The sequence below is a fragment of the Patella vulgata genome, chromosome 3, assembly GCF_932274485.2.
Source record: "Patella vulgata chromosome 3, xgPatVulg1.2, whole genome shotgun sequence".
Classification (NCBI taxonomy): Eukaryota; Metazoa; Mollusca; class Gastropoda; family Patellidae; genus Patella; species Patella vulgata.
Genome location: NC_065881.2, coordinates 21,760,602 through 21,904,582, shown reverse-complemented (window position 1 = coordinate 21,904,582; position 143,981 = coordinate 21,760,602). Strand labels below are relative to the sequence as shown.

Below are 143,981 nucleotides of genomic sequence, written 5' to 3'. Positions count from 1 at the left end.
AGATGTGATATAATCTTTTCGTCGCGTTAGGGGCCCCGCGATTCTAGTCAGGCCCAGAGCCCCGCTCCGGTTAAGTTGGTCCAAAGTAGCCTACACATGGAGGTGTATATAAACCCCTATGAGTCTACATGATCCGTTAGGGGCGCCATTAGGGAAGAAAAGGTGTCTTAGAGAGTATAAGAAGTTCGCTCGCTAACCTGGAGATTAGGGGGGTTGGGACCAGGTCTAGAGTGTCACGCTTCAACCTCTAGCTGGCCGGTCACCTCTGGCTTGCGGCTGTGGTTTCGATCCCTGGCTTGGAGATAGGGGTGCCTTCTCAACCTCGTGGGTTTACTCCGGGTACTCCGGTTTCCTGCCACAGGAAAGACCCATGCGCGTGCGCTAAGTTAATGAAAAAAACAACTTTCTGCGATATCACCTTCGGTGGAATCGGACGTTAAAGACTAAGAACAACAACAACCTGGAGATTCAGTGTTCGATCCCTGGATGTTTCTGGCGTGGTTCCGCCATGTAGCGGGTCCGCCATGTAGTCTGGAGGCTCAGTGCGGGGGGGTGTCCATCAAATGGGCACAAAACCAGACCCAACTTTTCTAGAGTAAAATTTTGCGTAGAATACGATGCCGAGTCGTAATCATTCCGCCGTTGAGGCGTTTTCTAGATATTCGGGGTCAAATGGATTCATTTACACTGAAAGTGAATACGCAGTCATTGTTGAAAATGATCGAAAGTAATCACACTTCCAAAAAAATATAAACTTGCTAATTTCACCTTTGTTCTTTGTAACCCCAGAGGTCAAAAGGTCACATTTTCCGTTTTAGCACTAGGAAGATTAAAGTTATAAATGTCAGCGTAAAATATAAAAACTAAAGCGAAACCTGTTCTAATTAATAATAGGAACATTTAAAATGTATCTTTCGGTGGTCTTGGCACCGAACTTTTACTTTAGAACGTCGAAAATGATCTTGCATAACAGAACCAAAACGCCTCGGAACCTGTTTCAAAAATACGTAAAAACTGTTAAATCAAAATCTCTCCGAATTAGTTATACAACGAGTGCTATACATAATGATATTAGTTGTCTGACAAAAAAACAACTGGACTCCAGCCTGCAGGCCGCGTCACAAAGCCTGCCAAAATTTTCCCCGATAACATTTACCAATACGACATTATATATCCTGTGAACTGCTATGTATAATGCATCCGTCGGTTTTATCTGCGTCCATGTTCCGGCGAAATTCATAAAAAAAAAACTCATAAAAAATTTGCAAACTTTTAATCTCGTCGTCAGATACGCGTTCTCCCGTCACAGATTAACGTCGGTTTTCCTAGACTGGGGTTCTCGGAAATCCACTCGGCCTGCAGACTGGAGTCCAACACTGAAACTATTCAATTTTTTTCAGATAACTAGTATCATTATGTTTAACAATCGTTATGAAAATAAATCGGAGAGATTTCGATTTAACAGTTTTTACGTATTTTTGAAACAGGTTTCAAACGTACGTAACTAACTTACGAAAACTAATCGGTGGCTAGCTAACATACGAAAATTAATTGGTGGCTAGCTTTTTTTTCGCACGTATACAGTGAATGGCCATTTTTCTCAGTAATCCCAGCCAGAATTTGGCTATTTTCTAAATTTGCGTTAAAGTTTAAAATATTTGTTTTAGAACTGAAATAAATTAACTATTAGTCAATCCCAACGCTAAAAACATCAACAGAATTGATTGTGTTTATCTGAAATAGACACGACCGACGCACAAAATTACAATGTAACGTGTTGTTGACCTCATGACCCATTGACGTCAATGTTATGACCTGTGATGTGTGGATCACGTGATATGGATATCATGGCTATTGAGTATTGACTGTGTCTGAGATACCTCTCCGCAGGTAGCGTGTCTCAGATGTTCCGAATGAGGTTTCAAAGTGTGTTGGTTCTGTTATGCAAGATCATTTTCGACGTTCCGAAATAAAAGTTCGGTGCTAAGACCCCCTAAAGATAAATTTTAAATGTTCCTATTATTAATTAGAACGGGTTTCGCTTTAGTTTTTATATTTTACATTGACATTTTATTGCTTTAAATTTTCCTAGTGCAAAAACGGTATATTTCACCTTTTGACCTCCAGGGTCACTAAGACTAAAGGTGAATTTAGCAAGTTTACACTTTTAGCTTCTTTTCATAATACACGAATGACTGCGCATTCACTTTCGGTGCAAATGAACTCATTTGACCTTTGCCCCGAATATCTCGAAAACGCCCTAACGGCGAACTGATTACCACTCCGCATCGTATTCTATGCAAAACTTTACTCTAGAAAAGTTGGGTCTGGTTTTGTGCCCATTTGATGGACCCCCCCCCCCCCCGCACTGAGCCTCCAGACTACATGGCGGATCCACGCCAGAAACATCCAGGGATCGAACACTGAATCTCCTGGTTAGCAAGCGAATTTGTTTCTCCCATAATGGCGCCCCTAGGGCTGCTATTACATAAGGGTATTCGGTATACGCCATACGGGCACGGCGGTTTACACGGCATATACTATACGTAGGTATACTGGCCTGGTCAGTTATGTTTCCCACCGATTTTGGTACCCTCATCGAGGCTCATTCATATCCAAACAGAATGGATTCAGAAGAAGAGGAAACTCTGACTTGATTTTTACATGCGGAGGCGTAAGTATGGTGGCGTGAAGGTCGGGCTTTGAGTCGGCTCATTCCAATATTGAGGGGGGGGGGGGGTAACTGGAAATCACTGTTCATTATAATCTAGAATAGTCTACCATGCCTATAGAGATATGTCCATCAATGTTCAGAACACAACACAAATGCCCATTTTCTACTCATCCCATGGAATTTACTCCTCCCTAAAGCAAGTTTACGCCGAAAAAAAACGAACATGCACGATACCTTGTATACGCGTATAGCGTGCCCCGTATAGTCCGATGTAAACCGCTAAACAAATTCCTGTTGTCCGAACACAAGTATTTGCGTATACCTCTAAACGTACGATATTCGGTATACGGGCACGGCGGTTTAAGCTCGGTTCATACTACAACCGTATCCATAAACGTATCCGTATCCGCACCCGCATCCCTATCCGCGTTTTGCCGTTCAAATAGAAAACGCGAAAACGTCCGGCTTTCAAGGCTGAATTGTCTGTCAGAGATACATATTGTCATTTGCAATCATGGAGTCTGACAGTGACACAGAGAAGTCTTTCTTTTGTATTTCTGGACCCAAAGACGAAAGAGAAAGAAAAAGAGAGTAGGGGTCCATGAACTGTTACAAAGAAGGAAGAAATAGAGTATGGGATTATTCTCCACAAGGATGATTATTTCCTCTGTCTTGTCCATGTTGTGTTCTTCACAAGACTACACAACTCCACAGCATACAAGGCCAGGCTTTTCTTGGAATGGATTGGGTTTCTATTTGGGGAGATGATGTAATAAGGGGAAAGTACTCGCTGATTGGCTAAAGCTCGGCTCACTAGCCGAAATGCCGGACGCACTTTACAAAAATACGCTCTGGGAGCAATCAATCCGGCTTAACGGACGTTGTTGTTTTTGTGCGCAATACGTGCCGGATTCTATATTTGAACCCTTTCTCTAAAAATGACTAAAGTATACCAGTACGTATTCACGCACGTATTTACAGAAACGGATGTAGTATGAACGGACCGTAACACGGCATATACTATATACGTAGGTATAGGTCTACTGACCTGGTCAGTTATTTTCCCAACCGATTTTGGTGCCCTCATCGAGGCTCATTCATATCCAAACGAATGGATTCAGAAAAATAGGAAACTTTGACTTGGTTTTTACTTGCGGAGGCGTAAAGTATGGTGGCATGAAGGTCAGGCTTTGAGTCGGTTCATTTCAATCTTGAGGTGGGGGGGGGGCGGAAATCACTGTTCATGATAATCTAGAATAGTCTACCATGCCTAGAGATATGTCCATCAATGTTTAGAACGTTTGATTCGAACTTTTTACAACACAGATGCCCCATTTTGTACTCATCCCATGGAATTTACTCCTCCCTGAAGCAAGTATACGCCGAAAACAAAACATGCACGATACCATGTATACGCGTATAGCGTGCCCCTATACGCGTATAGTCCGATGTAAACCGCTAAGCAAAATCCTGTTGTTCGAACACAAGTACATGTATTCGCGTATACCTCTAAACGTATACCGAATACCGTATACCCCTATGTAATAGCAGCCTAACGGATCATGTCATTTTTATATGCCATCGGTGCTGTTTTGTCTTTTAAGTAGATGTAGGCAAATGTCAAGATATGATCTTGATTTTCGACTGATCTGGTCCAGAAAAGACGCTTATAAATTTCATATCCAACTTCCACTGGGTAAGAATGCAAGCTCCCTATTAAACGCTGCGTATCAGGGTTATCTCGGATAAGGTGTACAAAATTTGAACAGATCGCTCTTTTCAAACCATTTAAGGCCCACATTAACTATTAATTAAGTTTAAAGATATTATTTCACATTTGGCCAGTTTTACTTTGATACAATTCTTATAAGTAACGTATTGCAAAGACCGTTTGTTTGAAATTCGTGGGTTTCTTAAAAGCAGTTATTCCTGAACAAATTTAACGGTATAAGGGAGACAACTCCTGTAAGCAATGGTCATATAGCTCGCCTGGGAAAAACTCAGTCAGAATATAAACCCGCTAAAATAGGTCTAAACCTAATATAACCAAAGCCCATCGGACCCGCGGGGTGATTTACAAATATTTGTTCTCAGTTTAAAAAGTCACAGGGGTATGCCCCGTGAACAACATCTCGGTCCCAGTCTCCGTAGAATTTCATTCCGACCCGCCGATAACCCTTGTTAGGCTGTACAGATTCTGGTATCTAGTCGCACTATTGTGGGACGGGAAAATTTGTTTTTACTCGCGCCAGAATTACTGCTGACCTAAAAACGATATTATGATACTGATGAATTCATTTTTTCCAAAAATTGTATAGAATGCGGCGCTGCGCAACACAGCTGTCACGATATACATCGATTCGTGAACGGGGATTTAGGGACGCTTGGCACCAGTCTCTCAATACACCTTTCCAGCTAAATCAGATATTCTTCGAATGTTGTTACCCAAATTTTATCCTGTCTTAATGAGCCTTTTCACTCGACACCCTTTTCATTTTAAAAACCCACCTTTAAATAGTGCCTGTCAATATCAAAGTGTGCTTCTTCATATGCATAAACAAATAAGGATTTTTAGGGTTTTCGTAATTTTATTTTATCAGTAATGAATATGACATAATATACATAATGTTAAATGAGTATGAAATGCATACCAATATAAATATTGACAAAATGAAATCCATTGCACGATGATGATATATTTACAAGATGATTTGATAGTTTAAAGTCAATCACGACTAATTGTCTATATGATAAAAATGATAGAACAACTTAATGTCTTAAGCTAACAAATAGAACGTCTCGGATACCGAAACAATTCTCTAACAATCCAAAACAAGCACTTGAAACTTCAACCATTGTTCAGAGCACAAATGAGATGATTTTACTAATAATGTTAATGATATATACCCGTCGCAATTAAATCCATGTCCGTTATTTCACATGTCCAGATTCAAAAACCGTTCACTTTCCTTTCTTCCGAATAAAATTTTTATTTCTTTGCTGCCTTTTTGGTTGTTTTCTTGGCGGCTTTCTTTGCTTTTGGTTTGGCGGCTTTAGGTTTAGCGGCCTTCTTTGCTTTAGCAGGAGATTTCTTGGCAGCTTTTGGTTTTTTCACTTTTTTAGGTGATTTAGCTTTCTTTTCTGCTGCTGGTTTCTTTGCTTTGACTTTTTTGGGGCTTTTAGCTTTTGTGCCTTTAGCAGCTGCTGGCTTCTTCTTGGCGACTTTGGCTTTTGGTTTCTTCTCAGCTTTGTTGGAATCACCAAGTCTGAAAGATCCAGAAGCACCAGTTCCTTTGGATTGCTTCAATTTACCATTTTTAACCGAAGCTCTCAAAGCTAGTTTCAGATGGTTGTTGACAATTTTCTCTTCGGTGCCAACGTTGAAGTTAGCCCGGATGTATTTTAAGATGGCTTGTCTTGATGAACCACCTCGTTCTTTCAATGTAGAAATAGCTTGTCTAACCATGTCACTGTATTTAGGGTGGTTCAACGGTTTTTTGGTTCCCTTTCCAGCTGCCCTCTTCTTAGGTGTCTTTACCTTTGGAGTCTTGGTGACTGGTGCATCGGCGACGGGGTCTGTATCTGCCATTTTTAGATTGTAGTGGTGTACAGTCTACGTGTTCTATTCAGCTCGTAGTAAAGATTTGAATGTGGTATCGAAGCTACAGCGCACTTGTTTATTAACAGCGCGCGGACGTCAACGAAAGCACTAGTCAATGGAGCGTTTGTTGATAGCTAAAAACTGACAGTTAACATTTCTTGTGTTTCCTTGCCTCATTCGCGCCGCATAAAGCACACTATAATTAATGAAACAACCTTAAAACTAATTGCCAATCAAAATAATATATATTTTCCCATATTTTGTGAAATTATTACATCATTATGTGCCAGAGAACTTAAGAACATGCGATTTAAAGTATCCATTTATACTTTATGAATTAGCATATCTCCGCGATATTTTAAAATTCTTTTAAAATAATATTTGGAATTTAAAATAAAAATATATGGTGAGGCGGAAAAATGTTCCATCCAGCTTTGTGCGATTTTATACCAATGTACGACATTTATAAATGAATTAAATAATTGATTGAATGATAGTAAACTATAACAGAAAAACGATTCCCTCCGCCATTTTTGTTAATAGTTGGGGTATGGGGCGAGTCTTGTTGTCTAAATATCTCCTTTATTTTATTGTGAAATTATTTAAAACTTTGTGATCTATATTTTGTGAGCACCAGGAACAAAAAAGTACCAAAATCTCGATGATATTAGATTTATTCAGCGCGCAATTCGACGAAATATTTTTGACCTCCGAATCGACGAAATACAACATGGCGACGAAATACGATGAATAATGTTAGGAAATACTGGGAATAAAATAAGTTATATCTCAATATTTAGGAATAATTTGAAACTGATTTTATGCACATTTCATTTCTTTTGCTACCAGTTTTGAATAATTAAATTTTGAAATTACTAGCTTAAATATTTATGTCATTTTGTTCGGTGTTATTTCAATGCATATGAACGTACATGATTAGGATATTTTGCCATGACGTATTTACCCAAATATTCTTTGGTTTCAAATACCATGAATTATTTCTATTTGATTATTTTAATTTTACCTTTAATAAATTTAAAATCACTTTGTAAATTAATCTTCATAATTTCAAAATCAGATTTTTTTTCTCAATATTTAATTATTTTTTTTGTGTCTATGAAGTCTCATGACAATAATGGGTATACGTTTAAAAAAACGTATCTGAAGACCACGATAACTTTAAAAATAAATATTCCAAAGTTTTCTTTCTCAAATGCCACGAAGTTTTGTTAGCTATGGGAACTCCTCTAATGGGAAGTTATAAATTATGAGGTGTTCTAGAAAGGGTGAGCATATATCTTGTGCACGACACCCATCACCATTATATCTATATAAATTTTATTTCTTCTTCTTTTTCAAAAATTCATTTCTGAATAAGATTTCTACGAAGAGTTATTGAAAACGATTGTTTAAATTGTGTCTAAAAGGAACGGCATCTCACTTGGCTATAAGGGAAATGAAAGATCTGGATGTATACATGGTTTATGACATTTTCGTCCAGCCCCATTTAAAGTGTTTCGACAACCAACGGTTCAAACCTAAACATTTTACGTTCATACGTTTAAAAAAAATTAGTATAAAACTGCGGATATAATTTAAGAATAATAACGAAACAAAGCACAAAGCCACAAAAGACTTGATGTTGGTGATGAACTTGGTTAATTCCGTGCATATTTGGTTTACTCCCTCTTGTAAACCTGTTTTCTGTGTACGTGTGTATTATAAATGACTAATTTGCAAAATATTTCTTAGATTTGTTAGACTATAATAAAAACTGAATTATTTCGCGAATTTTTAAAATTTGTTTTTTAGATTGTCGCGGAGATAATATGGTGATTAGGGCCGTCGAAGTCCCCCCATAGCTCTTAGACTATAATAAAAACAGTATTGCAAATGTCGTTAACAAAGGCAAAGAAAACATTTATATCAACTTATTTCACGAATTTTTAAAATTTGTATTTAGATTGTCGGGGAAATATGGTGATTAGGGCCGTGGAGAAGACCCCTCCCCCCCCCCCCACTGGGTTTATATATATCTTTTCATCGAAGTCATCCATGGACAAAGGAGACCAGCAATATATAATATAGGCCTATTGAAGAACTTTCCCGGCCAACACCGGGAGCGAACCCGAGTACTGCCATGGTTAGCGAGTCAGCGTCTTACTGAACCATCGCGGCTTCGTCGATATAATGCGTATTGAAACTACTGTATTGTGGCCGTCTTCGCATGCACGGATGGAACAGACATAGGCGTATAGGGGGTCAATCTCATTTCGGTGGGCTGAGGCTATTTGTCCGAACATTTTCTTTGTCACTCGAATTTTCAGAAAACGAGGTTTCCACAAATTATATTGCGCGGGGTCTTAAGCATTATTTTATTCAAAACTTAAACCATGAGCGATTTCATTTTGCAATTTTATTTCTATGATATATGGTATTTTTCCCTGATGCTTGTGCCCCAAAATCGGAAATACAATGCCGAATTATGGACTGAGTGACTACTAAAGATGAAGGGGGAATGGATGGCCGATTAGTTAGCGAGTGCGCGTTAAATCATAAGGTATGTCTTCGAGTCAACTGGCGTGGTTTCGATTCCCCGGTTGTATACGCCTGTCCAACCTCGTGGGTTTTCTCTGGTTCCTCCGGTTTCCTCCCACTGCTAAAGACCCCTACGCGCAAGCGAATTATTGAAATAAAATTGAACCATATTTTATTCCCGAAATGACCTAGTTTGGGTCGAGTGGACGTTAAACTAAAGCTGAAAATTACAAGTAGCGCTGAATTCATCATGCGCCCGGGTGTTATTCTTGCTGACATATCACTGATAACCACCTGATTAATCTAATTAATCGTCGCCGATTGCTAAAGAGTGTTGACTGTTGATTGGTGTTTAAGTCTATCGCCACCTCTGCAGGGATGTTTGGAGCGGTTTGGCCCTGATTTATTATATCGTAAAAAGAAAGAATATCTAAATAGATGCTGGTGCAATGCGAGGTGGAAGAATTTTGCCCGGACAGCGATTTTTCGGACTATGCTGTTCTTTAACACATACGTACGCCGAGGAAACCAGCTCAAGTTTTGAGATGTAAATAAGGTTAGGGCACCTGATTGTTGGCGAGATTGTAGGTTAGGGTTATGGTAAGCATTGGTTCTATATCTAAAGTTAGGTTAATTTAGAGTTGGGATTAGCGATAGTCCTGTTTACATCTTGTGACCGATGACGAAAAATTGAGATAGCCTTATCATTTAGCACTAACCATTCCCGTTAATTATTCGGTCAATGTCCAAATCAATATCGCGCAGAACGAACAGTGTACATAGTGAATTGGATGTGTGTACTACGATGGCTGTTTTCACTGTTGGCTCGTTAGCTCTAAGAGTAACTGACCTCCCCACCACACGCAACGCTACACAGATTCGGATAAGTGGCTTTCTGGGTCAGAAAGCAGTTAAGTTTGAAAGAAAGTTTCGAGGCATGTTTGCGTTCTCCTAATCCTATAAAAGATGCCAGCATACCCTGTTGCCGTTTCTCTAAAACAAACACATAGAAGACAACGGTTTTTTTTGTCGAAAGTCTTCTTTGTAGCGTTCGCTAAGTACAGACGCTAGCAGTGCATTTCGCGTTCAGAGAGTTGGCACTGCATGGGCTTGCTCGGATAATATATCTAGCTAGCTTCGAATGAGTGTGGATACATTTCCATGTGTATTTTTGTAAACTCCGTAGGAGAAAGTGAGAGGCCGATAGCGACGCTATCGGCCACTGGGAATGTTCGGATAGATCTAGCTAGCTTCGAATGAGAAGTGCATACATTTCTTCATACATTTATCAATTTGTCCGTCGGATAGATGGATGAAGTCGTAGTCAAATGAGATAGAAATGAAATGGGGTTTAACGTCCCATTGTTCTGCTCCTAAACTGGGCAAATAAAGACGGGTACATACACCATACAGTGTGCTATGAGGGAAATTTTGCCTAGGCAGTGGCAAAATAGGATAGAAATGCATTTATCAACAACTAATACTATATATATACAGAAAAAATAACTCTACAGAGATTCATTAAGTCTGCAGCGTCAGGGTTTAACGTCCACTCGACACAGACTAGGTAATTTCGGGACTAACATATGGTTTAATTTTATTTCAATAATTCGCTTGCGCGTAGGGGTCTTTAGCAGTGGGAGGAAACCAGAGGATCCGGAGAAAACCCACGAGGTTGGACTGGCGACCCTACTCCTTGTCACGTAAAACCTGGGATTCGAAACACGGCAGTTAACTCAATGACATGCCTTATGATACAGCGCGCACGTGCTAACCATTCCCGATAATATTTTGGAGAATAAAACTGCTTAATTTTGTGTTAAAATCCCTTAATTTCCTCAACTTTAGGGCCGAGCAACTAACTTAATAAGTGATATATATTCAAACAACTTAAACCCGTCAGTCTAAATCTGGAAATGGAGACCCGTGTCCCAGGCTGTATTATGCGGTGTCTGGATAAAACCAGACTTTTATTTTATAAAAATACTGTGCAGGTGAAATTTACCTTTCGTTATCAAGTACAGCACATGGGTCATTTACTGCATTCTAAATGAACGGGAATCGATTATCAGATCACCCAACGAAAAAATTGACCCAAAATCTTAAAAGGGTTCCGTGTCCGGATAAGCAATTTTGACGTTCAAGTCCAAACGACACAATATTTTGAGTGAAATTTTGAGACAGGGTAACCATTCCTCTATATTTTGACGCTTAAATGTCATGTGTACTCGGACTTTTATTTTTGAGACTGTTCAAATCGGACTAGTTCCTTTAAATTAATCGTTATTTTGTCCTGTTTGGTATATATGACTTGTTCCATGGTTTTCGATGTCATTTTGTTGAATTCTGATCTCAAAATATTAATATATAAATACGGAATGGTCGTCAAAACGAAGTCAAAAATGGCCAATTTTCAATTAATTATTGCCATTTTCGTCCGTTGGATATTGGTTGTAAATTGTAATATGTCTTATATATATAAGGTTTATGGGGTTACTGAGTTCAATTCCGACTCCAAAAACTAACTTAGAATATGGCGTAAATTTAAAACGACAATCAAAATAGGATCTATAATGGTGATTTTTTCCATGTGTGTATTGCTTTTAAAATATATCTAATAAGGTTACTGAATTCTATTTTGGGTAGTGGTTTCGATATACCCAGTTGTTTATGAATTTGATACCCAAATATTAATTCAGAATCTTATTTTCTATCCTGGCGGAATTTTCAAAATGTATCTTTAAATTCAGAGACATCTAAACAATTATAAAGACATAATAAAAAGTCATATCTTACGAGATTCTAGCTGGTTATATGGGGAAAATGCTATTTTATTACTAAATTTGGCAGCCATTTTGAAAGAAATAGCCGACTTCACGTGAAAAATCCATTTCTTCAGTTTTTGTTTTTTCAAATTCTTTTTTTCGGCACATTTCGCCTCTATAAGCACTTTGTGTTAAAATAATTTTTAAAAACAAGTTATATATTCCCCCAACACTAAAACACACTGGTTAAGAGATGTCGCTCTCCGAATTTGAGTATGATGTTGTCTGACATAAGTATCATTGAATCAAGCTACATTGGATTCTTTTGCATTTTGTTTGGGGTAAAATGTTGTCCCTTCCGGCCCATTATGCCGCCATGTCTCTCGCTACCTCGACTGTCCAGACGAAACAGCTTTTGGCCCGAAAAAGCGGTCACGTTAGGTCTATCTGCGCGTTAATTGCTTTTAAACTTTTGGTGATCCCGGATGCAACTTGTATGTCAGTATGGTAGATAGAGAGATTTGTCTGGCATATACATCATGGAAAATGACATATCTATTGTACATTTTTTTTATCCCAGTCAGCCCAAAACCCCCTCACCCTCCTTTAATCCTGGTGCTTGTATGTATTTCGTCGACTGTTTTTTAATATCTCGGTGATTTGGTGTTGAAATGTTACTGGGGGTAGAACCTTAAATAAAATATTCCACAGCTCAAATACAAAATAGGAGTAAACAATCATGATTTTTAACACATACCATTGGTGACACTTTTATGCAGGGCCCTCGCATAGGGTGGGTGGAGGGTGCTGAGGGGGATCACATATGCCCCGGGGGACCCTTTGAATATTTATGGAATAGCCTCCGTGGAGGCTGAGATAGGAAATCACCGGCATTCGCTTCCCTTAAACCGGCGTAAACCAGTTCATATTTCAGCAAATGGCGAGGGTAGAATTATTTTTCCAATAGCCTATATATAGGGGTTTTCGATTAAATGGGGAGTTGAAGGGGAAATAAACAAGTTGACTTAATTACAGCTATTTAGTTAAAGTGTTAAATGTATAAAAATTGTATTTTAAAATTTCTTTAAGCATAAAAAAATCAACTGGGCACAGGCACTGATCAAAGCAGTTACCATAATATGTATGGGGGGGCACTGAAACTTTAGCCCTGGGTCGCCAAACGCTTGTGGGGCCCTGCTTTTGTGAGCAATGATGGGGGATATCTGTCTATTTTTCATCATTTTGTTTTAGAATACTTCTAATCATTTTTAGACCCACAATCTTCTTTCTACAACTTTTAAAAGTAATCTTAATTGTCCCGATCGACAGTTAGTAACGAAGATCTTACATGTTTTTATACGAAACTAAACTCAACCACTTCCCTTTGACCCTTTGACTGACCTTAATCAAGGGTCAAGGACTGTTAAGATGCGGCGTTGAAAGGCAACAAGATTGATCGAGAGTGTTTTTATTTGGAAATATTGATACAAAGTCAACGAAATGTAAATCAAGTTGACGAATAGCTTAATGGTTGGACACTGTTGAATAAAAATCATGTCATACAGAGTGCTATCGTGCGCAATTCCCCGGATTAAACCGGGTGGTAAGTGAAATGATATATATGCCATTTATGGAATTTCTATAAAAAGGTTGTTCATCGTTTATAATATAATATATATAGCTTGAAACTTCAGTATTAATTTCATCATGCAGATATGCCAACCGACACACATGACAGACCAATGAAGTCTTATTAGGTATGCGAATGATTTATGAATAAACTTTGTTACTTTGCATGAAATCAAAACGATTTTCACCAACCAAGCCAGTCGATGTCCATTATCTGGGACACAATCTGTCACTGTCATGAAAGTAAGAATAGGCCTACACTAGACAGATTATTTTGTGTTATAAGAAAAAACTTGGATGGAAAATCTGGCTACATTGATTGAACTTAATTGTTTGGTTAAAGGCTCAATACCACTCTTATTGTAACTGAATAATATGTCCCAATCTTTATTCTGGTCAACAAATTGTACTATTTTAGAATATTTCAATTAATTGATGATACTAATTTCATCTTAACACACCTTATTTAAAATTTTTGAAAAATTCAACATAATGGTTTGAAACGTCTAACGTAAACCTTTTCAAATGAAACTTCGATTTAAAAATATTTTCGAACCCTCTGGACAAGTAAAATAGGATGTAATGGATAATTTACACAACAGGTAGGACACTTAAACATCTAGTACATAGATAGAGATATTATTTATTTTCTGGAGCTTTCAAGCCAGCAAGAGTGTTATTGTCCCTTTAATAACAATTATTAATACTATCTGTTCTTCCCAAGTCATTAAATACCCCCAAAACAGTGTTACTTTGATTATGTAAATTATTGGCCACATAAATGGGCCAAAGGTAATGGAGGGGGCACATAAACAACATTCATGTAATAAGAAAAACACTAACAGTTCTAGGTTTATATTATCCATTAAATTTACCTGCATAATGCCAAGATGACCAAGACTGAATTTCTTGGATTAATCTATAGAGCACAATAATGGAGTTACTGAACAAGTTTATCTGTAAAAATAAAGAATCTAGGCCATGCCTTATCACTGCTGTCAGAACTGTAAAAAGTATTGATGTGTAAATGTACAGTAACCGTCAAAGTAATTTTGATTGATGGGGACTAAATACAAAATACACATATCCATATGTAAATCAAACATTTTAATACAGTTCTATAAAACTTAATTTATTTATATGCATAACATTGTACAGACGGTTCACACACCAGCTAGAGTTCAGACAAAGAAAATTCAATTTGATACAGAATTCAATCTAATTAGAATATAGATCTATATTTCGTTTCATTTTTTATACTTTCGATGGCCTACACTACATGTAGATCTAACAAGTTATAGTGGGAGTTCACGATCTATGACGTCAGGTACCAAGCAAGCGACATTTGACCCGATTACGTTAGTCATTCGATTAACCAATTAGCGACCGCCATGTATTTTTTATCTACTTTTGCTTTGTTATAGTGGGAGTTCACGATCTATGACGTCAGGTACCAAGCAAGCGACATTTGACCCGATTACGTTAGTCATTCGATTAACCAATTAGCGACCGCCATGTATTTTTTATCTACTTTTGCTTTGTTTTGATTTCTATTGCCGCTAATGTCTACCCACAGTTCCGCGCAAAAAAGGTCAAACGCTCGATTCGACAGACCATTTGATTGGCTGACCCCTCATTTCAAGCAGAACACGAGTTAAATAACAATGCTACCAGATCCAAGTGTAGTAAAGACAAGTAAAATCGAAATTTTGAACTATAAAAACGAAACGTAATTGGATCTGTGTTTTAATCAGATTGATACAGAGTTTATCCACTTTGACATAATCAAGTTCTTTTTTTAACAAAGTATAAATTCCTGTTAGGCAGTCATGGTTCATGCGACTTTCTAATCTACATTAGAGTGCCACTCTCTTTTTTAATTAAAAAATTACCCCTGAAAGACCAAGTAGGATGTTAAAGGGTCATTGCCAGATTTGTAGACCTTTTTTTAAAGTTAAATACTGCCATTGCCACCCCAATACCATGGTTTATTAGAAATAGGTCATTACATTTGATGATAAATAATAATCTTATTTATTATTTTTAGGAGTATTGGTGTCTCCGAGGTTACCATCATGTGTTTGTATTTGTCATAGAGGTTATCAGTCTACAATACTTAAGGATGGGTAAGTTCCACAATGAAGATCTTTATATTACATAGGTCACAATTCTATTATTGTTTATTACTGAGTGACATTTTGACCAGGTATCTCTTGCTTGTTAAAGAATCTAGTCAAAACAGCAATCATTATAAAACAGTAAATGTATACCATAGAATTGTGACCAGTGTAATTCCACTAACTAAATGCCATTGAAACAGTTTATCTTTATTTTAGTCTGGTTTTAGTATATTGTTCATCTATCCACTTTATGTACTCATTAAAATTTGGGTTAAATGGGTCAAGATAGTCAAAGTAGTGCAGGCCTTTCTTCGTTACTCGGATTTGGGCAGAGAAGTAAGATGTTGAACCCCATAAATTCAATTCATTTCACATAATTCAGCCTGACCGTGACTGGACAACTGTTATGAGGATGAATGATCAAGTTTTGAAACTCGTATCAACTTTATTTTTTTTATTAAAATCTAATATATTACAATGTTTTATTGCCTTATACATTATTAACTATTATTAGTGATTTAGCATTATGATTTCTCATAGATTTTCATGAAAATAGTTTTAAAAGGTACAATTTGTCTTCTAATATAGATGCCAGACAATGACATCGCCATGAATTGACAGAAAGGGGTATTATTGTTCTGTAGATGATGAATTTTAGAGTTTAAAAAATATGATATCCAAATTGGTACTTTTTGGGGGGTGTCATTTACAGCTGAATGAGTTTGTAGTTTGCCATATAGCTAGTAACATTCTTTAAGGGGGGTTGGATGGCCGAATGGTTAGCACATGCGCGCTGTATCATAAGGTCTGTCATTGAGTCAACTGGTGTGGTTTCGAATCCCCGGTCGTATGTGACAATGAATAGAGTCGCCTGTCCAACCTCATGGGTTTTCTCTGGGTCCTTCGGTTTCCTCCCACTACTAAAGACCCCTACGAGCAGGCGAATTATTGAAATAAAATTGAACCATGTGTTAGTCCCGAAATGACCTAGTTTGTGTCAAGTGGACGTTAAACCCCATTTCTCTCTTTCTCTCTCTAGTAACATTCTTTATGTATTACAGGGGTCATTTTGGCACTTGGAGCAGACGTTTAAGACTACAGAAACTAACCAACCAGATTCAACCCACTGCCAGTTATTCACAGCTTTCAACCAATCATCACCAAAAAGATAGTTATTATAAATCTAAATATCTATTAGGTCCAAATCCTGCTTTAGTTTATGACTTTACCAATTATAATTTAATGAACCAATTGATATTTCGAAATATTTCTTCGAGTAATTTATTATTTAAGGATGAATCCAATGTCGAAAAATCTGTGAAAAGATTAAAAGAACAGTCTTCTGATTTGAAAGAGGATATAGAGAAAGAAAAGAATCTTGTGGTAAAGAAATCGTTATGGCAACGATTTGTTGCCGAGTTAAAACATTATTATAATGGTTTCCGGTTACTCTTTATAGATGTAAAGATTTCTTGTAGATTGTTATATTTGTTATTAAATGGAAAGACATTAACAAGAAGAGAAAATAAACAGGTGGGTTAGAATTTTGATAAATAATTTATTTATGATCTTATAATTTATAATATCGGATAATGGTTTCACTCCCTGGTGGGTGGTAATTTTACATTTAAGTAATAATAAACTTATTGACGTCCATTTAGATTCTGTCTTGTTTTCTTTTTTCAACATATGCTTACTCGAAGTAAGTTTGTTTCAAAATGCAATATGACATTTCTTAATATGTTGTAAAATTTGAATCATTTGGAAAAATATTCCCACTGTATACACTGATGAAGGATATATCTCTATGTTAACCCTTAACTGGTCATTGTTGACAAAAGTCACCACAGCGTTATACAGCTAAGTGGTCATGGTCGACTAAAGTCGACCACAGCAAGAACCTTTTTGATAAGCCGCATTTGAGTATTTAGTTTCGTATTTAATTGATATGGCCACGCTAATTTAACGATGTCGGGAAGGTTAAACACGCGAAGTGGTTGAAATACATATAAATGATTCAGACTCGGATTATATCGATGACACCGATTCTGAAGACGATATTTCCGATGAAAAGGACTTAGAATGATTTGCAAATTATAGATCAACTTATCCCCCTCAACTTTTTTATTGGTGTCAAGAGTCTATCACTTATAATTATTCGACAGTAGTCGATAGAAATAGGCATACAAAATATTTCACGTCAGCCTTTATTTAGCCTGACCACTTGACGTCATGACATCAAAATGACGTCGACCGGTTAAGGGTTAATGAGAGCAACTTCAAATTTATAGCATTGACATCAGTCAGATTTATCATTATACTGTAATTAGTTGCGAATATTTTTGTGTGTTTTTCTCAGATATTAACTGTTTTAACTGACTGTTGTGTAATTTAAAGTAAAATTGCTATGTACATGAACATCGACCACTTTTACTTCTTTATTTCAGTTAGTTCGTACTGTTGCAGATTTATTTCGTCTTGTACCATTTCTAGTTTTTCTCGTTGTGCCATTTATGGAATTTTTACTCCCTGTAGCTGTGAAGTTATTCCCTAATATGTTACCATCTACTTTCGCAGAGGAAAATAAAGAGGTATAATTATAAGAATTGATATTGAGTCCATAAATAAAAAATATTCTGGTTTTTAGATAGTGATGTGTCACATAATCTGGCTGCCGAGTGCTGACCTGTTTTTAATTTTAAAAAAGATAAGATACTCATGGATTTCTGCACATTCATATTTCCCACAGTAAAGTTTAGAAATATAGTAATTATATTACTATTAGTGAATTTCTGTATGCAATATGATGATGATGATGATACAAATGTAGAACTAGAAATATGATACGAAATTTGAATTTTAAAATGGTATTGCAGTGCATTCAGTCGACAAACTCTGCAGATATTAACAAGATAGTGCTACTTATGTGTTGGTTAAAATCTTTTGATGGACGTCTTTTTAATCATATCTGGTATATAATCAACCCTTGATATGTTGGTTTTGTTTTATTGATCAATCAGTTTGAGTACATTTTAGCGTTGATTAAGCCATAAAAAATTTCCTATTTGTTGTGTTGAAATCTAAATCAAACTGTAAAAATAGTGGTAAAAAAGTTTACCTGTAGCCTGAAATAAATATAATAGATGTGCCCTATAACTATTATTAGACATATTAATAGGAACAGCAACCCTACATGACCCCCATCCAAATTGTAGTGTGTAATGCAAGTTAAATAAAGTAGAAATAGTTTGAAACATTTTTTATATATTCTTTATTACAGCAAGAGAAGTTAAAGAAACAGCTGAAAGTAAAACTAGAGATGGCCAAATTTTTGCAAGATACAGTTCATGAATCGGCTTTACAAGGGAAGAAACCTTCAAAATTAGCAGAAGAATTCACATCATTTGTAGATAATGTAAGTTTTAACATGCTTATTAGATACTGAAGAGTTGACATTGTTAGAGAAATTCTAGATACAGTATGTGATGACTTCAAGGTATATCAGTAAAGATTGCAAAGATTGAGTCATTTATAAAAATGATAAATACTATAAAGAATAAATTATTGTGAACTGCCTAGAGCTTACCAAAATGTGAGTCTGATAGATCAATAAAAAAAAAGAAATTATATACATGTATAACCAGTTTGTATGAGCATAGTCTGCATATAAAACATTTCTAGGCCTACACACACTGCATTGTCTCGAATGACTGTATAATTTGATCTAAATGATGGCCAATAAACTTATATGTTTTTCTCGAACATTTTCTATGTCTTGGTTTGGTTATTAGTATTACAGGGAGCTAATTTATTTTTGATGTTGAAACAAAAACGTGTCATAAAATTGTTGCGAGTCCAAGTCATTCTCAATTTTGACATTAAATTTGTGGATACTATATTTCATGTTTCAATGTAATATTTTTATCATGATGTTTTTTATGTGTCTTGTTTATTGAATATGAATCATTTTTTGGTTTCAGATTCGTAATAAGGGAATTCAAACGTCTACGAAAGATATAGTCCAGTTTTCTAAATTGTTTGAAGATGAGATAACTCTGGATAACTTATCACGTCGGCAACTACAAGCTTTATGTAGAGTATTAAATATCACTCCAATTGGAACGGATGCAATGTTACGTTTTCAGCTCAGTATGAGGCTACGAAAACTTAAAGCAGATGATAAGGTATGTAAATAACAAGGATGAATTATTTTGTTTAATAACTATCATGGTCGTTTCCAATATAAAGAGTACTAGCATTTCATATTAGTGAAATATCAATAGGAGTATGTTGAATACCTTTATTCATCTGAAATACCGGTACTCTTTATATCGCAAGATATACTACGCATGTTGATATTTCACTCAATCTGATTAAAATACAGATATATATTTCGTTTTTTTTTTTTTATACTATTGATGGCCTACACTACATGAACATCTGACAAGTTATAGTGGGAGTTCATGTCAGGGGTCAAACAAGCGGCTTTTGACACTATGACGTCAGACATTGATTAATCAATCAACTTTTCTAGTGGTTTACCCACAGTTCTGTGCATAGAATTCCTCTGATCATCAAGAACATGTCAATGATAACAACTCTTCCAGATCCCAGTGTAGTAAAGACAAATAAAACTAAATTTTGAACTATAGAAATGAAACAAAATAGGATCTGTGTTTTAATCAGATTGTATTTCACTTGACTTTTATATGGTGAAATATTTATTCCATTGCCTGATCCTTGAATTATTGTATATTTACAGATGATTGTAAAAGAAAGTATAGAAACTTTAACAATGTCTGAGTTACAATCGGCTTGTCGTGCTAGAGGAATGAGAGCTCTAGGATTATCAGAAGCCAGATTAAAAAATCAGTTACAACAATGGTTGGATCTTCACCTCAATGAAAAGATTCCAACTTCTTTACTTTTATTATCCCGTGCTTTATATTTACCAGAAAATCTTTCAACAACTGAGCAGCTGAAGGCCACCATTTCATCTCTTCCAGAATCTACTGTAAGTTATATGATCCAGTCGTCTTTAAAAAATTAAACAATTGGCTGTTTAAATTAGGATAGCTTTATTCTTGGAAGTTTATTTAAGTGATCTTTTCAGCCATTCTCTTTTGGGTAAGGCCAGTAGCTGAAGGGAGGTTACTTTGTCAAAATGTTCTTCATTGCATATTATCTCCCCTTAGACCACGGATTGAAATTAGGACTAACAAGAATTTCTTCTTAATTCCATGCATTTAGTAAGTTGCCTATCTAAATCTACGAAAATCAAACAAAGAACCAGATTGAAATTTATTTTGTGCAAGTGATAGATGAACGACAATTGTGTTATTCCAGATTTTGCCATTAGAGTTTAGATTCTATCAGAGTTCCTATCATAAATTACAACTCTGTTTTTATGTTTCAGACATCGGAGACAATAGTGAAGGTAGCAGAATTAAGTGGTGTTAAAATTGATAATAAAGTTAAATTGGATTTAATCCAACATGAAGAAGAAGTTATACAGAAAGAAAGACAAGAGAAAACAAAAGAGGAACAGGTAGGTTTTCAGATTACTAAATTGTTGATATTCCTGGGGTTTGAATAGGTATTTAATTGTGAGTAGGATATGTGATCTACGTGTGAAGAAAAGAAAAGAGTAATAAACTCGAATTTGAGCATAAAATTTGTCTGTGAAAGGTAGTTTATTTCATGATTTGGAACTTATCATTTTCTGACATATTTTTTTAACTGAATGAAAATTAATGTATATTGCCGTCCCTCCACTCCACCTATCTGTCATTCATATTTTTTGTTAGCACAGTATTGGCTACAATAATTTATAATTTATTTTAAATATTGATATTGTTTGTCTGTAATGAAATGGAAAAGCCTATTGATTTTCAATATTTTTGTTAGAACTATATATGATGTAATTATTAACACATCTTCCTGAATTTTATATTGGTAGTCTATCATATTGAATCGAATATCATCTATTAACTGGACGTATGTTTCATTGCCTGGCAACCTATGTTTACCTAATGCCGTCCTCATGTTTTTGTGTATAATGACATAGACACATCGTTGAATATTTAATTTTAGGAACTGTTACAGAAGATTCGTGAAGAAGCTGAAGCTGTTGCAGCTGAAAAACAAATGGAAGCAAATGAAATTTTACAAGATGATGCATTGGATATAAAACCTGCTCTTAAAGAAGGTTTGTGAAATTTTTTTTTTTTTTTTTTTGTGTTTGTGCCATTTTAAAGCTGGCATACTTGTATAGATTGGCCAGAGTTAATTATGTCCTATAGAGCACAGCACATGTTTAAGTCCTGATAACACGCTAAATGTATATAAAATAGTCCTTATTATACACCACCTGTCTTTAAAAAGTTCTGATAGCACACAACATGTGTTTAAAGCTATGTTATTTCCATTAAAAATATGGCAATTTTGGTATATATGGAAAGTAGAAATATCCAATCTTACTAGAAAAATACTGGATTCCCTGAAAAACACTCATGGAGCGCATACAGGACAAAAATGTAAGGGTTTCCCTAATCGACAGCCCGACTATTAGGAGTGTCTGCACGCGTGACCTCGAAGGTTGCACGCGGAGATTGAGCGCTTGATGTACATTTTGATAAACTTTATGAAGAATTAGACGCACAACACTTTCTGAGATAAAAATCACGGAAAAAGACACGGGCAGTGGATAATTGGAAAATTTGATTAGGCTTTGATAGTTGTAATAAATAGTTAGTGATTAAAGACAACATTGTCTTGTGTATGCAATGAATTCTCCTCCGACTTCACTTACGTTGCTAGGTACCGAGAGAGGTAAGTTACGTGACACAAACATGACCTCTTTTGATCGATTTTTTATAGCCAGGGTATTCTCCGACAATTGCAATGTTTTGAAAAGGATTTGAGGCAAAATTATGATAAATTAATTAGTCTGAATATGTTTTTAGTCCAAATATATCATCAAATCACCCAGTTTGTACCCGGGAATGTATCTTTAAATAGTCATAATCACACTCCACACGTGTTTAAATAGTTCTGTTAGCACACTAATGTATGTGTATTATTGTCTTAATAGCACAGCAGGACGGATTGCCTGACAAGGACAGCTGTCTAGTCATTCGGATGGGAAGAAAAACCAAACTCCTGTGTACACATTGGCGTGTACCTAAAAGATCCCTTGACAGTTGGAATTCGATATAGTAGGCCATAGTGTCGCTGTCCAGGCAAAATTTCCCTCGTAACACACTGTATGGCATATGCCCGTCTTCATTAGCCCAGTTCGGAGCAGAACAGTAGGATGTTAATAGCACGCCATGAATGTATAAATAGCTCTAATAGCACACAGCTATAAATTATCATGATAACTAAGCTCTGTATGATTAGATTGCCCTGCTACTGCATACCACTTTTTCAGCTTTGGTAGATGCTATTCCAGAGTTGGGAGATATAGCCAGTAAAGAGATAACTAGTAAAGATTTAGAGGAGATTGAATCGGCTTTAGAAGATATTGCTGAACAAAAGCGACTGGATATCAATAATGAAGAATTACAAGATTTGAAGGCAGAAGTTAGTGAATATAAAGAGGTATGAAAAAGTTTTGTAATTACTACAACCATCGATTTGTGATCAAAAAGGCTCTTTTTCCATATACTGCAACAAAAATACAAAGAGTTTTTGTTTGATGTCATTGCATAAAATTATAATTTCAAAAAATTTAACACAATAAATACAACTTTATTATACGTCTACATTTTCGTGTGAAGGTAAATTGTCGTCGGCCCTGTCTGTCCGAACATCAGTCCGTCTGTCTCTACAGGTCACAAATTTTGACGAAACTTCAAATATAGGTTTATCTCCGAAAGACCTCGGTTCCTTTCGAAATTGGCATATATCGGACCATAGCTTCATGGATTATGGCCTCTGATTGTACAGAGAATGACGTTTTTAGCTTGTGGACACTCTAGAGGTCACAATTTTTATCCGTTTTTGATGAAACTTTAAATGTATGTTTATAACCCAAAGATCTCGGTACCTTTCAATATTCACACATATCGGACTGTAATTTCCTAGATTTTGGACCCTGATTGTATGAAAAATCACATTTTTAGCTTATGGTCCCTCAAGAGGTCAAAATTTTTATCCATCTCCTGCAAAATGTTGGCAGGTCTTGCATGGCAATTGCTGGTTATTAATTGTTAAAGATACTTAAATATTTATTCAACCAATTAGGATAATACTAATAATTGCGATGATCAGAATATGTCAAAAATTGACCAGTCTGCAAACTTTGAAGTGAAAGCCATGCTTATGTTTGTTTTATAGAGAGAGAGAAATGGGGTTTTAACATCCACTTGACAAATACTAGGTCATTTTGCGTAGGGGTCTTTAGCAGTGGGAGGAAACCGGAGGATCCGGAGAAAACCCACGAGGTTGGACAGGCGGCCCTACTCCTTGTCACATACAACGGGGGAATCGAAACCCCGCCAGTTGACTCAATGACAGACCGTATGATACAGCGCGCGCATGCTAACCATTCGGCCATCCAACACCACATGTTTGTTTTATAAAGAGTGTGTTTAAATGTTATAAACTTGAAATGTAATTATTTATATTGAGTGGATTTATCTATTGCTATTTCTCAGGATTTAGAAGACCTGAAGGCTATTATGGTTGCCACTGGTGGTGTAAATGAGATTCAGGAATCAAAATCTGCTAAACGATTGGCTAAAAAAGTGGACAGTATGATTAAAAAAATGGACGGAATGACCGAGAAATTATATTTGGAAAAGGAAAAGTTCCAGGAGGAAATAGAAGTACGTGAGGTGAAGATGAAACGTAGTAGTGAAATTCGTGAAGATGAAGAATTAATGGAAAAATATCAAAAAGATATAAATGCAGATAAGTGAGTACAAACTATAATACAAATATTCCCTGTCACAAGATATTTTTGAGATGGACTGTCCGTGTTTTACTTACATAGTTCACATTAATTTAAAGATAAAAAGCTGTTTGCCAGATAAAAAAAATTGAAGCAAAGATTCACTGACTGTCTTGACTGTGAACTAAAGGCCATTTTTCCAGATGTCTATTTAGGGCTAATATAATCAGTCTCAACATTAATTCTGGGGATATCTCATTTACGGCTTATAGGGCTAATATAATTATAATCAGTATAAATGTTAATTCTGTTGTTGTCTGCTTTAAAGGGGCATTATGGGAGATTAGATAAAGAGCTGACATTTATCACTATAATAGTTAAAAAAATAGATAATGAAAAAAGAATATGCTGAAAATTTCAGTCAAATTGCATCACTCTGAAACTAGATATTAGCGATTCAATTTTAGGTGAGCCTTGATCGTCATTACTACCATTGCTATGATAATAAACAAAGTCTTGTGTAACCATTTTTACGGTTAATCATCAACGTCAGATTGGATTCAAATCTAATGAAAATCAGACCCGTCAGATGGCATCAAGAGTTGATTATGGTTTTGTCATGTTAATAAATGTCTAATTAATAGTTTATATAACATTTTATTCAGGCCTAAAGAAAGATCTGCAATAGGCAGATTTAGTTCTTGCTAATGTATGTTTAAGGCTAGTAATAGAGCTAAAACAATAGTATGAATGTTAATTCGGTCAGTGTTTAATTTAGGGCTAATATAAGTAAGAATGTTAATTCTCTCGATGTCTATTTTAGGGCTAATATAATCAGTATAAATGAGATGGTTTTAGCTTTAAAAAGATTACAGAAAGTACCAGATGAAACACGATTACAACAGATAGTAGAAGTTCTAGATGAAGATAGAGATGGCAACATTGATATCAGTCTTGTGTTGAAGGTACATAGTATGAAATTATTTATCCAGAAAATATAAAACTATCCCTATAATTATCTGATTCTTGTGTATCTTGTGGAGAACCATTTATGTACTTTGAGTATACCTGTACGAAGAATGGGATTTATGAATAAAATCATTGTTAGTAGAAGTAATAGTAGTATTATGGCTTCAATGGCTAAAGGAGTTTGTTTCTTGGACATCAATGAGAATCAAGATTCTGTGTCTCAGAAATCCAGGTCTGTCATGTGGTGTGGTTTCGATTCTCAGCTTGAAAGTGACATGGAGTAGGGTTGCCTGTCCAACCTCGTGGGTTTTCTGCACGTCCTTTAGTTTCCTCCCACTGCCAAAGACTCCTATGCTAAGTGCTCTCTCTCTCTCTCTCTCTCACACACAAACACACACAAATCCAGCAGTCCTGTCTGTGTTTGTTCAAAGTTGTCATAGCTGGCACAGTGATACAATTAAAGTGGTAGCTCGATAATACTATTTCTTTCTTTTTTGCATGACAAGCAATTGCACATTTTATTTATCATGTTAAGGGGAAGATAACTGATATTTGATACATTAATGTCATATTATCTCCCCTTAGACCACAAATCTTTAACTAAGTGACTAAGGTTAATATGCTAATGATTTTTATTCTGATTATTTGCTTCTTTTTGTATCAAATATAATATAATTTCATACCATAATTCTTATTGCTGTTGTAGGTGATAGAACAGTTAGGAAGAGAAAATGTTAAAATAGCTCCATCACAGTTATCTGAAGTTATAGAGCTAATAAAACAAGAAGAAGAATTCCACGAACAGGAAAAATTACAAGAAAAACAAGAAAAGGAACAAAAACAGCAACAGGAAGCTCAGGGTCAATAAGTCACACACAGAGGTCATAGTAGGTCTTATATTATAAAAATAGGCATAGTATATAATTTTGATTGTAGAGAATGGGAGGACCATGTAAATTGTGTGAAAAAAAAATGGTTAAAATTGTACATTTTGGATCCAAAATAATATGTATATATCAACAATTATTGATAAATTATGTAAGTGCCCAACTTCTTAGTACACATATGGTAATAAATATTATTTAAGAGAGGAACATCCCCATTATAGATACAGTTTGTTGACTGCTGGATGGTCATTAGTCATATGTGCATTTACTAGGTAAAATTTGTATTAATGCCACAATCGATCTCCTGGAAAGTAATTAGTTTGGGTTATTGTAGAGGTCATTAAAAAAACAGTAAAAATAACATTTTATGACCAATATTAAATCTAGAATCCCATTTCATTCCGTTTATAGATCTCCAGACTGAGTACTGCTTTTCAAAAAAACTACCCATTAAATTTAATTATATGTTTTTCAAGGAGCCTTATTAATGAGTGACTTGAGTCACAGAAAAAACCCTATAAATTTCATTTGACAATAATATTTGGTTTAAATACCCACTAAACTTAACCGGTATCTAAGGTTGCTTTAGGTGCTAAACTTATTGCAAACATTTTATTTCATATTGAGATATTTATTAGAGTATGTCACTAAAAATAAACTTATATTTATTGTATTGTTGATAACGTTGATAGAATTACACTGTGGTAGATTATTTCATCTTATTTTGGTTTTCGCAAATCAATTCTGTAAAAATGAATTGTTAGTGAAATAATTTATGTGACTAGTGAGTATTTGTGTTAGTAGATTTATATTCCTTTAAGAAATTCCAGTTAGATTATAGGAAAAAATATAGGAAAAATAGCATATTTAATATTCATAAATACTAGTGTAGTACTCCCTATGTTTAACTTGACAAGAATTCTTGTTTATTTAATCAAGTCTTGAGGTCAGGTCCTAAAGTTGTAAGACACTGGTTCACTAACCATGAGATCTGGCAAGGAACAGTGCCTAGTCATTAGGATGGGTTGGAAAAGAACCCTTTGCAGTTGGAATTTGATGTAGAGTAGGCAGAGACATAGCTGTTTGTTCAAAATTTTCCTCATAGCACACTGCATGGCATACCCGTCTTTGTTAGCTCAGACGATGCAGAACAGAAGCACTTTTAAGTTTAAACCCCATTTTATTTGCAAAAGTAGGATTTGCTTGACCAAATATCCTTATGTGAAACGCAAGTCTTTACTCCATTATTAATGACCCCTTATTTGTTAAATTGTTTTAGACACTAAAAACAAATACAAAAAGGTTTAATGCTATGCTGTTATTTATTTTATAATTATATGTTTGGATATTTAGTTTTAGAGCTAATTTATTTATTAGAAACCATTTGAATTGAATTTTTGATTATGTTTTATATATTTATATTGGAGTTAATTAAGGTATTACTCAACTGCTTGTAACATTAGTTAGAAAGTAAATCTGTCCACTCCTTTCGATATGATTTTCATTTTCCACCGTAAGTTTCTTAATTAATTAAACCTTAAAGTAAAACAAAATTTTATTAGTTATGTGTATCTGCTGTTGTCTGAATTTTCACCTGTGAATTGTTGATATTTTTTTCTACGCAAAAACCACACCAAGCTGATTGAACTGTTGACTGTCTAGGTATTAAATAATTGATTGTATATAGAAATAAGGTGATTATCTTAAAATCTTTAAAAAATCTGCCAGTAGTTTTTCTTTTGTTATTATAAATATAAAATAACTGAATTAGATCATTATTTGGTGACAGAAATTGCACTTATATTTTCTTGTTCACCACATTTTATAGGATTCTTTTTGCCTTCAAGAAATCTTATCCCTATTATGTTCACAAGCTTGGAAGCTGATTATCGACTGTGTTCTTCCTCTTGTGACCCCAATGCTTTCCACCAAATTAAAAGAAAAAAACAATTAAAAACTATGGCCTTTTTAGGGGGAATGATAATGGAATGGAAAGTCGTGGAGCACTGAATACCAAGACCCTGGAAATTCACTCAAAATTTGATTAATTCACCTAAACTACTTGATGAATTTCGACAATATTTAGAAAAGTGTGTTGTTTGGGCAATGCTTATTCAGGAATGATGAAGCAGATTTTGAATTGCAGCTTACAGATACAGTTATATTGTTTTGGGGTGATAAACTTCACATCTGCTATCTTATGTGCAATATCAGTTTTCCATTACAGATTCTTTATCTATTGTATGTAAAATAAACTTTTATTATTTTGTTAAATCCTGGGGTTAGCCCTGAATTTCACCACGATTTTCTAGTGTGCTTTGACTTTTTCCTTTCTGCATGATAGAAATCTTTGCAAGGAACAACCTATAGACGTTTTGCACATAGAAGAACCCTTGACAGTTGGAAATGAATATAAGAATAGGTTGGCTCTTCCGGAAAACTTTTCGTTTATAGCACAACTCCAAGGGCGTGGAATTGTCATAACTTTTTTTTTTGGGGGGGGGGGGCGGACGAACCCGCTGGAACCTGGAACATTTCATCACCAAACCAAAATAATAATTACGAACAGTTTACTGTACCAGTGTTATTTCGATGAAAGCTGTAACTAGCTTATTTGCTTTAGGAACTGTCTCTGAGCGGACGATGTCCACTGACAGTTCCTGTCGTACCTTATAGCTGCAATATGAAAATATGGTAAAATACCGCTCTTCCCCACCTGTCTTCTCAGGCTGTTTTAGAACCGTAACCTTCTATTTTTCCCCGTGATTCTTTATTTTCCGGCAAAAGGAATCACTTATCATATTTTACACATTTTTTAAATAATTCAACACCATTTTCAAGTAGAATTTAGCGATGAAATAAACATGCGGTTTGCGGGTCTCGTAATGGCTGATCAGTTCAAACGTATTTTGTGTATGTTTTTAATCGCAGAATTCTACTTGAAAATAATGTTGAATCATTATAAATGTACGTCAGCTGTGGCAAGAAATGATTCCTTTGGTGAGTAAAGGAGAATCAAGGTGAAAATAGAAGGTAAGGATTCCAAAATAGCCTTAGAACAGAGGTGGGGAAGAGCGGTATTTTCATATTGCAGCTGTATACGGCCCGATAGGAACTATCGGTGGACATCGTCTGCTCAGAGAGAGTTCCTAAAGGAACTATAAACTGGGGGTAATATGACGACGATATGGAAAAAATGACTACCTACAATTAAGGAGGAAGATATCGCAAGGCAGTGGTCAGATAAACCTGAAAGTCGAGCTGTCCTGGCGATCAAAATTAGGGAGGGGGGGGGGGCCGAGACCTATTCGTCCCCCCTTCCGATTCTAAGGGGGGGGGGGCGCCCCCCCCCTAAATTCACGCCCATGAGCACAACTGTAAGGGGTATGTGTCTTCATTAAAGGAGCTAAATCGCTAACATTTGGGACCTAGAAATTGACACAAGTGGGTCGCAACTCATATAATACTGTAATATGAATGTATATAAACTGATTTACATTCAATTGTTTCCGTTTTTACTCTAATTTCAAATCAGTTATGTTCCGTGAAATAAGCCAGCAGTCTCAATCGAATGCAAATTCCTAGCGTCTGGTTATTCCAGTCTACATACGCCGTTTGGTTTGGTGCAATATGTCTAGCCCATCTTTTTCCGGTAAGATCACAGACAGCATCAATGTTGTTTTAAATTGACAAATAATTTGTGTTTTCAATGTTGAAGATTTTGGATGATATTGAGTTAGAGACTTAGCTACTTTAACTAGTTGGAGCAGAGCAGTAGGAAGTTAAACCCCATTTCTTTCTTCATTTCATTTCATTGCAGGTGTACTTGATCAATACAGCATGTGCAATAAAAACTGACAAAAGAACGGTATTTTTGGCATGTTCAGTTTATTAAAAATATATTTAAAAAAACAAAGGCATTTATATCTATTCTATGGCCAATATGAATAATACATTTCTTTAATAAATATTATATGTGCTTTAAAAACAATTTATAGTTCTAGCACAGAAACACACACAAAAAAAAACAAATATGTAATATTTACAATGATTGGATGTAATGAGTATTTTATATATGTTTTTACCCGAATCTATACAATACGTTTAATTCACGACAAATACATTATAAAGTACTTTTTTTTTCTTATTCATTAGGCATATAGAAACAGCATTGGGTGATATATTGTTACATGTGTAGTTGATTTAATCATTGACAGTATTTTAATTATCTAATTATTATAAAATAAGTTTAGGTATCTTTAAAAGTATTTTGTTTTTCTAAATCCACATTTAAATCTAAAAGCGGAGGTAGTTTCCTGTATTTACCAGTATATGGGCGCTTTGTTGGTTTATTTGTTGGTGGTGTAGGTTTATAGACTTTTGGTAATGTTGGTGTTGATTTCATTAGATTTGGTAGAACTGGTATTTTTATTTTTTTAATTATTTTATTATTTCCTCTACTGACGTCTTTAGCTGTCATGGATTTAATCTTTGGCAGAGTCGAGTTAGTATTTCCAGAGCTAATGTTTCCTGATGATTTAATCTTTGGCAGAACAGAGTTATTATTTCCAGAGAATGATTGGGTCTTTGGCAGATTGGAATATCCAGATCTGATCTGTGGCAGAGCAGAATTTCCTGATTTGATCTTTGGTGATGCAGTATTTCCAGACTGTATTTTTGTCAGAGCACAATTAACGTTTTGAGACCATGGCTTGATCTTTGGCAGAGGAGAATTAGTATTTCCAGACTTGATCTTGGGCAGGGTTGAATTTATTTTTCCAGTAGTAGTTTTTCTTTCTTGTTCAAACGTTTTAGCTAATCTGGCTTGGTTCTTCTGTTTTTTTAATGACAAATTTGGTACATTAACGGTGCTAGATCTAGTGAATTTTTGCATTAATTTTGTGGAAGCATCAGGGTTGTTCATGGATTTATCTAAAGAAGATATTCTTGGATGGCTTTCGGCATGTTGAGTTGATGAAGGAATGTAAGGAACAAGTCCAATAGGAGGCAGTTTTTGATATTTTTCTAGACTATCTTTATCAGAGAATGACTCTTCTGTTGATGAATAATTATTAACTTTATAATTTCCGATAAAAGCTGACGCATCTTCTTCTTTGTTTGCAATAAGGTAATCGATCATCTTAATTTCTGCTAGAATTCTTTCAAAATCGTTGACGGAAGGAGTCTGGGGGTTAAACTGATGTTCCACGTCGACATCTTGGTGCTTTTCGCTTCCTATATTTTCTAAGTTGTCCATGATTTTAGACCACCCGACATCGTCATTTTTTTTATCCAATATATCCTTGCTCGTATTGTTATATTCCTCACCCTTGTCCATTATGTTGTACGTCTTCTCGCTGGTACACTCTTCCACCTTGTCCCACCTTTCTTTCCCGGCTACTGTTTTGCATAGTCTACCCTTGTCCAAGATTCCAACCGTATCTTCATCTGGACTAGATCGTGTGATTGGTTCTAGTCGTTTATCCACAAGGGCTTTTACAATAGGATCGACAACTAGTGGGCCATCATCTTGGACTCTTTTCCCGTGATGATATCTGACTTGTTTTTCTTTCTTTGTTGGTTGTATAACACCATTCCCTCCCTTATACTTGGAACTCTCGAACAGCTTCCTAAAGAAATCTGCGTTTTCGTCTGATCTCTCTACGCTGTCTTGCAGAATTAGAACTCTGTTCATGCAATCATCGTGGTCGGAATGTAGATTGTTTATGTACCTAAAATAGCAATAAAAAGTATATTAAAGTAATGATGTATAATCAAAGTGCTTCATTTAACGGAGCTAAATCGCTAATATTTGGGACCTAGAAATTGACACAAATGGGTCGCAACGCATATAATAATGTAATATGAATTTATATAAACTGATTTACATTCAATCGTTTCCGTTTGTATACTCTTATTTCAAATCAGTTATGTTCGGCGAAATACGCCAGAACTGGCAGAAGTCTCAATCGAATGGCAATCTCTAGCGTTTGGTTATTCCAGTCTACGCCGATAGTATTTATTGCGCTTGCTGTCCGGATAAGAATCTGGCGTAAACGTTTGACATGACTATTGGAATATGTCTAGCCTAGTTTTTTGAGTCCCTTGTTACAAATGGCACTGAAACGCATTCGTACACGATTCGTGTACCAACGGTAAAATGTTTATTTTGTCTTAAATATCAGAAGCCCATCGTTTCCCGGTAAGATCACAACATCAATGCTGATTTAAATTGACAAATAATTCGTGTTTTCAATGTCGAACACTTTTGATGATATTGAGTTACAGACTTAGCTACATGTACTTTAAATCTTATAACAACCATTATATGACACATCAGTAGTTCAGCTGTTTGGAATTATGTTGATATATTTTTAAGAAAAAAAAATATTTACTTGTTAAGATCTTTAACTTCCATCTGTAAATCAGTAATATCAGATTTAAGTTCACCGATGAAGCTTATAAAATCCTCTTCCGTACTCCCAAATGATGGTTCTGAAATATTAAAAATCAACAACTTCCAGATTAATTATATACAATCTTTGCTTTCAGTTCAGGCAATCGTTTGGCAACTACGGATCTTTTATATTTTATAATATATATAGAAATTACAATACAAAATTTAAAATCTGAATATAAATCACTTTATATACATGCTTTTAGATTTTAAACCTATTTTAAGGTTCCACAGAATATAGAGTCATTCGCCCTTTAAACTTGCTTACCATGGCAATTGTCTAATTTACTCTTTGGTTCTGGTGTGGTTTGGGGGCTTTCTTCGTTCTTATCTGATTGAACGCTTGATTCAGATTCGTTTACAAATGCTGCATCAGAACATGATTCAGATGCCGATCCGGAATAGGATTTTTCCCAAAATGGTTCCCCGGGAATTGGTTCAGGAAGACCTACAATTTCAGAAATAAAACATACTATAAACTAATTATTTAGAGAGAGATAGAGAGAGGGGGCGGTGGGTTAACGTGAGCTCTGAACAAACTGGGTCATTTCGGGACTAATATATAATTAAATTTTATTTCAATAATTAGCTTGAGTGTAGTGGTCTTTAGCAGTGGGAGGAAACCAGATGGCGCAAAGACATCCCACGAAGTAAGAGAGGTGACCCCACTCTTTGTCATGTACAAGTAGAGAATCGAAACCGCGCCAGTTGACTCAATGATAGACCTTATAACGCGATAAGCAAGACAGATCTACTTCTTTCATAATCGTAGGATGGAAACCACGACCTTATGAAGATTCCCCGAGCATCACTGTGGGCCACTTTAGGCAACATCATCCCCAATACTTGAGTAAAAACGTACCAGTGATTGGTCTGGGAGATGGATATGGAGCATCTTCATTATCTTCTCCTAGAGATACCATAGCTCGATGTCCTTCTAATACTTTCTTCTTAAAACCATGGAACCAATCCATTCTGTAATTATAACAAAACACAAAAATAACATTCTTTATAGAGTTATACAACTTCATTCCCAGTTCGTCTATCTCTTGGGCGGGTAAATTTGTTTTTAATATAGAAAACGTTTATTAAAATAAATAAAATAATAGGTGGGACTAGTCCTATTATTTCTATTTTGTATATAGAAATGTTTTAGTGGGCTAAGAATTATTAAAATGGTAGAATACCAACCATTGTTTTGTTTTTTATAGATGCTGGAAATGATAAATAATTGAAAATAAATTTACAGAACAAGATTGTCAAGAAGTAGAAAGTTTATTCACTAACCTTGAATCCATAGTTGTAGCAAAGACGTAAAAGTCTTTGAATAATAACAATTTTATAGCAGAAATAGCAAAAACACGTCTTACTAATTCTAAAACTTGTAAAGTTGTAATAGTTTCATTATCCCGTCGTTTTAATTGTGACGTCATAATGGGTAAACTTTGAACCCGCACTGCAGTTTTATTTTCGTACATTAATTATTATGTATGTCTTATACAATATCACATTTGATTAGTTTTATCTGTGCCGAAATGTTTCTAACCTTAGACTAAACATTCTCCCAGAACATGTCAAAGTTTTCAGGAGCCCGCCGGATACGATTGCCAAGCATCATATAACTTGACATATTAAAAATTAAATAGATGCTGTAGATATTTCAACTCAGGCCCGTATCCTCCCCCCCCCCCCCGTGAAAAATTTCGCCCCTCCTGTGAAAATATTGTCGACCATAGATATACATTGTCCGTCAATTTTACAGTACCCCTGAGACCCCCCCCCCCCCGATAAGGTCACGATAAGGTCTCTTCTACGCCGTTTGTGGTTTTGGGCAATTGAAAAACACCCAAAAAAAACAAAACCCGGAAATCTTCTTTTGTGATAAGGCGATTCCTGGTGACGAATAAAGACTTCGGGTACCCTCTTTAAGTTTTTTTTATTGTAGTGGAAACGTTTCAGAGACTAACAAACTGAAATGAAATGGGGTTTAGCTTCCTACTTTTCTTCACCAACCGGGATAATGCCATGCAGTGTGCTATGGTGGGATTATTATCGCTTAGTAGCGTTTTCCACCTACTCTTAATTGATTTTGAACTGTCGAGAGTTCTATAGGTGAATGTGGTTCAGTAAGGCGTTGGTTCGCTAGTCTGGAGGTCCTGGCAAGGGACAACGTATAGTCGTTCGGATGGAACGAAAACCGAGGTCCCGCGTACACATTGGCGAGAACGTTAAAGACCCTTTCTCAGTTGGAATTCGATATAAGAATAAGCCGTAGCGCCGCTGTACGGGCAAAATTTCCCTATAACACGCTGTATGGAGTATGCCCGCCTCCTTAGCCCAGTTGGAGCAGAACTGTCGGACGTTAAACCCCATTTTATTTCATCTCATTTATATATGAAAGCCAAAGAGTACACGAGTTCGACTAGACGCTTTCCATTGCTCCGTCCTACACCACTGAAACGGAGAGCCCACGTTGAAAACTCACTGTACCACCAATAAGTTACAGATAAAAGGTACGAATTTTATGGCTACTTAGAGATATATTTACTGTGACTTATTTTGTTTGGGAACTTCATCATATACAAGATATATTAATCATGATTTACCCAAATTACCTGAAATAGACGAATTCGACAATTAAAGGTTTGATATTTTCAATAAATTTAACTGATAGGTCAGACACAGTATTATTCCAACGAAATGCAAGGGTAAAATACAAGATACTCATCAAAAGTTGTGATATATGTTTGTTAGTATTAGCGAACCTAATTAGCGAACTTATGGTCTGTCCGGTAAAGGATTCCATGGTGGTTTTTCAGTGAGGTTTCCCCTTGTCAGTGTCGCTGGGCGGATGGTCTTGTCCTTCGGATGGGGCAAAACCCCGGGATACCGCGAAGCGCGAACTGGTGTGCACGTAAAAATCTCTCGATTGGAATTCACGTACTGTAAGCGGGAAAGATTTTACTCATAGCTCGCTATATGGCAATTCATTCAATTGGCTGATGAAATAAAACTACTGGCGTTTCAGTGAATGAACACAGTGGCGTATAGATCTAAATTTAGAATCCATTCATTGAGACAACGCTTGGTCACCTTGATGAAATATCTTTACATTGTAGCCTATATGGTATCTCCGGGTTACTTATTATCATACCCATGTAGTCTCGTGCTGATATAAAACAATAGTTTAATATGACGAAATCGATGTAACGTCTGTTGTAATTAGTTATGCAAAAAAAACGGCAGTTGCCTCGAAAAGAACGAAGGTTAAGATGCCTGGCTTACTATAATTAACAGTGTAATTCCAATCATCCACCGTTTATTTCATATTACAGTGTTGCTATTATTGCTGTTATTTATTTATTTAATTAAAAGGAGATTCACCGACTAGGAAGTGTTTATTAGTTGTATATAAATGTGTAAAATAATAATCTAGAGTAAAAATGAGGTGTTTTGGTAAAATATTAATAGTATTAAGTGTATACACATGAATAAAGTAGTGCTGGAACATGAATATGAACTGATATTATTCTATGCAGTATATGATGGTCACAGTTCTCTGATTGTTGTTCTGTAAGTTCAACACGAACCAAGGAGTTCGGAATGCTTTATAACATTATTATCCAGGCCCGCTAATTATTTAAAACCAGGAAAGTCCTGAAAGTGAGTTGAAACGGGTATTTACTGGATAATGGATGTATCATTCAGCGAATTGAACATGGAAAAGTACGGTAATATTATGTAACACTACCATTAAAAGAAAATAAATATGTGTTAATTCAAGGTGAAATTTATATGTTGGTATTTCCAAATGTTTCGTTGAAAATGCCCATCACGGTTTTTCTATTGAGTTTCGCTGATTAATGAAGTAACTGACAAAATTAACCGGCCGTGTAAAATGACACAGAGCTCTCGGAACAAGAACAGTTAATTTCATTGTACAATATACAATCCAAATAAAAAGTTTCAAAGTTTCGACAGTTTATCCAGGAGTTCACTGCCACTTAATACACCAAAAAATCTGAAAAAAATGTGTAAAGGTAAATTTCATCCCCGGAAGTTAGATTTTCATCGTTATCCATCCGTTGGTACAGAACTAAGAAAATCTTTTCACACAACCAGTAGGAAGATGATACCGCCAGCGGTTTGGATTGTTGTCGCACCTGTTGTTAAAGTAATCGCAGTTTTATCAGGAAGGTATTGTGAAATTTATTATTATGGATTTGAATAAAAAAAACCTCGATAGCCCCTAAAAACTTAACGTTTGGGAGGTATAGGACCACGTTTGATCTGGAATTACCGTCACGCCTACAGTTTGGGCCGAGGCTGGGGCTGGGCGACGTGGGGACTTTATCACGTGATTTCTGCCAGCACTGTTTGCAATGTCATGTGCCAGACTCAACATTATTGTGCATCATGTGATACCAGTTTGATGCAGACGCTTCACGCTTTTAAAAACAGCATTAATTTTATCAAAATATACTGCTACAATCGTAACGAAGCCATTTTTTCTTTACAGATTTTCACGTAAATGGTGGAAAGCTTTACCGACCTATAAAAAATTACAGTATCTCAATGCAGCAGGTTGGTTTTGTTTGAATCTAATAATAAATTATTTTGGGTTCATATATATATTTAGCCGTCCTTAGATATCACTAGCCATCACTGTCCACGGTGGATTCATCCACAGACTTTGTGATCATAACCCCACATGTGTCATCCCTTGTGGATACTAAATTTAAGAATACTATCAATAAATTTTATCAGACGGTCACTGGACAGTATGGTCGCGATTTATTAAGAGCCATGGACAGGGTGTTATTAGCTGCAATATTGTAGCCGCTTCCTTGTCTTGTGGCTGAATCAAATCCATCTAAAGCTACCCAAATCCTCCATTATTCCAGCTTGTGTCATAATAATTTATATGGATAAATAATAATATACTGTTCTTAATGCCAAATTGTCATTTTTAATTTAAAAATTTCAAGCAAATTTGGAAGTCTTAACCAAGGGACATATCATTTTATATTGTTTTATAAACAGGTTGTGTAAGTTTCAGTGGTTTAAGTTTGTATTATTGTAAACATCTACAAGAAACACCCATAACTGGTAGAAGACGTTTTATAGCTTTTACTCCCGCACAATATGAAAAATTATCTTATGAAACATACAAACATGTAAGTTCAATTAGATATTTCAACCCATCTCATATAATTTATTACTTACCCACACTACAAATATAACTGCTCATGGTGAAATGAAATAAAATGGGGTTTAACATCCTACTTTTCTGCTCTGACTAGGCTAATGAAGCTTGGCGAACCCCATGCAGTGTGCTATGAGTGATATTTTGCCCAGACAGCGGCGCTATGGCCTACTCTTATTAAGAATTCTGTCAAGGTATCTTTTAGGTGCATGCCAATATGTACATGGGGCCCCTGTATTTTGCAGGAAAATCCCAATGAACTTTCTCGGCCAACACGGGGCCGTCCAGACTTGTGAGTCAACGTCTTACTCATGGAGCCACCTCGGCACCCAGCTGCTCAAAGAAAAAGCAGGTTCTGGTATAGTACTCAATATCTAAACAGTTTATAATTATTTGTAATATTCTTGGAATTATTTCTATTTCTCATTTTAGATCCCAAGAATTCAATATTCAATCCTTAAAAAGAACAAAGTGTGCTGAAAGTATTAATAATGCTTGAATTGTCCTTAAATAATCAAAATGCATATGTAGTTAGAGACCACTGAACTGAGGATGAGGTTGGCACTGAGAATTGAGTTATAACCATGTATTATAAGGTCCATGGTATAACTTATACCTCATTTCTCAGTTCCGCTGTCTGTAAAGATTTAAATTATTTGTATTATAGTGGTTCACTATCTTATTGTTGTAGGTTCTTCATCAATATGAAAAGGAATTTCTAAACGAAGATCATCCATACCACACAAGACTGACCCGAGTATTTCACAACCTATTGTGGGCTAATAGAGATTTTGTACAATTAAATAGCAACCAGAAATGGGAGTATCGTGTATTAGATCGTCCATATCCTAAATATCATATAAATGCTTTATGTGTTGAGGTACGTCATTTTAATCATGTAAAAGACAAATAATAACAATGAAGCGCAGTCGATCCTTATAACAAATGGTCAAATATTAAGTCCAGCAGAGGAATTCAGCAAATCATAAAACAACATTAAGTGGATCCAATGTGTTATTTTTGATGCCTTACTGCTGTCAAAGATATAAATCAAAGCTGCTAAGGTATCAGACATATACATGTACTTGACATTGTGAAATTTTCAGGAAAAGCTGCATCTTAACTAGTTTCTTAAGAACATGGATAACTATACGCATCTAAAACCGTATTTCGTGCATATTTTCACTTCAACAAAAAAGAAGAACTTGTGTTCCACCATAGACCTTTTAGCCTATTGTCATACAACTATAAAACATTATCAGGAACCAGGCACACATTTTAATTTTTATTTCTCGACTGTTTCAGCATGGATTAATATTAGTGAATTCTAGTGCTTTGGAAGTTCTACAAACAGATGATGAGTTAGCTTTTATAATAGCACATGAAATGGCGCATATTTTACTTGGTCATCAGGTACCAACATTAGTTCCTTTTTTTGATGAGAGAGACAGACAGACAGGGAGATGCCATGTAGTGCAATTTCTATTTCAAAAAATCGTTTGCACATAGGGATCTTTAGCTGTGGGGTGAAAACCGAAGGACCCAGAGAAAACCTTTGAGGTTAGACAGGTAACCCTACTCCTATCACCAACTTGACTGGATGATAATCTATGATTCGTGCACATTGTAACCTGTACTGGTTTTGTAAGAGTACAACTGACGCTCCTTTCAAAATTCTTGACTTTACATTTTTTCAAAATTAGGTGAGTCTAGGGTTATTTTAAAGATATTATTTGGCGTAAGTTGAAATCTATATATTCATAATATTAGTCATTTTTTTTCTTTTATTTTAGCAAGAAAATATAAGTCAAGGTCAGCTATTAGATTTTATGATTATTGCTGTGATGGCAGCAATTTGGACGATGATACCCAATGATGGTATCAGTATTGTAACGCATTGGTTTTTTGGTAAATGTAGAGAGGTTAGTATTTGGACAAAGACTAAAGAATATTCAGCAAGGGTTTGTGATGTCTGCATATTGTGTCTTGTCCGTAGATTTGTTTTTGTGTAAATTATGTGTGGTGCTGTCCCCCTGCACTTACTATTACAGCATCAAAGGGATGTGGGTAGCTGAATGGCTTAACTCCTGCATGTTACATCATTAGATCTGTCATTGAGTCAAATGGCGTGATTTCAATTTCCCTCTTGTACAAAACCTTGTTGGTTTTCGCTGGGTATTCCGGTTTCCTCCCACAGCTAAAGACCCCTAAGCACAAACAAATTATTAAACTAAAATTGAACTATTTCTTAGTCCCGAAATGACCTAGTTTGTGTTGAGTGGACGTTTAACCCCATTGCTCTCTCTCTGTTGGAATAACTCTGACATTTTTCTTTGTCTGTGCCGCATTCTTTTACTGTTTGTTCTATGACATTCTGTTTTAAAGGCTGTGCTGCTAACGAGACAAGGATGCCACTCATAGATCATCGAGTCATCAGGGTAATACTCCGCCATATAGATTCCAAACACTGTAGATAAACATCAATCCAATTTCGTTTCGTTTTTTATAGTTCAAAATTTCGTTTTACTATACTTGTCTTTACTACACTAGGATCTAGAAGAGTTGTTATATAACCCGCATTCTGGATGATGTGAGGGATTAACCAATGAAACTGTCTGTTACAGCGAGTTTTTGGCGTGAGGTGCCCGGAACTGTGGGTAACCCACTAGAAACATCAACGCTGATTGGTTAATCAAATGTCTGACGTCATAGGATCAAAGGTTGCTCGTATGACCCCTGATGTGACCTTCCACTGCAACTGGTCAGATCTTCATGTAGTAGAGACCAAAAAAAGTATAAAAAAACGAAACAAAATATAGATCTGTATTTTAATCAGATTGGATAAACATCATTGCTTGTTCAGTGATTCCTTATTTTTAAAAGAGTTCCATGGATCAATTTTGCCTGGAATCTATAATGAAACCAAGGGCAGATCAAAGAGCACACTAACAATTAATACTATCTAGAATCTATACAAGAGCATACTCTACAATCAGTTATGTAGATACTATACAAGACTGTTATCTACAAATTAAATGAATCTTGAATCTATACAACAATATACTCTAATCATATATATAATCTATACACAAGCATATTCTATGAAATAATCATGAGAGAGAGAGGTTGGACAGGCGACCCTACTCCTTGTCACGTACAACCGGGGAATTGAAACCACGCCAGTTGACTCAATGACAGACTTCATGATATAGCGTGCACGGGCTAACCATTCAACCATGTAACCCCCCATGAAATAATCGTATACAGAATATGTAAATGAGCATACATACTCTAACTAAGAATTAATCTTTTTCTAAAATGCTTTAGGATACATATTCTTTAAAATCATTTAATCTCATTTAATTTGGTTATTCTCTATATATATGCTGATTTTCAGTTGTTTGTGGACCTTCCATATTCTAGAAAAGTTGAGACAGAGGCAGATAAAGTGGGTCTCGAGATCATGGCAAAGGTAAAATTTATTACAAAAATAGCAAAATCTTTTCTCATCACTAACATAAAAAATTGGGTTGACAAGCAGGCACAGAATTTAAATATATATTTTTTTCATAAACAATATATATATCTGTACAACTACTAACTTTATTTTAACCATACTACACTTAAATTATAACTTACAGATCATATTGAACATAATGTATGTAAATGATGGATCGAACACCCGACCTCCACGCTAGCGAGCCAGCGTCTTACCCACTTAGCCACTGTGGCCCCCTTTTAAAGCTGTAATGGCTACCTTAAAACAGTAACCATACAAAAACCCATTGAGTGTATGTTTTTTTCTTTTTCAGGCATGTTATGATATACGTGCAGCACCTGTGACAATGACAAAACTTTCTATAGATAATAACCTAAATGAATCAGGGAAGTTTCAAATGGAATTTTTAAAAACTCATCCTTTATCCACAAAGAGAGCAGAACACATGAATCATCTTTTACCATGGGTTGGTAAATTTATTAACATTAAACTCCTTTTCTGTTAAAACTCATTGCTCTATGCATAATAGACTGGTAGGTTATGCGTAATAGACTGGTCACTAATTATGCATAACAGACCGGTCAGTTATGTGTAATAGACTGGTCACTAATTATGTGTAATAGACTAATCAGTTAAGTGTAATAGACTAGTCAGTTAAGTGTAATAGACTGGTCACTAATTATGCATAATAGACTGGTCAGCTATATGTAATAGACTAGTCAGTTTTAAAAGTGTAATAGACTGGTCAATACTTAGGTGTAATAGACTGGTCAATAATTATGTGTAATAGACTGGTAGATTATGTGTAATAAACTGGTCAATTATGTGTAATGTGAAATCATTAGTCTTAGTTCTAATATCTTGAATGTGAAGCTTAATATTTTCTGAAGAAATGTACCCCACCAAGGTTGAAAAACTGTCCAATTCAGAGATAATACTGAAATAATGTGTTATTTTATTGTGTATTACAGGCAGAATTAGTAAGAAAGTCATGTGATTGTCCAGAATTACCATCTAAAGATCCACGAGAACTGATTGCATTTATATCTTACTTGGCAGAACAACGATATTTAAAACTTAAAACTAGGCAAAATCTTAAACAGGTCACATATAAATTGTGAAACCCACATCTAAAATATTGATCGAGGTGCAGACAGGTGTTGTGTATGAGACAGGATATACATATTAGTCTTAGAACACCTGATGTATTTGTGAGGTTCAAGCAGCTTTAATTTTCATATGAACTTCTGTATATTACGTTCAATTTCTGTGATGAGAATCCAGAAGTGGAAATTTGACTTGAAATATTTATTGCGACTAGAGACTTGACAGTTGTGACGACTCGCTACTTGAAAAAGCTTTGAGTCGCAGCCAGGCAGCATAACTCTAACTTATCTTATTTGCCATAAATTCCTGACTGGCGACTTGAACGGGACTCAGGCTTTGTGAAGACTTAGGACTAGACTCAACTAGGTACTAAACTCAGCGACTTGGGACTTCACAAAAATAAATTGTGTAAATAACATTATTATATATTAAATATTGTTAAATAAATTTGTTGGAAATTTGATATATTATTATGTCTTGCTACATACATTAACAGGTGAAGTAACGTCGGCTACCAGAAAGTCATTTTACACATATGAAAAGAGTTCATTGAAAAAGAAATGCCTAAAATTTGACTCATCTATATAGTAAAAAGCAACCTGTTCAGAGGTTGATACTGAATAATATACTCAGGCGAATATTCCTAGCAAGCTTCATCCTTGGGGTATATGTTTCAACTTTCAACCATGGGTGGACACTGTACTATATACAGGTTGACATAAAATGTTAAGAATAAAAAACTAGTAAAATTATCCCTTTTTTCACAGTCCATATCACTTTGTGCATTGCTACAGACTTGAGACGTCATGTTTGGGGGATTTTTATATTTATGTGCAAACGTTTAATGTGGACTTATTGTCGTCACTGTTTTAACTTTTGAAGGGGATGCTGAAAAGCTTTGTTCCTATTGCTAAACTTTTCACATAAGTGGAACTACAATCTTAAAAATAACTACGGAATCCAAATATCCATGACTCAAGATTATATCCCCACTTCCATCTAAAAAGCAAAACCTGAAAAAGAAAACCCGAACACAACAAAATTTTGGGCTATCAAATAACCATAAATAGGGATTTTCTTTATTTGGCTTAACCAAAACCAGTGATTAAAGATCTGTTGAAATTAGACACTGTAGAAGATGCTACGGTAAAAACTGAACATTTTTATACACAATTTTTACATTTTTCTCCGTTATTACCAAATTTATTTATATCTTGAATCAAAATATTTGGACAACAAACTAGTGTTCATCTTTTACCACTAACAACACACTATAGTAACTTGTAATTTCAATTGACTGTAATCAACATTTTAATTTTCTTGTAATTTTTACATGTCAGTTTCATGCAGAAGAGCCCACAGTCCAAGTGTGTTTATATGTATTTTCCACATGAATTTGTTTGTAAAAATGTTTATTTGTAAATAAATATATTTTATGCCAAATTATGGGGGGTGATATTAGATATCAACTGCTAATGACTTCTTGAAATGAAGATTTCTCTAATAAGACCCCTCCCCCTCCAGCATTTACCCCTACAAAAATAACAACTCCTACCCCAGCACCCACCCCTACAAATACTAACATCTCCTACCCCAGCACCCACCAGTACAAACAATAACAACTACTTAATTACTTTATACAGCTTTTATTTATAACAGTAAACATACTTTTGACTTTCAGTTAATAAATGTGAAATATGTGAGAAATAGAGAAAAATATTGTTATCAATTATATAATTATTTTTGAAAAAAAAGCAACAGAAATTACAGTTAGATATTGCTAGCTTGGAAATAAGAGATTCAGATATATTAATATAAAGTTTCATAGAATCGGTCAGATATTTCCGAGGATAAATACACATCATTCACAAAATACACTACATTTGCTGTAGAAAGTCAATGTTTCTATGTTATTTTTTCGTCCCTCATGTGAATCAAAACATTAAATAATTATAGAAATATATCATCCATTTGATATAGGGTGAACATGTCATGGATTTAACTCCTGTTTTATTTACTTCTATTTAACAGGGACTATATAATCTTCATAAATATCCCATTCAAAACAATTTATATTTTAAAAAATCCAAGATTGTGACAATTTAACACCTTACTGAAAGTACAGTCGATGGGTGGAAGAATCCCTGTACAGAACAGGTAAGATCGGATCTCTGTGATACGGTTGATATAGTATATATATTCATGAAACAAATGTTTATTATATTTTTTTCTAGCCACTTACAGGATTAACCAAAAATATACTGACATCCAAAGGAAACTACCAATAATCTCCTAGACTAAAGCCTAAAATATTATGTAAATTCAAACTGGAAAAATTTTAAGTCATTGAATACATTATTTGTAATAATGTGACATGGTTCCATTATCAGAATTATAAACGATTTAAATGCTAGCAAGTTTTTGAAATATAGGTACTTTTGAATGTCACAATACATCTGATATGGCTTCCTTAATATTGTAGTAAATATATCACACCATTACATTATTTAATATAACATATTAGAAGTATTCTGAATGGCCAGAATTGCGATATAACCAATTTTAAATTCCACATCAAGACATTAAATAAGGAAAACAAAAGCGGATGTATTTTTTCTTCCCTTTCTACAATTAAAATTGTATAGAGTTTGTCCCATCACTTATCGAAATAATAGATAACCCTATTAACAAAAATCAAACAGGTCTAGCTCCTTCAATATTAGATCTATTTTTATATCCTTTTAAAAGAAACATAACTTTTATATTGCTATACTATGGAATTCCAGATCTCACAATTTTCATTAGAATACAATTTAAAACCAAATTGGCAAATTACAAATGCAGTAGGACATTAAACCCCATTTCATTTCATTTCATTTCACAAATGACAATCAGTGGCTTTTTGATTGATTCTAAAATTTCAAGTCAAATTTATAACAAAATCATCAAATTGAGATTTCAACAATTAACAGACATAATTTTAAAATCTGATATTATGTACATATTTAAAAATAAAAATTAAAAATATACATATATTTTATTAGAATATATTCAATCTCTTCTTAAAATTTAAAATATTATCACAACTAATGTATTAGTTTCAATGTTTTGAAGGACGGCTTTAGAATTTTGATTTTTTAGAACACAGAATATGATAAAAAAAAACACAACACAATTTATATGGAAAACAATCACTGGTTTATATATATATAGCCCAACGTTTCGACAAGTATTCTCTTATCGTTTTTGTACATGAAAACGATAAGAGAATACTTGTCGAAACGTTGTGCTATATATGTATAAACTAGTGATTGTTTTTCATATAAATTGTGTTGTGTTTTTAATGTGCTCAATCGTTATATTCCACTCAAGGATTATACAGAATGAGGTTAAATACTACATATCAGAGATTCTGATTACCTGAAACATTGGTTGTCAATCTGGCTTAATAAATATAACCCAAACAAATTTCATATGTAAAGTATACATCTTTTTAATATACTTAATTATTTTTAACATTAATAAGATATTTACAAATCTTAATGTTTACCTTTTGAGGGATTGAGAGAATTAAATTCCAACACTCAATCAATAATATTATTTGCACAGGCTACCATCATATATTAAGGATGCAAAATCATTGGGTACATTCAAATCCTTACTAAAAACACACCTATTCAGTGCAGATGATGGGAAACTGTCGTAAATGTGACAGACTAACTCAGCGCTAGTCAGTGGCGGCGCCAGCCGTCGGTGATTGGAGGGGCAAAGCTGGGGCAAAGTCCAAGGTTAAGGGGGCAAATGCACGAGCTTCAACTAGGGGTAGGGGGCCTCCCCCAGAAAATTTTGAAAAACAGGTTGCCGGAAATGCAGCCTGGCAGTATTTCAGGAACTGATCGATGAGGTAAAGTGTCAAACGAACGGACTTGCGAATCACGACGAAGCCCACTCACGAGCGTCAAAGTAGGGAGTCCTCTTCCAGAAATTTTTTGAAAAATAGACTGCCGGAAATGCTGTCTTACAGTATTCTGTCAGGCACCGATCGTCGAGATAAATAGATCTGCCCAGATACCGTTCGTCGCCTGATCACTAGTTTATATCCGACTAGAGAACAAAATGTCAAACGAACGGACTTGCGAACCTCAACGAATTAACGAATTCCCCTTGTGAGCTCCAAAGTAGCGAGTCCATTGGGGACCTCGCCAAGAAAATTTTGAATAATAGACTGTCGGAAATGCTCTACAACATGCAAGTTTATGACTGAGTGGGGATGTGGGATTTATTCACCGTAGAAGGTATTGATTACCGAAACGTATCACAAATACTTTTATTTTCTAAAATTATTTGGGGGGGCAAACAGAGGGCAGATTTGCCCCCCCCCCTTGCCCCACCCTGGCACCGCCACTTGTGCCAGTGAGCAAACTTTTGGATACGAGGCGCTATACAAATCCATTATTATTATTTATTGTATAAGTATCTAATGTATGTATATGTACCCGTCCTCAGTAATTATTGTGCACTTTGTTGCAATAGCAAGTATATCAGAGCATTACACATCATACTTTGTATATCTCTATGGGTATAATACTTCATTATCTATTAAAGTTATTATGCAATTCATATAATGATAACACCATATATAACAATAACACTGCTTGTCTAAGATAAATCATATACATAATTCAACAATAATAAAGTACATTGAATGAAATTTGAATATTTTAAAATACTATTCTGCTGGTCCAATATGCCAACCGTCATACGTACATAACATGTGAAAATATAATTTGAGTTTTATTATGTACAAGTGTTTATATGTGAACATATAAATACCATATTAATACTGATACTATACAGTGGAAATATCACGTACAAGGCATATATTTTAAAACATTCTCCATATACACTGTAGTTTTCTAAAAAAAATTGTTTTACTGAGAAAGCTGAATATAATTTGGGATTGGCCATAAAAAAACCATATATGGTGCCATATATTTACCTTATCTTTCTTACTTTGACTGAATGTGTGCCATTGTACAGTTTTTGATAAACATCCCACCCACTTTTTGCTCTGTTTAATAATGCATGACCTAAATATGTGCTGAATAACTTTTTAATGAGACATTGACTTCATATTCCCCATGCATCTACTGCAGCACATACAGGAATATAGGTATAACTTAACAAATTTTGGTTCTTGCGAACTCTTTTTTGTTTAAAATTTCAAAACTTATAATTATAGAACTTAAGATTTTGAGAAGACCAAGCAACAATTCTTTTTAAATCATTCTATTTTCCGGTAAGATATAAAAATAAATATTTAAACCGGTGTTCTCAAAGAACAAAAAATCAAATTGGTGTGGCCTTATAATATGCCTTTAATAAGTTTAAATAATATTTTATACCAAGTACATCATTACTGTGTGTGTTAATATGTTTTAACTTTAAATGTTAGTAATTTGTTGCAAGTCCGTTTGTAATTTTAATATGTTATGTTTAAGTGTAAATGTTTGTAATTTATGGCAAGTCCGCTTATACTCGTTGTTATAATTGAAGTGGCCTAATTTGAATGTTATATTTAAGTTTAAATGTTTGTAATTTATGGCCAAGTCCGTTTATATATGTTGTTATAATTGGTGTGGGCTAATTTTAATAAGTTATTTAAGTTTAAATGTTTGTAATTTATGGCAAGTCCATTTATATATTTTGTTATAATTGATGTGGCCTAATTTTAATATGTTATATTTAAGTTTAAATGTTTGTAATTTACGGCAAGTCCATTTATACTCGTTGTTATAATTTGTGTGGCCTAATTTTAATGTTATATTTAAGTTTAAATATTGTAATATATGCCAAGTACGTTTTTACTAGTCGTTATATATTACTGTATAACACACAGTGTGCTACGTGTTTGTTTAGGAAGAGGTTTAACAGGGGCATCAACAGGGTATTTTATAATTTCTGCTTTTAATACTCGCTGTTGTTGCTCAACTTCTGGCTTCGTTAATTTAATACCCAAAATTTCCGCTGCTACTTTTTGAAAAGTTAAACTCACCTGGAAATGTATAAAATAAACACTTTTATAAAATCTGAATAAGACTCAACATGTGTTTATTATATAAATACAGTTATTCTTGTAAACTTTTCAGGATGCTTTAGAGAGAAATGAAACAGAGGTTAGTGAACTACATGTAAGGGAGAGGTGTTTAATATAGGCTATGCCTGTTCCCCAATCCCTATTCAGATACAAATCTGATTAAAAATATTGCTTATATAAAAAAAAAACTACATGTAAATCTGGGTGGGAAATGGCAGAGTGGGTTACTGAGCTAGATCAAGGAGGGAAATGGCATAGCAGTTTGCAAATTAGATCAGGAAGGGAATTATAACAGCTAGATCAGGGAGGGAAATTGTAAAGCTATTAGGGAGTTACACCGTTGCACATGTTTGATTGATACCCACACAGACGGTGTGTTGAATTCTTATATCTTTGATTAAGACACTATATATCCCGGCATTGGGGTATCAGTAAGATAGTCCATGTGCGGTAAACTTAATTTTACACAAATAGACTAGGGACATGACTTCTCAAAAGAAGGTATAAGAATATGTTTTGTGTCCCTGGGATCAGAGTAATCAAATGTAAATCAGCAAAAAACTCAAGAGGTGAATGAAAGCTGTTACAATACAATGCTTCAATAGAACAACTAATCTGTATTTTCTACAATAGGACAGATCAATAACCCACAATGGCTTCTTATTTCAGAATAATAAACATGTATGAATTATTTGACCAAACTTCAAGTTAAACATGCATTATGCAAGAGCTAAATCTGCCTATTGCAGGTCTTTCTTTAGGCCTGAAATGTTTTCTAAAGTATTAATTAGACATTAATTAACTGATCCAGGCCTTAATCAACTCTCGATGGCATCAGATTTCTCTGATATTAAATAGATTAGAATGGTTCAGCGATACTTTGATTTAATCAAATATGGAGGACCAAGACTTAGCTTCGATCAACCAGTACGGTGGTTGAAATTTTTGCACACGTCTGTCAAACCTTCAAAGGCTAATATCTTCGCTTGCAATAGAGTAATTTGAATGAAATTTTCAAATTATTCATTTTACATCATCTACTTTCGAACTATTATAGCAAGAATGGCTAGTTCGTTATCTAAATCTTACATAATTTATCTTTAACTTTCTGTAATTACAATCATAAATTGTGTAATGGCTTAAAATCATTGAACTGGAAATACAATCACAATTCAGTGGAATACAATTACTGCTTATTACTGAATGAAGTTTCGATAAGGCTCCTCTAATCTTTATTAGGTAATGACAGAAATTCACACTTCACAGATCATGGAATACAATTGGGAAGAGAGAGAGAGAGAGAGAGAGAGAGATGGGGTTTAACCTCCACTTGACACAAACTAGGTCATTTCGGGACTAACATATGGTTCAATTTTATTTTGATAATTCGCTTGCGCGTAGGGGTCTTTAGCAGTGGGAGGAAACTGGAGTACCCGGAGAAAACCCACGAGGTTGGACAGGCGACCCTACTCCTTGTCAGGTACAACCAAGGAATGAAACCACGCCAGTTGACAGCACGCACGTGCTAACCATTCGGCCATCCAACCTCCGCCCAGAATACAATTGGAAATAACAGGTCAATGGATTGATAATGACTAGAGAAATGAAATGAAATGAAATAGGGTTTAACGTCCTACTGTTCTGCTCCTAACCTGGGCTAATGAAGACGGGCATACGCCATACAGTGTGCTATGAGGGAAATTTTGCCCGGACAGCGGCACTACGGACAGCGGCACTACGGCCTACTCTTATATCGAATTCCAACTGCCAAGGGATCTTTTACGTGCACGCCAATGTGTACACGGGACCTCGGTTTTTCGTCCCATCCGAACGACTAGACAGCTTTCCTTGTCAGCCCCTCCGTCCTGCATCACTGACAAGGGAGAACCACGCCGGAAAATCTTGATGAACTTTCTCGGCCAATGCAGGGATTGAACACCCGACCTCCAGGCTAGCAATGACTAGAGAAGTCTAGTAAAAATGATACTCAGTAATAAACAGTAATTGTTTTCCGTAGAACTTTGACCTGTGTAATTACAATCATGGCTTTAATTTTAATAATAAAATCTTTTAAAATTCATATAACATTAAAATACAAACCGAGTCTCCAGATTTTGCTGAAACAAAATGGCTGGACATGCCATGTTCTTGAGCAAATCGTTGATGTTTTTCTTGTTTAACTGTTCTCATATGTTCTAAATCAACTAAAACATAAAATTGCACAATGGATTAGAAAATGAAATGTCACAGTATAATCACATCAATGGGTTTCCGAAAAAATATAAATTCATTATTTAAAGTTGTTAATAAGAGACAAATTTAACAAATAAAAAAAAATTCTTTATTGCAAAATATTCACATAATCCGCAACAGGTTGTACAAAATAAAGCAGCTTGACTTGTGACGAGAATTTGAAAGAGAGATGACTTCACTGATAAGCTATCTTTCCTTGACCGGGATACAATAAAATCCTTTTGGACAGAATGTTATGCTATAGAAGACAATCAATGGACAATAATAGTATTTATAGGAGGCAAATATGTGTGAAATAGCTTTATTTAACGTCCACTTCCACTATCCTCTATATCATATAGTGTTTAAATATCCTTTAAAACCAGTTAGTCATATATCAATTATCTTTGTAAAGATGATTTGGTGACATGATTAAGGAAATCCGGTTTGTCATTTTTATCAAGATTGACAATGATTGAATGTGACAAGCCAAACCCATCTTTTATCAATTTATGTTTATTCATCCTATTATTGATGTGAAATCAAGTGGCAAGATAGATTAGTACAACAAGTGGTGTGAAGACAGCATGTCTCCTACAGATTTAATTCATGCTGCACTGAAAGAATACAATTTTTCTACTGCTGTGTTAAGATCAACTGAAACATTTTGCTACCTCAGAACCGGACTGTTATATTGAGAAAAACTGAAACATTTGATTAACTCATGAAAACCTAACTGTTATAATGAGATAAACTGAAATATTTCACTAAATGTGGACTAGACGGTTATATCAAGATAAACTGAAACATTTCACTGAGAACTGGACTGTTTTATTGAAATAAACTGAAACATTTCACTGTTACATTGAGATAAACTGAAACATTTCACTGAGAACTGGACTGTTATATTGAGATAAACTGAAACATTTCACTGAGAACCGAACTGATCAATCTCCGCTTTGGGAAAAGATTGAGTTTCACCAAGATGCATCTCCAAACAAAATTTTAGATCACAATTATTTTTAATAATCTTTTTAAACTCTTTAAATTATTATGTATGAATCAAACTGTTTCATCTTTTCAGCCAATGATTATTTTCTGTAAGAGTCATGTGACTTGGGGAGAGGAAGAGAGAGAGATGGGGGTTTAATGTCCACTCGACACAAACTAGGTCATTTCAGGACGAACACGTGGTTCAATTTTATTTCAATAATTCGCTTGCGCATAGGGGTCTTTAGCAGTAGGAGGACACTCTAGGACCCAGAGAAAACCCACGAGGTTGGACAGGCAACCCTTCTCCTTGTCACGTACAACCGTGGAATCGAAACCACACCAGCTGGCTCAATGACAGACCTTATGATACAGCGCACGCACATGCTAACCATCTGGCCATCCACCCCCCCATGTGACTTGGAAATAGGACATTCTGATTCTTTGGTTTTATAGAAGCGCACTTCAGAATATAACACTGTTTCAAGGAAACTGAGCCAAATTGAGTACAGAACAGGATGACTGTTTTTGTGTATATTTAGAATAGTAAAAGTAATACTACAGAGTTCCTTTTGATTTCAGTTCAATCCTAAAATGTTCTTTGTTTCTAAAATTTTGAACCCTCTTTAGCAAGGTATACTTAATGAATGATAAAACAGCCGTGTTAAATCAAACTTACGTTTATTTCCAACTAAAGCCATATGTGGTGATCTTGGATCTGGACAAACTTTACGTATAGCTTGAAACCAGTCTTCTAAATTCTCAAAACTTGAATAATTTGTTATATCATAGACTAGCATTATGGCCTGGAAATAAACACAAACAAAATAATAAAATAAAATGGACTTCATGAACATATTATTATATTTTAATGTTGTATGTTAGTCAAATTGTAAATTTAAATTATGTTATGTAATTAATCTGGTTGATATCTGGTCAGAATGGCAGAGAGAGAGAGAGATGGGGTTTAATGTCCACTCAACACAAACTAGGTCATTTTGCGACAAACACATGGTTTAATTTAATTTCAATAATTTGCTTGCACATAGGGGTCTTTAGCAGTGGGAGGAAACCAGAGGACCCGGAGAAAACCCACAAGGTTGGACAGGCAACCCTGCTTCTTGTCACATACCACGCCAGTTGACTCAAGGTCAGAAAGGCACTTTCATGGTTGATCAGCTGGTATGTAAATGCATGCCATGCGCTGGTTTCAAATCTTCACAATACCCATGAACCACTAAGCCAAGTGGACCAACTGCTTCCAAGTCGGCCAAGCGGTAAGATGGATAATCTAAATTAGTCTTTAAAGCATGTCTGCCATATACGAATATACATTTTTAATAAAAAAAAACCAAGTAGTCATTTGAAGCTCATCAAAATGAATGAATGAAATATGGTTTAATGGCATGTCAGCACCATTAGCCTTTAAACTTTCAGAGAGAGAGAAATGGGGTTTAACGTCCACTCGACACAAACTACGTCATTTTGGGACTAATATATGGTTTTAATTTTATTTCAATAATTTGCTTGCGTTTAGGGGTCTTTAGCACTGGGAAGAAACCGGAGGACCCGGAGAAAAACCCACGAGGTTGGACAGGCGACCCTACTCCTTGTCACGTACAACCGGGGATTCGAAACCACGCCAGTTGACTCAATGACAGGCCTTATGATACAGCGCGCATGTTCTAACCATTCAGCCATCCAACCCCCCTTTTAAACTTTCAAATGAAATTGGTAATCAAGTGTGTAATGACTGTAAATATTATTATGCCCCATCTGTTTAATGTTTACATTTTATCTGGTTCAATAGAAGAACTCAAATTCCAGTTGTCATAATATTAAGCAAATTGCTATTATTATTATTTTAAGCTGGTTTCATTTATCAATCAGTTGATTTATTTAAACTTTGAACTCTGACAGTTGACTCGGACGTTATTTACATCCACTATCAACCAAATAGTTATTATAACGGTGTCTTAATCCCAGATAAAAGATTTATATGCATCATTAAACTGACCCCTGGCCAGAGGTTAACATCTAGATAAAGAAATGGAATCTTGCTTCATTTGTGATAACCTAGCTGACCGTGGGCTATAATCAAGTTAAACCTTGAGAGAAAAGGGATTCAGGGGATTCAAGGTAGAAACTAGAGTGTCCTTCATTTATTTCAATCGTTTGGGATTCTTAATCTGAATAAAATAATGATTTGGTTGATTTTTAAATTCTCAATCAAATATAATTCTTAAGGTATCCTGTTGTTAAAATCAACATAGATGTTCTAGTGATATGAAACATTAATATCTCAATGTTGTTGTTGTTCTTAGTGTTTAACGACCACTTCCACTGAATGTGATATCACAGACAAGTCTTATTTTTCATTTTTATTATCTCAGCCCACGCGCAGGGGTCTTTCCTGTGGGAGGAAACTGGAGTACCCGGAGCAAACCCACAAGGTCGAGAAGGCGCCCCTATTTCCAAGCTACATACGCTCACACCAGGGGTCGAAACCACAGCTGCAAGCCAGAGGTGACCGACCAGCTAGAGGTCGAAGCGCGTCATTCTAGACCACTATGCCATCCCAACCTCCCTAATATCTCAAGTTTGTCATCAATATTTATACCACCACTGATATTGAATTTTTATCTTCAATCTTACTAATAGCCCAGTCAGACCAGGGTGGCATCTTTACTGCGATGCTACAGCGCCGGTCAAGATCGGCATAGGCGTGGTAAAAGTGTGGTGGAAGCACCAGATATCGTGCCGTGGTCTCCATGGTCACCGAATAACAGCTTTTGTTTTGAGCATGTTCAAAACAAGCGCCAAGGTTCTACGATCAGGCCCCGAGTTCACAAAGCATTCTCAGACTTAAGTTGAGAATTTACTCAAAATTGTTCGCCTTATTTTAACTACAATATAGCCCTTTATAATAATTCTGTTGTTTTAATGTATCAAACACATCAATGGGAAACTATGTGCAAAGTTTTGTGTTTCTGCATCAAAGATATTTCTCATAAACAGTGATTGAAAGTTGAGCAAATTCTCAACTTAAGTCTGAGAATGCTTTGTGAACTCGGGTCCTGACCTGGAAAACTGTAAGAACACGACTTTTTTCAAGTTTGTAATTTTTTGGGACATTTTCTCGCGTTGTATTTACGTTTGCAATGTATTTAATTTTATTCTTCATCAATATTCATGACTCATATTTTGGTGTCAAAAATCTGTATTATCTTTAACTGTAATGTCTACCCTGCTGTCATAGATTACAAATCTAATGACAGAATTAACATGATATATATAACAGCCTTATCCTTGGTTACTTTATGAATATTAAATGAGGTGTAAATTACAATAACAGCCTGAAGGTATTGGAGATAAGAATGTGTTTAATTACCTGTGAACCATAGATATAATTATCTAACATTTTTCCTCCCAGTGTTTGACCACCGACATCCCATACCTGTAGAGTTACATTCACATTACCTATAAAAATACAACATGAATATATTGCATATTACTGAAGCACTGGTTATGAGCATTACCAGCTCCTTGACCACTGCTACACATCAGACAGTAAATAATAAATCCCTCAACACCAAATCAAAACAATGTGAGAAAAAATTACTTGACAATCAAAGTATCAAAAAAAAAAAAAAAAAAATTGTGGGCTTATTTAGGGTGGCAAAATAACCATCAATGTTATTGGAATATACTTATGTAGTAATGGTTGATGAGTTAGCAATGCTTGTATGATATGATCATGTAATAAAATATAATAAATTACTAGGCAAAACCAAAACATGTAACAACTGTACAATCATGTACATGCACTGATAGCCATTATTGACAAATTACTTGAACGTGTGTTCACTATTCACTGTCTTCTTTTAGTGCTTTGAACATTATAAACAACTGCCTTTTAATTAAAGGTGACAAATGTCAAAGTTAAGTAGAAGGCCTTAATATGTTCACTGTTGCCAGGAAAAACTCCAATACATCTACATGTACAGTTATTTGGTTGCTACCGGTTGTGTAGTTAATTTTAGTAATTGACATATGTAATTGACAGGTTTGTCAATTACTGAAATTAACAACACAATCGGCAGCAACCAAATAACTGTTAATCAAATATAGCTGTCAGGGTTCAACCCGATTTCAACTACGTCCCATTTCAACTACATCCCATTTTGACTACAAATTTTATTACTCTCAAAATCCTGACCCCAAACTAATCCGCACTGAACTGTTCCACTGATTAAGAGATGTAATTAATGTAATGATTATTGTTAAAATAGATTATTCATTATACATTATAGTTTGTTTTCTTTAACATCAAAGCAAAAATATCAACTCAGACTCAGAGTATATTTTTGTTCAGTCTGATTAAAATACAGATCTATATTTCGTTTTGTTTTTTTATACTTTCGATGGCATACACTACATGAAGATCTGACCAGTTGAACTTGAAGTAAAAGGTTGCGTCAGAGGTAGTACAAACGTTTTTTGACCCTATAACGTCAGACATTGGTTAATCAATCAGCGTTGACGTTTCTAGTGGTTTACCCACAGTTTCATGCATCGCACGCCAAGAAGTTGCCGTAACAGATGGTTTTATTGGCTAATCCCTCATGCCATCCAGAAAGCAGGTTATATAACAACTCTTCCAGGTTCTAGTGTAGTACAGACAAATAAAACGAAAGTTTGGATTATAAAAAATGAAACGATACAGGATCTGTGTTTTAATCAGATTGATTTTTGTTTTGACCAATATTTGGAAATTACATTGAGTTTAATACATGCTTATCTACATCAGATGAATTGTTTCAAATTTTTTACATTTATTTTTCAAGTTTACTATCATTCAGTCAAAATTTTTGTTATCTTATTAGAATTCCTTATAACAAATATAAATATAGTGTTTACTTTCAAATTCAGGAATTTGGAAGTAGAAATATTTGTTTATTTATTTATTAACAATAACATTGTTTTGTGTGTAAATGGCGGGACTTCATGAAGTAGAATTCGTTGTTTCTCAGAAGGGTAAGCCGCAAGTGTTGCTGGATGGATATGTGTATAGAAAAATAATGAGTGCGGTGAATGTATTCATTGGAAGTGTGTAAAGGCAACCTGCAGTGGAAAATGTACCACAATGGATCTATACGTTCTAAATGTTTCAAACCACAACCACCACCCACTGTTTGGACTACCAGTGCATTCTAAATACATGTATACTCTTCAAAAAAAGTAGGGGATATTCAAAAACAATACAAAACTGCAGAAATGCACTGCTGTTTTTATTAGAGGTAACCATTGTATGTTAATAACAGGCCAATTGCCTACACATGAACATAAACAGTTGATATGGGCGGCTTATCTGACGACCCCATTTCACATGCAAAGAGATACATTGTCAAAAGTGAAAATGGACGTTTTTGATTTTTGTCTTAATAATGAGTAATTGCTCCACCAATCCTAAGACATTCAGCAATTTGTCGTGGCATGCCCCTAATCAACCGTCCAATCGCGATTTGGGGCAATCTGACCCACTCCTCTTGCTGTGCCACGGCCAATTCTTGCAGTGTTGTTGGTTGACGTTGACGTCGACGATCACGTCTCCCGATCAAATTAAACATTGCTAAACAGTAAATCTTATGCAAGAACCGATAGGAAAACAAACATGGATAGGATAAACCAGCAAGCGGCAGTTTTCATCAACCCTTCCTTGAAGTGTCAAATTTGACAATGAAGCCCCCAAAGTGTACGGCACTATTGCGTGTTGCACATGCAGCTCAGTGGTTCTGTTGGGGCGATAAGTTCTTCATCTGTGAACATACTCTCAAAGCATTTCAAGTGTCCATGACTATTTATCATATCACAACCTGCATAGGTATATGCATTTCAATATCCCCTACTTTTTTTTGAAGAGGATATTATGTTTTGACTATTGTTTCTGTGTTTCTATCTATATATTTCCTATCTTGTTTTGTAAAATATTTTATACAATTTCTATATAAATTAATTTTTAATTCTTTTTTCTGTTTGTTTTGATATAATCTGTTATACACTGCAGCTATAGAGAGGGTATAAAGTAGATATAATAAAACCATCAGACCATATAATCTGTTGTTATAAGCTGTAGTCGAAATGGGAAGTAAACAAAATGGGTGGGCACCATCGTGGTAGAGATGTCACATATGTACACTATTACCCCTTCAAACTTAGTTTAAATTAGCTATAGCCAAACCCATTAGTTTGTTTTCACACAACCATCATGTCTTATCTAGAATTTAGTGAAAGTTATTTTGCATGTACAGTGTATATCTAAAAAAAACCCATTTTGATGTAGTTTTTAATTAGTAACAGGAAGTTTAGCAGTTTTGAAATGTTGGCCAGTAGCTGGTGAATAATAATTGTCAATATCCAGTTTTCTCCCAATTTGTCAATGTTTAAAATATTCACTGCTAGTCCATACATGTCATTTCTAGATCATTAACTAATAAATACTACTGAATGTATTAATAGTCAAATTTGGGATGCTTTTTATTACACTCCTCAAAATAACAAATACTTCTCATCATCTGGGCTCTGTTGCATATGTGTAAGGAAATGAAATGAAATGAAATGGGGTTTAACGTCCTACTGTTCTGCTCCTATACTGGGCTAATGAAGACGGGCATATGCCATACAGTGTGCTATGAGGGAAATTTTGCCCGGGCAGCGGCACTATCGCCTACTCTTATAGCGAATTCCAACTGCCAAGGGATATTTTACATGTATACACAGGACCTCGGTTTTTCGTTTCATCCAAAGGACTAGACAGCTGTCCTTGTCAGGCCCTCTGTTCTGCACCACTGACAAGGGGAAACCACGTCGGAAAATCCAGATGAACTTTCTCGGCCAATGCAGGGATCGAACACTCGACCTCCAGGCTTCTTAACCACCTAGCAACAATATGTGTAAGGATTAAGAACATTAAATCACACAATTTACCATAAAGCTCTATGTACATTTACAGTCGACAGTTTAATACAATGAAGCCCTGATGAAAACTGACAAGCACAGCAGCTTCACATGAACAGTCACAAGAATTATGGACTAAAATATCATTAACAGTACACCATTCAGTTTTAAGCTAAGCAATGGGAAACAAAATTGTGTACAGTATTTTATTTTAAAATAAAATACTGCAGAAAATGTGTAACTGTCATTTTCCTGAAAGTTACCTAAGCAGATTAAGGCGGGCATCTTTTTTTTAAAAGGTATTTTGTGGTCTCTTGTATTACATTTATCTCACTATCGTGCAAGTGTTTTTCACTATTTCAGACAGCTCGTCTTTAACTGAACAATATCTGTCACATATTACCTGGAAGAGTAATTCTTTTTAAGTAGAAATCTAATCCAACTGTTTGTCCATATTGTTTATTAAACTGTTCTTGAGAATATCTTGTACAGAGAGAGGTCTGAAAAATAAACATACAAGCTTAAATGTTCCATTCCCTATGTGTCTACATGTACATGTATACTATAACAATTATGTACATGAGAGGTGAGATTTGACTGAGTGTTCAGTGCCTTGTTAAGATTCATGTATCCCAAGTGGGTCATGCAATAATTTTGATTCAACTGGGAAATGGATATTTACAACATGAATTTAATAAAATGTTATTATTTAAGATTATAATGACTGGGAATTCAAGTGTTTAGAAAAAGCTGCTTCTTGTTTTTTAAAAAAAAAAGAACAAAAAAAAAAGACATAAGAATAGGGCCTATAGAAAATCAAATGCTATGTTATATAAGAAATTTAAAATAGATATAGATGTATTAGGTTTTTTTTTCCATTGTTGTCAAAAAATTAAATCATAAAGAAGATTATTAACCAATAAAACTTTAGTAATAAGCTTACATATTGATAACATGTTGTAGGCTACATTGCAATTTGTGTGTACAGGTATTGTATTACTAGCTAGTAATGATCGAAAATAACATGTATACCAGATGAAGAATAATAGGCTTAATCCTAATTAGTATTAATATTAATGGATAATGCCATTAACTAACATTGTTTACAATATTGGTCTGAACATGTTTTAAAACAAAAGGCCAATGACAGCTTGAGAATACTAGTTTAGTAGTTAATACTTATAGTACAGTGTATCTTAGAAACTGTTTAAATTTCTCACCTTTCCTGATGCAGCATCACCCATAACCACAATCTTCAATTTCTTGTCAGGAGTTTCGTCTTCTGAATCAGACATCCTATCTTAACTTGTAAGCTAATTTGTGTTCACTTTTATTTTTATTAGAGAATTGATAACCAAGTTCGTTTACTAGCTAGTACTAGTAGTACTGTTCTAATTTAATTCTTTATTATAATCCTATTCCCATTCAGTTCATATCCTTTACTGATTAAAAACCGTCTTCGCTGTACCAAATACTGGATGACTCCACAAAGACAACAAGCGAATGTGATCGCTGTGGGCAGTGACAGCTATCTGAGAGACTTGTTGATCAGCACTGTCACTGTCAGCAGGGAGTCGAATTTGTTTGCCTTTCTCGAGAGCTGAAAAATTGCCGAGTGTTCATTTCTGCGTCTCAATTACTGATCGTGGATAATCTATCTTTACTCTATGTGGCCAAATATCACTTCATCAATTATGACAAGATTAAGTAGGCCCTAACACAATTCTAAAAGAGAAAACACACTAATCAATAATTGATGTTGAAGGTAACATGTAAACTTCCGGTAAAACAAATGGGAGATAACTCTGATTAAGAAACTGGGTTTTAAAGGATTTAAATTATTTAAGGGACACAGCTGTGTGTAAGTAAAGGTTGATATAATCGCTCCAGGTTTAATGATTAGAAAGTGAAATGAATGTGAGCAAAAACATAGCTTTAAGACACATCATTTGATTATCCAGGACTTGCTTATTATTTAGGCAATCTATAGTTGGATAATTGTCCCTTTAATGGCCAATTTGTGATAAAATATAATAATTATTTTAATTCTTTTGGTGAATAAGAAAACATGCAGTGAAGTGAAAACCTAATTAATGGGAGATTTAAAAAAAAAAAAAAATACATTGAGATTTCCAATTGATGGAGTTAAAGTCTACTAGCCCATCCGAACGAAATTCATGCTGGGGGGAAGGGGGCGGACGGTTAATAGTGCTAGGCAGCCCGGCAATAATACCGTCATTAGGTTTTATTTTAGGCTTCCGTTAATCCCAGCTTAAATGATTTATTTGATTATATTCATAATCACCAAAATGAGTCTGCATTCTGTGAATGGATATTCATGGTAAAATATAAGCATATTTCCGGAATACGTTTATTTCTTTTCTTATTTATATCACATAGCTCATAATATGTGGCATTAATTTTTTGTCCAGATACTTTGCAAAACATTCAGAACTTGTTGATTTTGGTGAAAAATAAAAGTGCTGATGTAATTAAATCTGACAGATTTTCTGATATTTTTTTGATGCGGTAGATGGAAATGAAAAATACGTGCGTATTGTAGATACCGTAAATCAAATGTTGAGATGTAACTGATTTTGCTTTCAACGCCAATGGTTCTTTTACTTGCCCGCCAATTTGTACACGGGTCCTCGGGTTTCGTCCCATTCGAACAACTAGGTGATGTTGTTTGCCATTCCCATAATCCCGTGCAATTGGTAAGGAACTTTCGTGGTCAACACCGGGATTTTACCCGGAACCCCCCAGTTAACGATCAAGCGCATTACTCCCCGAGCCACTGCAGCTCCCCTGTGGCGATCTTAAATGCCGACTGGAAACCTATCCGGGCTTCGGCGATATATTTTTTTATTTTTGTAACAAAAACACTACTACTTCCGGGATACTCGAGAGAAAATATTTTTGACAGTTTATCATTTTTTAACGTGGTTGCCACTTGCCACTACGTCATGTATTACACTTGCCAAGCTACGAATGGATGGGTGCTGCGGTTTACGTGGCAACGTAATCTGATTTTTCATGGTCATTCCAAATATCGTACATTCAGACGAAAATAGGTTTATACGTTCGAACAGAGTACTTAATATGTTCGAGTCAGGCATATCTTAAATCTGAGAAAAAAATGAGCCCCCACTCCAAGTATTATTATTATTTTTTAAACCGCTTCAAAAGTTTTTAGTTGACATATATTTATGATTACAATAAAAACCAAATTATAGCCCTCCTTTCACAATTTTTGTTAAAAGAAAATAACAGGCCTGCAAAATATATGCAGTAGATCGATTTCTATCACAAAAAATAAGTCATTTTGAAAAAGACTTTTGTTTTTTGGGAAAAATAATATACATAGAAATGTATCCCAATGTTTGAATATTTTCCATTTCCTGTTATTAAACAAAACATCGGTTTATTTTTTATAATCTCACGAACATTGAGTACTTATAAATGGTATTTCTGTTATTAATAAATCTGAGGTAATAAAGGCATTAGTTATTGTATTGATACAATAGAACCCATATGCTTCTCGTCTATTTATAGATTAACTATATTATAGCAAATATCTACGTTTACTTGAATACGGGTTAGCATTCAAGAATCGTGCATATGTAAAGGAATTTGTTTTACAATTTTGAAAGAATAGCTTTAAAAATTTTGTTTTTAATAAATGTTGAAATTTGTTTCCCTTTATAATGAATCGCGTGTTATATATTTAGGCCACTCCTTTCTTAATTGGCTATACAAGATACATATAAACGATTAACCCGCTTGATTAATTATCTTTATGTTGCTAAGAATTGTAAAATAAATTTCAATATTTTCCAAGTATTTAAATAAAAAAAAATTTTGATAAAGGATTTTGTTGATAACTATTAAACTTATCCATTACCACGTCACTGACTAGAATTGAACTAGCTTATATATATGGGATGTTGGATAGAAAATTGGAATAACATTAACGAATAAATGAATTGTTAAATGCAAATAATAAAATTGCCTTGACAAGTATTCAATTTAACAATAAATTTTAATCTATCTCGCTAAATTTCGGAAAATAAAATCAGAAATTTACACGAATTGCTATCATAGAAAACATCACGCCAGGTCGCCATATTGTATTAAGTCGATGGGGAGGTCAAAAATATTTGGACTGTTTCCAAAAGAAATACTACTGTGAGTATTAAAATTTTGGTATCATTTTGTCCCAGGTGCTCACAAAATATACGTCCCAAAGTTTCAAATAATTTCACTGTAAAATAAAGGAGATATTTAGACAACAAGACTCGCCCCATACCCCAACTATTAACAAAAATGGCGGAGGGAATCGTTTTTCTGTTATAGTTTACTATCATTCAATCAAATATTTCATCGATTAATAACTAGTGAATCGTAATTAAAATTCACACAAAGTTGGACGAGGCATTTCTTACTTCATAAAAAATGATTTGATTAGTATCCGCCGTACGGTTTTAATAAAATTAAATTATTACAAGGCTATGTGTTAAACAATAAACTATAATATGGTATTTCAAAGTCTTTTTTCTACAATACGAAAGCTCGGAAAATTTTCAAAATTTACCAGGAGAAGGGTAAATATATATCCTTTCGATATATGTTTGACTTTTACGAAATCAATTAAGATTTACGTGTTGTTTTAATGACTGATTGGAGTGAGGAAACACAATAACTATTAACTGTCAGATATCAACCGCTACCAAACAGTTAACTGAGTGGTGCTCTCGCTGACGTCCGCGCGCTGTTGATAAACAAGTGCGTTGTGGCTTGTAACTCTCATTCAAACTTTTACTACGAGCTGAATAGTACTAGTAAACGGCACAATTACTATTATCTTAAAATGGCAGATGCAGACCCCGTCGCAGATGTACCAGTCGCCAAGGCTGCAAAGGTAAAAACACCCAAGAAGAGGGCACCAGCTGGAAAAGGAACCAAGAAACCGTCGAACCACCCTAAATACAGTGACATGGTTAGAGAAGCTATTTCTACATTGAAAGAACGAGGTGGTTCATCAAGACAAGCCATCTTGAAATACATCGTGCGTAATTTCAACGTTGGCAAAGAAGAGAAAACTGTCAACAATCATCTGAAACTAGCCTTGAAAGCTGGAGTTAAAAATGGTAAATTGAAGCAATCCAAAGGAACTGGTGCTTCTGGATCTTTCAGACTTGGTGATTCCAACAAAGCTGAGAAGAAACCAAAAGCCAAAGTCGCCAAGAAGAAGCCAGCCGCTGCTAAGGCCACAAAAGCTAAAAGCCCAAAGAAAGTCAAAGCAAAGAAACCAGCAGCAGAAAAGAAAGCTAAATCACCTAAAAAAGTGAAAAAACCAAAAGCTGCCAAGAAATCTCCTGCTAAAGCAAAGAAGGCCGCTAAACCTAAAGCCGCTAAGCCAAAAGCTAAGAAAGCCGCCAAGAAAACACCCAAAAAGGCAGCAAAGAAATAAACTAACTTTTAATCGGAAGAAAGAAAAGTGAACGTTTTATGAATCTGGACATGTGAAATAACGGACATGGATTTAATTGCGACGGGTATATCATTAACATTATTAGTAAAATCATCTCATTTGTGCTCTCTGAACAATGGTTGAAGTTTCAAGTGCTTGTTTTGGATTGTTAGAGAATTGTTTCAGTATCTGAGACGTTCTATTTGTTAGTTTAAGACATTAAGTTGTTCTATCATTTTTATCATATAGACAATTAGTCGTGATTGACTTTAAACTATCAAATCATCTTGTAAATATATCATCATCGTGCAATGGATTTCATTTTTGTCAATATTTATATTGGTATGCATTTCATACTCATTTAACATTATGTATATTATGTCATATTCATTACTGATAAAATAAAATTACGAAAACCCTAAAATTTTTATTTCATTATGCATGTAAGGAATGAAGAGGCACAGGGTGGGTACATTTCTACCTGTTTGTGTGAAAAGGGGTCAATAAAGGAGGCAAAATATTGTCAGAGTGGGGGGGGGGGTGCTGGTGGGCACATGTTATTTTCAAGGGGTGGGATGAAAATGTTCTTATGGAGAAAATAAATGCTGATGAACAAGACTTGTGATTCAGTTGGTGATATAATTATCGTTAATACATGGTGTCAGAGCAGTCCCCACCAAACCAGGTCAGGGTTATGCGAGAAGATATAATGCACAGCTGGGTTTCTGCAATGATCTGAAGACTAAAGGGAGATAACCAACTTTTTGGTAATTTTAAGATGTATTATAAGAACAGTGTCTACTGTTAATCTCACTATAAATAGTAGTTGTATATTGAAACATAGCTGTATGGCTCAATTGCATATATCAGCAGTTCGGTACCGAAAGTATTTTTGGCAAATCGCCTGAGTAGATTCCCCACTAATCAAACTCAAATTTTTGAAAAACTACTAGCTTTAGAATATAACCCCTGATTACATTGCAAATTTTAAGGTGCCAGGCATGGCATGTTTTTTTTCTGTAGGAACTGAAATCATATTTTTCTGTGATTGTCACATTTGACGTGTCTCGCACGGTTCAGAGACCGGTTATTTTAGAGTAAGGTAAACGGGTCAATTTCTTGAAATTAATCGCGGTCGGTACCATGCCGAGAACGGCACGCTTATCGCAGCCAAGTGTAAACAGGGCTTATGACACAAGAATTGCAAAAGTTAAATTTCAAAATGAAATTGGAGGACAGCCACACACTCCTGGATTTGGTACTGGCAGACTATCAATAGGACAGGAGGAATTATCTCCCTTATTTCCATTTACATGGGTTAGTTAGTTAGGTTCTCACCTGTAACCTCCGCCCACAGGTTACGAATCGTCATAAAAGATATGTCAATTGAGGTCGATCATACCGTCCATATATATCCAATATAATCTACTCTATTCTTTAGAAAATTTATTTAACGCACCCAAAATAGCAAAAACAATTAGTTTTATTTCATGGCATGCACATAAGAACTACATTGTCTCTACCCATCTTTATCAAAATTATTATCAAGATTTTTATTTATTATTATATTTTATATTATATTTCCATGTAAATATTTATACTATGTATATCTATTCTCATTTTTTTTTGTTTTTTTAAGATACAGAAAAACAATATTTCCCCAATATCGGGGTGTAGAAACCTAATACTATTTCACAGCTCCGGTTTAATGAAGATTCTATTGGTCAAGAAAGGTGAAGTAAGAAATTTTTCTTGTCACATGATATAATGATTATATTGCCGTCACATCTATGGTGGAAAGAAATGGGATTAATGTCCGACTGTCCTGCTCTGATTGGGCTAATGAAATGAGCATACACTATACAGTGTGCTATTAGGGAAATTTTGCCAAGACAGTGGCACTACGGCCTACTCTTATATCGAATTCCAACTTCCAAGGGTTCTTTTACATTCATGCCAATGTGTACATGGAATTTCGGTTTTCTGTCCTCTCCGAACGACTATAACTTTCAGGCCCGCAAGTACTCTTTTCTCCTGGTTATAGCGGCTTCTGGACCCACGCCTATCGTATAAGGACCTAGGATGGAAGCCCCCCCAATCAAGACTTGCTTCCGCCGGCCCTGACTTTTCCCTTGCCAGGCCCTCTGTCCTGCACCACTGACAATGGGGGAGGGGGGACACATCTATGGTATAATGGTAATATTACCCCATCACATGTATGGTATAATAATTATATTGCCCTGTCACATGAATGGTATAATGTTTATATTGCCCTGTCACATGGATGGTATAATGGCAATATTGCCTGGTGACATATATGGTATTATAAGGAAAATAACAAATAAAAAACTCAACTTATTTCTAGGAACAAAAAGATGTTTCTATTCAGCTCAGTTTTAATTCCTTATACATGTATATCATTGTGTATCACAGATTAGAAAAAAAATAAAGAGGACAAGGAATTGTTATAAATGATGAACAATAGGCATAACAACAGAATACATGTAATAATAATACTGAAAAATATATGGTATGTACAATTCATGTTTAAAATATTTATTCTTATCACAACAATGTGAACAATAGTAGATTAGGTAGATATATTTAACTTTATATAATATACTATTCAAAAAAAGTAGGGGATATTTGATTTTGGGGGCATAATACTAAAATATGCAAATGACTACGAAAAAAGTCACTATAGAACCTAACAGAAGAAACATTTCCAGTTACATGTGACGTCCAAACGCACCAATAGCTACCGCATGGAATGCAGGTGATGCTTGGGATCATCATGGGGGTCCAACCCAAGATTTGCACGACTCTGACTTTGAATGTTACAGTCATTGTGGCATTGAATTCCAGGTTGGAAACATCAGTTTAATTGTTTTAGTGACCAGAAAACAAATTTTGATATGCGTCGGCTTACCCAAAATGAAAGGTTACGTGCCCTTGGCATGCTACAGATCGGCACAACACAGGCGGTTGTGGCGCGGACGATGAATGTTTCTCAGTCTGTCATAAGCAGGCTATGGTCCAGATACCGTGATACACAATCTGTACAGGACAGACCACGCTCAGGTCGACCAAGGACGACAACTCAAGCCCAGGATCGACTTATCCGTACCTTGACCTTGAGAAATCGTGTCATCACAGCAAATCAGATCAGCGCTCGTCTTCAAACAGACACTGGTGTGAGAGTGAGTGGCCAGACGATTCGGAATCGACTGCATAGGGGTCACCTTCGCGCCCGACGTCCTCGCGTGATCCCTTGTTTGAGAGATCATCACATTCAGGCAAGACGTCGTTGGTGTAGGGATCGTCAACACTGGGATAATCGACGCTGGAGCAATGTGATGTTTTCAGATGAGTCAAGGTTCACTGTTGATTTTTTGGACAGACGAAGGAGGGTGTGGCGTCGTCGAAACGAGTGCTTCCAAGACGTTAACGTCATCAGACATGATCGATTTGGGGGTGGTTCTGTTATGGTGTGGGGAGGCATCACTGTTGCTGGAAGAACGGCTTTACATGTTGTTGCAGGGCGTGTTACAGGCCAGTACTACCGGGACAACATCTTGGCAGTCCATGTTGTGCCGTTCGCACGACGTCATGGCCGCCGTTTTATCTTCCAGGATGACAACGCAAGATGTCACAGGGCCAGGATCGTTACAGGTTACCTCCAACAACAGAACATCACCACATTACCTTGGCCAGCACTGAGTCCCGACCTCTCCCCCATCGAGCATGTCTGGGACATGCTTGGACAGAGGTTACGTCAACGTCAACAACGTCCTGCCAATGTCCAAGAACTTGCTGCTGCGTTGCAACAGGAATGGGACAATCTGGACCAAAATGACCTTAGATGTCTCATTAGGAGTATGCCACGTCGGATCAATGCTTGTTTGGCAAACAGAGGAGGATTTACCCGTTACTGACTTGGTTGTGATGCTGTGGTAACTTTGCTGTTTGACCCCGGGTATCATTTTACCCTTATAATGGTCAGTCTGTGCCTTACTTAGTCTAACGATCATTTGGAATAAATCGATGAATGTGAACTTCATTTCATTTTGTCATTTGTTTCTTCGTCAGTTTCATTAGGTGACTTTAATAACACTTAAAAATCAAATATCCCCTACTTTTTTTGAATAGTATATTATCTTTTAGAACTACAAATATGATCATGTAGCATGGTAAATATGACCATTAAGACCACAAATCTTTATATTTCGGATCATAAATATTTGCATTTAGGATCAAAACTATTCTTATTTTTAATGACCATAAATGTTTTCATTTTGGATCATAATTACTAATATTTACATGATCATAAATATTATCATGAAGGGTCATAAATATTATCATAAAGGGTCATAAATATATTCATGCAGGACCATAATAATTGTTGAGGACCATAAATATCATGACGGACCATGCATAGATATGCTGTGCACATCCACAGAAGGAAAGACATAGATTTGCTTTAGGGGGTTATTCATAATTTAAATCCACTCACAAAAACATTATCATTGACATTCATAGCTTCCAATTTTAGATGTAACTAATAACAACAAAGGAAATAACATTCTGTGATATACATCAGTCAAACAGATAGACTGTTTTAGATTTTTATGTTCTTTATAAAATAAGTATAGCACCTTTATTGTATATCTTTTGTTTATGTTTAAGAAAAATAATAAACAAAGGAAGGAAAATATACAAGATTATAAATATAATAAGGTTTAATGAGACCATTTGAAAGACAGACGTTAAAGCGCTTTCTGACAGTAATGAAATATCAAATATCAATATGATCAAGACAAAATGAAAGTAAGTACCAAATGTGAAATAATGTGCATTATGATATAAATATGCTTATATATTTAAACACATACAAATATTATTCTCTATAGTTTATGATCCAATGTGATTTAAAGTGGAAATTGGATTTATTATTCTTGAGAAAATATCAGTATCGACTTTATTTGGATTTCTCAATTACTCATCAGTATTCTAAATGTTTTCGACAATATATTTTGAATAAATGCTTCTTCCATTCATACCATTATACACTGATTAGGAATATTCCAAAAAGCATCTTCTTAAAACATGGAATTTTGTGACTTTGGATTAAACTCAGAACACATTCCAACACCATTTATACTATATTGATTAATACATCATTATGAGGGAAATGAAAGTAGGGTTTTCAATTTAATATATCACCATAGCGATGCTTAATTGTGTTTCCTGTATATATTCAGAAATGAATGAATTGCAATATATGATACAGAATCATGTTCTGTCAAAGTTCGATACAATAATATTTGTATATAAACAGTCAATATTTGTTTTGTCACTAAATTAATTAGAAGAAACTGCAGAGTTTCCATTATGTGTCACTGTGGCAATTGAAAGTTTTTCGTGTATGTATTTCTGTTTTCCTTCAGCGAAGTCTGCAACTGTTTCACCTGATCCGTGTAGAATCCATTTTGTTGTAAGTAAACCTTCCATACCTACAGGACCTCTAGCATGTATACGAGATGTACTGATTCCAACCTCCGCTCCTAAAGAATAAATAAAAAAATCTTTAAAATATTTTAAATAGATCTACACGCTGATCATCATCTTACAATCTATAATATAGGGAAAGTTGAATATCTAAAATGAATATCAGTTCCGAAAAATAGTTCAATTCCATTCAGTATTGACATGTTAAACTGAAAGATTCACAACATTCAGCACCCTCTGCAGACGATGTATCAAGCCAGTGCCGACCTATAAATGTTGAGTAAATTGTTTTGATAATTTTATTGAATCCAAGACAGGAAATGATCTACCACTGTTGATATTGCTGAATGGGCATATGGATGAACACATTTTAAATAGTCAACCGGACTCAACGGTTTTCTCTAAAATGCTGGGGGGATTTAATAATTAGACCTGCCTGGAAATCAGAAGAGTTCCATATCTTCTACCTTCTACCTCTACTGTATTTCTTATAGTTTTTAAGTAATAAAAAACGAAAATAAATTACCTAATCCAAATCTATAACCATCAGCAAATCTGGTACTAGAATTATGGAACACACAGGCACTATCAACCATTTGTAGAAATCTCTCAGCATGGTCATCTGTAATAAAAACATTTAATATCATTATAATATTAAAGGAACATTCACAAATATATTTGATGAATAAAACTTATTAATGTGGGGTTAACGATATTGCCATTCTTTGGCACAGTGATGTATAAGTATTTTAAAGCTCTATGTTGACAAAAACTCCATTTTGTAAGTGTCTGGATAACTATGTAGAGATCAGCATGATTATCAAGTCACTAATACTAATAAAATCTTTAAAGCAAATCACAGGTTTATTTCCAAATGGTTTAATATTATGATTTGAAATTTTGAGACAAGATAAACAGGTTATGCTGTTACATTTTCGTGTTTGATTTACAAACTTAAATCCTTTTTATTTATCTTGTCCTGTGAGTTATGGTATTCCCCCTTGAAGGTTATAGTTGGTCAAAATGTGTCACACATCTTCTATGCAGTGTAAGTTTTTTGTCCTATCCAATGAGCTACATACTTTGTCATCGTCAACCATGAGTTAAAGGACTGTGGTTTTGACATGTAAGTGATGAAAACATATCTCTATTTGAGGAGAGATTATAAACATTTACTAACCATTTTCAGTAACTATGGTATCAGTATGAGAGCTGCCATATTGGTTTATATGATTTATAGCATCATCAACACCATCAACAATTTCTACGGCACATTCAAGGGCACCATATTCTTTCTTCATATTTGTCTCTTCTGGTGGACCAAACTTAATGGCCTCAGCTATTCTTGGACCCAAGTGTATCGTGACCTTTAGAAAACAGAAATATTGTATATTAGACCATAACTGATCAAATTGCACGTATTTAATGTATGCTATTGAGTATTGACTATAGCAAAAGGTAAACAGAAAACCCCCAAATTGAGCTGAAAAGCATGACTGTATTTAGTCACTTGGTACAGCTGAACCTGTAAATAAAGTTTAGACGAAGAGAAATTATTCAACAACATCTGCTGGATTGCACCCTACCAGATTCCTATACTGCTGATACTGTGTTCATCAGTGCTGACACCAGTGTGATTAACATTAACAACATATTATCCAGATGAGTGAAGTTAGAACTTACATTTGCTTCTTTGAGTGTATCACAGATACTGTCAAACAATGGAGTATATATATGAGATTTATGTAATAATAATGTTTCCATGGCATTACATGCTGCAGGGTAATCACATTTAGAATCTTTTACTGAAAAAAAAATTAAAAATAACCAAATAAATTATATATATTTTATACTGTGCCTCTTATCGGTTGATCTTCAACTGAGAATCGTTAGTAGTGATATTTAAAAAGAAAGCAAATTGGATTATTGCCCAAGATTTAAAATGGATCATCTACAGGCCCGTAGCCAGCCTCTTGGCTGCGGGGGGTGGGGGGGGGGTGGTGTCAGTGAACTTTTTAGAGGGGTGGGGGCAGGGAGTTTTCTCTGACCGGACGAAGGGAGGTACCGGGGTCCTCCCTAGTCACGGATCATGAGGTCGCCTAGGTGGTGTCTCTCCTCTCGGGGTTTAGGGGCTCAGGGGTCCTTCCCACCCCCCCACCCGAGAAATTTTTTGAAATTTAATACTTAATTCTAAGCAGAAAAACTATCACAGAGAGGGGGCCAGTAGGAAGGGTGTCCCACTGTCAGCCTGGGCCCAATGACATTGGTTCGATAATTCTTGTCAAGCGAGCTGGTTGAGTGAGAAACGGGGGCCTGATGAAAATATTGGACAATTAACAAGACCGCTACCTGTTATGGAAATATTTCTGATATCAACTTCCCGCTGCTAACCAACCCAACATGGAATCGGTGCCCCCCCCTGCCTAATAATTTCAAAATTCATCGAAAAATGGCCACTAATTTTCACGATTTTTGGGAAATGGGACTTCATATTTTTTTTCTACGAAATACCAAATTGCCGAGCCCCAAGGCATTTGCCTCTGTTGCCCATGCCATGATCCGTCACTGCTCCTCCCCTGGAAAATTTTGAAAATTAGACGGCCGCAAACGCGTTTTCTAGCTCAGAAAATCATTCTCTAGCAAACTCTGAACAATGAACATAGTGACAAGACAGGGACCCCACGACAGTGGGACATTGAGCAAGTCAGTACAAAATATAGGGCAAGATAGATGTCAGAAGGGGGGTTGGGATGGCCTAGTGGTCTAGAGTGTCACGCTTCGACCTCTAGTTGGCCGGTCACCTCTGGCTTGCGGCTGTGGTTTCGATCCCAGGTGTGAGTGTATGTGGCTTGGAGATAGGGGCGCCTTCTCAACTTCGTGGGTTTACTCCGGGTACTCCGGTTTCCTCCCACAGCAAAGACCCCTGCGCGTGCGCTAAGATCATTAAAATGAACTTGTCTGCGATATCACCTTCGGTGGAAGCGGACGTTAAACGCTAAGAACAACAACAACAACAACAGATGTCAGAACATAAAAAATAATATGAGACTGGGTGCAAATCATTTTTTCGGCTGGCTACCGGGCTAATCATCTAGACTCAATCCTCTGCTGATAATCAACAAATCAAGCACATATATATGGCATGTAGAATGTGATCATACTGTATCATATGAGCACATCCCAGGATAGTTAATACTAGGTAGCACAGGAAGTCAAAATATAAATTCAACCAAATGAGTTGTTTTTCTGGAAAGCTTATCAAGTGCGTAAATCCAGAAATTGTTTTTAGTAGAAATGAAGAAAATAGCGATTTGGTTAATATGTTACTAACCGATCCTCAAGGCCATCTCTGGATTGACACGTTCATCAACATACACATGACAAACACCTTCACTATGCCCCAATACTGGAATACCTACAATACACATAACACAGATATTTATCAATTAAAACTCATCCAAATTTGCATGTCTGATTTAGACTTGTGAAAGACACGGTTGACGATTGATTTTTACAGAAACGCATAATAATGTATGTCTAATTATGTATGCAACCTCAATGAGCAAATTTAGTGATCATTTCAAAAAACGTATTTGGGCTATTTCACACTTAATTTTGGCTATTTTACACTTAAACATACATTATGCAAGAGCTAAATCTGCCTATTGCAGGTCTTTCTTTAGGCCTGAAATGTAACTAAATTATTAATTAGACAAAAATTAACATATCCAGGCCATAATCAATTCTCGATGTTACCGCTAGCCTGTGATATTTACTCGATTAGGATCTGATTTGCTGCTCAACGTTTTTTATCGTACCGACTTTAGTATTGATGATCGAGGCTAGGCCAAAAATTCAATCGCTAAAATCTCGGTTCAGAGTGGATCAATTTGACAGAAATTTTCAGCAAATTCCCTTTACATTACCTAGTTTTTTACTATTATTGTGAGAACGGTCAGCTCTTTATCTAATCTCCCATAATGTATCTTTAAATCCACTTTAATCAGTGGATACCCTGTGGAATTTTGAACTATTCGTATAAAATATAAATTGAATTGTTTGCATTACTAATTAATTTCAACCAACTAAAATACTTGACTTATAAATATACTGAAAGGTAGATTTGTTAGCTAGACATTTGCAATATCAGCCAGACAAGATAATTACTCAAAAGCTCAGCAATGGACATTATATTCCTGCTTATGTTGTATAGAAATATAATTAATTTACTGTAACTAACCTTTACTAGCTTCTTGTATAGTTTTAACAAGTTCACTAGAACCTCGAGGTATAACTAAATCTATATCATCTGACATATGTAATAAATCTTGTATATCTTCACGGCGACTCACCTAAACATAATAAAGTATACATACAGAATTTACAATATTTATTATTTGTAATTTTAAGTGCAGAAGATGGATTGATGAAAGTTTCATCATGAAAAACATCTATCTAAGATTTTTGGCTGTAAACCTGTTTATCATGCAGTCAATGTTCAAAATACTTTAGTTTTTTCAGGATTGATGCACACATTTTACTTTCTCTTAGTGGACATAAGATGTGACTTTTAGTGTATTTGTTAGATAAATGCTATTAGATTAATGTAACATACCAACGAGATGGTTTCCTTTGGAACAAACATTCCTAAAGCCTCTTCCACCAGTCCGTGTAATATTTTATTAGTAATGGAAGCTTCCTTACCACCCTTTAATAACAGACCATTACCACTACATATAGCTAGAGCTGCCACCTGAAATACAAAGTTAAAGATTAAGAATATTTTAATGGGTCGGATCTGGATGGTGAGCAGTCAGATGTGGCTTCTATTTCCTGGATAGGGCTTTATAAGTTCATGGGGTTTTCCTCCTCCCTATCCTTTTAGATGTAAAGGTTTTAGAGATCTAATATTAAAATTGTTTAAATCTATTCCTATTTGGCATAAAATTGGACCGTTTTAGCGGGGTTTTATTCATACATGCATACAGCGAGGGAGTGGTAGATGTATTTTAGACCTGACAAAATGCTTCAGATTGTGCACATTGGATTCAGACATGTTTTTCTGAACTATTTTATCGTTTGAATCTACCTGAGGAAGCGCATCTGGTCTGGATTCAAAAATGACCATTAATACACCGATAGGTACAGTTATCTGTCGTAGTTCCATCCCTTTTGATATCTGTGTTCTCTTTATAACCCGACCAACAGCGCTTAGAGCATCATCTGCTATCTGTCTTAAACCGTCTGCTAGAGTTTGAAGTTTCTTCTCATTCAGAAAAAGACGAGCCACCATTGGACCAGTTAATCCTAAAGGATATGAAGAAATGATTTCATTTGCAGAATTGTGAAATCAAATAAATTCCTAAAACATTCCAAAAGATTTCAGATCCAAGACTTTTCATTTCATCAATGTTCTAGGAACGATTTAGGGAATATGTTCTATTATTTTGAAATCTGGGTGAACCCATGGCCTGAAGGTTCTTATGTTGTCTGAAACCCAATCATGGGACTTACCAGTAATTTGGAATGGATTGGAGGTCAATGTTATTGCTCATTTGATACCACTTAGAGGCCGAGATCACACAGATTAAGTGTATTATAGTTAGCATAAAATCGACAAATGGGAATCTGCAACACAAATCTTGACATTCTGTTTTAATTGTATTGATTGGTTGTATATATAATGTATGAGATGATGTTTTAATTTTCTCTTTAATGAACTACTATACCTGCTGCATAGGCGGAGCTAACATCCTGCTGATTGGCTGTCAATATGTCAATCTTTCTCTCTATCAATAAATCAGCCAATCGATGGACAATTGCTGCTCTTTCTTTACCACTTAATGCCTGAAGTAATCTTCCTCCTTCTCGAGCTATAATATATTACATTCAATTTGTTTGATTTGAACATAAAGATTGGTGTAATGAATAGATTTTTGGTGGATCTATTGTCTTAGTAATCAAAAAACTAATATTGCTAGAAAGTTTATTTTGTGGAATAGGTTAATGTTTCGACTAAAATAAAAACTATGGTTCAGAGTTTTGTTTTTTTGTGAATATTTAAAGAAAATTTTCTAAGACTGTTTGAGTAGACTGTTTGGTAGGAACTGACAGGAAAGTCCTCCCCCACCCATTTTACATATGTCAGTTTAGGAATTCTAATTTTAAAACTATTTAAACCTCTACCTATTTGGTATCAATTTGGACCACAATCCAATTAAGTTTGGCTTTAGTCATAAATGTGGATGTGAGTGGTTCACATATATTTTAGAATATCTTTGGTCAAGACATCACTAAATGAAAAAGCTACTTCTGACTGTATACATAATGTGCTTGTACCAAGTAAAACTGACATGAAGTGATTTGATGGTTGAATGGTCATAAACTAATGTTATAAATGGATATAGGTATACGAGTATGTATAAAAGTATGAAAAGAGTAAATATGATGACCGTGAACTGACCTTGTAATGCCTGTACTTCTACTGGTGTACCAGTTGATGGTTGAGATGTAAAAAATGTTCCAACTTTCTTCCCTTGACTGATATTAACTATAGCATTATCTTCACATCCATTACATATAACACATGATACACCATGTTTTAACGCCCATGTAGCAGCTACAACCTATAAAATTTATTAACCAGTATATTAAAGCACCACTGTGTCAGAATAGTTACAGACACAGAGAAATGGTTTCATTTGTCGGATAAAAACACCCCCAAAAAAGTTATTTAGAACTAACATATATTGGCTGGTCAAACTAACATTTGATGTAGAACAAATTGGAACAAAAGGTTTTTTGATTTCTATTGACTCATTATGATGTCCTAAGTAAGAAAAAAGGAAGTTTACCAAAATCGGAGTCCAAATAAGGACAGGGGGGGGGGGGGGCGTAGTCAAATCCAAGATGGCAGCTATCTACCAAAATTTAGAACTCCAAATCTACTGGGTTTAGATACCATAAATGTATTACGAACAGATAGGAAATCGCTACCAGCATGTCAATAGAAATCAAAAAAACTTTTGTTGCAATTTGTTCCACGTACCACTTTATCCAGCTGTAGATTTACCAGCCTAACACCTTTAATTCAGTAACTTGTCTGTGAACAGGGGTCTTTAGCATTGGGAAGAGAAGACAATACACCATCAAAAGTATTAAAATAAGGTATTGTCATTTAAAGTTTACTACATTGGTTTCTATTGATCTTACTGCCATTATGAATTGAAGTATGGTATGACATTTTGGACATCAATGTTTATGTTATCATGATGAATTGATGGGTGGTATTCCATTTTGGACATTGATGTTTATGCTATCATGATGATGAATTGACATATGGTATTCCATTTTGGACATCAATGTTTATATTATCATGATGAATCCACAGGTGGTATTCTATTTTGGACATTGATGTTTATGCTATCATGATGATGAATTGACATGTGATATTCCATTTTGGACATCAATGTTTATATTATCATGATGAATCCACAGGTGGTATTCCATTTTGGATATTGACGTTTATGTTATCATGATGAATCGACAGATGGTATTCCATTTTGGACATCAGCGTTTGTGATATCATGATAAATTGTTGTGTGGTATTACATTTTGGACACCAACAGTTATGTTATCATGATGACTTGACATGTGATATTCCATTTTGGACATCAATGTTTATGGCCATAGATTAAGTATGTGCTAACTGGTGCTAATAGGAAATAATTGGTTAGGCTTAAGATAGTCCTGGACTCCTGACTGAAATCTAGATGTCTGATATACCGTACATCTGAATTAAATGAAATAGGGTTTAACGTCCTTTTTTTCTCTTCCGACTGGACTAATGAAGAAAATATTTGAATTAAAGCAGGGCTACCATTTAGTTCCGTATAAAAATACTGGTTAACAATTATCAAATAATTTAAATTCCTACGACATCTTCATATTATTAGAAATTTGGTGTCTATTATAAGACTCACCTTTGATTCCATTCCACCCAAACCAACTCTAGATTTCTCTCCAAATACGATTTGATCCACATCACTATCTGGACAATATGTGTGGAGTAATCTTGATCCGGGTTGTCCTGGTGGGACATTATATAATCCATTAACATCAGACATGATAACCAGTAAATCAGCATCGACCTCCACAGCTAATCGAGCTGCTAAACTATCATTATCTTTTACACTTATAACCTGAAAATAAACAACCATTTGTGATCATTTTCATGGACAATCATTAAAGTGGGTGGCAGACAGCCTTCTAGGACTGGAAAGTGACAGATGTATGGAGCGATAGAACAGCCAATAAATTAAGTATCAATCTAATATATGACATTATAAAGGTAAGCAGCAGATATATATTATATAAGTAATTAATATAAGTATAGTTAACAATCTGATTAAAACACAAATACTATTTCGATTCGTTTTTTATAGTTCACAATTTTGTTTTACTTATTTCACTATACTAGGATGATAGGATCTGGAAGAGTTGTTAAATAGCCCATTGATGTGAGGGATTAGCCAATCAAATGGCCTGTTGGATCGGGTTCTTAGCATGGAACTGTGGGTAAACATTCGCAACGATAAAAAAACCCCAAACACCAACACTGATCGGTTAATCGAATGACTGACGTCATAGGGTCAAAAGCCTCTCATATGACCATTGACAGAACCTCTCACTACCTCAGATCTTCAGGTAGTGGAGGCCATCGAAAGTCTAATAAAACGAAATGAAATATAGATCTGTATTTTTATCAGATGGTATGTTAAATACATTCTAATTGTTAAGCATATAATACTAAGAGCTGAGTTAATTAAAGATATATTCAACTGATGTTCAATCTTCTAATTATATTTGATAACTGTTACTATATAAAACAAACACGAAAACCAGTGCCAAAAACAATAATGTTTGACTTTATTAAAGCTGGGGCCTGTTTCACGAAATTTTAACTAAGATAAAATTCAAATTTTTGTAATTTAATTGGCTAATATTAGGTTGATTTTAGTGCTTAGCCAATCAAAATTGAAGTATGCACTAAAATTTGGAATTTATCTTTAGTTAAGATTTCGAGAAACAGGGTCCAGGTTACTCATTTGAGCTTATTCTGTCAATAATTGTCAGGCTAATATTGGCAATGACATATGCAGGCCAAGAAATTTAAAAACATAAATTCAGAATACTTGAAACTCTTAATCAAGCAAAATATGCTGTACAATTTATTTTCTTGAAAGCAGAATAGAAATAAAATAAACAGTTATATTTCTTATGAAAAGATTGTTCAGATTTTAACATGGTAATTGTTGTACTTAAACAAAAGTGTATGAGGTGAGTGAGTGCCATGCTGTTGGAAGAAAAATTGAAATGTGAGGAATTATTCATCTATACGGTAAAGGCCATACAAAATAATATTGAGGTTCTTAGATAATCCTTCAAGAAAATATGATACAGGAGGGAGGTTTCTATTTCTTTTTATACATAAAATATCTACATGTGTAATTAAGTAATTAATAATAATGTTTTTATTTTTTTTGAAATAATATAATGTTTTATCTGAGAACCGGAACATTTTTTTATATGGCACAACTATAAAGTATTAATTGTTACTTTTCATTACTTTAGTGATATATAATAGCAGTTAATTAATATGAATTACTAAACTATAAGAACTTGTTAATTCATAGAGTACTTTGCAAGATGACGAGAAATGCTCAAAAAAATGCTATGTTATTATATAGAGTTGTTTCCCTTGACACATTAAATTTGCATTTGAGTGATCATAAAACAATCAATAGGAGCAATCTTGTTTAAAGTGAATAGTCATAGAAATATTTGTTGTTTTATTCAATTTTACTATGGTTTTATTTGAGAAAATTATTAGAAACATAAAGAATTATAAACATTAGTTTATCACTAAAACCTGTAATGGGGCATCAGGAACAGTGGAATTTACTCAAGAGAGAAGCTTTAACTCCCCCACCCCCTCCCCCTAAATATTGGGATATGATATTTTTGAAGATTTACATTAAACATTTCTCTTTTAACAATTTCAAGTTTTAGTGATAACCATTAGCGTTACTTCAGACTTACTACAACTATAGGTAAAGACAAGACTAAAAGTGAAAACTAGCAAAATACATGGAGAGGCAGAGAGCGAGCAAAATCTAAATCAAGCTTGTCATGTGCCTCAAATTTCCGATATAAATCTTGATTTTGGCCAATTGTCCAAGGCCTTAATTTCTCATGTCAGAACTAAGGCACATGTTTGATAGATGGTGTGAAATAAAGATCAAAAGGGACATATTCATGAGATCCTTAACTAAAATATTTAAAGGATAAGTACATCTTTTTTATTGGTTAAGAATGAAATACTACATTTTCAGTGGTGGAGAGGTAATATATGTTTAACTATTAACCAATTAAAAGAATGTATTTTATTTTAGTTAAGGTTATTATAAATATGGTCCCAGGTCTAGATCTGTAGGGACAGTTCGATAGGTCACACATATACTTTTATACATACACCCTTTTTGTATTTTTCATCAGCATGAATTTTATAAGATTCCAACTGAAAGCAGAATACATATTTTGAAACAAGGCATAAGAAAATTAATTTGACAGGGCTCGGTTTCACAAAATATTCTCCGACTTAAGTTAAGAATTTACTCAAAATTGTTCGCCTAATTTTAAATAAAATATAGTCCTTTATAAAACTGTTGTTGTTTTAATGTATCAACTACATCAATAAGAAACTATGTGCAAATTTAAGTCTGAGAATGCTTTGTAAAACCGGGGCCTGATGATCTGATTATGGATGGAGGAATAATGAAAACTGTCCCTACAAACATGTTAAGGCTTCGGAACAGCTCATCTTCTGCACATGCAGTTAAAGGCTTGATGCAACATTTACATTTTCGCTAACGTATCAAATTTATCATGGCATAGTGCATGCTAAATATGTACTCAGAATTCAGATTGGTTATTTAACCTTTAAATTAAGAAAACAAAATCAAAATACAATAGCTAGATAATTTCCCGACTGGAATTCAATCGGATTTAAACTGGACCCATTAGGTTTGTCTGCTATCAAGAAAAGATTGCGGCGGAATGTTACACTCAGGCGGCATAGATCGATGAAATTGAACCATTCTTGGGCTGATATTCCTATTAAACTTTCACAGGGATCCATATATCACTAAATGACACATCAAGCCTTATATGGTAGATGATTAAGTTATATCTTGAATTATGAACTTTACAGCTTCCTACATTCCAGTATGCTGAATATGGAATTTAAACATACATTATGCAAGAGCTAAATCTGTCTGTTGCAGGTCTTTCTTTAGTCCTGAAATGTTATCTAAATTATTAATTAGACATTAATTAACTTATCCAGACCCTAATCCATTCTACATGGCTTCGCTAGCCTGCGATCTTAAGTGGGTTGTGATCCGATTTACTGCATAACTTTCCTTCTCGATTAAACGATTAAATGGATAATCGAGACTATGCTGTTTAACGTACTGACTTTAGTAATGATGACCGAGGCTAGGCAGATATTTTATTCGCTTAGTTCTCAGTTCATAGTGGATCAATTTGAATGAAATTTTCAACAAATTGCCTTTACGTTATCTAGTTTTGAATTATTATAGTGAGAACTGCCAACTCGTTATCGAATCTCCCATAATGTATCTTTAAAAGATGAACATTAGCCTTTTTTACTGTAAAATACATTAGCATAAGCAATAGGTTTCTATTGACTAAAGCTACTCAATATGTTAGAATTATAAGTGATGAATTTTTCTATTGTTAGCTAAGTTGTGGAGAAAATTAAAAAAAAAATCAATTTACATAAAACTAAAGTATTTTTATATACTATTTAGTTTTATGTAAATTAAATACTTTATTTAAACATACATTATGCAAGAGCCAAATCTGCCTATTGCAGAGACATTAATTAACTTATCCAGGCCATAATCAACTTTTGATGGCAACGGATTTCTCCAATATGAAATAGATTAGAACAGTTCAGCCATATTTTGATTTAAGCTAAAAATGGAAGAGCGAGACATAGCTTTGAACAACCAGTACCGTGGTTGAAAATTCAAACCTTCAAAGGCTAATATCTTCGCTTGCAATAGAGTAATTTGAATGAAATTTTCAAATTATTCATTTTACATTATCTATTTTCGAACTATTATAGCAAGAATGGCTAGCTCTTTATCTAAATCTTACATAATGTATTTTTAAATAAATGTAGAATGCAAAAACATTTTAAATCGTTACTCCCAAATGATGAATAAACAAAACATAACAAGGGCAAAAAATCAATTAAAATAATCATGCTTCAGTGGTGCGTGGTAGAGGGCCTGACAAGGACAGTGTCTAGTCATTCGGAGGGGATGAAAAACCCATTACTTACCCCTGCTAAATCTTTATCAGATTCTGGTGGAGGAGCTACTGCATCATTAGCATTTAATATTGGAATAATATTTAACTTGAGCAATTCATTTAATGTACTGTGTAAGTTCTTTCTTGTGAATTCATTGTAAAAATCTGGTTTTGTCAAAAGAACCTTAAAATAAAAAATAAACATTGACTGTTGCCATCAACAAATATATGATCAATTAGAGACAGATTATAATGGAAGCTGCAGTCACAATATGGCCTGTTAAAAAGTTGACTCTCGGTCAAAGGGGGTGGTAAGAGTTGGTAAATGACTGACATGAGATTGTGAGGGCCAAGAGCTGAATTCAAGATGGCCTAATTGGCAACTTATTATCCTTTGTGTGCTTAGTTCCAATATAGCTCAAGAATAGCATTTATTGACCTTCAAATTTTGGAAATCTATCAGGAGAACCCCTCCCTTAACCACAGAGGAAGATAACCCACCAGAACAGATCTACCATTGTGCCCAGTAATTGGACTAGCCTATATTAACAATAATATTGTTATACTCTATGCATTTATTAGAGCATCAATATGTTGAAAAACTAAAAGATACACTTTAGTAAAGACAGATTATTCAACTATTCATTGAAAGATGGGCATTGATTGAATTATTTATTTTACTTCAAAAGTGTAGGAGTTAAACACAATTCATTTGGGTATTGTCTACAGTGTTAAAGCATAGATATTTCTCGAACTAAGATAAAAAAATGCCCTAATATTTACCTGAGCTGTTCGTATACCATACTGTAAAAACATAGCTTCATATAGAGACATTAGACCACTCTGTCCAACAGCTGCACATGCTCTAGGTTCTAATAATGGATGGCCCTAGAGGATAAAGATACACTAATTACCAGAGAGAGAGAGAGAGAGAGAGAGAAATGGGGTTTAATGTCCACTCGACACAATCTAGGTCATTTCGGGACTAAAATATGGTTTAATTTTATTTCAATAATTCCCTTGTGCGTAGGGGTCTTTAGCAGTGGGGGGAAACCGGAGGACCCGGAGAAAACCCACGAGGTTGGACAGGCGACCCTACTCCTTGTCACTTACAACCGGGGATTCGAAACCATGCTAACCATTCAGCCATCCAACCCCCCTATTAATTACCAGAGACAACCTCACAAATGCATGTCTCATTGTCAGTGATGTAGTGATAATTCAAGCTTAATCTCTCGAGGAGCACCAAAACATTTTAATGGTCTATTTATAAAACCAGGATAGGTAAACATAACAAAAAAAATAAAAAAAACTCTTGCTGATTCACATTAAAAAAATTGCATATTTGAATAGGAAGCCTTGATAGGGGTTATGGCTACTGTCCAGATGTATATAAATATTCTGTAGCTGAAGAGTTACCTTTGATTCTCGTTGGCTGATAGTTTGTCTCATACTCATAGACATAATAATTTCTTGACGTAATTTTTGTTTACCAAAAGCAACGGCGCCGCTAGTAACCATCAACATATCTTTACCCTGATTTTGAAGCTGAGACACCTGAAAATGTACAAAAACTTTTAGAATAGAACATTTGATAACATGATTTTGAACTCGATTTTGGTTTTGTGGGTGTTATTTCTATTATTATTTAACTTGTGGCCTGTTTAATACTTCTTGATAATCACTGTTCAATGTTCTGATTATAAATCTCAAGAGGGCAGCAATTTCTTTTTAAAGGACAATATTGGTGCCAGTTATTATCACATATGTGATAGAACTGGTTAAACACGTTCCAAATATTATTTTATCAAAGAGATTATTGCTACGATAGATGAGTAATCAATGTTTCAACAATAGGAAGTGACGAACGCAATGGGAAAACACAAGTTATCCCTTTATATAACTGAATGAAGTGACGGGTGATAACAGATACATGGGCGAATTTCTGCTCACTAATAATTCCTTCAAAGACAAAAAGTTGTTGTATGGGACTGTGAAAGGATATCTGACAATTCATAAACAAAATTGACTCTCACTAGATAAGAGAACATGAAAGAAAAATAGAAAAAGTCTGTGCATTACCATGTTTTTATAAGTATAGAATGAATAAACACCCGTGAATGTACGGACTGTTTCTATTTTTCTCGTGTTCTCTTATCTAATGACATGCAATTACTTTTTTGAATTGTCAGATATACTCTTACAGTCTCATATAACAACTTTTGGTCTTCGAAGGAATTTTTAGTGAGCAGAAATTCGCCCATGTATCTGTTATCACCCGTCACTTCAGGCAGTTATATAGAGGGATAACTTGTGTTTTCCTTTTGCGTTCGTCACTTCCTATTGTTGAAACATTGATTATTCATCTATCGTAGCAATGATCTCTGTGATAAAATAATATTTGGAACGTGTTTAACAAGTTCTATCACATATGTGATAATGACTGGCACCAATATTGTCCTTTAAGTCGCTGTATGTGTATCGAAAAGTAGCATGTTAATAAATTCAGAAGTAGTATACCCATATAAGTGTATTTAATTTGTGAAATCTACTTCTATATGTCTTATATGGATTATGTTAAATAACAAACCTGTTCTACAATGGATGCCAAACGTCCAAGAGCAATTCCACATTCATCTTCTCTTGTAATCACAGCACTGCCTAGTTTAACCACAACACGGTTAGCAGTTAATAAATCATTTCTATGTAAGGCATTTTGATTTAATACTGATGATGTATATAAACTGTTTTTATTTGTTTGTAAATTTGATTTAGTCTGATTTAAGGATGGAATATTATAACACAAAACACTACTATTTCTATAGGCAGTTAATTTTTGTGAAGTTTTGACTGCATGAAACATTTTTGCTGTTTTTTTTTATTTAATCTCTTTATTCACCTTTAAGCTGAAATTATACAAAAAAACAATACAATATACACAGAGTCATATTGACAAGGCTTTGAAATCTGGCCACCACTCTCACATTGGTTGTATAGTGAACATCCACGTTACCAGGGCCCAGAGTCTAATAAAACTTTACTACAAGAGAGAGAAATTTCCCCTATACTCTTCTTTAAATTTCATCTGCCAAAGGTATTTCAGTGGCACTACTAATAATCTGTACATGTACAGGACCTCAGTTTTTAGTCCCACCAGATCAACAAGTCATATCTGAGTAAATTCTAGAAAGTTTACTAGCCGTCACAACTAATTTGTTCAAAAGAACTCTATTTTTAGACACGCTCAACACAGCATATATGAGTAAAAGTTTACTAGATGCCACTACTAATTTGTACCCAGGAACTCAGTTTTGAGTCCCACCAGATCAAGTCATATCTGAGTAACTCTTAAAATGTTCACTGCTTGCTACCTCTAATTTGTACAAAGAAATTCTGTTTTTAGTCCCACCAGATAAATTCATATCTGATTAAATTGTGACAGGTAATGGTCCTTCAGATATTACAAGAATCTGGAATAATTCTTCAATCTTAAATACTGGAAATTCATAAAGGCCTTCATACAATCAAAGGACCACAGATAACCAACTAGTACCTAATGCTACTAAGTCAGATTGACCTATAAGGCTTGGATATCAATTTACAATCACATATATGAAATTACTTCTAATCACTTAAATTGTTGAAATCAATAAACAAGTATTGTTGTAATAATTTACAATATAAAAAATAAAACAATGGTAAATAAAACAATAAATAAATTAATCAAGCAATATAACTCATCAAATGGCAACTGTGGCTTAATCCATTAAAATCTCTGCCATCTGATGATCTAGAGAACTGATTATAGTCTTGTCATGTGAATAAATGTCTAAATAATAGTTTATATGACATATGAAGCTAAAATAAAGACCTACAATAGGCAGATTTAGCGCTTACATAACACACCTTTAATAGAATATAATCTGAAATATTCTAATATAAATTTTAACAGTTAAATACCGCCACCACACTATTAATTTGTACACAGTAAATGAAATGAAATAACGTGGGGTTTAATCCTCTACTGTTCTGAACCTAGTGGGCTGATGCAGATGGGCATACGCCATGCAGTGTGCTTTGTGGGAAATTTTGCATTGACAGCGGTACGGCCTACTCATTTATCGAATTCAAACTGTCACGGATTCTTTTACGTTCATGCTTTTAGTACATGGGATCCGGGTTTTCCGTCCCCTCCGCATGAATAGACACTCTCCTTGTCAGGCCATCTGCCCTGCACCACTGACAAGGGGAAACTGCTTCAGAAAATTATAAGGAACTTTCTCTGCTAACATTAGGAGTGACCTTCTGGTTAGTGAGCCAGCGTCTTACTCACCGAGCCATCGCGGATCCCACACAGGAACTTCTAGAACATATAGAATTGTAACAGTCTAAAATCTTACAATTGATCTAGTTATTAATTTTAGGAGGGCATGAACCTACTTGACACCCTGTCAAGATGTGTCATTGTTTTTCTTATCTTCTTCAGAAAGGTTCACATGAGTTACTTGTAAAGTTAGGCGTTAAGTTTCAGTATAAAATTTGTCAGAGAAAAACCAGTCTGAGACAATAAAATTGACATTATGCCAACATTATGTATGAGCACCCAAGCAGAGAGTATATAATTTAGTTTTCTTAACTTTTACATACATTGAACAATAATATATTAACATAACAACTGATGGATATGTTTTAACTGAACAGACAATCTATATACCTGAATAAATGTCAATAATAAAGTATTTGATTGGATTTCTTATATCTATCTACAAGTGCTTGATAACAGAGTGGGAGAGTGGGAGTGGGGGAGGGGGGGGGGGAGGGGGGGGGGGAGGCTGGGCTACAGCCAGGTCCAACAAATTATTTGGTACCAAAAATAAATACTGTATATCATTTTTTATAATAATAGTTTTTTCTCAACTACATGTACGGTACAAGCATGAGTATGGAAGTTACAACAAACATTTCACATTGTGATGCATAACAATATCTAACTACATATCTTACAAAATAACATTAATTTTCAAGAAGAGTGGTACATTTTAATCTAATCGTCATTATCTAATGTTACATATCAATTAACAAAACTATATTTATATTCCTCTTTTCTTAAGTGCATTCAATACAAACCTTCCAACATTTTCTATACACTCTTCATTATTTTTTTGCTGTGCCCCAAAAAATCTATATTTTATCTACCATACTGACATAAAAATTTAGCTTAGGCTGGAACTGATTGATATAGACCAGAGAAGTCTTGTTGAAATGTGATGCAGGACGGAGGGCCTGACAAGGACAGCTGTCTAGTCATTCGGATGGGACGAAAAACTGAGGTCCCGTGTACAAATTAGCGTGCACGTAAAAGATCCCTTGGCAGTTGGAATTCGATATAAGAGTAGGCCGTAGCGCCGCTGTCCGGGCAAAATTTCCCTCATAGCACACTGTATATGGCGTATGCCCGTCTTCATTAGCCCATTTTAGGAGCAAAACAGTAGGACATTAAACCCCATTTCATTTCATTTCATTTCTTGTCGAAATATTATAAACAGTAATTGTATTCCATAGAAATGTGTCCCGAGTCCATAGTTCAAGGTCGCCATTAATCCCTTAATCAAAAGGGTAACTCTTTACTCCACAATTAAACATCACAATAAGATGTCCATTGGGTATTTATTTACATCATTTTGTTAATTGTCTATTCATTCACTTTCATAGCAAAGTTTCATCTCTTTGTGATAACTAAATAATGTAGACTTTTGACCTTGTTAACACTATATAACTACATGGAAACTGAGTTAGTTTATCAAAATATTATCATCTCTACTTTATCACCGAACATGTATACATACTAAACCCAGACATGCTCTAAGTGGCTGATTTCAACCTGTACAATTGTGTCTCTTATTAATAAAAATATTTAATACAAACTGTTCATAATACAACATGGAGCAAACCTAAGAGTAAAATAACCATATTGTTCTTTCAGTTATTGAAATTAAAGATTTTCTCATTATTGTGCACCAAAAGGGTTTCTCATTTTTCCAATCTGATTTCTGTGTTCATACTACAATTACCATGGGACCCCTTCAATTTTCTTTTATGTCATCGGAACCTCCTTAATTTTTACTTTTTATTTAGCTAATTTTTTTCATAAAGATAGTTGTCCATTGTGTCACAGTAGATAAGGCGTTTTGAGATGCTTCAGGTAAAAATAAATTATATCTTTATGCTGTGAAATATCACTGGACAAGCCAAAGACAAGACTCTACGATATAATCATGGGCAATAACTCCAGAAGTTATTGTTGCAATTTATTCATTGCAATAATCAAAACAAGCATCTTTAATGTAGTGCTGATGAGGACTTTTGCTATTTAAAGCAATCACAAGATTCTACAAATACTGTACAATAAAGGCCATTACTCCAGAAGTAATGAAATCAAATGGGGTTTAACGTCCTACTGTTCTGTGCTGACTAGAAGTAATTAAAAGAAGTTGCTGAAAATATATCGTTAAAATTTAGTATTCTTCTTTGTCACACTAAACAAATTCGAAAAATACCACACGATAATTATAGTCAATATAGAGTGTTCACAATTAAATGACTGATGGGGGGTGACTGCAATGTAAATGTACACATTTCTATATTGATATATAAAACAGAATTTTTGATGCTTTTTTCCCCAACTGTGTTCTTTTGTCCTAACTGAATCCTTTTGGAGACATATTCGATTGTTTGTAGAAATTTTTTTACAAAAGATAAACTGTAAACAGACACTGATGTTCCACTAAACTACATCTGTTGGCCAGTTTATCTGTCAAAATCATAATCTTTTATATACTGTAACTTTGTAATAGACATTTATCTACTATTAAACCAAGTTCAGTACATTGACTTCAGTATTAATGTACTTTTATTGATAGTATATAGATATTCACATAGCAGGACAGTGACAGGTAAAAGTATCTTAAACCTATCTCCTAGTGTAACATTAATTACCATAGACCCACCCCCACTCCTCCTCACACAATGACATAACTAAATTCAACATTTTCATATAAGTAAAACAAAATTATTCTTACCTTGCACGGTGTCCTCTAGTAAATAATAATTAAAGAAATCCAATGGATGATTTTCATGTCCTCATGTCAATGACCCCCAATGACCCCTCATTTCTTAACAACGGATAAATTTGGACTTGTGGGGGAAATTCTGATTTCACTTTTCCCGTTCATGTGAAAACTTTCCGTTGTATATCAGACGACATATACCTCCCTGAGTTCTGAAGAAAGTACTATATACTACATGTTATATCTAAAATTGAGATTTGGACTTTGGGTTGTGAATCATTATACAAATAGAACTAACCTTCAAAAATTGAACGAAAAAAATTTATTCTCTAGTTAGGGGAAAGATATAGATTTATCGTTGATTTATATCAAAAACGTGAAAAGATTTGAATTAGGTTATCTCATGGGTCAATGCCACGTAGCGTCATGCTGCAAGCAATCCTTTCTCCAAACTGATTCTTTTTTAGATATAGTTTTCTTTTTTTTTTTTTAAATATTTTTTTTACATCCATTTCATTGAAAACAAAACTTATTATTTCATATACTTGGCAAAATAAAGGGCCTGAAATCTAATAAAACACTAATTTTACTTTTTTTTTAATTGAATACCACGAATTTATACTGAATTGGCTATGAATTAAAACATTTTGTCTGGAGCCACTCTACTTTGTGTGACATTTTTCAGTCATCGACTATTATTTGTGAATGCATCTACAACAGTCTGATTGGATGGTTGGAATTCTGGCCGACATAGAGCAAAACGATTGGAAACTTTGAAGTTGCTTAACTCACAGGCTAGATTAGCAGAAAAATGCATTTGCTGTGGTTAAATTTTCAAGTTTTTCTCAGGAAGGGAGAGGTCCTCTCATATCTCGCGACGATAGATTGAGATTTGGGTCAGCCACCTAAGGTAGGCTATTTTGGACCACAACAAAGTTGCTGTATTCACAGTCTGGAATAGCAGGAATATGCCTATGAGTTTAAACGACAGATAGTATTTTATTAAAATACATAATATTTTATCCCGACCCCCAGGGGCAGAGCCACGCGCAATTTTTGTGTTTATCGTTTACAGGCCGGAATTCTGAATGGATCAACTTAGTACTTGGCATATGTATTCCTTATAGCCTAAGGGCATCAACTAATGATTTTGGTGAATGCCCCGACCACCAGGGGCAGAGCCACGCCCAATTTTTACCTTTAGCGCCTAAAAGCCACAATTCTGAATGGATTATCTTGGAACTTGGTATACTTATTCCTTATACCCTAAGGACGGCAACTATTGATGTTGTTACTTCAATAACAGGGTGGTACCTATTTATATTGTATCCATATCCAACCCCCACGGGCAGAGCCACACCCATTTTTTGTATTTATCGTCTACAGGCTGCAATTCTGAATGGATCATCTTGGAACTTTGCATATTTATTCCTTATACTGTAAAGACAGCAAACTATTTATTTTGATGCTTGCCACGACCTCCTGGGACAGTGCCACACCCACTTTTTTGTAAGTATTTTGTCTGTAAATTTGGCAAAACAAACCCAACGCCTAGCCTTCTTTGCCTCTTATCATATTACAGCCATTTCATATTTCATTCTCTTCATTTTAAAAAGTACCATATCAATCAAATCTGGAATGTGGACTTATATTGCAGTGTTAGCGATGCTCTCGTTTAGGATTATTTTCTTTTATAATTTTTGAGTGTTTTACATGCAATAACTATCAATTTACTTGATTGCTAAGCTTTTTTAAAAGCTTAAAGGCTTTAAGTCTGGGAGATAACATGTTATGTAAATTACCAGCCAGTCAAAACTGGTAACTATGACTGAAATCAGAGCCCTGGAATGGGATGTTATATATAGAGCATTATTTATCTATTTACAATAGAAAATCTATATAGACAGTTGTAATAAAATTATATAACTCATCTACAATGGTCAGTCAGATATCAGGGTCCAAAGTCCAACGGTTATATATGGTCTATAAGATAGTCGCAATATCCATAACTCATTTAATTTTTACAATGTAGGGTAAGTGACACTAACTACAGCTGACCTTAAAGTTCTAAAAATAAAAGAAGTTTAAAAGTGGTATCAGGTGTGACAAGAAATATCCATTATCTGTAGGTTATAATTTTCTATAATATGATAAGAAAATATACAATAATTATTTCATGACTTAAAGAAAATGAAATGAAATGAACTGGAGTTTAACATCCTACTGTTCTGCTCCTAACCTGGGCTAAAGAAGATGGGCATACGCCATACAGTGTGCTATGAGAGAAATTTTGCCCGGACAGCGGCACTACGGCTTACTCTTATATCGAATTCCAACTACCAAGGGATCTTTTACATGCACGCCAATGTGTACACGGGACCTTGGTTTTTCGTCCCATCCGAATGACTAGACAGCTTTCATTGTCAGCCCCTCCACCATGGCAGCTCAGTGAGCAAGATGTTGGCTCGTTAACCCAGAGGTCCCGTGTTCGATCCCTGTGTTGACCGAGAAAGTTCATAAGGATTTTCCTGCATGGTTCCCCATGTCAGATATGCGGGACGTAGTGATTGGCACAGGACTAAGGGTATCCCCACTGAAAAATCCTGAAGAAATTTCTCAGGCAACACCGGAAGCGAACTTCGGACCCTCCTAGTGAGTGGGCTAGCGTCTTACTTAGAGAGCTGCCGTGGCTCCTATAAAGAGAGATATGCACCACACTTACATGGTAGATTAATATATCTACTCGTATATCACAGCGAAAACTTCATTATATTCAATGACATATTTCAAAGAATATAGAGACATATAGACCAAAAATACATATTGCCACATGGAAAAGATATATGGTATTTCACATTAAGCTATATATCATTGAGGAAATGAAGAAACTGACAGGATGATGCAATTGTTTCCTTATTAAGGAGAAAAACAAACACTCTGTATTTTATGTCAACTAACACAAATACTCTGACCTTAAAGTAACAATTGGGTTTAAAATAGGCCCATCAATAAGATCCACAGCAAATAAAGATGGTGGCGGGATTGTTACATATTGAGAAGCATTATCAATGGAATTTCATATCATTATATGTATATCTTTGTAAATACTAAATGGAACTGAACCATTTTTTTGACATTTATTCCTATTAGATATTCAACTTTTCAAGGGATTTCTATATCGCTACAATCACGCTCAGAGCCTTTAAGACAACCTACACAAATACTCAGGGCCCTGATTCACGAAATTTTAACTTAAGATAAAATCCAAATTTTAGTAGATACCTCAATTTTGATTGGCTAAGCACTAAAATCAATCTAATATTATCCAATCAAATTACTAAAATTTGGATTTTATCTCAGTTAAGTTTTTGTGAATAAGGTTCCTGATCTTGTATCAACCTACACAAATACTCTGACCTTACGTCAACCTACACAAATACACTGACCTTATGTCAACCTACACAAAGTAATCTATTTTTACCACTCAAACATAAATTCAATATATTTTTCTGTGAACATTCTATGTTATTGTACATGATATATTAATAATTATAATAACATATGTATATTATTAGTAAATATACCTATATTGATTTAACACAAATACACAGGTTTTAAAATGCTCTACATTCTTGTAAAAGTAGAAGGCCATATCTAAGATTGGTGGGAAGTGGGGGCTAGCCCATTCTCCCTGAGCAGAGCTGTAATCCCTTGCCATTCACACTAGCTGGATGAGTTGAAGGGGGATGGGGGAGGGGATGGGGTGGGGGGGGCACATTATCTATCTTAGAATTCTCGTCTCTCACCTTTCACACTAACTAGATATGGAGGCTTGCTTGTTGCCATGACAAAGGAACCTCCACCACCACCGATTATACCCCTCCCCCTCAAGTCCTTAAAAAATTAATTCAAGTGCACTCTGTATCCATCAGTGCTAATAATAACAATAAATAAACCAATATTTAACCAAATAATAATTCGCCTTTTTCCAGTCCCCTAATTCAAATCGGTCATTTTTATTTTTATTCATTTTATGCTAACCTGTTTTTATAAATTTGTTGTCTTAGAAATAGAAATTGGATTCCCATAGTTTTTGTTTGTTTCTATATGTAACATCTGTTACTCTTTACAAAATAATTGCATCATACAAAAAAAAATTGTTTACAAACTTTCTGTAAGAATATATTCTCGACTTACTGAAACTTTCATAATTCATACCTTTCTTACTTGGAGACATGTTAAAAGCAGTTTTTGTGGTGAAATGAAATAACAGGTTTTATATATGAGAGAGAGAGAGAGGGGGGGGGGGGTTAACATCCATTCACAAACTAGGTCATTTTGGGTCTAACACATAGTTCAATTTTATTTCAAAAATTAGCTTGCATGTAGGGGTCTTTAGCAGTGGGAGGTCCTGGAGAAAACTCACGAGGCTGGACAGGTGACCCTACTTCTTGTCACATACAAAATGACAGACCTTATGATACAGTGCGCACATTCTAACCATATGATCTATATGAGAAAAATATGCAATGAAATGAGGTTTAAAGTTTAATTGTTCTGCACTGAGCCACCGCAGATGAAATTATATCACAAAATCATATACTAGGCCGACTACTATTAGATAATTCAAACAGATATCCAGTCATAATAAATATGATTAAAAGATAATGTAGTGTAGTTAAAAGTTACAATTTAAACAAAAAGGAAATGAAATTGGGTTTTACATCCTCTCCTACTTTTCTTCTACGACCGGGCCAATACATGCATATACCACACTTTTGTGCTGTGCGGGAAATTTTTCCCAGATAGTGATGCTATAGCATACTCTTATTTTGAAAACTAACTGTCCAATGTGTACACTGGACATTAAATTTTTGTGCCTTTCGAACAACTATACACTACTGACAAGGGGGCCTGGCCATGCCTATAATTTAAACAGCTTCAGGTCAAGCAATTTTTGCTGTGAACAAAACGATCTCCGCTGATTTTCTATTATGGGTTTTTTTTTCAACTTTTTTTTTGTCATTATAAGTAGTAGATTTGTCTTAAATTGATGTAAATTTCTGGAGATAATGTAAAATTCTACAATTTTGGTTACATACCCTAATGTAAAATTCTACAATTTTGGTTACATAGTGTAAAATTCTACAATTTTGGTTAAATAGTGTAAAATTATACAATATATTTTAATTTAAGTATATTCTACATTAAGTAAATTTCTAAAGTTTTCATAAATTAAAAATTAAGCACGCAATTCTAGAGAAAAACAAATATATTTTACTTACGACAACAACAGGATTTTGTTAACAGTAAAATCTACTCAATAACTGCCGTCAGCTGATAGTGTTTGCTAACATCCTTTATATACCTCAAATCACAATATTTTGTACATATGTCAACGTAAACAATCTTCGTTGGCCTAACCCCTCTCAATCTTTCTTCGTCAAATATCCGTTAGAAACAGGATATTTGTGAGGTTTTCTGTGAAATATATAAATATTGCATCATCTGTACTCTAGTCAACACTAGCTAGGCTGGACCACGTACCTGCTGTCAATGACCGTATGTTGACGACAATAAAAGACTATGAACTCTGTCTCAGTAGCAGCCGACTGCTCTCTGAAACACAACACCCGCCTTGAACAATGCTCACGTCAACACAAAATCGAAATTAGTTGCGCACAAGTTATTTACTGCGATGACCGGTTTTCTGTAAACATATTTTGATATTTTGTCCTTGTGCCACCATTAGTAATTAATATATTTGGCTCCTAAATCTCTTTATCATAGTCCATTCCTATTATTTTTATCACCAAAAATAAACGGTACTGATGTCTCGAAGTTTGATCGACCCCATGGATATTTTCGAAACCAATGCATGAATAAAGGGGCTATACATGATTTTAAATTAAAGACAAATACGGGATGAAAAGTATAATTTGGTAAGCTCATATTTTTAAAAAGTGGACTTAACATTATGTTATAGAGACTGATTTACATTTCATGATCAGACCAGACTCCAAAGGATTAGCAATTAGCTAAACTATAACTACCCTTAATCCCTAGGATATCAGTTAGCAATGAAGTATTGATTGGGTTATTTCTTTAATCCTTTTCATAGATAAGCATACCTTATTCTATAGGATGAATTAGTTTATATACATGGTAACCAAAACTAGTATATATATACACCCCAGTCATCTAGAATGCCATATTACTTCTATTTTGGATATTAAATATATTATACTTCATACTGCTTACGTAAGGACTCTGACTAATAGTTTGCAAGTTACAGTCTGGCACCAGCAAAGTGCACGTCCTCTATTACAATCACTTGACGTTGATGTTAGCGGAATCAATCGGTATTTCCAGAGATTGCTGACACAAGACGGCGAAATAAAACCGGTAGCAATTAATGTAAACTTCAAATGACCATATCTTTCGTTGGAATATACCGAATCGAATAATTTCTAAACCAGCCAGGATCTGGCATGCCCACCGGAAACATTTACATTTGGGAACCAAGTAGAAACAAGCTACGTTACAGTTTTTCATCGATTGTGATGTTTCTGAGAACGCGCCTATTTGCTGCGTTCGTTATTGAGAGTGGTTGCTTAAACTCGCTTGGTTGTTTCGTTCTAAATTATCCTAAAAGTAAATTAGTATCAGACGAGGGTTAGTGTCTATTATAAAGAATGAGAATGTGTAGAATTAAATAAAAAAAAACCAAAACCCAAAGCTTTAAATGCTTAATATTTCACATTTCTATAGCTAGGTGGAAGGTAAAAAGGGTTCGAGTTCAGTCTTAATTTCTCATCGTTTATATCCAAAACCCTTTGTTCTGCCCGTTAGACTGCAGTCTGTCTTCTGTCCCATAGCTTCTGGTTTCTGAAATACAGATTCAAACTATCACCCCATTTAGTGGTGACGGGTGTTGTGCACTGAGCAGGATATCGTTACTATTTTTAGGAAACCTACCAATTTGAGGAATTCGCAATGTTTGCTATACTTCTGTAATGTATTTTCAATTTTTTACAATTTTTGTTAGCCTGTCACATAAGGACCGTATTGGAGTAAACCAGTGTACATTACCTAATTCATTCATTTTCTTTTTCATCACTTCTGTTTTTGTCACAAATGGGTTTGTTTCTTATAATAAGTCTATCACTGTATGCCTATAGTTTATTGTCCGTTTTGTAACCTGGAGTGTTCTGAACTTAAAAACTTTTATCAGAAGTATGATAACAAAACAGTGTGTACCTACTTAACTTTTCACCGAAATATAAATCCCTCACTTTAGGGCGGAGAAAACGCGTCTATTCGTTCGGTTGTACCAAAAAAACCGAAAAAAAACGTGGCCCATGCGTAAACTCGTTGGTATAAACGTCAAAGAACCCTGAACTATTGGAATTAAATGAAGAGTAGCCGCCGGTGTCCAGGCAAACTTTTCATGGTGAATCCCCTTATTCATTAGTGTTATTGGTGAGGTAAAGTACGGTTAGAACTATTTCATAGGGGGGGGGGGGGCAGACGAACCCTGAAACCTGGAACATTTTATTACCAAACGAAACAAATAATTACGAACAGTTTACTGTACCAGTGTTATTTCGATGAAAGCTGTAACTAGGGATAATATGATGACGATATGTAAAAATTGACTCCCTACATCAAAGCTGCACAAATATTGATAGTTCATGAAGTTCAGTGAATCGTCCAAAGACTATCATTCTACGATCAGGACTGTTCTCAATGAATTTCAGAACGGGACTTTCATGTGGATATAAACCTGAAAATCTGTCCTGGCGACCAAAATATTCGCCCCACCCTAAATCCACGCCCATGCATCCCAAGGTTCTTCTCGGCCTACGGTGTGATTTGAAATCGGGACATTCTTGTCAATTGTCCTTAACGCTCGACCATATTTTTTTTTTTTTATAAGCAAATTTTTATTCAGATTTGTATCTGAATAGGGATTGGGGAACAGGCATAGCCTATATTAAACATCTCTCCCTACGCTCAACCATATTACTGAAAACATATTACCGTGCACTCTAAACCTAAACGCTCAACAGGCCACAAATCCAAATATTACAAACAGCAGGTTATGTATCCATAGGCATCGCATGTTCAATAAAAGGCTTGATCTGGCTTTAACCCTGTAAAGGCCAAATGCATAATTACGGGATTTAAACAGGGCTAACGCTAACCCTAACCCAAGACCTTATCCTAACCCACAATCCTGGGCAACAATCACGTGTCCTAACCCTGTTTAGGGCCTACATCTTGTGACCTTGAAGAAATATGCATTTGGCCTTGTCAAATAGATCTGACCACTTTTGTAACGGTGTAACCTCGATGAAAATTTTAAAAGTAATTGTGAAGATATCTTATCTTGCATTAGCAACTGCTAGTTCGCCATTCTCGTTTTCGACTCTCTTGCTTTCTTCGAAACATTTATAACAGCCCTATTTATAAATGCCTCTGCGACTTGTGGTCAAAACTTGGGAGATTCTGACAATAAAATAACTTGTACAATGCTCAAAATTTTCGGAACTGAAAAATTCCGAAGATTTTGTTTCTACAGTTTATAACTTCCTTGACTTACCCCTATGATTCTAATTTTTATATTTTATGGAACAATTTATGATTCTTTGTACAATATAAATACTCTACTACTGTATTGTTCTCTTTATTTTTTCAATACATATTTACGTTTATGGAGGGGGGCTACTACAGGCTTCTCCTATCCAGTTTCTGTTAATAAATACTGTTTCAAACAAAATTTAAAAAAAAAGCTCCACCACCCACTGTCTTATCCTCGATTGCCTCCGGCGCTCTTGTGGACTGTTCCCTCTGTGTTGTTTCCTCTGATCTCATGATGTAGTGCCTCTATTTATAGCAATTCTCTCTTTCTCCCATTTCTACAGCCTGGTTCACCCTTGTCCGTGGTGCAGAACAGAGGGCCTGGTAAGGGACAACGTATAATCGTTCGGATGGAGCGAAAAATCGAGGTCTCGCGTACACATTGCCATGCACGTAAAAGATCCCTTGGCAGCACTGACAAAGGGGAACTACACTGATATGAACTACTTGACCTCCAGGTTAGCAAGCCAGCATCTTACTCACTGAACCACAGCGATACCCGTGTTCGCCTACTAAAATGACGTCACCACCTACAGATTTCTTTGACCAGGTTTAGCAAAAGATGGAAATGAGCAAGCACTTTCAATAGCCTACTTTTATCAGATGATTGTGATAAGTTGGGCTTGATGTGGTAATAAAGATTAAGATCGTCAGAATGTTCAAATATATGTTTTAAAGGCCAAGAAATGACATGGATTCAACAGTGAGTCAACGAGGAGAGAGAATTGTTAGTTGGATTCCTGACAGTAATAATAGAGTTATCTCCCTTCTAACATCAGCAACACAAGTATTATATCACAGTTTGGATTTTATTTAGTAACAATAATATTGTCCACATTAAGATTTTTTTAGAACAAAAGGACCCATGGCCCCGCTGCGCAAAAAGCAACAAATATACTTAAAGGGTCGCCATTTTTGAGATTATTCTTTTATTTTGAGTTTCTTTCGCCTGCATGATGCCAGAAAACATGGGAAGCAAATAAAAATGTAATTTTTGATACGGTACATGAAGTTTCACCATGCTATATACATATTCCCGAAGCAACGAGCGCGATTGAACGGGACATCTTATTATCAGGTTCACCGTGGATTGGTTTTTCAAAATAATTATATTTTCGTATGGGTCGAATTTTCGACTGGCCGAAGGCAGTCCCCTACTTTAATTATGGTATTGATTTATTTCAATTATATTATGTTACATTCATTATTCGTAATTTCTGAAATTATAATTAATTTTTAATCATTAATCGCATAAATTATATTTCTTTAATAAACGACTACCCCATGTTAGAGTGTATCATACCGTCATTCAGTTGTTTGAGTCAACAGAGCAGATTTTGCTGTGCCATAAGTCTGTTGGTCAGTTCTATTGCAAGAGATTAAAGGACTATAGCTGTTATCCGGTTATTTTAGCATTAGAAGTCACAGAGGTACAGTTCAACGCTTAAATATTTAGTAAGTTTCATGACAACATCAACGTCTCCGGGCAAGGGTTGAACTTCTCGGGCAAGGGCTAAAATTATCAGCTTTTCGGAGCAAGGGCTAAAGTTATCAACTTCTCGGGTAAAAAGGGTTGAATTTATTACATTTGCCATCATTTCTTTTTTGTTCTTGTTTTTTTTTACCACGGACAGACATCTCTTTCTCGCAAATCAACAAAAGAAGAAGGGGATCGATTAAGAGAGTTATGTTTCAAATGTGTAGCGGCATTTTCGCATGTCGTTAAAAACAATACTTTTGATTTGTTCGGATTTGAATATACACTTACATCGGATCTATTCCTCTTAGATTGTATGTCATCCCACACTGATCAGTAGTGAATATTCGCTAGGCCGCTACAATCACTGATAAGGATGCGACTTAATGAGTCTCAAATATTAACTTTTTTTCACCGACAAATTAAATTCTAAAACATTTTTTTGGATGTATTAGAAAAATAAATAAAGACGTTTGACGTATGTGTAGGTAAAAATTTATTTCCTATTTAGTGTAAATGGGTATTAAAATGACTAAAAGGCAGCATTCTGCCCGAAGCAGTAACGTCTTATGTGAACAATACAAGCGCCATTCAGTATGGTGGCTGAAAGCGCCCATTTAGATCGGCGTGTTTCTAGATACAACGCGAGAGTTGCCGTTAAGCCAGCACGACGAAAAAGGCGCCGATCGGCGACTTTTTCGTCGTACTAGCTTAACGGCGACCCGCGACTTTCACAACACGAGAGTCGTTTCGGAAGTTTATAGTTAGTTACATGCGGAATGGCTACATTTTACTTCTTGTATATAGACACAGATTACCAAATGTTTCTACGTCGTCACCCACCAATGTAGGGCGAAAGTTATTTTTAGTCTTTCTCTTCCTTTTCCCTTTCCCCCTTTTGCATGGCGATTTTTGGCGTAGAATCGAAGAATATGTTTGAAAATACATTTTCTGCTAGGTTTTGGTGAATATTCATGTTTTTGAGAGGTTGGTTAGGTTGAAATGTCGGGCCGAAAATTGCGAACCTCATACATGTACATGCTTTTGTGCAAGAGTTTACCACATGTGGCAGAAAGCGTTCTACCCAACGAAAATTTGGGAAAAAGTTAGAGCTGGTCCAAGATATGAGAATTAACATTAAATCAATGGGGAAATATTTAGTGATATAAAGACGTGTACATTTTAAATCTTATTCCAGTCTGTAACACTCATAAATTTTAATTTGCCCTAGTGTCACTGAAAATGTTGATATAGCTCGACAGCCCAAACCCATCCAAAATCTCCTCCATTCTGATTTTATATACAAGAAGTAAAATGTAGCCATTGCGCATGTAACTTACTATAAACTTCTAAGGCGAGAGTCGCCGTTAAGCCAGAGCGACGAAAAAGTCGCCGAAAAAGGCGCCGATTTTTTCGGCGCCTTTTTCGTCGCGTGGCTTAACGGCGACTCTCGTGTTGTAAAAGTCGCGGGTCGCCGTTAAGCTAGTACGACGAAAAAGTCGCGTTGTATTTAGAAACACGCCGATCTAAATGGACGCTTTCAGCCACCATAATTCAGCCAATGATTGACGCCGCGTGCGTGACGGCACGTGTTAAAGGCAGTCATCTTTTACAGAGATATTAGAAAACTCGTAATTCTCTGTAAAACAGATTGATGTCATCCCTCTCCGTGATAGTAGCGACTAAGCGAATATTTACTGCTGATCATTTTGCGGACCCTTATTCAAAATGATTGCTTAAAATAGGCCAAGGCTTGTAGGTGAGTCTAGGGTTATCTAAAATAAGATAGATTTATAAGAATTTAGACTGTAGCGAAATGTACAATTTTTAACCCACTTAAGATTTTGTGAGTCAAACATTTTGTAACTGCTGAATAAATTAATTAGTCTTCTAGACTAGTTTTATATACGGGCTTCTTTATACTCCCTATAACAGAGTGCAATGTGGGAAATTGTCAAGGGTTCTTTTACGTGCACGCCAATGTGTACACGCGACCTCGGTTTTTCGTCCCATCCAAACGGGGGGTGGGGGGGTTGGATGGCTGAATGGTTAGCGTGCGCGTGCTGTGTCATAAAGTCTGTCATTGAGTCGACTGGCGTGGTTTCGAATCCCCGGTTGTACGTGGCAAGGAGTAGGGTCGCCTGTCCAACCTCGTGGGTTTTCTCCGGGTCCTCCGGTTTCCTCACACTGCTAAAGACCCCTACGCGCTAGCGAATTATGTAAATAAAATTAAACCATATGTTAGTCCCGAAATGACCTAGTTTGTGTCGAGTGGACGTTAAACCCCATTTCTCCCTCTCCCTCCCATCCAAACGACTATAGACACCGTCCTTATCACACCCTCAGCCCTGTGCCACCGAGCAGAGAATTCAACCGCGCCTGGGAATTTCGAGGAATTTTCTCGGCTAAAACCGTGAGGGAACCCGACACCTCCCAATAGTTAGCGAGCCGGTGTCTCACTCACTGAGTCACCGTGGCTCCTATATATCCATCTCTATATGTTTATACCTGCAGTCAGAAATAACCCACTATAAGATAATATAGGACATTTAGAAGTAGAACGACTGTAAATAACACAGTCGTGTGGATACACAGACTCCTAAACTTATTCATATACAGGTATTTGAACGTTAAATAGTTATGTTTATAGCAGTATTGCTCTGTTGGTACTGACGTATCGTAGAACGCACCGTAGAACGCAGATTTGTTTACAATTAATACGCTTTCTGCCAGGTTCCTACTAAACTGCCACTGACCGGTAAGTCTAGTTATTTTTCAAATCTGTTTCGAGGAAAATTAATAGATAGACTGATCTTGTACAAAAACAAAGTGGCAAAATTTAATGATCAAGGGCACTATTTGCGCACCAGCAAATTTCATTTAGTTTGTAATGAAATGAAATGAAATGGGGTTTAACGGCCTACTGTTTTGTTCCGAACTGGGCTAATGAAGACGGGCATACGCCATACAGTGTGCTATGAGGAAAATTTTGCCCGGACAGCGGCACTACGGTCTATATATACTCTTATATCGAATTCCAACTGTCAAGGGATCTTTTACGCGCACGTCAATGTGTACACGGGACCTCGGTTTTTCGTTTCATCCGAACGACTGGACAGCTGTCCTTGTCAGGTTTAGTTTGTAATACCATGTTGGAAGAGATGAACTGGAAATTTTCACCAGAAGCCGACTTTGAGAAAATTATTCTAGGAAGCATTATTTGGATTGTACGATTAGTCAATACAGAATAAAGAAAACCCAGGGTCTTTTACGTGCACTTGATACATTCATGAGCTCATCGTTTATGAACACCGGTATCGCGGGTTGACACAGTACCTATTTTGGCTCAGTGCTATAATGTTTATACAGTTAAAAACAACGATATATTGGAAAGTGAAATGGTAGATGAAATGAAATGAAATTGGGTTTAACGTCCTATACTGTTCTGCTCCTATACTGGGCTAATGAAGACGGGGATACGCCATACAGTGTGCTATGAGGGAAATTTTGCCCGGGCAGCGGCACTATCGCCTACTCTTATAGCGAATTCGAACTGCCATGGGATCTTTTACGTGCATTCCAATGTATACACGGGACCTCGGTTTTTCGTCTCAACCGAAGGACTAGACAGATGTCCTTGTCAGGCCCTCCGCCCTGCATCACTGACAAGGGGAAACCACGTCGGAAAATCGGGATGAACTTTCTCGGCCAATGCAGGGATCGAACACCCGACCTCCAGGATACAATATATACACAGTATACACAGTATCTTAATACGGAGATAGTCGAGGGGTTAGGATACTGGACTCTCGACTAAAATTAAAATGTCACGGATTCGTATAGTTCCATCCGTGTATACTTGGCTAGCTCGAAAATCTGAAATCAAAGAAGAAAAGGAGGAATCGTCGCTGTCTGGGCATCGGCCACTTCATTATTATCCTACCTCGCATAACGCATGTAACCATAGAAACACAACTGACCATATGTTTATCTAATCCAAAGCACTGTATGTGATAAAGACAAGGGCAGTGACCGCCCTAGACTCTTAAAACCTTTAAGCCAAATTTTTAGCCAAATCAAAATTTTATTAGCCAATTCAGAAAGTTTTAGCCAAATATTTTATATCATTTTTATTCATATGTTTGTTAATTAAAAATGAAAATAAATGTGTGTGTGTTAGTTGTATTTTACGTCCGCTTCCACCGAGGTGATATCGCAGACAAAATAAATGTTTAATATATGTACTTTTATTTTATGATCAGTAGTGGAATATCGCGTTTTATCAGTGAAATAAAAGTGTTATTCCACTGGCTAGTTGTTTTTACCTAAAATGATTGTAAAATCATAAAATAAATAGAACATTTGTCGTTTGTCGTGAATAACATATTTTATTTCATCTCTAAGCAAGAAAACGTTTATATTTTCACTCATGCTACGCATTCGTGAAAATATAAGTTTTCTTGCTTCTCGATGAAATAAAATATGTTATTCACTCTAAAACGACAAATATCCTCTATATATAGTACACAAGAATATTATTTTATCTCCTTGTTCATGCAAAAGTTCACATTATTGAGAGAATGAATGCAGATAACAAAAAAATGTTTATAGGACGTACTTCACAGTCACATGATTTAATTTACTTAATGTCATAACAGAAAAGACACGACGATTCTTTTTAAGACACCGCTGATTTGAAATTTATGTCCGGTCCATCCATTTTTATAAGCATGAGGTCATTGAGGGTTAGCTCGACGGTCTCGGTTAAAGGTCTAATTTTTGTCCACATGTTGATGAAGCCAACGAAGGACTTGCGTCCGAGATGACACGCTCACTCACGGAAGTAGATTCTGGACTAACAGTAGTCGTAGGAAGGAAAAAGGAATCTATCCTTATTTTGGGTTTACTAGTATTAGTTGTCATTAATGTGCGTTTTATTTATTTGCTGCGTAAGTAAAGAAAACTTGTAGTGAAGCGAATGTAAACAACGCAGTGCCACACAAAAGGGGCGTAACTGTGTTTTATAGTCTCCAGACTCGATCTTTCGGTCGTTTTAATGCGTAATATTGTAACATTGACTGATTTGCGACTTGTAAGATTGAGACTAGAGTAATCAATGTACTAAAAATAGACACTCCATCGAGTCGATCGAAAGAAGCGTTTAACGAGACGATTTCAAGTTTAATATTAGCAGATTTACGAAATAACACTCTCTAAAATTCATTCGCCAAATTTTTCGCCAGTATCATCACTTTATTCGCCAATAAAAATAATTGTCGCCATTGGCGAATTGGCGAATGTCTAGGGCGGTCACTGCAAGGGTATGGGAGTAGCAAAAAGATAAAACAATTATCAGTTGTTATAAAATAGGTTACATACGAACATAGGGATCAAATAGATAATGTATCTAGTGCTTTTTCAATGAAGCCAGCCAAACCGGATATCATGTCTCACCGCCACTCCGGAACAATGTTTTCCATGGGATGCCCATTTAGTCGGTAGTTGGCTGCCAGAGGGTGTTCCCTAAACTTCTTTTATATATATAAAAAAAAATACTTGAAACACGATCTATATGGAATAAAAAATACTACATGCCTTTGTTGGTCAGAAATTATAGTCTAAAATATCTCCTTATAGTCAAATAATCTTGGCCATTTGAGTATGGAGATAGAGATATAAGTTTTACTGTTATTTGCATATATAGTGCGATAACGGACAAAGCCAACTGCCTATGGGATAATACTGGAGTGTTGTAACTTGTTGTAAAGTCACGTGTTTGTATTTTTCGCCATATATTTTATGTGTCAAGATGTCAGTCGTATGTCGAGATATATTAACCTGTATTTAAACATACATAATTGAAAAGCTAAATCTGCCTATTGCAAGTCTTTCTTTGGGCCTGAAATGTTATCTAAATTATTAATTAGACATTGATTAACTTATCCAGATCAGCAACTCTCGATGCCATCGCTAGCCTGCGATATTTAGCGGATTGAAATACATTTTGTGAAGGATGATTAAACTTAAAATTGAATAATCGAGACTTTGTTTTTTTATCGTACCGACTTCAGTAATGAAAATCGAGGCTAGCCTAAAATTCAAAGCTAATATTTCGGTTCAGAGTTGAGATATTTGATTGAAATTTTCAACATATTCTATTTACGTTAACTAATATAGCGAGAACTGTCAACTCTTTATCTAATCTCTCGTAAATCCTATTTAAAGAAACGTGTCTGTCAAACAAACAAATAATAGACCGGGAAAAGGTCCAAAGTTAATGTTGTGCTCGTCTCTCACTAGAAGTCATTAAACAGAAAAATCGGAGAGTCGCCATCAGAAATGGGTAACCGAGCGGAATCTCTCGCCCGTATTCCAGCACCCGGATTCGAGATCTAGTTAGCAGACATAATTCTCAGCGTACTCCAGCACGCCGATTCGAGATCAAGTTGGCAGACATATTCTCTAACCGTATTCCAGCTCCCGGATTCGAGATCAAGTTAGCAGACATATTCTCTCACCGTATTCCAGCACGCGGATTCGAGATCAAATTAGCAGACATATTCTCCCACCGTATTCCATTTCCAGCACTCCAGCGCCAAGAAAAACCTAGATATAATTATCACGAAAATAATTGTTACCGTTATATTAGAAAATAAAATTTTAAAACATATTAATGCAAAGTATTATGTAATAGATCCCCCGATCCCACCCCACACCCCAAAATGTACTATTCTCAGCGTACTCCAGCACGCCGATTCGAGATCAAGTTGGCAGACATATTCTCTAACCGTATTCCAGCTCCCGGATTCGAGATCAAGTTAGCAGACATATTCTCTCACCGTATTCCAGCACGCGGATTCGAGATCAAATTAGCAGACATATTCTCCCACCGTATTCCATTTCCAGCACTCCAGCGCCAAGAAAAACCTAGATATAATTATCACGAAAATAATTGTTACCGTTATATTAGAAAATAAAATTTTAAAACATATTAATGCAAAGTATTATGTAATAGATCCCCCGATCCCACCCCACACCCCAAAATGTACTATTACCGTAAACATACTAAACTATCGCACACTAGGCTAACTGAGCATGCAAAAAAGGGGTACGTCCATTTTGCATCAAAAAGTACACCAACCAGCTTTGGTGGGAAAATGTTTTTTGTTTCACGGAATCAAGAGATGAATAAACTACTAGAATACAAAATTTCAGAAGGCTCCTATGCTGGCGTTTCGAGATATATTACCGTGGGGAGAATCAGGTTAGGGTAGGCTCACTACGCACGTTATAACTTCTAAACTAGCTTTGGTGGCTTCAATATTTTTTTTCCACTAAATCGACAGATGAATAAGGTATGTACATGCCGAATTTCATTAACATTCGATGTTGGCGTATCGAGTTATACCACCGCAAAGTTCTTAGCACCGGGATTCGAGGTGGAGTTTGTGGGTTCAATAAACAAGGGGAACGCCCACGTTGCATCAAAAAACGACCCAAACCAGCTTTGGTGGGAAAATGTTTTTTATTTCACGGAATCAAGGGATGAATAAACTACTAGAATACAAAATTTCAGAAGGTTCCTGCTGGTGTTTCGAGATATATTACCGTAAACATACTAAACATATTGGAGAATCGGGTTAGGGTAGGCTAACTGCGCACGCAATAGCTTTGGTGGCTTCAATATCTTTATTTCACCAACTGGGCAGGTACATCAGGCATGAACATGCTAACTTTCATTAACTTTCTATGTTGGCGTATCGAGTTATACCACCGCAAAGTTCCTGGCACCCGGATTCGAGGTGGAGTTTGTGGGTTCAATAAACAACGGGTACGCCCACGCTGCATCAAAAAACGACCCCAACCAACTTTGGTGGGAAAATGTTTTTTATTTTAAGAAATCAAGGGATGAATAAACTATTAGAATACAAAATTTCAGAAGGTTCCTATGCTGGCGTTTCGAGATATATTACCGTAAACATACTAAACATACTAGAGAATCGGGTTAGGGTAGGCTCACTACGCACGTAATAACTTCTAAACTAGCTTTGGTAGCTTCAATATTTTTATTTCACCAACTGAACAGTTGCATAGGCCATGAACATGCCAAATTTAATTAACTTTCTATGTTGGCGTATCGAGTTATACCACCACAAAGTTCCTAGCACCCGGATTCGAGGCGGAGTTTGTGGGTTCAATAAACAACGGGTACACCCACACTGCATCAAAAAACGACCCAAACCAGCTTTGGTGGGAAAATGTTTTTTATTTCACGGAATCAAGGGATGAATAAACTGGCGTTTCGAGATATATTACCGTAAACATACTAAACATATTTGAGAATCGGGTTAGGGTAGGCTAATTGCGCACGCAATAACTTCTAAACTAGCTTTGGTGGCTTCAATATTTTTATTTCACCAACTGGACAGTTGCATAGGACATGAACATGCCAAATTTCATTAACTTTCTATGTTGGCGTATCGAGTTATACCACCGCAAAGTTCCTAGCACCCGGATTCGAGGTGGAGTTTGTGGGTTCAATAAACAACGGGCACGCCCACGCTGCGTCAAAAAACGACCCAAACCAGCTTTGGTGGGAAAATGTTTTTTATTTTACGGAATCAAGAGATGAATAAACTATTAGAATACAAAATTTCAGAAGGTTCCTATGCTGGCGTTTCGAGATATATTAACGTAAACATACTAAACATACTAGAGAATCGGGTTAGGGTAGGCTAACTGCGCACGCAATAACTTCTAAACTAGCTTTGGTGGCTTCAATATTTTTATTTCACCAACTTGACAGTGGCAAATGCCATGAATCCGGGTGCTAGGAACTTTGCGGTGGTATAAATCGATTGACCAAAATAGAAAGTTAATGAAATTTGGCATGTACATACCTTATTCATCTGTCGATTTAGTGGAAAAAAATATTGAAGCCACCAAAGCTAGTTTAGAAGTTATTGCGTGCGCAGTAAGCCTACCCCAAGCCGATTCCCCCATATGTTTAGTATGTTTACGGTAATATATCTCGAAACGCCAACATAGGAGCCTTCTGAAATTTTGTATTCTAATAGTTTTTTCATCCCTTGATTTCGTGAAATAAAAAACATTTTCCCACCAAAGCTGGTTTGGGTCGTTTTTTGACGCAGCGTGCGCGTACCCCTTGTTTATTGAACCCACAAACTCCACCTCGAATCCGGGTGCTAGGAACTTTGCGGTGGTATAACTCGATACGCCAACATAGACAGTTAATGAAATTCGGCATGTTCATGCCTTATGCTCCTGTTCCGTTGGTGAAATAAAGATATTGAAGCCACAAAAGCTAGTGTAGAAATTATTGCGTGCGTAGTCAGCCTACCCCAACCCCATATGTTTAGTATGTTTACGGTAATATATCTCGAAACGCCAGCATAGGAACCTTCTGAAATTTTGTATTCTAATAGTTTATTCATCCCTTATTTCCATGAAATAAAAAACATTTTCCCACCAAAGCTGGTTTGGGTCGTTTTTTGATGCAGCGTGGGTGTACCCGTTGTTTATTGAACCCACAAACTCCGCCTCGAATCCGGGTGCTAGGAACTTTGCGGTGGTATAACTCGATTCGCCAACATAGAAAGTTAATGAAATTTGGCATGTTCATGTCCTATGCAACTGTCCAGTTGATGAAATAAAAATATTGAAGCCACCAATGCTAGTTTAGAAGTTATTGCGTGCGCAGTCAGCCTACCCCAAGCCGATTCCCCAATATGTTTAGTATGTTTACGGTAATATCTCGAAACGCCAGCATAGGAGCCTTCTGAAATTTTGTATTCTAGTAGTTTATTCATTTCTTGATTCCGTGAAACAAAAAACATTTTCCCACTTAAGCTGGTTGGGGTACTTTTTGATGCAAAATGGACGTACCCCTTTTTTGCATGCTCAGTTAGACTAGTGTGCGATATTTTAGTATGTTTACGGTAATAGTACATTTTGGGGATGTGGGGTGGGATCGGGGGATCTATTACATAATATTTTGCATTAATATGTTTTAAAATTTTATTTTCTAAGGTAACAATTATTTTCGTGATAATTATATCTAGGTTTTTCTTGGCGCTAGGAATACGTGCGCTTACTTGATCTCGAATCCGAGTGCTGGAAATGGAATACGGTGAGAGAATATGTCTGCTAACTTGATCTCGAATCCGGGTGCTTGAATACCACACTGATCCGCAGTGAATATTTGCTTGGCCGCGACAATCACTGATAAGGATGACATTGATGCGGCTTAATGAGCTAGAAATATTAACTTTTTTCCTGCGACAAATTAAATTCTAAAACATTTTTTGTATATATTGGAAAAATAAATAAAGGCGTTTGACGTATTTGTAGGTAAAAATTATTTCCTATTTAGTGTAAATGGGTATTAAAATGACTAAAATGCAGCATTCTCTCCGAAGCAGTTATGTCTTTGGAAACAATGCACGCGTCATTCAGCCAATGATTCGTGCTGTGACAGCACGTGTTAAGGCAGTCATCTATGACAGAGGTATTATACGAGACTCGTAATTCTCTGTGAAACAGATTGCTGGAATACGGTTAGAGAATATATGTCTGCCAACTTGATCTCGAATCGGTATGCTGAAGTACGCTGAGAATTGTGTCTGCTAACTAGATCTCGAATCCGGGTGCTGGAATACGGGTGAGAGATTCCGCTCGGTAAAAGGGTATTGGTGTGCTCTGACCCTATAATGTATTATCCTTCGGTTCTCATGCTCATTTGTTTTCATATAGATTCCTTTTTGACCATTGACGTAAATATAATATGCCTATTAGAACCCATGCAGGCGGTAGAATGAACTAGAGCAGATGAGCAATGTGTTTGCTGCCATGAGAAATTTGTAAGGCCCGGTTTGACGCAATTGCCGATTTGGCTCGATTCCTTGGGTATGTGACTCGTGTTAATCAGGTACGTACATGTATCTGTTTAGTTCGTAGTTTTCGAATTGAAACGGGATCCGCAGCTGCTCAGTGAGTAAGACGCTGTCTCGCTAACCAAAAGCTCACGGTTTCGTCCCTCGAGATTTTTCCGGGACAAAGGAATAAGTATTCTTTTTCGGATGGAACGAAAAACCGAGATCCCATGTACTCGTTGATGTCGGGGCCTGCCAAAGAACCTGTCATTGGCGTGCACGTAAAAGATCCCTTGGCAGTGGAATTCGATATAAGAGTAGACCGTAGCGCCGCTGTCATGGCAAAATTTCCCGCGTAGTACACTGTATGGCGTATGCCCGTCTTCATTAGCCCAGTTGGAGCAGGACAATAAACTCCATTTCATTTTCAGTACTGTAGTGTTTATTATGTTTGCCTAACGGTTTACTGGCAAACAATCCTGTCTAAGGTCGTCTCTTGTTTGTAACTAAAAGGACATGTACCAAGTCAAATCGTGTACCGGGTTAAACCGCGACATTAGTAAATATTTCTGTTAATAAAGGTTTGCTTTTCGATAAGGAAGAGATTAAACGAGAAGATCCGTGTAGGTAGGAGTGACAGCTCGTAGATGTCATATTGATATTATACACAGCCAACATAATAATATACAGGTTTGTTTTATTACGTTTGTTTTATCACATTATATACACTTTATTTAATAACTTACGTTTGTTTTATCTATTGAAGACCGGAATATCTACAGTGTACATGTTTGTTAAATTGCTGAGAATATCCAGGTATTACATTACGTTACATATTCATTTACATAGAATTTGAATGTACACACCTTAAAATATACATAACCAAAGATACGTTCTCGAATGTTTATAAATTTAAATAAACGGAATAAATATTTGACTATTGTTAAACCGATCCCGTAATGTTATGTATGGTTAACTTGTGTATGACTATATATTAATACATTTATTTGAATATTTAGGCTATTACAATTTTATTGTGAAAGGAAAGAAAATTCTTTTAAATAGTATAATCATTGCCAAATATTGTGCTTTTCGTTTGAAAATTATATAAAATAGTATAAAGGTCCAAGAAATTATCCATGGCATCCATTTCCGACATCCCTAAAATATATGGATGATCGAAAGAATAGAATCCTACTGTTGTGCTAAAATATTGAGAAGGCACATCCTGTTTTAGGCAACCCATAATACACAGCTTTAGCTCCTTTAATAAAAGTTTAGATCGGCCAGGTTTACATTCATAAGACTAACAAATCCTGAAACTGGACACTTTTGGGAATTAATAATCACCAAGATACCTGGTCGCAAACACCCTTTACCGCTTGGGCTAGTGGGGCAACAATGCAATCCAACATATAGTGTACTTGCGTTTCTTATTTTTATTTCAAACAGTGAGTCTTAAGACATTCTTTTAGAAACGTCTTTTCAAAAAACTTGATCTGACACACCATTTAGAAAGATGATTTTGATTTGTAAGTAATTGGTTTTGCCGGTCACAGTATCCACATAGAACATGATGAAGAGGAAGCAGTTAAATCTTCATGCAGTGATGGCCATGTATTTGAATCTCAATGAAAGTAACGATGCGTGATTTTCATTTTTTCACGGCTTAATCCGTGCTAATACGTACTCACATTGATTATTTAAAACTTTATTAAGAAAACAAAACCAAAATCACAAGAGAATCGCAGATTTATAACAGGCCCATCTATTTGTTTTACGGCAGGGGGGTTGGATGGCTGTATGGTTAGCACGTGCGTGCTGTATCATAAAGTCTGTCATTGAGTCAACTGGCGTGGTTTCGAATTCCCGGTTGTACGTGACAAGGAGTAGGGTCGCCTGTCCAACTTCGTGGGTTTTCTCCGGGTCCTCCGGTTTGCTGCTACTACTAAAGACCCCTACGCGCAAGCGAATTATGGAAATAAAATTGAACCATATGTTAGTCCCGAAATGACCTAGTTTGTGTCGAGTGGACGTTTAAACCCCATTTCTCTCTCTCTCTCTCTTTCTTGTTTTACGGCAGATAAAAATGGCAACTGCTTTTTTAATTGTTACTTAGGGAGCAGCATAGCTCGATGGAATTTCCAGTTCGTCATATCTTTGTAAAAACTGAACGGAATTGAACTATTTTCGGACTGATATTCCTATTATAGATTCAACTTTCACAATATTGTAGTTCTCAAGGAATTCTATGGCACTAAGCAGCTTGTTAGTATCAAAATGTGTTATTTTTCTTTACAGATACAAGACAAGTAAGATGATCTGGAATTACATCGTTTTAATCCTCTGTTTACCAGCCTTCTCATCCGGTAATGAACGAACGAAGAAGGTTCTACTAATCTCCATGGATGGATTTAGATGGGATTATCTAGATATGGTTCCAGATTTACCCAACATCAAAAAGATGGCGGATAAGGGTGTTAAATTGCAGTATGTAAACAACACTTTTATCACAACCACTTTTGCTACACATTACTCCATAGCAACAGGTAAGATTACACGTTACTCCATAGCAACATGTACCTTAACATAATACTCCATAGCAACATGTACATCTACACGATACTCCATAGCAACATGTTTGTCTACACAATACTCCATAGTAACAGGTATGTCTACCCAGTACCCTAGAACAACAGGAGGCATGCTGGTGTGAAAATATACCATATTGATCGACGTTCAAGGATACACATTAAAATTTTTCCATTGACAATGTGATAGGTAAGTTTATACATAGTAACAGATAGGATTTTACACAGTCCTCTTCAAACAAATTGAAAGTAGACTTGGGGCGGGAGCACTGGCAATTGGTATGGAAGAGGTCTGACGCCCCCAGAAAATTGGCTTCGGTATACAACAGACATTTAGAATTGTAAACAAAGTACAGAAATGTTGTATTCAACAGTTCTTCATTAAGAAATAAAACGGATCTGGTTTAAGCAAACCAAATGTTTATTACTCCATCTTGGCGCATTTTTTTCAAAAATCGGTTTCTGGTAGTAGGGATCATATAGGCGATATTCTGAGGACAAATCCAGCCACAAGGTTTATTTGGTCGATTTTACTTAGAAGCAGAAGTTCGTATGTCTGAAAACAGATTTAAACCACTTTAGATTAAGTATGACACCACTCTTTAAACAGCTAATACAACAATATCATGAATTCGATATTATGAGGACAATTTGCAGCCCCAAGGTTTGTTTGGTCGATTCTACTTAGAAGCAAGTACCTGAAAACAGATTTAGATTGAGTATGACACCACAATTTAAACAGCTAATACAACAAATTTGATACGTTTGATGGCGTTCTGACTATAAGGTGAGATTTGTTTTATTCAGGTTTGTGGGAAGAGCACCATGGAATTGTTGGTAATCAAATGTATGATCCCGTATTTAAAGAAAAATTTAGTTATGGTCCAAATATAGAAAAATGGTGGAACGGGGGAGAACCAATCTGGATAACAGCAACTAAGCAAAAGTTGAAAACGGCTACTTATTTCTGGCCCGGAAGCGAGGTTGAACTTCAAGGCCTACGACCGACTTTCTGGAAGCCGTATAACAAATCTGTCCCGTTCCAGGAACGATTGGACACTGTTGTCAATTGGTTCCAAAATGAAAATGTTGACATGGCTACCCTGTACTTCTATGAACCGGACAGTACCGGGCATTCGTATGGACCTTACTCTGAGGAGGTCAAAGATAAAGTTAGGTATGTATACCTTAGGGAGCATCAATTCTCCATATTTTAAAACATATTTGAGAGTTAACCTATCCTTGAAATTGATTTTTGTTTCGCTTTGATAAGAATACAATGACTTACATAAAAATACAATGACTTACATAAGAATACAATGACTTATATAAAACAATGCTTTAATTTTAAGGGCTAGAAATGGGGAACTTGTCGGTCTTTTAAAAATAGTAACTGACAGAAGAGTTTGTTTATATGTGCATTGTCTATGTGCACAATTGACCATAGGTTGTCGTCAGCCCAGAACAACTCGGGTATGCTATATTCTCATAATTATTGACTGTGTTCAGGGGATATGGCATAAATCTTTCCATGATTGGGTAATAAAGAATCTATTTTACAGATATATGGACGGCGTCCTGGGAAATCTAATGTCTCAACTTAAAGAAGCTGGTGTTTTAGACACGTTGAATATAATATTAACCAGCGATCATGGTATGACTGCCGTTAACAAAACCACTCGCGTAAGTAAATGGTTTCATCGTCCACAATAAGTACGCCTTTTTAATAAACACATAGAAAGCGCATCTTTTCTTGGGTCCCTTATATTAAAGTGGGATTCGTTTAAAATTGACTACTAATTCGTCAGATATAACGAAAAAACATTGAAAGTTTGTGATGGGAGAGGAGGCGCAAAACTGGAATCGCAAATATAGTATTCGAGTTCCAAACCCGGATTTTCTTGTCATGTCTGGCACGAAAATCCGAGGTTTACCTATAAACACAATAGGGTGAATCAGTAGAAATTCCAAAGTGGATAAGGCGCTGGCTCGCTAGCTTGGTGGCCGCGTGTTCTATCCCTGCATTGACCGAGAAACTGCATCGGGATTTTCCAACGTGGTTTTTCCTTGTCAGTGGTGCAGGACGGACGGTCTGACAAGGACAGCTGTCTAGTCTACCGGATGGGACAAACATCCGAGGTCCCGTGTATACATTGGCGTGCACGTAAAAGATTCCATGGCAGTTGGATATAAGAAAATAGGTCATAGTGCCGCTGGAAGGCAAAATTTCCCTCATAGCACAGTGTATGGCGTATGCCCGTCTTCATTAGCCCAGTATAGGAGCAGAATAGTAGGATGTTTAACCTCTTTTCATTAAATGTTTTCTCAACATTGCAGGCGTGATTATGGAAATGCAAAAAGAACTAGTACGGTTTATTTCTTATTGTACGGCTTTAGCCAGTGTTTAGTAGATATTAATTCTTAACAAGCCAACAGCGAGGCTGATGTCTCCCGCCGAAATCCCAAAATAAATAGATGACACGCATTTATTTTTTTTCAAAAGCATCTCTATCAGATAGAATCAAGATTATCTTGTCTCAAAGCATCGACCAATGAAATTGATTAGCTCTGCTTAGCTTTAGCTCGAAATGTTAATCATTGAACTCATTCAAGACATTCACCTAATGAACATCTACATCAAGTTTAAATATTCTACCACAATTAAAAGCAGAGTTTTTATGATCCAAAGTCTTGACCAATCAAATTGCTTATCGCTCCTTAGCCTAAGCAGAAAATTCGCCCCATTGCTCTCACTTCATTATAACCAAAGTTATCGTGCCCCAAAGCATCAATCAATCAGATTGCTTATCTCTGCTAACCGTAAGCAGGCAATGTTCGTCATCGAACTCCATCAAGGCATTCACCTAATGAATGCCTACACCAAGTTTGAACATTCTAGCTCAATTAGAAGGAGAGTTATAGCGTTCCAAAGTCCCGACCAATCAAATTGCTTATCGCTCTGCTTACCCTACGCGGAAAATGTTCATTACCGAACTTAGTCAAGACATTGATGTAATAAAGCTATACACAAAGTGTCCTCACTCTCACTTATTTAGAACTAAAGTTATCGTGTCCCAAAGCATCAACCAATCAAATTGCTTATCTCTGCTTACCCTAAGCAGAAAACTCTCATCTTCGAAGTCCATCAAGGAATTCACCTAATAGTGTGAACATTCTAACTCAATTAGAATGAGAGTTATTAGAACTAATGTTATCGTGTCACAAAGCATCAACAAATTGCTTATCGCTGCTTACCCTAAGCAGAAAATGCTCATCTTAGAACGCCATCAAGGTATTGACCTAATAAACACTTGCACCAAGTTTGGACATTCTAGCTCAATTAGAAAGAGAGTTATTGTGTCCCAATAAGTGTGACGGACAGACAGACGGATGGGCGGACGGACGGACGGACAGACAAACGGACGAACCCATTTTAATAGTCCCCTGTTTTCTTCGAAAGTCGGCAAAAAGGGATTAAAAACGACTTATTTCTCAATTGGTGGGGGGGGGGAGAGGGGTTTAACGCCAACTCTTTAGATCGTAGGGTCTGTCATTAAGTGATGTGGTTTCGATCCACAAGGGGTAAAGACGCCTGCCCAACCCCATAGCTCATAGGTATTCTCTGGAACCCCCGGTTTGCTCCAACAGCTAAAAAACTTTTGGCGGAAGCGAATTGGTGAAATAAACGTGAACCATGTCCAAAAATGACCTAGTTTGTGTCGAGTTGAATTTAACCTTATTTCTATCTCGCTCTCTTTTTTCAGTTAATTGATATCTCCAACTATGTAAATATGTCGGACATTGTCAGGATGCCGGACAAGGGAGCAATTATGCAGATTGAACCTGTTGCTGGTAGAGAACAGGCTGTTTATGATGGTTTGAAAAATGCCCATCCGAACATGACCGTTTATTTGAAGAATGATATCCCAGAACATTTCCATTTTAAAAACCATAGGAGAATCATGCCTATACTTGCTATAGCTTCCGACGGCTGGTTAATAGTAAGTTTATTATTTTGAGAGATTTTTGTAATTGTTGGGGATATTTCTGGGTTTATGTTAGTAGAGATAGCCGTGGTCACTTAGCGATTAAGGCTTTGGCTCGTTTAACCAGGAAAATTTTACCTCGTGGTACACTGCATGTCGTATTCCTGTCTTCATTGGTGCAGAAAGGTTATGGCGTTAAACCCTGTATACATGCATGGTAGTAGACTCGAGAAAAAAAACGCTTTTTTTTTCCGCGCATATTTTCTCTTTCGCAGACACGCTTACATGGAAACGGTTCCTTTACATTTGCTTCATAGGGCCTGTCGATTTTTTTGCCGGCGGAAACGCGCGCTTAAACACGTACATTGAAATCTGAGAGCTTGTTATTTACACAGTCCTGTAAGACAGTCAACACTGTTTATGGATACCAATTACTGAGTTCATGGGATCTTTTAACGCTTTCGGTTGTTAATTCAATCAAATAGTTATTGATGCTAGCTCATCGCAAAGCCGAAATTCGGAGTTGCTTAAAACTTTGGGATACCAACGATTATCTTGGTGTTGTGTGCTGGTTTGATGAAGTGTTTCTCATCATCTTTCAGTTCCCCCATTTTTCCCCTTTTTCTTAAAAGATAAATTAATGGTCTTGTCAAATTTTGACAAAGTTTTTCTTTTTCTTACAGGATCATGGGCCACTAAGCTGGGATCCACATGGGCAACATGGTTACGATAATCGACTATTAGACATGCGTCCTATCTTCCTAGCTCAGGGCCCTAATTTTAAGAAGAACATGACGGCCCATTCCATCAATTCTGTTGATATTTATCCAATGATCTGTGAATTATTAGACATTAAACCAGCTCCACATAACGGAACGTTAGATATAGTGTCTAACCTTCTAAATATTTCAGTAAAAGATATCAACGGAGGTAATAAAAGGGAAACAACTCTAATTACCATAGTTGTGATGGTGGTTCTGAGCTCCGCTTGTACCTTTTAAATAGACATATAATAGCAAGACCTTTATTATCTTAGTTATTTCTGTAATAAGAAGTTGATGTTGTTTTTTTTTTCTAAATTTAAAATCTCCATAGAATAAGCGCTACACATAGCTAAATAAATTTGTCGTTTTGTAATAACCAAATCTGATCTTGAATGAATTTACATCCGTCTATATTTAAGAGCTCATAATATAGTCATCTAGGTTTGGCGATTTGCTTGAGAGATTTCAAACGAAGTCTTACTTGTGGTGACAGATTTTGACTGAACTTGCAAAAAAGGTAGGCTATAACCATCTTTCTTCTGGTGACAGATTTAGCTTAAACTCGCTGGAAAGGTATAGCCATTTTTTCGCTATTTTTGTAATAAATTTATAAATGTTTTAATTAAATACGCATTATGTAAGAGCTAAATCAGCCTATTGCAGTCTTATTTTGGCTTCAGGAGATATTAAAACTATTATCTAGACATTTATTCACTCTAGAACATCGGATGGCGGAGATTTAAACGGATTAAAACATGGTCGCCATCTTATGATTTAATAATTACTCTAGAACAATTAAAACACATAACATAGCTAGGTTTTTGTTCGTTGTTTTGTAATAAATTAATGTTTTTATTAATTACCTTAGAACAAGTAAAACACATAACATAGCAAAAATTATTTTTCGTTATTTTTGTAATAAAATTTATTAATAGAACACCGTTTTTATGGGATACAATCACTAGTTTTATTAAAAAATCACGACGTTTCAACCAGTATCCCCTTATCGTTATCAAGCACAATGGCATATATAGTAAACTTAATGTGTTTCCCGATCCTAAATGCCACTCAAAGATTATTAAATTTATGTATTTATTAATTGCTCTTGAACAAGTAAAACACATATGGTAAACCGATGTATTTTCTTTTTTACTTTTTTTTTTGTTCTTTGTCGAAGCCACAGAAAACTGTTACGATTTAGAGTACGTTTTGCTGTTAAAATTATTTACAGTTTTATCCCTAGCTACCAGTAAAGCAGCCTTCGCGTCTAAAGAGGGGAGTTAAATGGGGTTATCCCAATGGTCTTGACGACGGTGGTAGTCTTCTGAATGGAATGGCGATGGTCTGCCAATTGATGTCACGAGTGAGAATGTCACAAATTAAACAATAATAAGGGCGATAATCCGAATAAAATTTTGGAGAAATCTAAAAATTGATAAATAAAGTGCTGTGAGCAAATAGGCGCTAGGCCGAACAACGAGAACATTGGGGCAGTACCAAGGGCTAAAACTCTACTCTTAATAGTAAGTGCAGGGGAACTAGAATTCAATGGAAGGGAAGGGATCCTTTCATGACTAATAGTGAGTATCAAATACTATGCCCAAGTGTAACGTCCCCTCCACACTAACTAGGTCAATAATTCGCTTGCACGTAAGGGACTTTAGATGTGAGACGAAACCGGGGAAACTCCTCGAGGTTGGCCCATTCGGCCACCCAACTCCCTATTTCCCCGATGAGCCACACGACTGTTTCGCCTGGTCATTAAAATTTTCTAGTTTGTTTTATCACGATTTACATAATGATAGAAGACATAAGAAAACGGCATGTTAAGAAATCGTCGTGTTTAGAAAATCGATAGGGTAAACGATCCCTTGGAGTTTATGTATTAGCCATCGGTTCTCATGCTCTGTTTATGAAATGTAAATATTCAGTATTTGTTTTCGTATAGATCTATTGATTCTTTGACATACAATGACATAAGAAATTTATAAGCCCTAAGATCATATGTTGCGGTTTGAATCTGTAATAGAGACTTGAATGAGTAGGCATTATGTACGTCTACCATTTTCCACGCATTTATATCTAGGCTATAAGGTGAGGATGAGATTAAACGAGAAGATCCGTGTAGAAATGAGTGACAGCTCGTAGATGTCATATTGATATTATACACAGCCAACATAATAATATACAGGTTTGTTTCATTACGTTTCTATTACATTATTACGATTACGATAAACACAGTTTCTTATATATGTAACCAGCGGTTGCCAAGAAAAATACGCCCACATTTTGTAAGAGTTGGATAGAGAACAAGCTAAAAAACCAAAATGCGACTTTTGGTACCATCAGGGGCCATAATTCTTGAATTTACGGTCTGATATACACGAATATCGAAAAGAACTGAGATCTTTTGGATATAATCATAATGCTCCACGAAATTATACAAGGTATCAGTTTCCGACATCCCTCTGTTAAAATATTGAGAAGGCACATCCTGTTTTAGGCAATCCATAATACACAGCTTTATTTTGTATATATCAAGAAATTGGTTGACAGGGGATATTTTAGTTTTGATAGGGTGCTTATTTATCTATCGTTGTCTTGTTTAGTCCCTTTCAATTGTTATGAAATGATGACAATCTTCTGTACAGTATATGGTATAAAATCTTTCTACTACGGAATTTAAGCCTATTCGGACTGACATCCCTACTAGAGATTCAACTTTCACAATATTGTAGTTCGCAAGGAATTCCATGGCACTAATCAGCTTGTTAGTATCAAAATGTGTGGACAAGATGTATTATTATACGCCCACATTTTCACGTGGGCGTATATTGTCGTTGCCCTTGTCCGTCCGTCCATAATTGTTTGTGGACACTCTACAGGCCACAATTCTTATCTGATTTTGACGAAACTTGAAATATAGGTTTATCTCCAAAAGATCTCGGTTGCTTTCGATATTGGCATGTATTGGACTGAAACTTCATGGATTATGGCCCCTGATCGTACGAAAAATCACGTTTTTAGCTTGTGGACCCTATAGAGGTCACAATTTTTATCCGATTTTGTTGAAACTTGAAATGTAAGTTTATAACCCAAAGATCTCGGTTTCGTCCGATATTCGCGCATATCGGATCGTAACTGCCTGTATTATGGCCCCTGATTGTACAAAAAATAGCGTTTTCAGCTTGTGGACCATATAGAGGTCATAATTTTTATTCGATTTAAAAAACCGTTTTAGTATATCACCGTTACACCCTAAGGATGGTTGAGTTCGAATTTCGTGAAAATCGGCCCAAAACTGACTGACAAAATGGCCGCCCCTCGTTCTCAAATAGCGTAAAAATATGGTATATCAAGGTTGTGGAGCCTCTAGAGGTCACAATTTTCTTCTAATTTTGATGAAACTTGAAATTTAAGTTTATAACCCAAAGATCTCGGTTCCTCTCAACATTTGCGCATATCGGACTGTCACTTCCTGAATTATGGCCCCTGATTGTACGATAAATCACGTCTTTAGCTTCTGGACCCTATAGCGGTCATAATTTTTATGCGATTTAAAAAAACGTTTGAATATATCACCTTTACACCCTAAGGATGGTTGAGTTCGTATTTCGTGAAAATCGGACCAAAATGGCCGCCCCTCGTTCTCAAATAGCGTAAAAATATGGTATATCAAGGTTTTGGTTTTGATGAAACTTGAAATGTAAGTTTATAACCCAAAGAACTTGGCTCCTTTCGATATTTGCGCATATCGGATTGCAACTTCCTGAATAATTATGGCCCCTGATTGTACGAAAAATCGCTTTTTGTTTAGCTTGTTCTCTATCCATCTCTTGCAAAATGTGGGCGTATCCTGCCTGGCAGCCGCTGGTTTTTCTTTACAGATACAAGACAAGTAAGATGATCTGGAATTACATCGTTTTAATCTCTGTTTACCAGCCTTCTCATCCGGTAATGAACGAACGAAGAAGGTTCTACTAATCTCCATGGATGAATTTAGATGGGATTATCTAGATATGGTTCTAGATTTACCCAACATCAACAAGATGGCGGGTAATGGGGTGAAATTGCAGTATGTAAACAACACTTTTATCACAACCACTTTTGCTACACATTACTCCATAGCAACGGGTAAGATTACACAATGCTCCATAGCAACATGTACCTCAACATAATACTCCATAGCAACATGTACGTCTGGAAGAGGTCTGATACCCCCAGAAAATTGGCTTCGGTATGCAACAGACATTTAGAATTGTAAACTAGGTACAGAAATGTTGTAAGCAACAGTTTTTCATTAAAAAATAAACCGAATCTAATTTAGGCAAACCAAATGTTTATTACTCCATCTTGGCGCATGTTTTTCAAAAATCCGTTTCTGGTAGTCGGGATCATATAGGCGATATTATGAGGACAAATCCAGCCACAAGGTTTATTTGGTCGATTTTACTTAGAAGCAGAAGTTCATATGCCTGAAAACAGATTTAAACCACTTTAGATTAAGTATGACACCACTCTTTAAACAGCTAATACAACAAATTTGATACGTTTGATGGCGTTCTGACTATAAGGTGAGATTTTTTTTTTTTTCTTTCAGGATTGTGGGAAGAGCACCATGGAATTGTTGGTAATCAAATGTATGATCCCGTGTTTAACGAGGAATTTAGTTATGGTCCAAATATAGAAAAATGGTGGAACGGGGGAGAACCAATCTGGATAACAGCAACTAAACAAAAGTTGAAAACAGCTACTTATTTCTGGCCCGAAAGCGAGGTTGAACTTCAAGGCCTACGACCGACTTTCTGGAAGCCGTATAACAAATCTGTCCCGTTCAGTTGGTTCCAAAATGAAAATATTGACATGGCTACTCTGTACTTCTATGAACCAGACAGTACCGGGCATTCGTATGGACCTTACTCTGAGGAGGTCAAAGAGAAAGTTAGGTATGTATACCTTAGGGAGCATCAATTCTCCATATTTTAAAACATATTTGAGAGTCAACCTATCCTTGAAATCGATTTTTGTTTCGCTTTGATAAGAATACAATGAATTACATAAAAAATACAATGACTTACATAAGAATACAATGACTTATATAAAACAATGCTTTAATTTTGAGGGCTAGAAATGGGGAACTTGTCGGTCTCTTAAAATTAGCAACTGACAGAAGAGTTTGTTTATACGTGCATTGCCAATGTGCACAAGGGACCTTAGGTTGTCGTCAGCCCAGAACAACTCGGGTATGCTATATTCTCATAATTATTGACTGTGTTCAGGGGATATGGCATAAATCTTTCCATGATTGGGTAATAAAGAATATATTTTACAGATATATGGACGGCGTCCTGGGAAATCTAACGTCTCAACTTAAAGAAGCTGGTGTTTTAGACACGTTGAATATAATATTAACCAGCGATCATGGTATGACTGCCGTTAACAAAACCACTCGCGTAAGTAAATGGTTTCATCGTGCACAATAAGTACGCCTTTTAATAAACACATTGAAAGCGCATCTTTTCTTGGGTCCCTTATATTAAAGTGGGATTCGTTTACAATTTGCTAGTAATTCGTCAGATATAACGATAAAAAACCTTGAAGATTTGTGATGGGGAAAGAGACGCAAAACTGGAATATACTAAATATACTAAATATACTATATATATACTAAACAGAAAAAAAACGTCAGTACGATTTCAAAATCAGAGAGGCACTTTAATCAAATCATTCTAGAAATCGACTTACTAAATGGATCAAAGCATTTTTATGTGAACAGTATGTTGACACATTAGTGATTAATTTAGCACAATTCCAAGACATTAGGAGAAGATTTAGAGTCTGTACACAGTCTATACATCAGTTTCTGGTGTCCACCGCGAGTGTCAATAAGAGCAGCGCAGCGTCTGTACATGGAGTAGACCAGACGATTGAAGAACGCCATTGGCACCTGGAACCACACTCTCAGAAAAGTCTGTCACAATCCATCGGCTGTATTTGGTCTCGGTGCGACGTTATTAAGTCTCCTCTGAATTTCATCCTAAAGATGTTCAATCGGGTTTAAGTCCGGATTAAGGGCTGACCAGTGGATAAAGTTGCCACCGTTCTCCTGTAGAAAGTCCCGAGTAACTCGGGCGGTGTGGGCACGGGCGTTGTCATGCTGGAAAACGTTGTTTCGATGACGTGCGAAATGTGGTATGCCTTGGGGTCTGAGAGCTTGATCGATGTAGCGCACTGCTGTGGTGCCGCCTCCTCTCCCTGGACCAACCTAGGTTTTGGAACACCACAGGACCCACTCTCTGGTTCAGGCCGATTCCACCCCAAACCATTTTGCTTGGACCTCCCCATGAGTCTCGTTCCATGAAACATTGGCCAGAATAACGCTGGCCACGTCGACGCCATATTCTGGTCCTGCCATCTGCAGTTGATAAGCAATACCGACTCTCATCTGTGAACAGAACAGTTCTCCTTTGCCTGTTGTTGGGCAAACTGTGGACGTTTACGTCGATGGCAAGGGGTGAGGATCGGTCCACGGTAAGGTCTACGGCAATGGATGTTCTCCCTGGTGAGACGTCGCCGCACTGTATCAGTACTGATGGATATTCCCTGTGTTCCCACTTTCTGACGTGCTGTCCCAGATGCCTGTGTGGAGGAATTCTGTACGTGCTCTAACGCCAACTCTTTAGATCGTAGGGTCTGTCATTGAGTGATGTAGTTTCGATCCACAAGGGGTAGGGTCGCCTGTCCAACATCCTAGGTATTCTCCGGAAATTGCTCCAACAGCTAAAATACCCTTGGCGGAAGCGAATTAGTGAAATAAACTTGGACCATGTCCAAAACTGACCTAGTTTGTGTCGAGTTGAATTTAACCTCATTTATCTTTCTCTTTTTTTCCAGTTAATTGATATATTTCTAACTATGTAAATATGTCGGACATTGTCAGGATGCCGGACAAAGGAGCAATTATGCAGATTGATCATGTTGCTGGTAGAGAACAGGCTGTTTATAATGCTTTGAAAAATGCCCACCCGAACATGACCGTTTATTTGAAGAATGATATCCCAGAACATTTCCATTTTAAGAACCATAGGAGAATCATGCCTATACTTGCTATTGCTTCCGACGGCTGGTTAATAGTAAGTTTATAATTTTAAGTGATTTTTGCAATTGTTGGGGGATATTTCTGGGTTCTGTTAGTAGAGATAGCCGTGGTGACTTTTTCTGTAGTTACCTAACCCTGTCTGAATTACCTCCCTTATTTTCTATGCCTTTACAAATACACTTACATAGTACGATTTCTTCAGCTTACCTGTTTTGCATTTCATGTGTGGGGTATTATATTAATAATATACTATAAATTGTACAATTACATAACTTAATAATTCCGATTAGTCGCTAAAACTTATAGTTTTTAAGCTTTTAACGTTATTTTATCTAGATTATCGCCCTTATTATTGTGATTTTTTTATCACCTTCTAAGATATGACGTCATTCCCAAAATAACGTCGCCACTCAGTTAGCAGACGGCTGTCTCTCGAGACAGTCTACATTTCCTATTTGCTTCTTTGTAGGCCTATTCAGTTGTGTTTTTTGTTTTTGTGACGGATGGAACATGTGCCCTATATGTATTGAATACTGAAACGTTTCTTGATTGATTTTAGAGCATTTGGGTTTAGACTACTTTTTTAATACATTTCACCGATGATATGGTTACTTGTATAGTTGAATTTTACTACATATGCTTACATTCGTATTTCGTTTAGCATATAGCAGATCATGACTCATGCTGGCATTGCACAATGATTTCTTTGGGTTGTATTCCTGATTGTTTTCAAATTTGAGTGAAGTCTGTGTCACTACAGACCCGGGACTGTACAGCGCAGTGGACGCTAACCGCTAGCCCCCGGATCCATAAACTTTTTTTTTAATTGTCTGTCTGTTTGTATTTTCCTGAGTATGATGTCTTGTCCGTGTATTTGTTTTTGTGTAAATTGTGTGTGGTGCAGTCCCCCTGCACTTACTATTAGAGATTAAGGTCTTGGCTCGTTAACCGGGAAAATTTTGCCTCGTGGTACACTGCATGTCGTATTCCTGTCTTCATTAGCCCAGTATGTACAGAAAGATTATGGCGTTAAACCCTGTATACATGCATGGTAGTAGACTCGAGAGAAAAAAAACGCTGCCACTTTCTTTTCCGCGCAAATTTTCTCTTTCGCAGACACGCTTACATGGAAACGGTTCCATTACATTTACTTCATAGGTCTTTTCGATTTTTTCGCGGAAACGCGCGCTTAATACGTACATAAGAGAGTTTACTTTTACACAGCCCAGTAAGACAGTCAACACTGTGTATGGAAATCAACTGAGTTCATGGGATCTTTTATCGCTTTCGGTTGTTGATTCAATCAAATGGTTATTGATGCAAAGCTGAAATTCCGAGTTGCTTCAAACTTTGGGATTACAACGATTGTCTTGGTGTTGTGTACTGGCTTGGTGAAGTGTTTCTCATCATCTTTCAGTTCCCCCATTTCTCTCCTCTTTCTCAAATTTTGAGCAAGTTGTTCTTTTTCTTACAGGATCATGGACCACTAAGCAGGTCTACATGGTTACGATAATCGACTATTAGACATGCGTCCTATCTTCCTAGCTCAGGGCCCTAACTTTAAGAAGAACATGACGGCCCATTCCATCAATTCTGTTGATATTTATCCAATGATCTGTGAATTATTAGACATTAAACCAGCTCCACATAACGGAACGTTAGATATAGTGTCTAACTTTCTAAATATTTCAGAAAAAGATATCAACGGAGGTAATAAAATGGAAATAACTCTAATCACCTTAGTTGTGATGGCGGCTCTGAGCTCCGCCTGTACCTTTTAAATACACATACCAAGACCATTATTATCTTAGTTATTACTGTAATAAATTGATGTTGTTTTTTTTCTCTACATTTAAAATCTCCTTAAAATAGGAGATACACGTAGCTAAATATTTCACCGGTGGTAATAAAAGGGAAATAACTCTAATCACCTTAGTTGTGATGATGGTTCTGTTCCCCGCGTACATATTTTAAATGCACAAACAAGATCATTTCTTCGTTATGTTTCTAATAAACTTATGTTGGTTTTTAAAATTTGAAATGTCGCTAGAACAAGGAATACACACAGCTAGGTCACTTTTTTTCTTTATGTTTTTGTAATTAGCTGATGCTGTCAATAACCCGAGTTTTCCCTCTCAGTACAGTAAAGGCCATAGAGGAATTTATCGGGCCATTGCTTCAGGTAGAACTAAAGAACATTATTTATATAGTATTAGTTTTTAAATGTAATACTTTAAAATTCTATATCTATGGAAAATACGCAAATGAAATGAAATGGGATTTAACATCCTATTGTTCTTCTCCGACTAATCTAATGTGTGCTAAGAGGGACATTTTTCTGGACAGTCAGTGCTACGGCCTACTCTTATACACCGGACCTCGGTATATCGTCCCATCCGAACGACTATGCTTTGTGCCCTGCCAGGCCACCAGGCTGCACGGAACCACGCCGGAAAATCACGATAACCGTTCTCGGCCAACACCGAGATCGAACAGGGAAAAACCCTACAAACGGCCAATAAACAATATTGCCAGAAATAATACGTCTTGAAATTTTGAGAGAGATCAGTATTTCCATGTTCATTGTTCAAAAACGGGTGACTTTTTGGCCGACCGATGGGAAATTTCTAATCATATAGGCGGTTTCTCACTTTTCTATAACATAAGTGGCTTTCCTATAACAAAACACAGATAATTAACCCCTATTATAGTAGCTGGTCCCCTATTCCATTCCTTTTATTCATAGGCTCTTGATAAAGTTTGGCCCTTTATCCCCAACTGGTATTGATGCGTCCCCTATACTTGTTGATCCATTTACTCTCGACTTAAGACTTCGATCAAAATCTATCGGAGGCATGCAGCCACTTGTTTCGTTAAACAACGTCAATAGCTTAATCCATTGTTTCATAACAGCTTTACTATTGTCATCGACTTGATAATTCGCCCTCTTATAATGACAACAATGCATGTCACTTCCGTTAACGTATTGACGTCATATCACGTGGATCCATCAAGTTACTGTTGCACAAAACCACGCTTAAAATTGGTTGAGAAAAAGAAGACAATAGTAATCCTACCCCGGCACAGTGTAAATTTACAATGCTCCTAGCCTACCTGCATTATTTCAAATTCATGATTCCCTGTCATAGTCACGTGTCACCAATCAAACGTCACTATATCCGTAGACGGTAGCTGCTATTTTTATTGATTATCACTTCAGACTGTCGTAAATGTAATAGACAATCTGTAGTAGCTTAACAGTATTCGGATAATTTCGTATTCATTACAATACTGCGAAATTGTTTTCTGGTCATAATACATTTTATTCGATATAAATAAACATGTATATGATTTACACAAGGTGCCCAGTGAAAAATACAATCAATATTGAAAGAAAGGATGTGGGACATTATGAATGGGAATCTCATGAATTGTATTATCTTCTTGATTCTCATTTTTCAGTTTCTTTATCACACACTGATAATCTTTGATTTGGTCTTGTTTTTCTTATTTTTTAAAGATATTTTACTTGTCTATTATCATTAGGTTTACCTTGCTGTGTTTAGTAGGCCTACTGTATGCCTACTTGTTTATCCCTTCCTGGGACCTGCAGTCAAGATAAAACAGTCCAACATTTCATTTCCTGACGCATGTTGCATATCGCAAATCGTAATAGTACCACGTCATGGGAGGATGACTCCTTTACTTGGTCGCTCTTTTTTTCTTACCAAAAAATAAGATACCATGTCAAACTGGGTAGCAAGTCAAAACACGACATAGACACTAATTTAAAACCAATTCGTTGCATATCATTTGACAAATATTGAATTTTGAAACTAGATATATAATTAAATGAATATTTATTAAGCATTCGATATATACATGTTACATACAAATATATATATATATTATATAGATAATAATAACATAAACAACATATTCTAAATAATAGTAGATATATTACACAATAATAATAATATTAAACAATCGCCAAAATTTACAATGACACATGAAAACACTACTCGTCTATAGCTAATCATTTCTTATGTGATTCTTATAATCTTTAAAATGTTTTAATTGGTTTTCTGTATTTTTTTGTTATTTTTTTTTTTTTTTAGCAGAAATCGCTTTGGGTAAACGGTAATTCGCAATGGTGATTTCATTTCGTGTCCACAAGACGACTTTCCGATCAAATATATTTTGATCGAATGAAAATCTAACAAAGTCGAACCATTAATTTCACAAACTCTAAATAAATAACAACGCGTTTTGTCTGTTCTCGTTTCTTGATTTGAAAACTTAGTCATGTGATAGTCACGAACTGCTGACGTTTGCTGATGACGTACTGTCTTCATAATCACTTTCTGTGTCTGTGTCTACGTCATTATATAAGTCCATCGTGGCGAGTTTAGCTTGTTGTTGTTCAAGGTTCTGTTTTCGCCATTTTATTCTACGGTTCTGGAACCAAACTTTAACTTGAGCTTCTGTGAGGCCGAGCGATGCCGCTAAGTAATATCTACAAAAGAAGAAAACAATACAAACATCAACCAGAAATTCTAAAATTAATTCTTGCGATGCTTATCTTTTATTTTCAATGTGTAGCCTACTCATAATTATTTTTTTACCTTAATTAGATTACATTCTTGAGATATTCAGTACAAAATGAAAATAGATTGTTAGATGACAAAATATATATAAAATGAAATTACCTTTCAGTTCCAACCATGTATTGTTGTCTTTCAAATTCAGCTTCTAATTTTTCTAACTGTTCTGGTGTAAAAATTGTTCTGACCCTTTTTCCTTTCCCACCTGTTCTTCTCTCTGACTTGTCTAAAATTAAAGTAAAAGGAAAATTAGAATCAATTGCCAGACGTCAAAATTACAAAAATATCCAGTAAGAGTCATAAAAAAGATTGTGTTACTTATATTTCAAAAGTTATTCACAAATTGTAATTCTTCTTCTTGAACATTATTTATTGTGTATTTTAATGCAGTATTTTGTAGAACATTATTTTCCATAAAAAGCGCCTGGAGTAACGTTATGTTATGCGTATTATAACACTTTACATTACGTTATATTTGAATAACGCTCTTCTGTAATAAGTTGGTTTGTCATATAACGTTTCAATCGTGTTATATCTGTGTGCATAATGTAAGCAGCGGCCATTTTTATTCATAGCCCTACCATTTCAATCGTTCAGATCTTCCGATACAATAAACAATTTCTTGTTCCCATGGATTAGGATTTAATCCCTTTTAACCCCTAAAGTACCTCTTTAACGTACTTAATTCCTGTTGATTGAAGAAGTGTGTTACATTTGCAAAAATATTATTACTAGAAGGTGTATTCATTTGTCTATAAGTGTGACCAAGTGGATAAGGGTCGTTAAAGGTGTTACTTCAAGGTGCCAGAAATAAGGCTTCTGTCAATCGCTTTACTTAATCGAAATGTTACTTGATTAATCCTTGTTAGCACCCTTTTAATTCGTATTTTAACCATTCCCTACTGGAGGGAAAATGTTCAACATGAACCACATGATATTCACGTTATAGTCTGAGATAAAGTTTGTGAAAGCATTTTCTGGGGGAGGTAATAACACTTTTGTATTTCATATAAATTTTGATTTTCAAATAAACTGTGTTTTTTTTTCTTTGAAATTTTTTTAAACTCAAAGTACTGTTACATTTACTGGCGTACAGCATTTTACACGATTTTTACATCTGAGTACTGTGGCTAATAATGACGATTACCTGTAGGCAGGTAAGATTATCAACTTAGATATTGGCACATTTTTAATAATACGTTTTTTGTTCTTCACAAATGAATTACACCTTAACCGAAGCTATTATCTGAATTGCTTTTTACCTTTGGTTAAAAAAGTGGCAATCTATAAATCTGTTAGTTTTCGAGTATAAAGTGTTAAATGTGTGGGCATGGTAATTATTTGATTATCTCTAGATCTTTTTAATTCCTAAATCGAAAGCATGAGAAAGTTGTGTACTTTTGAAAGTACACATTTTTGTTTAAGAATTCTAAATAACTATAACTGCTAGTATGTTTGTATTTTAATATAATGATATAAAACTCTTTACATTGATGAAGTTGTAAAGAAAATAACCATTTGTAAATTCTGATCGGCCCTTTTCATGGCAAATTACACAGCGCTAGACTAAAAACCAAAAGAAAGGTTTTAAGCAACGTAAATCTCAAAAGAAGCCGACAAAAATATTTACTTTGAATATCACAGTAACCTCGAATGTCTTTTAACCCGCTGTATAATTTTACATTCTCCTCAAAATATTTGTCTTAATAATTACAACCTCCGAAAATTGGTTTCCCTTCTTTGTTTTAACAGACATAAGTGCTGTAAGTTGTACTCCCTTTGTTTTGACATCAACATTCGATTAGCCATCCATTTTGGGGTTAAACAAAATTGTATGTTTTAAAGTGAGAAGACGAAATTAATGTAATATTTTCATTTCGCTAGACAGTCTGGGTTTTCTGGGATTAATTCGTTAAAATATTTGTTTAAAATATATAATTAAAATTCCCTTTAACATCTAACTCCGACTTTCTATGTTTTATTTAAAATATTGCCAGTTGCCGCGCACTTAATTAAACATTTAATCCAGATTGCAAGCTGTATCGTTGTTTAATACTATCAATTAAACGCAGAGAGGGCTATAATTTATTGGTTGCTAAAATTCAAATAAAAGAAAAGTAGCAGCACCCATTAACGTAAATATTTTAGAATTTCAACAAGGAGCAGATTCTGAAATAAAATATATATTTACTTCCATTAATGATCAAAACACCTGCTCGAATTAATTCACTCAATAAGTCTAAGCCGGGAAGTTGATTTAAATTAAAAACAATTTGCTACAGTCGTACAAGTCATATAAACAGACCCACTGTTGAATTAAGAGGCACAGAAATATCCTGTCAACACATACAATAAATTGTTTTTCTTTTCACGGTGGCCAAAAATTAAACCCAATTTAATTCCTGTTTTAACCGTTCTATTTACATTATTTTTGCGTGAATCACACGCGGATTCCTCGGTACTATTTCTTGTTATTTTTTTAATTTCAATTAGTTTTAAAACAAAATCAAATCTTCTGCAATTTTTCTCCCAGAAATTGTTAATACATTTTTTCCTGATGACAAAATAATACGGTCTACATATAAAACTGTTTTATACGAACCTCTTCTTTTAATTTGCAAGTGCTTCATTAGATTGTTAATTTCGCCCACTCAGAGATTTGATATCAATTTCTCAATAAAACACTTAAAATTTGATTTTTATATCTTTTGAAATAGGCATTAACAGCTTAATCAATATCCTTTCGGTACTGCTGTTCTTTTAAGATGAAAAAAAAATCTGTTTACGGTTTTTACATTTTTACATCAATTGACTTTGCCCGAAGTCCGGAAATAGTCGATTCAAAATGACATTAATTGATTTGGTCTACATGATTATGAACAAAAAGATCGTCTGAAAGTATGGTATATTATAATTATATCTATAAATATAGTCATTGGGTGTGTAATGCCATTTAGGTAAACAAATAAATTTAGTTGATTAAGCAACCATATCTCTTTTGAAAAAGGGGTCTTTAGAGAGCTTTCATGAAGGATAAAAACCCCCGATAATATTAATATGTTTAATTCCTGAAATTTGAGAATTGAGACTATAAAATTTAATTGTAGTCTGTCAACTGAGTTTGGATAAGATTATTTTAAAGTTTTATACCAAAGATATTATAAGCTCTAATTGATCGGACAAAAGGTTAATAGCATTTCTATTTTTTATTATCTAACTTCTTTGTCTTTTTTTTATATTGGTTCCCGCTATTGTTTGTCCCACATATAATATTTGAATACTAACTATAACAGAAAGTTGTTCGGTCCATTATTGGAAGACGGTTCAATTCTTTATTATAAAGTATTATAAAGTAACCTGACAATTTATGTATTACCCCCGGTTATTTAAACAGAGAGCTTTATATTAATACACGCATTTCTCATATTCCATTCTCGATAAACAGTGCGTTTATTTTTATTAAAACTGTATAAAACATTTTAGTATTACTGAATGGATGTTAGAATCCTAAAATTCATATTTCAATCCTAGCCGTAATTTGATACCAAAATAAAGAAATTAAAATATTCATTTATGCAAGATGTTTTATAAAGATTTTAAAAAGATACTTATAAATAAATATAAATAAAATGTTCTCTTGGATTCTTGATGTGTTCAAATATTTTATTTATTCTTTTTAAAGCTTAAATTGTTTAAGACGTTTTGTGTTTTTGTTGTTTAATTCATCATAAATGTAGATAATTTCTTGACTTTCGACGATGATAAATCTATAGAGTATATTAATATATTAATTGTGTTTGTATCAATATATGGATGATTCTACCTATTGTTTGATAATTACCCCGGGTGAAGTAAATTACGGAAACGTTTATTGTTTATCAATAAAATATATTATACAAAACATATCAATACATATTTGAACATGTATTTGAAATCAAATAAAAGGGCATTTTAACTTATAACGCTGGAAAAGGCATTTTTTGTACTTTTTCTAAATAATAAAGCAACGATCTGATTTTGTTCCAAGAAAAATATAAGCATTAAAACGACAAGGGATGTTGTTCATAAAAAGAAAATTTATCAAAGGTCATTAAGTGCTCGCCCTCTCATAACCTGCCAGAATGTTTTTAAGAAGCATGAAGTATATATCTCCAATATTTTTCCGACCTTATTACAAGTTCCTTTCCATTTGTAAAGAATTTCAGAATGATGGTTACTTTAAAAAAGAAAAAAAAATGAAAGAAACATACCTGAGAAGGATAATGGTATTTTGATCGACTCGGGTGATGAGGATGCTCTGACCCCACTGTCATAATAAGGATGAGACGATTCCAATAGTCTTTGATGTCTTCGTACAGGTGTACAGGAATCGTTTTGTCGCTCTTTATAAATATGCTGAGGCGATATTGCGTATTCTTCATCACTGCTAGATGTTGATTTTCTGTTGCTTAAAATAGCATCAATGGTAAATGAGGATCCCTTTTTAGGTTTGAGTTGAGGGGAGTCGTAATAAGGTGAGTAATTGGGCAGAGCTGTGTTCATGAAAGCCGGGTGCATGGCGAATTCCTGTGGATTTCCTTGTAGCATCTGAACGTATGGCCACATTTGGTAAGAAACAGCTTGATGATATTGAGCCTGCATTTTGAAAAGTTCACAAATTTTTCAAATATAATTTTTCCAAAAGAATATTGTCCAATTCCAAAGTTTAAATTATCCCAGTGATCAGTTCTAGAATTATCCACTAAATCGGTTTGAGATTTTCACAAGCTAACACAGTATGTGGTATGTCCATCTACTCAGAGATGCAAATTGATAATTCGATTAAACAATGTTTGACATCAAATTCTATTCCAATGGTTTTATACGATTTGACAATTAGAGGGGCGTGGCTTTCTATTCTTTGAACACGTGGTCGTTTAACCTTTACGACCCTCTCAACAACCAATGAAAAGAGCTATATCAGAGTGAGTTGACGGCCCGTATGTAACGGAAGGGTGTGATTAAGACTGATTAACGCGATTAAGAATCCAAGATGGCTATTAAACTATTTCGCTCATTGTCTTTCTACTAATATTATTCCTATTCATTCGTTTTATTACACGTGCGTCGTGCATCGATTTCTTCTTGAACGTGTAGTAATTAGGTAAAAGAGCCGCAAGCTGCTTGAAAAATAAGATTATAGAATTGTTCTTCTTTATCACCAAGAATTTAAAATGTTTAATCTTTATCAGTTAGAATAATTTTGCACATCGACAGACAAAATTTACTCTCTGTCTGATCCAAATCATACAAACTGAATAATACAAATTAAAAAAAGAAATATTGAACTATTTCTTCGAACTCTATTTTAAATTCAGTTATTTAAATTTATCATTTGAAAATTGAAACGCATGAATGAATTGTTACAAAATATTAAAACGCGTGTAGAAATTTAAAAAAAAAAAAAAAAATTACTCGGCGAACTGGGTGGAATTGATGAGGCAGCGTTATGTATTGAGCCTGTATATTGAAAATATAAAAAGAAATGCACTAAATAATTATATGAATGATACACATGGAATATAATTACTATGTGAATTGTATATTTCATTAATTATGCATAATAAAGGATTAGGAAGACATTTCTGTGTGGTGTGGGGTGGGGTGGGGTGGGGTGGGGTGGGGTGGAGCTCGTAATATGAGAGAAAACAAAACGGAATGATGTTGACTTCGCTTTTTCTATTTGAAGCATTACATTCTTGCGTTTTCTGCTTGATATATTACGGAATGTTTAAAATACACTTCAATATTTGATATCAAATGAAATTAATTTCAAGCAATTCAAGCAAATGTATGAAAAACGTTTCAGTTTTTATTCCATTGAATCGATCATTAGCTCTATACAAGTGTGAGTTCTATAGAATAAAATTTTAAAACTTATTTTGTTGAAAGATATAAATTACTGATTGATATAATATATACAGATAGATGGATACTTATTTTATTTAAATTTTCAAAGAATTGGGATTTAATTTCAAAACACTGAGTAGGGGATGGTAGTAAATAAAGTGTAGTTTACATGTGAAAATTTGTGTTTTCATTACTGACACGCCCCGCAGGGAGAGGATGAGACGGGGATAAGAACATCTTCTTTATTCTGATGGTGACGAAAACCAGTATTTAATTAGTAATAATTAGATTTTAATTAAACAAATGATTACCTGCTGACACGGAGACTATTATGGTGTGAAGAGAAATTGTTATTTTCTGTCTTTTAACAGTTTAATGCAGTGTTGAGAGATTACAAATTCGGTTTTAAGGAAATATCTCTTATGCCAGAAGAATATTTACAGAATTAAATTATTGACAAGCACATAGTTCAATATATTTAGAGGGAATGTTCTATTTAATGTGATTCCTAGTGGTTTACTGGCGAACTCGATAAAAAAATAAATTTTCTCAGTCATATAAACAAACGTTTCAAGCATGTTTCAAAGATGATTAATTTGGTTTTAAAAAATACCTGTCCCAGAGAGAAAATGAAAGTACTGTTCCGAATTAGATTATTTATTGACATAAAGCTTTTTCATGTGATTTATTTTTTGAAAAGAAAAACGAAAGTCGGTATAGTAGAATTCGATACAAAAAAAGATTTTTTTTTTAAAATTTACACTATGTTTGTACTGAATTAAAGTATTTACTGACATAAATCATTTTAGCGTGAAGAAATGTGTTTAACGTAGAAGAATTCGATGCCCCCACCCCTCAATGGTCTGTTTTCTAACAGCATAAGATGGTTTTGAATTTTACCTGATCGGGAGCCTATACTGAAGTATTATTTTTAAACTGTTTTGTAACATTCATTAGTACTTTCTCCTCTTGTAAGTTATAATACATCATTTATTTAATTTACTAATTAATATTTCAGGTAAGTGAATCAAAATAAATGCAAGCTGCATATATATAGACTATAGCGTTAGCCATTTATTTCTGTTTCAAGGGAGAAGGTAACTATCATCCACCCAAAGCAAGCAACTAATTCCATTTACTATTTTAGTTTAAAGTAATTCGTTTGAATTATCGATAATTTAAAACCTAATTTGTTATAATTAACGGTGATTATTTCGTTCTCCTTAATATGAAGTGCAACAAGTCTTTGAGACGTGTCTAATTCTTCAGTAACTTGGTAAACCGGTCATAATTTCGTTTCTTTTTATTTCATATTCCATGTTTTTGTTCTGTTAACAAGTGGTGTTATTTTTTCATCCGTAGATTTACAAACCTAGGGCGAATTTTATGAACAAATGATTTTTTGACAAGAATTTTGTGAAATGAGAAGTCTCGGATAATCAAAGGATATGCGAGTTGACAATTGCCCATCTTTGGGTGAGAAGATCAAAGGCGAACCGCGCGAGAAGGTAACAATATCTGCATTAACAGACGTCACATTGAATTTATTCCACCATCTTTGATAAAGGTTAAATGATGCGGAAAATGCACCTATGATAATTTAGTTTAAACATTTAATGATGTAAGTGTGGACTTTATAAAAAAAAATGTTAAGCGACAATACGCTAAAAATGGACAAACGAATTGCTCCCACTACTCAAGGTAAAATATGAAATTCAAAATGCACCAATATTTCCCTTTGACATATTGCATTCTTAATTGGGTTTTCAAAAAGGAGGTTGTGAGAAGTCGGCCATTGAGTGACGCACTCTTGTAATTTTCTGCAAATTCAACCGAGATGGGTTTTTTTCCCACATATACAAATACTGTTCTGGTATTTAGCCTATTATGAGCTGCACGTGCTTTAGGCTTCTATTTGAAAAGAATGCAGTTAATATGAACAGCTAAGCGGAAGGGCATAAAAACTTTCAATACAAGGCTAAAAAGTAACTAAAAATAAAACATAATGTGTCTTAATTTAAGGATCAAGATAAATTTTAATCATATTTTAACATATATTATAATGATAAACCATACATAATTTTAACGGTAATCTTTTTAGTATGGCATAATATAGAATTTTAGTTAAAATACGGAAATCTTCGAGAAACAAAACGAGACGGAATAATGAAAGTTTTCTCAACAGCTAACCACCAAAATAAATTTGGTTTTTTTTTATTTCCGAAAGTTGGGCCTGTAAATAATAATCCGTTGTCTTTATTTTCTAATTGATCTGGTGAATATTTTGTTTTTAACACTAAATGAAGTCAATATTATGATTTTCTGGCGACCTAGAGATTAGAAGAACCCGTTCTCGTCTGGTGGTTCTATAGGGTTAGTACTTGTAACGGGCTTTATTATGATATGGTATAAAGATTTTGGGTGTAAAAGGTTCTGAATAAGAACTTAGTTTAATGTGGGATTCGAAGAGTAAATTGTCTGTTTCATGAACTGTATTTCTTCTGATTGACTGCTGCTAAATTAAATACCGAATAACGAACACTATTCATATGCTACTAATTCTATACTACGATTTAAAACGAAACAGGTAACATTATCAAGTGGGCACAACACGAGAGTCGCTGGCCAAGCTTTTTAGGGGTTTTTTTTTCTGGCGCCACGACTTGATGCATGGCCAACGCAGTCCACCATTCATAATAATATTAAAATATATAAATGATACTTAAAAAAACATACATCTGCATGTATGCCAAGTCCCAATTATAATGTAGCTATTAATTATATGATAGTGTCGTGCATGGGGTAGGCTATGTTTACTCTTTGTAGAATGTTTGTATTGCTGTTCAATTATTTCTTAACAATTCACAGACAGACACACGGTTCATTTGCTTGTAATTTATTTGAGATATAAGAAAGTTGAAAATCATCATTCTGAAAGATTTAACAGAGCAGCTGACTCATTGACCAATTAAGATATGATGAGTACTAATTAATAGATACAGATAATTTAAGGTAAATAAATTTATTAACATATACGAGATAATAAGATGCAATCTGGTGGATATTTGTCTGTAATACGAAAAATGGCAGTTCAATACAGACTCCCAAGGGAAACTATAATATGCTTTGAGAGACAATTGAATGAACCACTTTATGTTAAAAGGAACACATGAAAATTTAAATTGAAACAGACTTTAATTCATCGAATGCATTGGCTGTATTTAGGCGATATTTACGCACGGTTTCAGTTCCATTATCTATCCAAATTATAAAGGAATTTAATTATACAATTTTTTTAGGTATAATAGTTGACGTCAGATAGTATAATAAACAATCGGGAGAAATTAACACTCGTATTTTATTAATACTTAAAATACAAAAGCTTTCGACTTGAATTTTATTTCGGGAGCAAATGTAGCGCGAAAGAAGTTGGATATTTATATTCGCTATACTTCACTGTTTAGTAACCAAAGAACACAAAGATTACCGGAATAGATAACAAATTTATGCCTAGTACAGTACCTTGTCTCGACTCAATAACATAAGCCGATAAGTTATGATAATAAAATAATATATTTGTCACGTAAATGATTTTAGTCGTAGACCATTCGAAGTGATTTCATGTTTTAAAATTTTTAGCAAAATACAGTATTCAATTTTATGGCATACGCTATTCACGATTATAGTTAATTGTCTAAAATCCATGGAAATAATAAATCATGTGAAGTGGTTCTTATTTCCATTTGAATCACACAAAGCAGTAGATGTGAACAGTTTATACACACAGTTACCTATATATCGAATCTATCGCGTTAAATTCTCGTTTTGGTTTTATTTTTTTATTGTACGCTGTAGTAACGAGTTGGATGATTTACAATAAAGGATTCAACTATCTAATTTTTAAAATAAACTTCGCCATAAAATCCTGTTATTAAAATTCGCAAAAGAGCCCACGTACACAAAACCCTTTATACAATATCATAACAACGGCCGTTACAAGTAGGAACCCTGTAGAACCACCAGACAAGCACGAGTTTGTCTAATCTCCAGGTCGCCAGTATATCATAATATTGACCTCATTAAGTGTTAAAAACAAAATATAAACCAGATCATGTATTAAATATTGACAGAAGATTAATGTTTTACTTCTTTTGTTGTCGGACGGTGAACTTTTCAGTACCTTTGGTTAGTCTGAAATAAACTTTAGCTTTATTAATTTAATTTTCCCTCCCTGATTTAAGTCATTACATCATTTAAAAGTTAGTCCTTTTATACCTGTTTCAAATGTTGAACTTCTTAGAATTTTCTTTTGATCCTTTACCTGTTTTAACTTATAGTCACCGCGCCCAGATTGTTAGAAACATGTATTATCTTTTCCTTGTAAATTAATTTAATAACCTCTAGATTAACAGTTACCAATTAGTATTCATTAGTACTAAGATGTCTAATTGACTTAAGAAGAAAATGAATACCAAGAATGACTTTTTGTTAAAAAATGCTTCAGAATATGATAAACCCGATCCTTAGAAGATAGACCAAGAAATGATTCTATTTCAAAATTGCAAGCTAAACTACATCTTCCTAATGAAAACATAGCATTTTAGTTAATGATTAAAATTTGAGTAATTTCTAAATACGCCTGATAATTTTTACTATTTATTTTCTAGGTTTATTTATAGAATATAAAAGTACAACAGAAAGTATCAGCTATGCGAACTTCCCATACAAATGAGAAATGAGAATCGTTGTTCCAGGAAGAGTAAGTATACCATGCCTCATGAAATTGTAGTTGAAATGGTATTTTAGAATTACGTTGATGAAAATGGTAGGAATGACATATTTCTAAAGATTAACTTATCGCGACACTTTCTTTGTCATGTTACTATTTTATATATTTTATATTTATTAAATAAACTATTAATTTGAAAAAATATCGGGCAGATTTCTCCCACATTAATTAAACATACAACCCAAGGCTACATCCATGACAGAACTGTTAATTCTCAAGTCTAGAACACTTTAACATTTTACTGTGAAAATAACTGCCCAGCCCCTAATCTTCTTACTCAAGTACCTACCGGACAATAGCTCTTATTAGTGAAAAGAGCTGACTGAACGGAACAATCATGTTAGACCGTTTTTAATTAGTTGTAAACGCTTCGTCATTGAATAAACGTGCAGGAGAAGAAAAATACCAAGTTTTGTTTGGGGATTCTGCCAAGCAGATGATCTCGAGACAAAAGTTTAATAGAATTTAACAGAATGGAAGAGAATATTTAGATGCAAAATGAACATTTCACCTTTTAAATAAGTTTAAAATTAACAATCAAATGAGTGGTTGATGACAAATGTGTCACGGGCCTCGGAGCAGACCACCAAGCATGTGTAATGAAATAACATGTTATTGTAACTTGAATGTATTTAATTATGTATGTAGGTAATTTGGTGTATACCATGGTATATGGGAATTATTTACACTGGTTAAATTCTAATTGAATCAACTGGTCATACAGGGTGTATTAACCTTCTGACCATCTTGCCATCAAAGAACACGATGTTTATTCAGTTATTTGCTGTATGGTCTGGTCAGCTTTTCCCATAGTATTTATTAAGTCTCCGATAATGAAGAAATTGAGGAAGGTCAGAAAAAATGTGGCGACTTCCTAAGGGTATCGTTAGCTCCATAATTTAAGGATAAAACACCCACTGGAATACTTGTGGCGCCGTATTAAGGCAAGGTCGTACTCGAATAACAGGACAACGGAGTAAAGCTATGTGTGAGGGTATACGGGGTGTGGCAGCCCCGTGTTCAAATGAGTAATGCACTGGAAAAATCCTTTGGTTGATGATAGAAACACCCCAGTGCGGAAAATATTTCCCCAGTCACCTTGCTAACTATTGTTTACATGATCACAATAAAATAACACAACCATTACCATATGTTAGCCTTAATAATATGGCCGAAATGAAATGAAATGAAATGGGGTTTAACGTCCTACTGTTCTGCGCCTATACTGCGCTAATGAAGACGGGCATACGCCATACAGTGTGCTATCAGGGAAATTTTACCCGGGCAGCGGCACTATCGCCTACTCTTATATCGAATTCCAACTGCCAGGGGATCTTTTACGTGCATTCCAATATATACACGGGACCTCGGTTTTTCGTCTCATCCGAAGGACTAGACAGCTATCCTTGTCAGGCCCTCCGTCCTGCATCACTGACAAGGGAAAACCACGCCGGAAAATCTGGATGAACTTTCTCGGCCAATGCAGAGAAAGTTCATCCAGATTTTCCGCCGAAGCATGTGATATAAGATGTTAAACCCTCTTTTCTTGCGTAAATTTCGTATATTGAGCTAGGGGATACACACGGTCAAAGCATGTTATACGCATATATTTATTTATTTATCTATATATCTTACATTAATACCAATTAAATATTTCTTACAATAAATTATTCTGTTTCATACTCAACTACCTTTACATGCTTACATACCAATGACCATTTCTTATATATTTTCAATCGCTAATCACCAATTTTTGAGCAATTAATAATAGTTTTATTATATGAAATACATCCAATTATCAACCATTTAATTGCTTAATCGATGCGAGCAGGATAATGTGCTTTTAATTCTTAGTTTATCCAATTAGGTTTTTAACGATCATTACTGCTAGTTGTATTTATCCAAACTTTGCAAAGTCTCCAATAACCTTTGATTTTATTCAAAATTTAGTTTAAATTTCTTATTCAAAAGATAGTCTTGCTTGTCACGACGCTTTAAATGGTTATTCTACAGAGAAAAATACAACACATGTATAGACCCATAAAAATACAAATCTAACAACATAAGAGATGTATAACTAACTATTTGGTCTGCTGCGTATTGGCAGACGGGGTGATGAAGGGGACCGATCAGCACATCCAGTTTTTACATCAGGGTCTACGGGTGTATAACAAAAAAAACCCCAAAAAACCCCAAGGTCGTGTGTAAATATTTGTAGTTCGCATTTCGAATCAGCTGACAGTTGAAATTGCTGATCCTATTTCGTTTCGTTTTCATATACTTCAAATTTTGTTTTTGGTTTGATCGACGAATAGTAAGAGTGAAAGGAAATATTAATCCGCATTTTAATCAGGTTGTTGAAATTCAGATATCGATAACGTGCCTGTCTTAAAATAGTAATACGAAACAGAACGACTGTAAAGGTATGTCATTTTGTATTCTTTTTTATTTAGAAAATTGTATTGCCCATTACACTGGCATTCGGTTGATCAGTCTTCCTATAATTTTTTCCAGAAAGGGGGCGTTGAATAGACATCTCATATTTAGAAACTCGATTGTAGTGTGAATTTCTCAATCTTAGAAAATTGTATTTTAATAACGGTATCATCCCCAGGTTTTTAACGAACCAGGGAACAGACATTTCAGTCTAAAATCAGAAGAATAGGCCACTGAACAAAGACATGCACAGAGATCGAACTCGCAGCTTGTCTAGATGACTAATAATATTGTTTTAGATATAGAGACATTAAATATTTTCTTCAGCGCAATACCCCTTTATGTAAATGTGCGTGACCCAAACGTCTTGATGATCTAGATTATTGAACAGAAAGAGAAAATAATGAGCAGTCCTCATAAACAGTTATAATTTCTTGCTGTAAATCTAATTAAAATCTTCATCTGTTGTTTTACACGTAATTAATGGTGCCTAATATTTATACTAGCCCAAGTAAAAGTTGTAAAAATCGATGGAATCAACAAGAAATTAGCCATTTTTTATTTTCATTTGTTCATTATTAATTGTTTGTTCCAAAGTGGTTAAAAACCGTTCTATTAATGAGTTGGAAACATTATAAAGCACGTAATTGCCTGTTTGAATTAAACAAACTATTAAAATATCGGTTCACGTTTTAAGACATTCAGAAGTTCTACTGGAAAAATAAGCGATGTGAGCTACAACAACGTTCAGCTATCGGCGAATAGAAACATTTCTTTTTACATACATTTAAAGCTTGTATACACATTGGCTAATTAGAAATTATAAGGCATGAAATATTTAACAAAAAATATGCAAAGATAAAACATCATATAGATATTTTGTATTCTTTGAACGGGCTATCAATAATTTAGACTTTATTATTATTTTTTTTTTTTAAAAATGGAATAATGTACTAATATTATGTGTTTAAACTTAAGCCATTTCCATTCTTTTTTTCAGACATCCAAAAATATCAATCAATCACTGTATCGCAAAAAAAGAAGATCTTTGAATAAAAAAAATAAAAAAAAAATATTACGAACAACCTGGTTTCTGCTATTTTTGACGTGTCTTCTAGATGGAAATATCTGCAAAGTTAAAGCACTTTTGCACTTTTACGAAGATTCAATAATAAAAAAAAAATAAAAAAATGGTACATGCTGCATTTCTGGTACGTGTCATTAAAACAAAACGGCATCATTGTCAATGTATTAAAATATTGGAAGTTGAACTATAAAGTGTTCTACAGTTACATAAACAACTGGTTGAATAGTGACATGAAATAAAGGTCCTAGAATTTAATAATGGCGGGAAAATGTACGCGTGTCCAGTTCATTGTGAATAATCATGCGGGTAGTCGAATAATAAACACAAAACACTCATAATTTACAAAAAAATAATATAATATTTTGAAACCATTTAAAGAGCGGATAGAATATTGATTTGAATGTTACTATTATTAATGTATTAATTCATAAAAAAAATATGTATGACCGAAGACAATAACACCATTGTCGGTATTCTTTCGAACAAATTAGACATTTTTTAAATTGTGCACAACGTGAAATTATAAATAAGGGTTAGATTCGATGTACTCTTTCATAATTATTAGGATAGTTTGATAAATAAAGGGAAAAGAAAGTTTGTAAAGGAACAATTGATATTAAGACGCTATCTTCAAGTGGCTTTGCAATTAA

General features: G+C 35.2%; 8 protein-coding genes and 2 long non-coding RNA genes across 14 annotated transcripts; 7 read left to right on the top strand and 3 right to left on the bottom strand.

The window, feature by feature from the left end:
* Positions 1 to 5,242: 5,242 nt before the first annotated feature.
* Positions 5,243 to 6,337, bottom strand: LOC126815578 (histone H1-delta). Its single transcript, XM_050541292.2, has one exon. It carries the CDS (start codon positions 6,261 to 6,263, stop codon positions 5,664 to 5,666), a length of 600 nt encoding a protein of 199 aa, XP_050397249.1. The 5' UTR covers positions 6,264 to 6,337; the 3' UTR covers positions 5,243 to 5,663.
* A 6,639-nt stretch (positions 6,338 to 12,976) lies between these two features.
* LOC126815474 (mitochondrial proton/calcium exchanger protein) lies at positions 12,977 to 28,353 on the top strand. Its single transcript, XM_050541134.2, has 13 exons — positions 12,977 to 13,181; positions 15,255 to 15,333; positions 16,389 to 16,860; positions 17,775 to 17,918; positions 18,608 to 18,742; positions 19,308 to 19,511; positions 20,090 to 20,341; positions 20,744 to 20,875; positions 21,421 to 21,535; positions 22,760 to 22,929; positions 23,988 to 24,247; positions 25,047 to 25,188; positions 25,899 to 28,353. The coding sequence occupies exons 1-13, from the start codon at positions 13,133 to 13,135 to the stop codon at positions 26,058 to 26,060; spliced, it is 2,316 nt and encodes a 771-aa protein (XP_050397091.1). The 5' UTR covers positions 12,977 to 13,132; the 3' UTR covers positions 26,061 to 28,353.
* A 7,901-nt stretch (positions 28,354 to 36,254) lies between these two features.
* LOC126815273 (metalloendopeptidase OMA1, mitochondrial) lies at positions 36,255 to 42,731 on the top strand. The gene is made up of 8 exons (XM_056100030.1): positions 36,255 to 36,267; positions 37,580 to 37,713; positions 38,434 to 38,622; positions 39,048 to 39,155; positions 39,536 to 39,664; positions 41,140 to 41,214; positions 41,555 to 41,707; positions 42,213 to 42,731. Exons 1-8 carry the CDS (start codon positions 36,255 to 36,257, stop codon positions 42,360 to 42,362), a joined length of 951 nt encoding a protein of 316 aa, XP_055956005.1. The 3' UTR covers positions 42,363 to 42,731.
* Positions 42,732 to 45,637: 2,906 nt separating this feature from the next.
* LOC126815587 (ras-related protein Rab-28) lies at positions 45,638 to 60,395 on the bottom strand. The gene is made up of 6 exons (XM_050541301.1): positions 59,845 to 60,395; positions 59,028 to 59,124; positions 55,059 to 55,147; positions 52,347 to 52,473; positions 50,546 to 50,649; positions 45,638 to 48,403 (listed from the first exon to the last, which is right to left on the bottom strand). Exons 1-6 carry the CDS (start codon positions 59,917 to 59,919, stop codon positions 48,230 to 48,232), a joined length of 666 nt encoding a protein of 221 aa, XP_050397258.1. The 5' UTR covers positions 59,920 to 60,395; the 3' UTR covers positions 45,638 to 48,229.
* A 2,337-nt stretch (positions 60,396 to 62,732) lies between these two features.
* Positions 62,733 to 71,403, top strand: LOC126814388 (uncharacterized). 2 transcript variants are annotated; one of them, XR_007677581.2, is made up of 5 exons: positions 62,733 to 62,812; positions 65,737 to 65,830; positions 66,531 to 66,627; positions 69,545 to 69,591; positions 70,795 to 71,403. It is a non-coding gene; the product is annotated as an uncharacterized LOC126814388 (long non-coding RNA). The 2 variants fall into 2 exon arrangements; XR_007677580.2 differs by having other exon boundaries at positions 65,737 to 65,835.
* Positions 63,425 to 64,521, top strand: LOC126814387 (histone H1-delta). The gene has a single exon (XM_050539486.2). It carries the CDS (start codon positions 63,495 to 63,497, stop codon positions 64,095 to 64,097), a length of 603 nt encoding a protein of 200 aa, XP_050395443.1. The 5' UTR covers positions 63,425 to 63,494; the 3' UTR covers positions 64,098 to 64,521.
* Positions 67,997 to 94,705, bottom strand: LOC126814384 (delta-1-pyrroline-5-carboxylate synthase). Of its 2 annotated transcripts, XM_050539483.2 has the most exons (17): positions 94,360 to 94,705; positions 84,598 to 84,913; positions 83,427 to 83,564; positions 82,791 to 82,895; positions 82,039 to 82,191; positions 80,140 to 80,184; positions 77,588 to 77,806; positions 76,069 to 76,231; positions 75,335 to 75,478; positions 74,695 to 74,912; positions 74,221 to 74,358; positions 73,846 to 73,957; positions 72,937 to 73,020; positions 71,289 to 71,410; positions 70,786 to 70,972; positions 70,132 to 70,227; positions 67,997 to 69,661 (listed from the first exon to the last, which is right to left on the bottom strand). In XM_050539483.2, the coding sequence occupies exons 2-17, from the start codon at positions 84,868 to 84,870 to the stop codon at positions 69,459 to 69,461; spliced, it is 2,400 nt and encodes a 799-aa protein (XP_050395440.1). In that variant the 5' UTR covers positions 84,871 to 84,913; positions 94,360 to 94,705; the 3' UTR covers positions 67,997 to 69,458. The 2 variants fall into 2 exon arrangements, with proteins under 2 accessions (XP_050395440.1, XP_050395441.1); XM_050539484.2 differs by lacking the exon at positions 80,140 to 80,184 and having other exon boundaries at positions 68,051 to 69,661.
* Positions 94,706 to 101,795: 7,090 nt separating this feature from the next.
* LOC126814385 (ectonucleotide pyrophosphatase/phosphodiesterase family member 5) lies at positions 101,796 to 118,557 on the top strand. 3 transcript variants are annotated; one of them, XM_050539485.2, is made up of 7 exons: positions 101,796 to 101,952; positions 110,853 to 110,902; positions 112,388 to 112,635; positions 113,485 to 113,854; positions 114,240 to 114,360; positions 116,442 to 116,678; positions 117,347 to 118,557. In XM_050539485.2, the coding sequence occupies exons 2-7, from the start codon at positions 110,874 to 110,876 to the stop codon at positions 117,662 to 117,664; spliced, it is 1,323 nt and encodes a 440-aa protein (XP_050395442.2). In that variant the 5' UTR covers positions 101,796 to 101,952; positions 110,853 to 110,873; the 3' UTR covers positions 117,665 to 118,557. The 3 variants fall into 3 exon arrangements, with proteins under 3 accessions (XP_050395442.2, XP_055955789.1, XP_055955788.1); XM_056099814.1 differs by lacking the exon at positions 110,853 to 110,902 and having other exon boundaries at positions 101,797 to 101,952; XM_056099813.1 differs by lacking the exons at positions 101,796 to 101,952; positions 110,853 to 110,902 and adding an exon at positions 110,633 to 110,776.
* Positions 118,558 to 119,478: 921 nt separating this feature from the next.
* On the top strand, positions 119,479 to 122,162 carry LOC130012260 (uncharacterized). The gene is made up of 3 exons (XR_008787652.1): positions 119,479 to 119,618; positions 121,315 to 121,561; positions 122,028 to 122,162. It is a non-coding gene; the product is annotated as an uncharacterized LOC130012260 (long non-coding RNA).
* A 98-nt stretch (positions 122,163 to 122,260) lies between these two features.
* On the top strand, positions 122,261 to 126,361 carry LOC126815274 (bis(5'-adenosyl)-triphosphatase enpp4-like; the record flags this gene model as incomplete). The annotated part of the gene is given in 4 exon segments (XM_050540839.2): positions 122,261 to 122,373; positions 122,760 to 122,880; positions 126,001 to 126,012; positions 126,014 to 126,361. Coding segments are annotated over 4 exon segments (540 nt in total), but the record flags the coding sequence as incomplete, so codon positions are not given.
* Positions 126,362 to 143,981: the final 17,620 nt, after the last annotated feature.

Bases quoted from the DNA above. Each gene is read 5' to 3' on its own strand.
- LOC126814384 (XM_050539483.2), bottom strand. From the start codon at position 84,870: ATGTTTCATGCAGTCAAAACTTCACAAAAATTAACTGCCTATAGAAAT. The intron at 71,411-72,936 runs GTTAGTAACATA...TTTTTTTTTCAG, and splicing joins AGAGATGGCCTTGAGGATCG to TAAAAGATTCTAAATGTGAT. The intron at 70,228-70,785 runs GTTAGTAAATGT...TTTTTATTACAG, and splicing joins TACCATAGTTACTGAAAATG to ATGACCATGCTGAGAGATTT.
- LOC126814385 (XM_050539485.2), top strand. From the start codon at position 110,874: ATGTTTGTTAAATTGCTGAGAATATCCAG. The intron at 112,636-113,484 runs GTAAGATTACAC...TGTTTTATTCAG, and splicing joins ACATTACTCCATAGCAACAG to GTTTGTGGGAAGAGCACCAT. The intron at 116,679-117,346 runs GTAAGTTTATTA...TTTTTCTTACAG, and splicing joins CTTCCGACGGCTGGTTAATA to GATCATGGGCCACTAAGCTG.
- LOC126815578 (XM_050541292.2), bottom strand. From the start codon at position 6,263: ATGGCAGATACAGACCCCGTCGCCGATGCACCAGTCACCAAGACTCCA.
- LOC126815587 (XM_050541301.1), bottom strand. From the start codon at position 59,919: ATGTCTGATTCAGAAGACGAAACTCCTGACAAGAAATTGAAGATTGTG. The intron at 52,474-55,058 runs GTAATTAAACAC...GTTTATTTCCAG, and splicing joins ATTATATCTATGGTTCACAG to GCCATAATGCTAGTCTATGA. The intron at 48,404-50,545 runs GTTTGTATTTTA...ATACATTTCCAG, and splicing joins CAGCAAAATCTGGAGACTCG to GTGAGTTTAACTTTTCAAAA.
- LOC126814387 (XM_050539486.2), top strand. From the start codon at position 63,495: ATGGCAGATGCAGACCCCGTCGCAGATGTACCAGTCGCCAAGGCTGCA.
- LOC126815273 (XM_056100030.1), top strand. The intron at 37,714-38,433 runs GTAAGTTCAATT...TTATTGTTGTAG, and splicing joins CTTATGAAACATACAAACAT to GTTCTTCATCAATATGAAAA. The intron at 39,156-39,535 runs GTACCAACATTA...CTTTTATTTTAG, and splicing joins ATATTTTACTTGGTCATCAG to CAAGAAAATATAAGTCAAGG.
- LOC126815474 (XM_050541134.2), top strand. From the start codon at position 13,133: ATGTCATACAGAGTGCTATCGTGCGCAATTCCCCGGATTAAACCGGGT. The intron at 18,743-19,307 runs GTAAGTTTTAAC...TTTTGGTTTCAG, and splicing joins TCACATCATTTGTAGATAAT to ATTCGTAATAAGGGAATTCA. The intron at 21,536-22,759 runs GTTTGTGAAATT...CCACTTTTTCAG, and splicing joins AAAACCTGCTCTTAAAGAAG to CTTTGGTAGATGCTATTCCA.